The sequence below is a fragment of the Notamacropus eugenii genome, chromosome 5 (genome assembly GCF_028372415.1).
Source record: "Notamacropus eugenii isolate mMacEug1 chromosome 5, mMacEug1.pri_v2, whole genome shotgun sequence".
In the NCBI taxonomy this organism is placed as follows: Eukaryota; Metazoa; Chordata; class Mammalia; order Diprotodontia; family Macropodidae; genus Notamacropus; species Notamacropus eugenii.
In genome coordinates this window covers 147,251,464-147,391,761 of record NC_092876.1, presented here as the reverse complement: position 1 = coordinate 147,391,761, position 140,298 = coordinate 147,251,464, and the positions used below count along the sequence as shown (strand labels likewise).

The window sequence follows — 140,298 nt, the reverse complement described above, 5'->3', positions numbered from 1 at the left end:
TAGAAACAGTCATGTTCTATGACCCTCTGATAATCAACATTGCTGGGGTATAAAAGAGAGAAATCTATATTCTCCCAAAGTATTTGCCACTGTGAAAGAAGAAATCCAGGGCAACATCCAAGTTGAGGAGGGATTCCCTGCATATGATAAGGTCTTCCAGATGATCATGTTTACAACAGTGGCACAGTGGGTAGACTGTTGGACTTGGAGTCAGGAAAACCTGAGTTTGAATCCAGCTTCAGATGACTCCGGGCAAGTCATTTAACCTTTCTCGGAAGAAGTTACCTCAATTGTAAAATGGAACTAATAGCACCTACTTCACAGGTGTTATGAGGTTCAAATGATGTAATGTGTGTAAAGGACTTTACAAACTTTAAAATGCTGTATAAATGTTAGCTTTTATTATTGTATGAATTGTCTTTGCTTGCACAAAGCCCCAAGATATGGTAGAGCCTTCTGGAAAAGATCTGCAATTATTCAAAGGAGTTTGGTTTGTCCACCCACACAGAAAAGATGTGCATCTGAATGGGTACCCTATAGAGTTTGTCCAGCAGTATAAATATATGAGACATACCAATAGAATTGGACATGGAGGTGAGCCCAGATTTGAAAAGGATGAAGGAGCGGGCCAGATAGCTTCAGTGGCAAAGCACTTTCACTGACACCAAGTTAATAAGAGTAATAACAGCATAGTAGCACTTTGGTCCCCAGATTCCATTTAGAGAAAACTAGGGGCTGTGAAGTATGTTCTGTCTTTCAGGACACATGACAAAACACAACTTTCAAAAGTAATTTTCTGTGATTGAATTTCATTTTTAATGTATTTATTGAATACCTATAAAAACAGCAATGACAAGTGCAAACTCTTAAAATGCCCTTTTAAATGCCCATATTTTATATTTAGATCACTTTAGGATTGCTTTAAATTTACATTTGTGCTCTCAGGTGAACGAATGAAAATACTCAATTAATTATACAAATGGGTAGGAGGAATTCAGATGTAAAATTACCTATTCAGAGAGATTATGAAGCTTTCTAGTCACTGATTACAGATATGGGTTGTAGAGGGACCACTAGTCTAACACTACTTCTTCCCTTCTCCCCAATAATTTTAAGTTTGCAAAGATTGTCGGATTCTTATTCAAGGTGTGGTAGCTAAAATGAAGGTTTGACAAGTTTGGGGAAGAGAAATGAAGATATGCCATAAGCAAGGTGCCAAGTGGAAGAAGACAGAAGTATAATAACTTTTGACCAATAGGTACAAGATTCTGTATGTGCACAATTTTAAATTATTGAAAAAGTCAATATTTTAAACCCCAGAGTGGGAACAGAATGCACACTTCTGCATTTTCCCCCTTCACTCATAGTCAGAAACAGAACCAATCAGAATAATTTCTTCACATATATGCAAATGTGACTTCAAGGAATATGCAGTCAATCTGATGTTAACTAACACCTAGCACTTCGAGCTACTTTTCATCATCTCTCAGAAGCCTGTTGACAAGTGAATAAATATCCTTAGACTGAAGAATTAATAATTAATTAGCATTGATCAGAGGGCTCTTCTTGGGGGAAACAATATGCCAAGTTGAAACAAAGAAAAAACCCTTCATGCAAAAAATTGCAGTGTTGAATTTTTTAATCCCTTGAAGTTAGGAGACTGAAGATGAATTGGTGAGACAGGCAGACTATAATATAAAAGAATCATTTGCTTGAGTTGTCATCAAATTTTTTTTCGAGAAACTGTGGAAGTGTACCTGGTAATGTTGGTTTGCATATTGTCGACTGTCATATTTATTATTAGCTCTTGTGTAAACATCACTGCTGAAGGAGAAAGAGCAATGAACTTGGAATTCTGAGACTTAGGTCTACTAGCTATGGGACCAAAGGCATAGATTACTTAATCTTGCTGACCCTTGGGTTCCTTAACTCGAAAATGGGGATATTAACAGCACTAACTTGTAGAGTTGTTTTGAACCTCAAAGGAATAATTTAATGTAAAATGCTCTGTAAACCATGAAGTTACATAAAGGTTGATGTTAATTATCATAAGCTGAGTTGTTGATGTTATTTTTTAAAATAGAATGATGGTGATGGAAGGAATTTTAGAAATCATCTAGAGTAATTGCTTAATTTTTCACACAAAAAAGAGAGAGCTGGAAGAATGAGATTTGCTCAAAGTTTTAAACTAATAGGTTCCTCTCTAGTCCATAGAAAATGGAATGAACTTAAACCTGTCCTTCCAGGACTCAAAACAAATTGCACAGAAATCATAGGGGGAGGGAAAGATCAAAGGAATTATTAAATTCTTTTCTGTGATCTCTATTTTAGATTATTAGAAAATTTGCATTTCTGGGTGTTTATGTCTACAGGAAAATATTCATGTTTTGCCTGGAAATTTAAATGAGAACATATTGGTTTCCACAATGAGCATGGCAACTTCTCAACATGGGTGCACATCAAAAGATAGTATTAACTTTTACGTATATATATATATATATATATATATATATATATATATATATATATATATAGCATATATATATATATACACACACATGCATATACATATATATATGTATGTATAATGCATTGAGATTTTAGAGTACTTTCCTCACAACTCGGTGAAGTAAAGAATGGAAGTGTTATTATTCCTTTTTACAAAAGGAAAATAATAGTTCTGGCAAATATGGGCAGCATCCACCTGCATTTTGTGAATAAATAAGATTTTTATAAACTGGTAGAATGCATTCATTCAATTATCCCAGGTACATTTATTATGCACTTACTATGTACCAGTCACTTTGCCAGGTTCTAGAACACAGAGATAAAAATGAAATAATTCCTGCTATTGAGAATGTATACCATGTACCTGTAAAATGAAAAACAAAATATACTAAAAGTAATTTCTAGGGAAAGGGCATTAGCAAGATAGAGTTGGAGGAATAAAGATGGGTGACACTTGATTTGAATTTTAAAGGAAGCTAGAGATTTTAAGAGACAGAGGTAAGGACAGAATGCGTTCTGGGAAACTGAGCATCCTGTGCAAAGGTACAGAAAATGTAATACCATATATGGGGGGGAAATAAGCAGGTCAGTTTTGCTAGAACATAGAATTTATGAAAGAGAGTAATGTGTAACACTAGGTCTAGGAAAGAAAGCTGGATTGTGAAGGACTTTGAAAACCAAATGGAAAAGTTTATGATTGATCCTAGAGGCAATAGAGAACCATTGGAGTTTCTGGAGCAGAAAAGTGACATAGTTAGATTGTGTTTTAGGCAGATCATTTTAACAGCTGTGTGGAGAATAGATTAGAGGGAGAAATTTGAGCAGAGAGCTCAATTACATGTCTATTTATTGCAATAATCCAGGTAAAAGCGATGAAGTCCTACATTAGGTTTGATGGTGACTATGTTAATTGAACAAAAGTAACAGATATGAAACATATTGTGGAGATAGGATTAACAAAATCTGTGAGCTGACTAAATGTAGGGGATGAGGGAAATGGAAGAGTTGAGGATGACTAGGATTTCAAACCTAGAAGACTGGAAAGACAGTTGTGTCTTCAAGAGCAATGGGGAAGTTAGTAAGGAGGGGCTTGTTGAGGGCAAAGATAATGACTTCTGTTTTTGGACATTGAGTTTGAGGTGCCTGTGGGACATGGAAGTAGTTGGTGATGGGGAACTGAAGTTTAGAACAGAGACTAGACAAGGGCAGATAGATCTAAGAGTCATCAATGTTGGGATGATAACTGAAACCATGCAGGGGAAATGGTTAGGTCACCGAGAGAGAGTGTGGGGAGAGGAAAGGCTACAGGTCAGTCATTGGGCACACCCACACTTAGAGGACAGGATGTAGATTATGACCTAGAAGACTTAGGAATGTCCAGCAGGTAGAAAGAGAACCAAGAAAGAGCATGTCATGAAAATCCAAGAAGAGAGGGTGGCCAGCAGTGTCAAATGTTGTAGAGAGGTAAAGAAGAATGAGGGCTGAGAAAAGGCCATTGGATTTGGCAATTAAAAGATCATCAGCATCTCTGGAGACTCAAGTCAACAAGCATTATTAAGTGCTTACCACGTGCACTGAGAATACAAATACAAGTAAAAAAAAAAAATCCACGCCCTTATATTCAAATTCTAAAAAGATGCTGAAAACTGGATTAGGGGATTGGAGTGAAGTTATCTTTGAAGGACATGACAGAGAAAAAAATCTAGAAAGTCAGAAGTCAGGAAGAAAGCCTAGAAGGTAATAAAGAAATGACATGGTTTTAACCTGGGAGTTTCCTTAAAATTCAGGGTTCAAGGTTCTCTGACCAATCAGATGAATGGGCCACAAGAGCAGAGAGATGTTCCAAAGTGAGAAAGACTGATGTATGGATTGTATGGAAGGTCTTTTCTTCCTTCTTGGATATTCTGAGGTCTAGATTATTTTTAACTGGACTCATAGGTCATAGGCCTTGTAGAGCTGTGAAGCTGCCATGACTCAATATATCTGGGTTATTCTTAGATGATGCCATCAGCCAACAATGTTCCAGGGACACTTACCTTTTTCATTGAACAGTCCATATCTTCCTGCTTCTCAAAGATCACAAGGACTTCTGGAGGTCAAAGGGAGGTGGGCAGGAAAGAGACAGATTCAACAAACTCTCATCCCCAAAATGATTTTCTCTCAAGTAGCTTGTACTGATCTACCACTAGGCTGCCCTGCTATTTGAAGGAGAAAAGTGAGTAATGTTAAAAGTCAGATTGCAAGAGGAGTAAAAAGTAAGTGAGAGAATTGGAGGAACTGAGTAGAGACAGCAGTTTCTAGGACTTTTGCTGTAAAAGGAAGGATATAGGATGATAACGAGAAGATGGTAGAGTAAAGCGAGAGGTTTTATAAGGATGGTGGGAGGGAGGGAGGAACTGGGAGTGTTTATAAAGATCAGGAAAGGAGAGGGAAAGACTGAAGGTTAGAGTCCTATATCCAGGCTACCTTTACCATTCTTGAACACTCATTTTGTCTTTCCCCAGGCCTTTCAGGGTGAGTTATATTATGTTTCTTTATTTTCCTGATAATAGAAGTGTTTCTCTGTCTGAAATAAGGATTGACACATTTAATGCTGGGAGCAGCTAAGTGGTGCAATGGATAGAGTATGAGACCTGGAGATTCGTCATCCTGGTTCAGATCTGTCTTCAGACTCTTTTTAGCTGTGTGACCCTGGGCAAGTCACAACACTGTTTGCCTCAATTTCCTGATCTGTAAGCCCATTCGTATCTTTGCCAAGAAAACCTCAAATGGGATTATGAAGAGTCAGACAAGACTGAACAATATTTCAGTATTTTAATTTTCCTGATGTCTTCTTCCATTCAATGAAAGTTGCCTTCATCCATTATTTTAAAAATTTATTTCACCTTTGTCACTCACTACAATCTGTGTGACTTTAGGTTGGTCACTACAATTCTCTGGACATCAATTCCCCCATCTATAAAATGAGGGGTTGAATTAGATGATCTCAAAATTCTCTTCCATATCAGTTATTCTCCAATCTATGTGAGAATATGCCGCTAGAGTTTCATATTTAATTTTCCATCAAACGAATATTGGTTGAAAAAAACTGTATGATGAGGATGATGCTGATGATACACAAAACATTATGTGACATTAGGTCTAAATTAGCAGCAGTAATTTCAGTTGCTCCTCCTGATATCAGTTTTTAAACAAAAACAAGAAAGTTTCATAGGCATCTTTAAGGCACTTCCTTTAAAGCATCTGGCTCTATGCATTGGAATGCTGAATGTGTGATGTTCTCTTAACACTGCTATTGTAATTCTGACTTGTCGTTTAGTTGCTTTGCCCCACCATATCCCCATTTTGAGATACATTTCCACCTTGATATATTTATAATGGACCCTAGTCACTGACAGTTTTAATCTAAAGAGAAGAGGTGAGCAGGGTTCAATAAAAGTATAATTGCATTTGACTTTCTTAAACTGGAATGTTTTTCAATTTTATAAAAGCATAGACACTTGAAATAGAAAAGACCTGTTGGGTCACTTAATCTGTGTCCCTGACTATCCTGGATTCTTTTATATAGTATATTTTCTAGTTTTTTACTTTTAATCATTACTGATAATCCTGTTGCATGCCCCTTTTGCACTAGTGAAAAGCACATAATTTCAGCACAGGCAGGAGATATACAAGTTATAAACGTCAGTCCCCTCATTCTACAGGTAAGGAAACTGAGGCCCAGGGGAATAGAATGATTTGCTCAAGATTATACATGAACAAAAGTATATAGGTAGGAATGAGCAGTTGTGTAAGGGGACCAATTTGGGAATAATTAGAAATAAAGCTACCTGGTTAGAAAGGAGAGGATCCTTAGAAGGCCGGCAGAAAAATTTCAGTTTGATGATTCGACAAAGAGTTACTGATGGTTTTTGAATAGAAATTAAACAATGAATTCAATGTTTGTTTTTTAAAATTATTCCAAAATCTGCAGGATCAGTATAGATGGGAAAGGAGCACAGAGATTGAAGTCAGTTATCTAAGTAAAACATTATTCACAATATTATTGCCTTCCAAATGTATGTGTAGAACCTATATAAAATTGTATGCCATTTTGGGGAGGGAGGAGGGAGGTAAGGGAGAAGGAGAGGGAAGGAGGGAAAAAAAATCTAAGTTATATGGTAGCGATTGTAGAACACTGAAAATAAATAAAATTTAAAAAATATATTATTGCCTTCCACCTAGACTGTATATATTTTTCCATGTTTAACAATATTTTCCCCAATTATATGTAAAACAATTTTCACATTTGTTTTTTACAATTTTGAGTTCTAAAGTCTCTCCTTTCTTCTTTTCCCTTCCCCCTCCCTGAAATGGTAAGCAATTTGATAGATTATACATGTGCAATTATGCAAAATATTTCCTTATTATTATATTATGAAAGAAAACACAGACCAAAAAGTAAAAACCATGAAAAAAATAAGGTGAAAAATAGTATGCTTTGATCTTCATTCAGACTCATTCAGTTCTTTTTCTGGAACTGGATAGCCTTTTTCATCATGAGTCCTTTTGGAGTTGTCTTGGATCATCACACTGCTGAGAACAGCTAAGTCATCCATTGTTGACAATAGTACAATATAGTTGTTACTTACATTTAATGTATCTTGAATGAACAGAGCTTATGCATCTTTTCTCTCCCAGTAGAATGTGGGATCCTTGAGGGCAGGGACAACGTCTTTGCTTTTCTTTGCAACGCTCGAACTTCAGCACCATTCCTGGCACAGAGAAGAGGCAGGTAGGTGGCTCAGTGGAGAGAGTGCTGGACTTGGAATCAGGAAGGCTGAAATTCAAATCTGGCTTCAGACATTTACTAGCTGTGTAACCCTGGGTAGGTCATTTAATTCTGTTTGCCTCAGTTTCCTCATCTGTAAAATAAGCTGAAGAAGGAAATAGTAAATCCAGGATGTTTTCTAGGAAAACCTCAAATGGAATATCACAAAGTTGGACATGACTGAAACAACTTAATAACAACAAGTACTTCATAAATAATTATTGATTAATACTTGAGAGAGAATCTAGCTTTAGTTAGGGTGAAGATAATGAGAGAAGAAGGGAAAAACAGATTTAGCATTCAGGAATTTGCCTAAGATTGAGTAACACAGGGATCCGTAGAAGGGAAGAAGAAACTGATTTGTGGGAATCTAAAACTAAAGAGGTGGGTTAGATGAACTCTTTGGTTCAGTAATAATTAATTGCTACCAGAGTAGCAAGTATGACTGTTGTTTATTTCAGTTAAATTCTGACTCTTTGTGACCCCATTTGGAATTTTCTTGGCAAAAACACTGGAGTAGTTTGCCATTTTCTTCTCCAGCTCATTTTACAGATGAGGAAACTGAGGTAAACAGGGTTAAGTGATGCCCAGGGCCATACAACAAGCATCTGAGGCCAAAGTTCAGCTCAAGAAGATGAGTCATCCTGACTCTAGGGCTGGCCCTGTGGAGACTCAGATGAAAGAAAGACTTAAGGAATAATGAATTAGAATGAAGATATCTTTTGAGGGCATAAGGAGAAGGAGAGCTGAGATAGTAGGACAGTATTTCCTGAGCTGCAAGGGAAGTTAAAGAGGCATACCAAGTATACTGAAGAGAAGGGAGAAAAGCAAAAGTTCCAGTCATCCATGATCACTGAATCAAATATCCAACCACACCACACTAGACTGCAATATTCCAAATGAAAAGTTTGTTTCTCCTTCTGTTGGAAGATATTGGAAAGTAAAAAATTTTCTCTACCCTGTGTGGCTGTTGATATAAGATACATATTATATACATATATGTGTGTGTGTATACATATGTATATGAAAATTAAAAGTAAAAAAATACATACAATTTTTAAACCCCAGGTACCAAATGAGAGTTTGATTATAAAGGTAGTTGCTTGTTTCCTGAAAGATCTTAATCTTCTTTGGTCATATCAATACCTGAAGTCCTAGTAAATAGTTTAAAGTCCAGGTTAGCATAGTAGGAACTAATAGAAAGCTAGAATATGCTAGATAACTCCTCTGCCTTCAACTCAATTCATCAATCCATCAATAAGCATTGATTAAGCACCTGCTATGTATCAGGCACTGTAGTAAGCAGAGAATTCAAAGACAAAAATTAAACAGTTCCTGCTTCCAATCAGCCTACATCTTATGGGAGGTGGGGCGAGCAATAGTGTACGCATATATAAAAATACAAAATAAACATAGGCAAAATATATGCAAACCATTTCTTAACCTTTTGTTGCAATACTTAGGGGAAACAGCTTCACATCTGGTAACTTGAAGGACCCTATATGCCATTTTAAAATTTATTGTTAAGTTTAAATAATTATAACTTATTAACTTAATAACTTCTTATTAAGTTTAAACAATCACAAGTAATTATGTAATAAACCACATTTATCATTAAGTTTAAGAAATAATTTATTTAATAAATTAATAATTTATTATTAAGTTTAAACAATAATGAGGCTACAAAACACTATTAAGCAATAGTGATGCTGTCGGGCAAAGACGTAAAGTTAAGGGCATTCCAGAAGCCAGTGGAGAGGCATGCAAGCATAAATGTATTACGAAGCATATTAATCACAGAAATTAAGCAGGAGAAGTGACATAACGGATGCCATAGGAAAAATTTCTTTGTGGTAAAAAAATATGGGTCAGTCACGGTGAACTGAATACTCCCTCCAAAGGTGCTGATTGCAACCCATCCCTACATGCCTTATTTGACTCATTTCTATATCTTCCGACAGATCTTTCACAGGGTATGTATCCATCCAATGTGCTATGGGTTTTCCTCTAGTTCACAGGATTATAGATTTAGAACAGAAAGGAACCTTAAATGTTATCTAGGCCAACCTCTTCTGTTTATAGTTGAGAAAACAGACTCAAGAGAGGTGAGGGACACACTGAAAGGCACCTATCTAATAAGTGGCAGAATCAGGACTCGAAGTCAAATCCTATGTCTCAAAATCTAGGGTTTTTTCTACTGCCATGGGTATCAAAATGGGGCTTATGGGTCATTTCTTAACCTAACTCACTAGGAATATAAAGAGGCAACATGGGACAAGGAGTGCTGTATTTGAAGTTGGAGCGCTTGCGTTTTTACATCCTGGCTCTGCCACTTACTTACTTATTTGTATGACTTTAATCAATCAATTTACCTTTCTGTACCTCAGTTTCCTTATATGTAAAATGAAGGAGGTAGATCAGTGACTTCTCAGGTTACTTGTAGTTTCAGGTCTATAATCCTAAGTAAGCAATAACAAAACTGATCAAATGTACATTTTTACAACTAACCATTTTTAAAGGCCTTCAATAACAGTTCTCTATAACAACTCATCCATTCATTCCTCTTTCCTTCTCACTCCTTTCCCAGTACCTTTGTTTTTTTCATTGCCTCAATAGTTGCATATATATTTTCTTTTTATAGAATTAGTCCAAATGTGTGCTAATCTATTGGTTCAAGGTTTTTTTTTTTACTTTACATTATTTTGCATATATTTCCATGTTTCATTCTATTCCTCACATTTGTCATTCTTAATTGCATATAGTATTTCATCACATGTACCACAGTTTGTTCAGTCTTTCCCCAATTCCGTTTAGTTTTAGATTTTTTTTTTGCAATGACAAGTAATACTTACATTATGTCTTTGAATAAATAGCTTTTTGTCTTTTTGATAGTGCCACTCAAAGTAACATTCTTCCCAAATATTACTGTGATTACAGTATAAACCCAAATAAATTGTAAAGCTTTCATCTAGAGCAGGGTGGAGCAGTGTAGTAAACAAGGCAGATCTGGAATTCATCTGAGGGGAGAAAGTCCCTCCTTAAACACTTTCTACAGTACTGAATACTGGCCAGTATTGGAAATGGTAGAGACAGGGATTGGGGATATGGCAGCACTCTAAATTATTTTAAATGTTGGCAACAAGCCCCACCCCTCCAATTTGGGTATCTGTGTTCAAATTATTTAACTGAGTATGTGAAACAGTTGAGATTTTGACTTTAAAAGCTACAGGGGAGCACCACAGAAAAATTGCATTTGTCATGGTGACAGGAAGCAGACAAGGTTCCCTAAGCAAAGACTCCTGTAGCTGAAAACTCATACTTAAAAGGATTGGTTGATACAGGTTACTCTAAATAACCTACCCTCCATACAAACCAGTAGTGCCAAAATGCTTTGTGCCGTGATATGTAACTATAACAGGACTTTGTTTTGTACAGGCACCAATGTGGATCTGCTTCTGAGAGAAGATATCCTGCATTCCTTACTGTGTGGGTGAGAAAAGCCTCTTTCCATTGCTGCATCTTTAAAACTACCAGACTAGGATAGTAACTCTCTTTCTGGCAGCATCCAAAAGGTAAAAGGTACTATTCACCCACAGCACAAGCTGCATGAACCAAGTTGGGAGAAAGGAAAGATTGTCTTCCCTCCCCCAAACCCTTACTCCTTTAGGCACTGTGACTGAGAAACAAACAGTCTTGGCATTTTGTTCTCTGTTTCATCTCTCTTTTTCAATTCTAGACACAGGGGGAAGAGTCTTTAGATCCAGACTTGAGCCATGGAGACCTTGGAGGCAGGATTCCAGGCTGGATGTTGTTGCCAGACCATCAAACCAACCCTGAGAATTCAGTGTTTCTGGAACTTGAGCCCAAGAGGGGCTTTTGGACTTGGGATTTGGTGGGATTGTGCTGTGTAGAAACTGAGTTAAGCAATGAACCTGATCATCCTCCCTTTTCCAGAGTTTGAAGTGATGTGTAATGGGTGATTATGCACCCCAGCTATTAAGGGAATGTTTGTATGTTTATTCTTCCTGTACCTTTGTAGCAAATATGCCTTTGCTAATCCGACTCTTGAATAGTTAACTGGAACTGAGGTGCAAAGGACCTCTAAAATTGGGGCAATACCATTGATGGTGGTTTAAGCCAATGGTAGAGAGCTTGGAGGCCCCTACACTCCCTTTAAGAGTACAGGAGAACCCTGGGGAAGGAGTGAAATGTAACATACCTGGCCTTTAGGCAGCAGGAAGCAGGGTAGTAACTGTTACATAAAATAAACCACACCTATATTTCATTAATAACAAAACTTTCTCACGATGTAGCTATAAGGCGGATAGTAAATAAGCCTTAGAGTAAATACTAGTAACTGAATTTAGGTACTTCAAGAAAGGAAGGTGCAGTACAGTGATCCTCAGCCTTTTCAATATAGAAACCATATCACTAAGGCACAGTGCCGCTGTGAGGGAAAAGGTATGTTTACTTATCTCCTCTCTCAGACTTTGATTGGTCTTCCTGTTACCCTGTGGGAATTTATATTCTCATTTCATTACTTTGGTCATTGTGTATATTGTTCTCTCATTTCACTTTACATCAATTCATGTAAATCTTCCAGTGTTTCTTTGAATTCTTACATTCATACTGCATTGTCATATTTTACTACATTCATGTTTTTTCAATCATTCTCAAATTGATGGGCATTCACTGTTTACAATCCTTTGGAACCACAAAGAGTACTGCTATGAATATTTTAGTATGTGAATGAAAAATATTGATTAAGCACTTACTATGAGCCAAGCACTATGCTAAACTCTGGGAATATAAAAGCAAAAGTGAGACAGGACTTGCCTTCAAGGACCTGTACTCTAATGGGGAACACACAACATATAGGGGAGTCCTATTCCCTTACTAGGGAAGGGAATCCTAGTTTGGGAAGTCTCTAAGTTGGTGAGTGGAACAACAGGGAAGTCAATTGACCTATTCTTTCCAGAGAAAATGCTGATTTGATTATAGTTTTCAGAGCAATAGGTGGAAAGAAGTGAAGGGTGCAGAGGGTATGATGCCAGGGCAGGGAAGAAAATGGTGAATGAAGAGGAGGCTGCATGGTCCCATGCCATGCAGAGATACGTGCTTAGCTCCTTTCAAACACTGACTCTGTTTTGACATATATTTCTGTCTTTGACCTCTTTAGGTATAAATAAGTAAATATGTATATGTATGTATACACACATATGTGTCTATATGTATGTGTGTATATGTATATGCCTGCTAATAGCATGACTGACTTGCTAGTCATTTTTCTAGCGCAATTCCAAATTAAAATTCAGAAAGTTTGGCCCACTTTATAGCATGTTTGGGAGACATTCTCATAACTCACTGACCAGGTTTCCCCCAACCTGGTTTAGCCTGTCTGCCAAGCTGGTTTTCCTGGGGTGTGGCCACTGCACATGCTGTAGCTTCTTAGAGCCACAAGTAGGTGACAGATGGACACCAAAGGTGGATAAGCAGTCCTGAAAAGGGCTCAGCAAACCCTTTTACCAGAGGTGCTTCAACACTCCATGTACCCTTATGAATTACTGTTTTATTTATTAATTGGGTAATAGCTCTTGGTATTTTATATTTATGTAAATTCTGAGGATATTTTGGATATCAAATTTTATTAGTAATATTTGATTCAAATAATTTTTTGTCTGTCTTCACTGATTTCATTCTTGCACAAGTTTTTAATTATTGTCAAAATTGTCTATTTTTAACTTTTATAGTTATCTCTCTCTCTGTTTTTAAGGGTTGATTTAGATGGTTCTTAATGTTTGTCCAAACAAGGATTGGGAAGTAGCATTGAACAAAAGCATAAGGGGCCATTTTATGTCAATTGCATGTTGGACCAGCTTTTGGCTTACCCAGAAAAGCCTCTGAATTCCTTCATTTATGTATCTCCCATCATGCGAGAATATGGGAGACAAGGTCTTAGTCCCTTTGTTGGAAAACCCCTCTTTGTCATCAGATTTTTAACATAACATTTTTAACCTACACTGATCCTCGCTGCCTTCCTTAAATTTGACATTTACTTTCCTGCTATATTAGAGGCTCTGTTCTGTATGCAAAGTGATATAAAATCAGAAACAAAATAGTTCTTATCCTTAAGTAATTTAAAATATACTAAATGGGCACAACCCATACACAGATAAGAATTTATAAAGAATATAGAAAGTAATATAAAATAATTCCAATAGAAAGAAAACATCAACAATGGTGAAAGGGATCAGGAAAGACCTCCAGTAGAAGTCCTCTCATCTGAACGATCTAGGAATTTTAAGAGTCAGAATGAGGAGGGAGTATGTTACAGATATGGGCACCACCTGTGCAGCAGTTTGGAAACTGTAGATGGAATGTCATGAATGGAGTGAGCTAGCAAGTAAGTTTTACTAGAATGAAGACGATGAAGGGGGCAAATATGAAATAAGTCTAGAAAGGTGGGTGGGATTCATACTGTGAAGGGCCACAAATGCCAAGGTGGACAAGGTTGTGAATCTGGATGACTTCAACAGAAATGAGGAAATTTAGAGGAGGGATGAATTGGAGGGAAGGAAGAAGGAAGATTTGGACATGTTAAATTTGAGATGAATGTGGAACATATTTACAAACATTTTACATTTGGCTATCAGTCCAATTTCCTAACCAAAAATCAGTAATGAAAAGGCAATTGATGAGCATTTATTAAATGCCTACTGTGTGCAGAAGATTGAGCTACAGTCTGGGAATTTTTTTTAATGAATATATTTGCGCTGCTACTAATCCCCAGGAATTAGAAAAGGATGGTTTTTATTTCTAAAAATTATCTAATCAGGAAATCATATTAGAAGGAGTATTTTTGTTTCACTTTGATTTTGCACAGAAATCCCTCTTGATTTTACTCTATCTTGTTACCTGACGTGAAAAGTTTACTGTCACAGCACAATTCTGCAAGTTACATCTCTCAAGGCCAGAGGAGCTTGAGAATGAATAATAATGGACCATGATTCCAGAGAAAAAACACTCCAGCTGCACCTACAAAATTGTCTAATTGGGAAATATTTCTTTGCCCTATTGGTCAAGTTAACCTTGCTCAAGGAGTCCTGGGTGAGGCCTAATTCCTGAAATATCTAATGATATTCAGTAAGAAATTCTTCTGAGCAAGGAATCATTTTTACCTGACTAAGAAAGATGCCCAGAGTGTCAGCCATGATGGAATGACAGAAATTCAAATTAGAATACAGGAAGAAATGGTTGAATATATCATAATATCTTTTTTTTCTCTGTAGTTCTATAAAGTTTGGGGCCTTAATCACTTCATGCTCAGACAAGTGTAATTTCCTAAAAGGATCCTTCAATTAATTTTTAAAAAAAAACAATTTTTTGAATCTCTGTGGTGGCTCCCATCACACCACATAGATCAGGTCTGATATCTTTACCCTCCACTTCAAAGGTCTTTACCAGAGCCATTTTACTTCCCATAGCTTCTTCTAATTCTTCCACAGTTTCGGTCTTAAAGGAGCCCAGTAGCCAATCATCTCACTCCTGTTTCTGATCTTTCATTCAATTTGTAGCAGTATCTAGAATGTCCTCTGCTACAAAAGTCCAAAAACCATTCCCCTTCTTTCATTCAAAAAGGAAAACTTCCATGAAGTCTTCCTGGACCTATCAGAGGAATAGCAAAAAGCCCCAATCTATTCAATGACAACATGAAACACATACCTCTCCTCAACTCATTGCCCCACAAATGTGCTTGGTGCTTAACCTATCCATAACACACTGTTTATTCTCTGTGTAACTGCATGTCCTTTGTGTATTCTATTGTGCCTAAATTTGATGTCAGGGTAATTCTCGTTAAGCAACATTTAGCATTGTGCTGTGAAAGTGTCAACACCCTAAAAGATCTTCACCAGTCAGAATGATTGGCCAAATATAATGAAAGAATAATAGTATTGATGTTCTATTCATAAGCCTTTTCATTGTTTTAAAAGCACTTTCCTCACAACTCCAGGAAGGTGGTACTATATTTACTATTACCTTCATTTATCAAAGAGAAAATTATGGGTTAATATAATGATTTGTTTTACTTGACAGTTTGACATTAGGAAAGAATTCTGGGAAGTGGAGGGAGATGAGTTAATAGAGAGTGATGAAGATCCAAAAAAGAGGAAGAAAAGAGCTTCAGTAAAACATTGTTATATACTTAGAATATGGTTCAGAGAAGACACAAATAAACAGTGCAATTATGTTATTTTGATGTTCAATTTAATACACACACTTAAAACTATAGATAGCAGAAATATAATGTTTTATACATTATCTTCTTTTGGTTCTTTTTTGCATATTAAAATTCACATTTTGTTGTTTGTTGAACATTAAAAAATTCACGTTTGTTGGTGATTATAAAATGCATAATAAGAAAAAGAAAATGAACAATAAAAAGATAATGGGAACTCCAAGAAGTTAAATAACTTGGCAATGTTACACACATAGAGTTACAGCTAGGTCTTTTGGTTCTAAATCTTTTGTGTTTTTCATTACATCATGCTGCCTTTCAAGATGAAATTTAACAGGCGTGAAAGTGGTCTTACATTTGAGTTCTAAATCATTGCACAAGGACAAGCTGCAGAAAGCACGGCATCTTTTCATAGGGAAAAGATCTGGGAATTTTAAGAGACTGCAAATTGTCTATGAGTCAATAGTGTATCACTGAAGTCAAATAATTTAATAAGATCTTAAGCTGCATTAAGAGTATAGGTAGATGGCATAATGGATAAAGTGCCAGGCATGGAGTCAGGAAGATTCCTCTTCCTAAATTCAAATCTGCCCTCAGACATTTACTGTCTGTGTGACCTTGGACAAGTCACTTAACCCTGTTTGCTTCAGTTCCTCATCTGTAAAATGAGCTGGAGAAGAAAATGGCAAACCACTCCAGTATCTTTGCCAAGAAAACCCCAAATGGAGTCATGAAGAGTTGAACACGACTAAACACCAACAGAAGCTACATTAATGGAGGCAGAGTGCCCCAAAGAGGAGAGATAATGGGTTTGCTGTCTTCTGCCCTGGTCAGACCACATCTACAATATTGTTTTCTGCTCCAGATGCTACACTTTAAGCAGGAAATATTTCTAGTATAGCAGGTGATCAAGAAGATTAGTGAAGGGACTGGAGACCATGCTATATATGATTTCTAGATATATGCTCAATAAATGTTGAATTGAATAAGACTGACATAATGCTGTCTTCAAGTTTCTGAAAAGTTGTTATGAGGAAGAAGGATTAAACTTGTTTTATTTGGCAGTAAAATGAACGGGGCAGAAACAGGATAAGGAGGGGATGTTCCCAAAACATATGTTTAAGTGTGAGGTAAAGGTAAATTTCCTTAATATAGTAACAATCCAAAAACAAAATGGGCTGCCTTGAAAGACAGTATGGTCCTATTCCTTGGAAATTTTCAAGACTGAAGACAATCGACTGGGGAGTCGAATTGAGAGGATTCTTGTTTACATACAGTTAGGCTTGATTATTTCTGAAGTCCATTCTAGCCCTGTAATTTTAGTTATAAAATGATTTTGTTTGATGATCATGTTTCTTAGAAAAACATCTTTAAATTAATAACAAAAGAATGAAGGATAGCAATATGTATATGTACGCATGCATATATGTCATATATGTCTACATACATACAAAACTGAAATAACAATAGATGTGAGTGTATACACACAAATGTATTACCGTTTTTTCTTTTATATCATCTCCATTTTCTCACTTGTGCAAACGAGTGGGGAGAGGTATCTTCTCATATCTCTCCTTTGGGCCAGATTTGGTCATTATAATTTCATGACACTGAGTTTTGATTGTTTGTTCATCCTGAAAATTGTTCATCTTCATTTACAATGTTCCAGCCATTGTGTGTATTGTTTTCCTGGTTCTGTTTGTTTCATTTTACATCAGTTTATATGCCATGCCTTTCAATACTATGAAGTTTTTGTCTCTGTTTTTCCATAAATCCTTCATAAAGGATCCATTACAACACACCCATCTCTTTTTTCCGTTAATATTTCAGAAATCACAATTACTTTTCACATTCTTCCATTTGTTTGTTATGTAATGGCCCACCTCATTTCTCAGTCATCCTGGAGATAACATGGAATACATAAAGCAGGCTCCCTGGAGCCTGACATGATAAGAAAGAGTGGTTGGAAAAGAAAAGTTTAAGTGCACGATGTATAGAGAAAAAATGGCATCTTGTGACAATTACATTCAAAGTGTGTCTCATTTGGTGAGCAAATGATGTGGGCTGGATTAAAAAGACATTAGAGTCCAGGAATGAGAAGAATTCTGATACCCTATTGCTATTAATATTGGAAACTCTGAAGAAAGTGGCTAGAAGATTGGATGGATAGAAGAAATGAATGAAATGACCAAGTCCTTTAAGAAAGCAGAGGTTGATTTGGGACTTGATAAACAATAGGAACACTATTAGAATAATTGACTATTTGAGAATGAGAAAATGAGGGATGGAAGTGGTAAGAGCCTGAAAGTAGAATTGAGGAATTAAGGAATAGAATTCCAGTTTAAAAATCTGTAGAATCTAGCTTCTAAGTAGATTCCCTCCCACACTGCCAGAGTACACCCTCTAGGAAGGGAGATAACCTGATCTATATGTTGAGCTCTCTATCCCTTCCTCCTTTCCCCCCTCCTTTTCCCGTGGTTATTAGAGGTATAGATTCTATGATCCAGACTTTCAACTCTGGTAGTAGATGAGGGTCTCAACAATACCATTATGAATATATTGCCACATATGTCCCTGTCCTGTTAGTCACCAGGTTATTTGTAATAGTAGCAAACTTCTAGGTGCCCTGTGGCACCAATCCACTGAGATGGTGTTGTTACTAGGAGAAATCCAGATTTTTTTGATGGGGAGGAGACGGGTCTTAAATAAGATGAAAGTAAGTTTGTCCAAAGTTCATGAGACTAAGAACAAAGAGAAAGAACAAAGGACAGGATAGATATAAACAGAAGGCCATATGGGTAAGTTTCCCGGTTGAGGCAGGTAGCTGAGTTGAGATGAGTGCTGCTGAAAACATGATGTTGGCATGGGAGAAAAGTAAAAGCAGAAATGAATAATGGGACAGATATTTTATTAGGTGTCCACAAAAAGATATAGTGGGAGAGGAAATACAGTGCACTAAAACATTATTGGACTTAAAGTCAGGCAATTTGGGCTCTGCCACTAGCTGCCACTAGCATGACCCTGGATGAGTCATTTGTCTTTTCCAGTCTCCAGCTTGCTTCTCTGTAAAACAAGAGAATTGGATTAGATGAGCTGCAGGGTTCCCTATTGCTGTAATATTCTATATGAGTATACAGCTGGCTAAAAGAATCTATCTGTAAAAACTAGTGATCAGCGTTTCAGCACCAAAATTGTGTGTGGGGAAGTATTAAATGTGTTCCACAAAGAGCATCGTTGATGCCACAGAAATACATTTTGTGGATTAATTTTACTTTTATGTCATAGTTATTTCTGGAAATATGCCCTATTCCCCTTTCATCCCTAAATTGAAAAAGTTAAGCAAAAATGTTGGATGTAGTGACCATGTTTGCAATGTATATACAACATTCCACCCTAGTAGTCACAGTCTCCATTATGAAAGGAGGAAGGGATGTTTCATTGTCTGTTCTCTAGGACTATTACTGGTATTTCAGTTACTCAGAGTTCAACTTCCTTGTAGCTATTTTCATTTACATTGTCATTGTCCTACATTCTATATATTAGTCTTCTGCTAACAGAGTATTGCTACATAAATAAAACCACTTATTTGAAGTCTTCCACAATGAGTGAATAATCAAAGAAACCATAAACTCTCCAGTCTTTCACAAACCTTCCCTTGTCCTCATAACATCATAGTCCATTGACCCAATGGACAAAGCGAAGGAGGGAGAAGGTGGTCTTCTCTGTGGTAGGGTCACTCCCTTGCATGTCTTTCACCCTTAGGTTCTCATTTTACCTTCTTGGTCTATCAGGATCCTTCATTGTACTGTTACTAGGCAACCTGTATTTGTGCTTGGATGGAAAGTCTCTTTACTCAACCTCCAGTCAAAGTTGGCTGTGTGGGTGGATAGCAGGGTCCATGTCACTTTGGTAGGGCGGTTCCTCCTGGGACCAGTATTACTGTTCTAATTAATTATTTGGAAGAAGTAATTAAGTTCATTCTGATTAATTTGGGGGAATGGCACAAAATTGGGAGGGGGTTGCCTTGTTGCCATCACAAAATAGTAGCAATAGAATTTGTAATGCACTTTTTGTAAGAAATGATTTATCAAACAAGAAATAAAATTCAAATGAAGAGACAAAGAAGAAAGATAATATAACACAAGGGTTTCAGTAAACTCCACAATTGTGGAAAATAAATTGAACAATGTAATTCTATATTTTTTCAAACATAACATGATACTGGGATATATTAAAGAGAGATTGTAGTGTTCAGAGTTTGGTCAGACATCAAAGACGCCAAGGTCATCCAATGTATCCTGGGTCATCACCAGTCATCCTGACTTTTGTTCTGCCACTAAACTTTGATGACTCTGGAAGACAGTGAGGTTGATGACTTTGTGCAACTCTACCTCACTTCAATCCATTTCTCATACAAATCAAGACATCACTCCATGATATCACTGGTCCTTTTCAAAACAAACGACAGACATTCAGTTATATCGATATATCATACTTCAAGCTTTAAAAGTGCAGTTATTTTTCAATCACAAGAACAAAGAGGTTTAACTGATAAGATACTTTTAATAAACTCAGAATTTCTGACCTGAAAGAGGCATAGAAATAATCTAGTCCAACATTTTTGATTTTATGGATGAGGAAACTGAGACCTAGGGATCAAATGACTTTTCTGAGTTCATAGATATATATAGAAAATCTTATTTTTCAAGTGTGAATTAGGTGATTAAGGAAAGTCAGGGACATTCTGATTGATAAAGAACTTTAAAACTAGAATGATAGAGTTTCTTTTATTTTTAAATAGATTGTAGAACTGTAATGGACCTTCACATTCATAGAATAATAGATAAAGAGCTCAAAGATACCTTTCAAAGCCATCAAGTTCAACATCCTCATCACATAGTTGAGGAAAATGTTAGTGAGGAAGTTAAAATTCTTGCCCAAGGTCTCCACAGAAGAGGTGAGATTTGAACTCAAATGTATCGCTAGCCCAAATCCTTCATTTGAGAAGTGAGGAAACTGAGGCATGGTGAGGGTAAGTCACTTTTGTTGTTAGTTCCAGGGCATATATACTGTATTTGGAAAAGATACCCAGGTAGCCTACTTTGAGAGGTTCAGAAAGACTGAACCTTCCCTATCCTTCCCAATATCATTCCCACTGACCTTCCACTACAAATGAAACCTCCCCTCAGAGTTATTTTGGAAGACAAGAAACTATTTACTAGACAAATATACAATATACTAACCCCTTTCTCTATTTATACATTAAGGGAAAGAAGGCTTTCAAGTAACATGACATGGGCATATAGGTTTTCATCTTGTTATTCAGTCACATCCAACTCTTCGTGTTCCCATTTGGGGTTTTCTTGGCAAAGATACTGGGGTGGTTTGCCATTTCCTTCTCTAGTTCATTTTACAGAGGAGGCAACTGAGGCAGAGTTAAGTGATTTGCCCAGAGTCACACAGCTAGTGTCTGAGGCTAGATTTGAACTCAGGATGTTGAATCTTTTTGATTCTAAGCCCAGTGCTTGCTCTATCCATTGTTTCATCTAGCCTCCCCAGGTTATCATGAGAAGCCAGAAAAATTCTGAGCAGAGACTGCTGCCAGGGAAGGCAGGCCCAGGTAAGGTACCCCAATTATTTGCCCCCTTCTGTCCCAGGAACTAGGGCAATGAATGATAGCAAGGGAGCAGTAGGCAGTGGGAATGGTCCAGAGTTTTTGTCCCGTTTTGATGGTTCCAAGGTATTTGCCAGTAGGAACTCCATTGATTCTAGGATTCTACAGAATCTCACCAAGTGACGACCCCAAAGTCAGACTCACTTACCCGCGGAATAAAGTGCCACCCAGCTCATTTTTTGGGGGGTGAGGGTAGTAGGTGAAAGAGACATAAATCAAGATTGGCTTGCGCAGCAGTATTCTCTTCCTATTATTTAACTCCTTTGCACGTTGATACCTCTGAGTTGCCCCTGACACTGTCTACCTCACTCCGGGTTTGGAGCATCCTGCACCCTCAGTGACTCTACCCCCTCAGACTGGGCATGCTCAGTAGCTGGGCAGGCTTTGGTCGCCCAGTGGGAAGCCTTTGCACTCCCAGTGCCTCTGTCGGCTCCCTCCCCGCCAGGAGCCACCCAGGTTGCAGCCCAGCGCTGCTCTCAGCCTGACCCAGATTCTCGCCCCCGCCCAGCCAGCCTGGATCCAGTGCGGCATCGGAGGCGGCTGCTCTTCCCGTGCCTCGGGCGCCCGGTGACAGAGTTGTTCTCTGCTTCTGCCACTGCGGAGAAACGAGCCAGCTGCTTATAGAAGGCAGCGGGAGGGTGTGCAGGCTGGGGAGGTTGGGGAAGGAGGGATGGAGACAGGTCTGCTGCTCTATGGGACCAGTTTAACCAGCAGCAGCTGCCAGAATACAGGTGAGTGGCGGAGCTCAGGGGCCCAGAGCTAGGGATGTGGGAAGGAGGCAAGGGCAAAGAGGCCAATACCCAAGGAAGAGAGAAGGCGAGGAGGGGGGGCGGGGAGGAGGAAGGAGCTGCAGTGGAACTGGGGCTCAGCGCAAATTGCTAACGGGGTGCAGAGCGAGAAAGCCTGATTCTGAACGGGATGGGTGGAATTAATGCATTGGGTTTATCTGCTCCGCAGACTGCCCTCGCTGGCAGTGGCGAGCACCCTGAGACTCCCGAAAAGCACGCACTCCGCACCCCCAACGCTGCCCGCAGGTTGGGGTGCCAGGTTGTTTCCAGCCCAGCTGGAGTGCAGGTTGCCTAGCAACAGGAAACCAAAGGCTCCTGAAGGGGCAGGCGAGGTGTGGAGACAAGAGATAACAGGGTGAAAAGAGGGCAGGGGGGCGTGGTCGGACCCAGGGCCCCTCAGCAACCTTCCCCCCACCCCCATTGGAGGTTTGCTAGGCTGCTGAGTGCGCCCGCCCTTGGTGAAGGAGGAGGACCGAGAAGCTACTTGGCTTCTGGCCCTCAAGCCTGTGGTTTCTCAGGTTATCTGCTTAGTGAGTTTCAAAGCTGAAACTACCTGCTGGGAAAACCCCTGTTTGGAGATGCCATCTCTTCTTTCCTAGCGCAGATGAAATTGGAAGAGGCTTATGACTACGGCTGGATGACTGGTCCTTAAGGCAGGGGGTGTGTTTGGTACGGGTTGCGTTTTATTGTTGGGCGTAAGTGTTTTTAAAGCCTAGGTGTCGTCTTTGCTTACTCACAGTGGAATTGCTAATCCTCTATGTGGTGCACCCTGGAAAACACCTTATAAATATTGCAGGAACGCCCTCTCTGGCTTCCTGGCTTTGGAAGAGTTTAATCCATAGATTTATGCCCGTCTTTTTGCACTGAAGAGTCCAGGTCAACTTCTCCCCAGGGCTTTCAGTTCCCTGAATTCGGAGAAACTCTCAGGTTAAGAAAAGGGGGCTACTGCTTACTAGTAACCTCTTCCTCCAAATCCCATTCTAATAGGCAAATTAAGAGGCAAGTTCTGGGCTGATCTCCAGGCGCTGCTCCGCAGCTCCGCAGTGTGTGCGTGTTTGTGTTGCTAGCATGACAACCATCCTTAACTGGAGCTTCCAACATGGTGGAAAGCAGGTAGTGTGTGGTTGATGTTGCTGTCCGGATCAACATCTTTTTCATGCATGTTTTTCTTCTGATATCATACGGTTACAATGTGACTAAGTCATATTCATCTCAGAAGTTGTTCCACAGTCCAACCAACCTTGAGAGGGTTCTTCCGTCCAATCTCTTTTACTTTGGTTACAGAGTCTAAATGTATTTGGATAGGAATGAGAAATGCCATCCTTGTCAGTAATTGCATGGATTGTTCTGTCTAAATAGTGCAGGAATTAATGCCAAGGACCTTCATGTTAGAAACAAAGGGCTGTAGGGCATATTTTCTTCTGTTTGCCTTAATTTCCGTTGCACCATCGCTATGAATTAATTAGCAAACAGGCAAATGCGGATGCTCTTTTTTCTTAATGGTGACCTTACCAGGAAAAGACTTGGTTTTTCCTTTTTGGTGTTTCCTTTCAGAAAGGTAGGTACACAACCTCCCTAAAGACCTGTGCTGTATTTTTCTGTTGTGTTGGATGTTAAATCTCCAGTTAAATATGATAATAAAGCAATAGCTCCGTCTGACTGTCAGTCCACAAATAGTTCAACTGAAATGCTTCAGTTTACAGATGCCCTTGTTAGGAGACCCATCTGTCAACAAAGACCACTGTAAATAAATGATGTGGTTTCCTTGGAGGCTTCCTCCCCCTCCCCCCCAACCTGTTAATATGCATAACATAAATCATCAATCTTGATAAATGAAGTTATCCTTCATTCATCCTATTGGTAAGACACAATTGCTGAAATAATTTTCTGTAGGGAAAACACTTAGGGTAGTCTTATTCAGAGTGAATTTTAAAATATGAACCTTCCAAATTATTTATAAATGTTGAATAACATAACTTTGATGAATAGTTGCCATCTAAATGTAGAATTACCAGAAGAGACTATGCCATCTTAATCATTTCGTAAAATATTTGGTTTTCAAAATAATGTTGATAAACAATCTTCCCTATTTCTGCTTCTGAAGCTAGGAGGGTGCTATTAGATAGGAATTCTGTGAAATTAACAGTGCATGTATGAAAGGGCTACATACTAAACGGTGTTAGCCAAAGGCCTTTCTCTTAATGTATTTTCCACACAACAACCTTGTAAGGTAGGTAAAGTATTATTATCCCCATTTTGTAGATAGGAAACAGACTCAGAGAGGGTAAGTGACTTGCCCAGTAAATATTAGAGCTGATCATTGAACTCAGTTCATCCAGTCCAGAGTCTAGTACTTTCGTCACTGAGCCAAAGCCTCTAAAAATACATTAAAATAAAACCAATTGAATTCAGTAATTCAACCCAACTACCAAAATATCTCGTCCAGCTTATTTGGAGTCCTTGCAATTAAAGCCTCATCTGGTCAGTTCCTTACTGGTATAACCCATAACCCAGTACTTCAAGCTTTGAACTTACAAGGATTGGGTTAAATTTCAGGATCAACCCCTCCATTCCTATCATATTTCTTTCTATGTCCTATATAGCCTCAATTGATGTTCCCTGTGGGAAATATCAGAATATATCTTGAGTGTAGCTTGTGCCTATGTATTTACATATGTAGGTAAAAGAGTTTGCAAAACCTATACAAGCATTCAAGGTAACAATGCAGATATTGGGGCACAATTCCACCTCATAGAAAATACAGAAACCCACACACTATTAATATAGGTCTCATTCAGGTAGATCCTATTTTTCCTCGGGGTCTTCAAGTCTTCAAGTCTAGGGTTTAGAATTCTCTTGGAAGGGAAATGACCTCAGGGTGGCATTCTAGTGAGTCCCACTTAATTATAGTTGGATAGTTATCCAACATATGGTCTGAACTCTTTCCAGAAACAAAGTGATTTATAGCTGCTAGTGAGGTAGTATTTTCCCATTGAACATGAGGTAACAGGATAATGTAATTTGGATCAAGGGCAAAATCTAGAACTTCTCTTCAAATAGTGGCTTCTCTAGCCCCAAACGTCATTATGTGTGATCCTTTTTTTTTCTCTCTAGTAGTCTGGTGCTTCTTAGGAACTCTCATTCTTTCTCTAGAAAGTTAAATCCCTTAACTATACATCTTGGGATTGTTAAGAAACCTGTTGGTTGACACTGACTGGGAATTCTTTCTGTGTCTAGAAAGCTGGATTCCAAGATTATGCTTCTTGGAAACTGCCTCCCTCTTCTTTTAAGAAGGCTGGGGTTCAAGAACTCATGCCATTTGACCATGTGGTTCTTCTCTCTCTGGCTGCCACCTCATGAGCCAAGAGGTTATACTGCTTCCTTTCCAAGACTAGAACTAAGAATTTGTGATGCAGAACTCCTTTTGGGTCCTGTGCTCACACACTTTCCATGTACTTCTTCTGTCTCAAGGGAGGCATTAATGGCTCTTAGGTGGAGAATACCTAACTCTAATCACCACCAATCTAAGAATTCAAGTCCATTCTGTTGTATTCCAGGCTTGTCTTAGAAAAGGAGAAAAGTCTTCCAGTTTATAACTGAAAATTTCCATTTTATAGACCAGAACAAAGGAGATAGCTTCTCCCATAATAATGTGTCTCACAAGAGTCTGAGTCACAGAATTCATCTGTATTCTCTTAGTTCCATCATTAGCAATACCCCACAAAAGCCACCTATGTAAGATCATCAAGTTGATCAGGGAACTACCTAAATAACCCCCTCATAAGAGGGATCCATAGTCCCTTTAAAAACAGTAACAATGGGCATGTCCACCCTCTCAAAACCCAAAGGTTCCCTAAGCTATAGCTCATGAAGGTGAACAAGGACCTCCCCTGATCAATCCACTACCTATGTATCACTAGCAATCATTTATTTGAAGGCAGTACCATACAAGCTACGAGGTATCCCAACATTCCTTCATCAAATTCCATTTAAGTCTTTATCAACTCACCAGAAATGTTTCCTTCCTCTTTTGAAGGTCATGGATAGGTTGTAGCGATTTGACTGGAGCAGAAATCACTGCTGATCTGGAATTAATTTGAACAGTTCAAACCATTACAACTGTGTTTGAATGAATTCATTTCAGTCCTTACAAATAGACAAATTAGATATTGATTAATATTAATTGCCCTCCCTTCAGGAAAAATAGTTTTTATAATGTAAGTAAGATTAATAAGTACACATTAAATATCACACACAGTTTGGTCTTCAGTTTTGAAAAAAAAAGGTTAAATATAATACTATAACTATTTGAAGGAGTGATCAGAATGGATTACTCAGATCTTCCTGACTCAGAGCCCAGATCTCTAGCCACTTCACTACCTGCATGCCCAAAAATCAATTAAGTACTTGATATAATCAACTGGGTCAAATTCTGGGGGGAAGGGGAGGAGGTGACTCAATTCCTGCCTTCAAGGATTTTAAATCCGTTTTAAAATTTAAAATTTTTAAGGCATGTTTAATACTCAAATGATGATGATAGCAAACATTTATATATTATCTACTGTGTGCCAGACATTGTGTTAAGTACTTTACAAATATTATCTCATTTGATCTTCACTACATCTCTGAGAGGTAGGTGCTGTTATTATCCCCATTTTACAGTAACCACTGATGCTTTGTAATATGACTAACATCATCCTTAATAGGACTGGATTAAGTTTGAATGACATCTTTATGCCCCAGAGTCCTTTAGACAAACCCTTTACATATAATTTCATGGTGTTTTGTATATGTTTGCCTTTTAGTTCTTTTAATGCTGAAGTAAGTAAATGCTTAAGGACTCTAGCTCCTTTATTAAAAAGGGTTAAATGACTTCCCCAGGGTCACATAGCTAGTAAGTGCCCAAGGTAGGATTTGAACTCAGATCTTCCTGACTCAGAGCCCAGATCTCTAGCCGCTGCACTACCTGCATGCCTGAAAATCAATTAAGTACTTGATATATTCAACTGGGTCAAATTCTGGGGGACGGGGGGAAGATGACTCAATTCCTGCCTTCAAGGATTTTAAAATTTAATTCAGATATGTACACAATAAGTATGTCATAAGGTAGAATTTAGTTAGCGCAAAGAAAAAGTCTGAACAAAGCAGTATAGGAAGCTTTTTAAGAGAGTCATTTTCGGACCTCACTTTCAACTGTTGTATTAAAGAAGTCTTTATGGACAAAGTGACACCTGAGCTGTGCCTTGAAGAAAGAAAAGGATTTCAACAGGTAAAAAATGAGGGGAGTGAATTCCAGACACAGGAGATGGTCTGCAATGACATGCTGAGAGATTGTATGTTTGGTTCTTGGAATACATTGGCAAACATGCAGAGTGTAAGTAGGGAAGTAATATGAAAGGGTAGGTTAGCTATATCAAATTGCTTCCTGTCTCATGGAGAGAAGGAGGAGAGGAAGGGAAAGAGAAAATTTGGAGCTCAAAATTTTTTTAAATGGATGTTAAAAATTTTCTTTACATGTAATTGGTAAAAAATAAAATACTATTTTTTTAAAAAAGAGAAAGGGAAGGTTAGGATTAATGCTTTCAGGGCCTTAAATGCCAGGTTTAGGAGTTTTTTGGTTTTTTTTTTCTATATGTGGTGATTAGCTACTGAAGGATTTTGAGCAGAAGAGTATCAAAGTGCCGTAGTAAGATTATTTTGTAGCTGTGTGAAGGTTGAAGAGGGGAGATACTGGAAGCAGGAATACTAAGCAGGAGGCTATTACAGTAGACCAGATGGGAGGTAATGAAGGCTGAAACTAAGGTGGTGACAATATGAGTGGAAGGAGAGATATTCGAGAGACTGCAGATAAAGAATGGATAGGACTTGGCAACTGATTAGATATGGGGAATGTGGGGGAGAGAGAAGAGAAAAAAATGAGCTGGAGACTGAGAGCCTGGGTGCCTGAGAGAGGGTGGTGCCATCAACAGAGATAGTGGGTGTTTTGTCTTTTTCAGTACCACATGAGACACTGGTTTAGTCCAGATTTCCAGTTTGGTCCTGCTCCCTGGAAAGAAGATACCGATGGTAGGAAAGGGGAAGCAATGTAGGTTTTGCAGAAATAGTGGTTTGTGAAAATGAGCATATGCTTGTAGTACCAGTGAGTACCCACTCAGAATGTATAAACACAATTAGTTCTTAAAAAAAAATAGTACACTGAACTTCAAAACCACATGTTGATATGTGAAAGAAAGGTTCCAAAAATTCTAAATTTCAGTGACTGTCCAAGCAGGAAGGAACAATTAACAAATTCATCCGCCATCTACTTGCATTTCTGTCTTCAACTCTGATAATATATGTGGATTTCAGCAATTCTGACTCTCAGCCCTTTTCACTTCATTTGTGACCATCAATAAATTATAATGTATTTGATTTTCAATAAATTGTGCATTTCACAGTAAGGACTCAGGCTCATTCAGTATTTTAAGTATCACATGTTGACATATTCAAAGGAATCTTAAGCTAAGACATTTCTAAAGCATTCTAAGTTAAAAGTAGGATCTTAAGTGAACAAATAACTTTCCTTCAAAATAGAAATAGAACCCTAATTTATGATTGCGTCAGTTGTTTTTCCCATGTGTCAATTAGCTTTTTATTAGTGGGACCAGACAATTTGAGAAATCTTTTCATGCTTTATGACTTAGTTTTAAAAAAATGATTTAATTATGAATGAATAAAAAAAAGAAACAACTAAGACTTAACTTGCTATTTTGTTCCATTTGTTGAATGTGTTGAAAGATACTGAAGAAATTATTTTAAAACAAATTTGTGCTCTAGATTTTACAAAAGAAAGATTTAACATATCTCTAAGGTTAACTTAGATAGATTAACACAGTCTAATGAAGCTCATATCCTTTTGAGGGAATAGGGAAAATAGGTCCACACAAAGACAAAGTAAATGGTAAATGCTTGTTGAGCTGAATTAAATAACATTAACAATGGTCTCTTCCTTTTTCCTTCCTAACTCATATTTGGGAGTCAGAAAGCTAATGAGGCCTTGATTTTTTGCATGACCTTGGGTGAGCCATTTATTTTTAGATCCTTTTCTCATTTTCCCCTAAAACACCCATTTTACATGCACATCGAACTCCATGAAATAAACTGTAACCACTGATGCTCTGTGATGTGACTAACATCATCCTTAATAGGATTGGGTTAAGTTTCAATGACATCTTTCTGCCCCAGAGTCCTTTAGACAAACCCTTCACATGTAATTTCATGGTGTTTTGTTTGCCTTTTAGTTCTTTTAATGCTGAAATACGTAAATGCTTAAAGGCTCTTACTCCTTTATTAAAAAGAAAAGTTCCAATAGGCTTATGTACCAAAAATTCACAGGTTGCAATCTTGAATATAATTTGAAAATCATTTCCATTAGTACTAATTTTTGGAGTGGTTGTTTGGTTTATTGAGCTGCTTGATATAGGAATTTATCTGAATTGGATAACCCTTACAGAGAATGTCCTTTTGTATAAATAAGGAAAAGATGCTGTGATTTTGTCCCTGTTGAAACATTGTTTTTTCCCCCTCAGATGTTGTTTGATTGTTCTGTTTTCAATGAGATTGTTCTCTGCTCCAAAATTCACCTTAATTCATCTCCCAATTAACATAATAAATATTTATAGAATAACCAAATCTCCAGAACTAATTAAAATATAGGCCCCTTATCTTTTCAAGTGAAAAAGAATAATTCAGAAATTCTTTTCAGAGTTTAGGAGCCAATTTTCTAAGATTTTATTTTTCAAGATAAAACTTAATATCAAATTTTTTTTTAGTCCCAGAATAAATCTAAGTTGGCAGAGTATATCAGATACTTTTTCTGAGACAGAAAGCTTAAACACCTAACTATTTTAAGAAGTATTTCAAAGTAGTTTGAAAAGAAATGCATATCCTATACAATCATTATTCAAAATTGGAAAATGATCATCGGCAAATTTCACTTATTCATTTTTATTTTATATAATATCAAGATTTTAACACTGATACTCTAGACTTCAACTGACTACTTCTTGTATTTATAATTAATGCAGAATACTTTGTAGAGCTTTGTAAATGAGATACATAATCATTCAAAAGAGGCCCATCTAACTAACCACACAGGAAAAGCCAAGTGGATAAAGAATGCTTATTGTTGAAATTATGATAAGTACTTGTATGGACAATCTATAGTACTCATTTGTACAAATAGTTCGAACATCTACCCTGGATGGAGAGCGAATTGATCCCTAAACTGAATAAGAGAAGTAGAGGAGGGAGTATTTTACAAAGCAAAATTTAACATAACAATACCTATAAGGTTAACATTTAAGTTAGAGTAACAATCTAATGAAGCTCATATCCTTTTTGAAGGAATAGGGAAAGCAGGCAATATTTCCTTAAGAAAATATGGTGCAGTACTTTTTATGACCTCAAATTTCTTCCTGAAACAAAGGCCCATCTTTTTTTTTTTTTTTTTTGATATTCATTTCTTTTTGGTAATACTCTGTGTCATAGTACCCAAAGAATTAAAATTGTCTGTCAATTAAATTACAATGGATACAAAGCTTAGGCTAGACATGAATAAACTGTAGCACATTACTGTGAATAATCGTGCAAAAGTATCATAAAGGATATAATCAGAGGGAATTATCTTTTGTTGTCCTACAGTTTCATTCTGAAATGCCCTCGGGGTGATTTATATATTTGAGTATCTTACCAAGCTTTCGTTAAACTGGTTTTCATTTTTAATGTTTCTCCCTGCTCTTTGAGACAATAGGCTCTTTTTTTTTTTGCAAATGAATTTATATTCCATATTTGTGTTTATTTTTGATAAAGAGGTTGTGTTTCCTTGATTGTAAACTCTTTGAGGACAGGGACTGTGTTTTTGCATACCATCCTTCTTGTAACTTTCAGTACTTGGCACAATGCTTGGCGCAGATTAAGGACTTAATAATATTTGTGGACTGACTAGATGAGGTAGTTTACAGGCTCTTTTGGTCATGTCATGACAATTGTTCCATGTCAGTTAAACTTCTTTAGGAAATGATTATAATTTATGTCTATGTTCCTCCATCCATTTCCTCTTTTTTTTTTTTTTTTTGAATTCTCAGTTTGTTTGAATATTTTAGGTTGGATTTGTCATCGTTCACTTTTTTTTTCTTATTTTGATATTTCTAGTTTTGTGATCTTTGCTCTTAATATGTTAATGATCTGACTACACAGATAGCTGATGTAAGCATATCTTCCATAGAAGTAGGTGGCACAGTGGATACAGTGCATCGTCTTCCTGTGTTCCAATCTGACCTCAGACACTTATGAATTACATGGCACTTAACACTGTTTGCCTCAATTCCTCGTCTGGAGAAGAAAATGGCAAACTTACTCTAGTATCTTTGCCAAAAAAAACCCTAAATGGGGTCCCTAGTAGTAGGACATGACTAAAATGATTCAACAACAACCCATATCAGTAATGAATAATTGCTTCTCTGTCAAAATGTAGTCTGTTTATTTGATGCTTATCTTTATTTGGAGTTTATCTTGTTCAATACCTCCCATTTTGTTTCTTGGAGAAAGTATTCATGATGTATAGTTATTAGGTTTCTATTTAAAATACAGTGTTTGGCCTCCCTCATTTCTTAATTCTGAACCATTACTTTCCAAAATATTTTCTCTTTCCTTTCTTATGTCCACCTTAGCATTGAAATCACAAGTACCGAAGTATGTATTTATTTTGTCTGGAGGATTTTTATTGTTTTTCATTCATTGTCTTCTCATCCTTTATTAGAGAAATTGGCACTTAAGCTGCAATTATCTTCATGGTGATATATTTGGAGATGTTTAACAAGAACACAGAACTATATGGGGACTTTCTAGTGCTTTTCTTTGCTTCATGGGCTGTCATGGCAAGCACTCCAAAAGCCTTTGAGAATCCAGGACCAGAATAATGCTATGAAGAGGAATCAGAATCAGACTTATGTTCCATATATTATCTATATTTAAAAATCAGGGAAGTATGTCTCGTACATTTTAGAAGTAATTCCATAAAAAAACAGAAATAAAATCATTCTAGCACATAAAGCTTATAAGGAAGCCATTTTCATCTTACAGTTGCTGGAAATTATCTGTTAACATAATGCATATGCAAAATATTTTTGATATTGTAAAGCAATAGAGATACGGCTCTGGAAAACTATCCTCCTGGAGGGTAAATAGAGAAGAGTTATTATGGATAAGTCAGTCAGGCTGTTCATCTGAGCCAGGAGAGACATGCTCACTCATGGATCCTCAGGACTTCTCAATCATCAGTGCTCTTCAAATTAGCTGAGAGTTGGAGATCCACGTAGTTTATATTTTTTGTTTAATATAGGCTGTTTGAATTGAAAACAGAAGAGATGATTTTATGCTAGCAGATGGAGGGAATACACAGGATTTTGCAACTAATTACAATGAGTGGAATAAGGGAGAGTTATCTAAAAAAAACACCACTTTTGCTGATCATGTCATTTGTGATTGCTGTTTATAAATATATAAGTATCACCCCCTTGAAATTTACTTCCTTGTCTACATTATGATGCAATATAAAGAACACACTGTATTTAGAGTCAAAAGAACTGGGTTCAAAGGTGGCCTCTGCCACTTACTACTTGTGTGACCTTGAGCAAGTCACTTAACTTGTTTTCTCGATTGTAAAATGAAAGGATTGGTCTAGACAACATCAAAGTGCCCTTTCCTTTTTAAGCTTAAAATTCTTTGATTTTTAAAGTAGGGTCAGTAGAGGTTCAAGGGAGGTTTCAGTAAAATCTTCGATGATCATTCATTCTTTAAGACTCCATTCATAATTTGATTGATATGGGTATTAATGAGTATACATGTGTACTGATACAGATAGGGACTTCCCCCTGCTCCTTTACACCTTAAGTGTAGATCATGTAGTCCAGCTCCCTTATTTTACAGATGAGGAGACAGTCTTAGAAAGATGAAGCTTTATCCAAGGTGGTTAGTGTCAGAACTGGGTCCTCTGACTCCAAATTTATTGCTTTTCCACTATTCCATACCACAGCTTCATTTTAATAAGCTAGGTTAAGAAATGTTAGAAGCAATATAACCTAGAACCCAAAAGTCACTAGAAATGAGAGCCATTGTAACCTGAACCCGTATGACCTGAGTGAGATAACCTCATTGGAGCGGAACCCAGTGTTGCATCTTGGGAAGTAATCTTATCCTCCTCTGGTTGTCCAGGACCCAGAAGCCATTTCTGTATGATCAAGGCAGTTTCTAACTTTCTCAAAAGGGTGAAAATTTTCTATTAAAATGTTCCAAAGTTTTTCATTCACCCATACTAGAGGACCTGAGTTACTTATTTGCATTTTCTGCTTATTGTGTTTATTAAGATTATCTTGTTTTTGTGGCTTTTCTCCGCACTTTGGCCTCCTGAATTCCTTCAAAATTCAATTTAAGTCCTACATTTGCTAGTGCCTTCCCTCTGATATTAGCTCCAATTATATATCTTGTAGGTACATAGTTATTTGCATGTCATGTCCCCCTACAGGGTGTGACCTCCTCAAAGGCAGGTATCACATTTTTACCTTTCTGTGTACCCTTAGCACATAGCACAATGCCTGGCACCTAGTAGTCACACTTAATAAATACTTGTTGATTGGCTGACTGTCATGGTAGACAAAGTGTTGGACTTGGAGTCAGAAAGACTTAGGTTCAAATACATCTCTGACATCTATTGTGTGGCTCTGAGCATGTCATTTAAACTTTCTAAATCTCAGTTTCCTTTTCTGTAAAACAAGGATAATAGTACCTAACTAGCAAAATTGTTAGGAGGTTTGAATGAGCTAATGTATGGAAACATTTTGCAAACTTAAAAACCTTTGGTCAATTTCAACTATTATGGTTTTTATTCCTCTTTTTGACCTTGAGGCAAGGAATGCTTTGTGTCCCAAAGTAAAGGATAGCTGTCTTACTGCGATATCTAAAGAAGAAATAACATTTTTTTCTAGTTTCCCTCCATGCCTTCCTCCCTCATTCCCAAGAGTCTCTGCCTTTATAACCAGAGAGCACATTTCCCAAGCCTCACATTCTAGGGCGTCCTCCAGTGGAAGACAAACCAGTGACCTGGAGATCCTCAGGCAGGCAGCCAGGGGGTGAAAATGAGGTAGCTCTCTAAGAGCCAAGAAAGACTTCAGCCTCACAGGACATGCATAAATGCATAATGTGTTTGTTCTGTCCTGATTTCACCCATATGCAAGTGTTGGAGACCTACCTGGTAACTTGCCCTGGTCTCCACATACCTCCACATACCTTCACCCCTTACACCACCATCCCCGCACTGTGGTCTTACAATTATATAGCTCATCCAGTAAGGAATATGAAACCAGTCTGCTTTTAGACTTCATGGGTTAAAATGGTACTTTTTCAACAAAGATCTATTGAGAACTAGCTGTGTACACAGTGCTTCACATAACAACCCTATGAGGTAGGTACTTATAAGTGTCATTATTGCCATTTTACAGATAAGGAAACTGAGGGTCAGGTGAAGTGATATACCTTTGGTCACACAGGTGATAAATGTTAGAGGCAAGACTTAAACTTAGGTCTCCTTGATGCCAGATCCGTTATCCTAATGTCCACCCATTATACCCACACTGTCCAAATCTTAATGGACTCTTCCTTATCAAAACCACCCATATTCTTCCTAATCATTTGATGGGCAGTCAGGATCAACACCTATTTTAGGAGCAATATTCCCTTTTCATACTCCTTGTTCCTCAACATTATGACAATTTCCTTAGATTTTTCCTGTAGATTTTTTATGATAGAGATCATAGACATAAACATCATAATGTCCTATCAAACAAATTTGATTGATTTAACTTTTGCCCCAAAAGAAACAGGCTATTGCAATTTTTGTATAAAAACCCTTAAGTTCAAAACACTAAACCACAACTGTGAATTCACTTCAAACACACAGCAATCTGTTTTAGTGCCAATAAAGACAATCTTTCCTTAATTCTTCTCTTGCCAGGTGTGCTATTTTTAGCTTCGCTTCAGAGAGATAATTTACTCCTCTTGTCTTTCTCCCATGAGAGTCAGAGAGAAGATGGAGGGGAAAAGCCTCCAGAAAACCCAGAAAGCCAATGTACTTTTACTGTAGAACAGAACTAGGTTTCCAACTCATTTCCTGAACTCTGCTGCTGCCACCAACCTAAATTCCCAAGGCTGCTAATGCTATCCATTTTAAAGAGGATCCTAGGCTAGCATTTTATGTCTACAATGAGGAGAGTTTTTTTTATTTGTCCTTTCAGTACAATGTCTTTCTTCAGGCTAAACCTTGGAGGAGGAAGAGAGAGTGTCAGAATTTAACACTGGGGACTTCTTTCTGAATGAATGTGTATGTTATATAGTGGGTTGGATAACAGGTGCAGAATTTGCACAGGTAATTAAAAGGTGTATTCATTATTCTAAGATTTTACAAATATTGCTTGCCTTCACTCTTTACAAGTAGATGAACATACTGAGATAAATCCAGAACTTTTACATATAGTGGTTAGACTCGAAGCTAGGTGGCACTGAGGATATAGGCCTGGACCTGGATTCAGGGAGACCTAAATTCAAATCCTACCTTACACATACCTTGAGCTAGACTTAATCTTTGTTTGCCTCGGTTTTCTCATGTGTAAAGTGGGGGTAATAGTAACACCTCCTTCTCAGGGTTGTTATAGAAAGAAAATGAGATAATATTTGCAAAGCACTTTGCAAACCTTAGAGTGCTATGTAAATGCTATTATTATTGTTATTATTATGGTACAAATACTGGTAAGCTTTGTGAAGTTTGGTCTTTGGTTTCTCATATAATAATACTTCATATTCCTATAGCACTTGAAGGTAGGTAGAATAATTATTAACATCACTGTTTTATGTTTGACAGGAGTGGACCAAACATTTTCAGATGTCTAAACTAAGGGTCTAAGAACTTGTGGACCCTCTGAAGTCACAGAGTTCCTAAGTATCTGAGATGAGATTGGAACCAAGGTATCCTGACTCCAAATCCAGTCTCTTTCCATTAGGTCATGCTGCCTCACTTGTTCTTAGCTGTGAATCCTTCGTCTACCTTAGTTTCCCCTTCCAGAAAAGCATTACATCAATGTAGACCACTAGGTAACTAGGGCAACTAGGTAATGGATAGAGTACTGGTCCTGGAGTCAGGAAGACCTGGCCTCAGAAACTTACTGAGTTGACTCTGGTCAAGTCACTAAACCCTATGCGCCTCAGTTCCTCATCTGTAAAATGAGCTGAAAAAGGAAATGGCAAACCACTCTATTGTCTTTTTGCCAAGAAAACCCCAGATGAGGTGACAAAGAGTTGGACATGACTGAAAATGGCAGAACAGACCACTGGTAGGTGTTATGAAGTATGAGTCATGCATAATGCCCAGTAAGACATCACCTGAGTTGTCTTCATTCAGAGTAGGTCAATGAATGGGATCTACCTTTTGGAAATGGATACTTTGCTGGCCTGAGTTTTGCAGTCAATGCCTCATTTCATTCCTGTCCAGATCTGCTCTATTTGAGCAGACTAACTCCTTCTTTTGTCCTGCCTCTTGTAGCTGAACATAGCAGCTTAAATGAAAAGAAAAAGAAAATCAGTGTGGTGGGTTGGGGTGGGGGGTGGGGAGTGGGGTTCTTGCAGTAACATATCTCTTACTGGAGACATCCTCCATTCAAGCACCAAAAGGATTTTCCTCAAGCACAGGTCTAGCCTTGTTACTTCTGCTCAGTCATCTCCAGTGACTCCCTCCCTATTGTCTCCAGAATTAAGTGCAGTCAGCCTGGCATTCAAACTCTTTGCACCCTAACCCTCTCCTACTTTTCCAGCCTCCTTACACCTTATTCCCCCACATATACTCTTCCATCCAGTGACATTGGTCTCCTTACTATTCCAAGAACAAAACAGTGCATCTCTTGGCCCTGGACCTTTTCTCTGGCTATCTCATGCCTGGCATGCTCTCCAGTATTGTCTTTACCTCCTGGCATCCCTGACCCTCTTTTACAAGAAATCTTTCCCACCCCTCCTAATTCTATTTTTTCCCCTCTTGCCTTTTTCCTTTTTGTCCCGTATACAGCTTGTTTAAATATATTTGCTTGTTTTCTTCTCTCCCACTGTATTAGGGCAGAGACTGTCTTTTGCCTCTTTTTGTACTCTAATACTTAGTCCAATGCTTGGAACATAGTAGATGCTTAATAACCATTTATAGACTGTGGCATATTTTTTCGTTGAAACTGTCAACAGCTAGCGCCTTGAAAATCCCTGTAAATTTCCACTGTTCTATCGTTGTGTCCTCCGGGGTCAGCTGGAATAAATCTAATCCTGCTTCCCTATGACAACATTTCAGCAGTTTGAAGAGTCTTTTGAGGCCATTATTTTCTAAGATAATTTGCATTTTTTCCTACTCTGTGCTATTAAGGGATAGCACTATAAAAAATAAAGTGATACTTATCACTCTTGGATTCCTAGCTCATAGAAATTATATATATGTATATGTATATATATGTATATATGTGTAGATATAGTAGATATATTTCAATTTTACCAGATCCTAAAAGAAATGGATTGTATATTGTTATGCTAATAATGTTATCATATACAATATATATGATCTAATAATATTATTAGAAAACCATCACTTAACATAGTGACAGAATATTAAGACTGTGTCTCATAAACCAAGATTACATATTTGAACCTAGTTGTACCTGACATGAACAACTTCCCTGGCTAGAAAAACCAATATACTTTTGCTACAGATCATAAATCTGTTTCCAGCCCAGCCTCGAGGTGTACAGTTGGCACCAAATTAAATTCCCATTGGCTCTGAAACTATAAATTGCCAATATAGATTGTGGGCTAATATTTTATGCCTAAAGTGGGGAAAGGCTTTTCCTTTGTCTTTTTGGTCGGTGTCAGCAAAGTGAACACCCACGTAACACCATGCCTTGTATAGGGTAGGTTAATAATAGTAATAATAATCACTAAATAATCACTTATAATCAATAAAGCACTTTGCAGTTTGCTAAGCATTTCACATAGGGTATCTCATTTGATCTTCACAATAGCCCTGTGAGGTAGGTACTGTTATTATATTCATTTTCCATGAGTAGCTTCAAATTTGCATTTTAGGAGACTTCTTTTCTAAAGTTCATTACAGAGGCAACCATGTTGCTTCAGTATTTTGCCTGTAAAGATTCACATCATTGTGAAAATGTGCTCACAACGACCTTGATAAAGGACGCAAAACTCATGACCTTTGACTTCATCCTGCCTTGGTGCTGTGCACTAAATGTTAGCTTATTTATTTTTGTAAAAGGAAGAGCTTTATTTCCATTGGCATAACAGCTCTTAATCTTTGAATCCTGCCACAAATAACCAGGTATAAACTAAATGTAAATGTGCAGTTCCACGTTTAAGGTTTGCTTTCAATGATGTCTGCTGCTTTAATTCTCATGGAATATATCTTATACAAGTTCTTCCAGGATTATTCTAATTGCTTGTCTGCCAATTCAAACATTTATTTTGGTAGTTCCTAGCCCTCATTTTCTGATATCTAAGTGTGGATCTATCTGAGAGTAGAAAGGGATGTCTCAAGTTATAAAAAACAAAATTAATTTTAGAATTTAAACATTAAAATTTGTTTAAAAATCAATATATATGCTATATACCACTTGTTTTAAAGATTGGAGTATTGTAACATCAAATGAATCAGAGATCAAATGAGAATTATTATTGGGGATATTTAGTTTGTAATTAGTTTTTATTTTTATATGCAGATGTTACAACCATGATTCAGTTGTGCCATGTCAAAAAAGACAGGAGCACAAATCAATCACAAAATCATACAGAATCCCTGAATTTCAGTATTTTGAGAAACTAACCTGTAGTTAACCAAACCTGTATCTCAGCATGAATAATTTCTGTGATGTACCTGACAAGTTATTATCCAGCCCTTGATTATACACAAGGTTCCCCTCCAAAGCAGGGGAATCCATTACCACCCAAGGAAGCCCACTTAACTTCTAGAGAACTCTAATTGTTAAGAAATTATCCTGTACATTAAACCCTAACTTGTCTTTTTAGCAGCTTCCTAAATTTGTGTCATCTGTCAATTTCATAAATATGTTGCCTTTTCCCAAGGCATGAATTGCAAAAAATGTTCAGCAGCACATGGCTAAGCACCTGGGATGCTCTTCTAGAGATGTCCTTCTAAGTTGACACTGAATCATTAACGACTACTCTTTGTACCCAACTACTCATCCAGTTTCATATCCACCTACTGGTACTATCTAGTCCAGTAATGTTAAAATCAAATAGAAGTGGGATCCACAAGTCATACAGAAGGAACTTTTTCAGGGCACAAAATGACTTAGAAAACCACACATGTTCATATTTTTAATGTTGATATATTCATGCATTACTAAAAGAGGAACTACATTTTTATTTGGTTTGGGCTGCAACTGGGAATGTTGTGAACCACATGGGCCAGCGTGTTTTACTCCCCTGATCTAGGTCATATCAATCCAGGTTTTCCATAAGAATCCCATCAACATATTTATTAAGCACCTATTATATGTCAGGCATTGTGCTAGGCACCTAGGATGCAAGTACAATAAATAAAATAATCCCTTCTCAGAAGTAGGTTACATTTTAAAGGGGGAGACAACAAGGTCATATAAAAATATTAATACAAATAAAATAAGTATTTGTTGGTGTTCAGTCATTTCAGTTGCATCTGACTCTTGATGACCCTATTTGGGGCTTTCCAGGCAGAGATACTGAAATGATTTTCCATGTCCTTCTCCAGCTCATTTTACAGATGAGGAAACTGAGGCAAATAGGGTTGAGTGACTTGCTTAGGGTCAGGTAGCTAGAAAATGTCTGAGGCCAGATTTAAACCCAGGTCTTCCTGACTCCAGGTCCAGTGCTCCATCCACCTAGCTATAGAAATACAAATAAAAAGTCGCTCAATACAAGAGATAATAAACACAAAGAAATGGCATGAGATACTTTGTCAAATCCTTTGTTAAAATCTAGATTGTAACAGTGCAACAATAATGATGATGACAACTAGCATTTATACAGTGCTTTAAGTTTTGCAAGTACTTTACAAAGATTCTTTCATTTTACCCTCAAAAGAACCTTGGAAGGTAGGTTTACAGATGAGAGGGGTTAAATGACTTTCCTAGAGTCACACAGCTAAATAAGGGTCTGAGGTCAAAATCTGAACTCAGGATTTCCTGACTCTTGGCCCAGCATTCTAAACTGTATCTACAGTATATCATTCTCCTGATAATCTATTAATCCTGTCAAAAAAAAGTAATGACATGCCCTATTCTTGATGAAACCAGCAAACTCTCTGTGATCACGATTTCTTTAGTCTGTCAGAAATTCTGAATAAGGAACAATAAATGAAAAAAAAGCATTTTTAGTTTAAGGATTCAAACTAGAAAGGCATTTATTCTTCCCGATATAGCATTCATTTTCTGATGTGCAAAGTAACCAGGAGGTACATTCATTAACTCTCTCAAGACACTGGATTCCAATGTCATATATTACCAAAGGTTGAAGGATTATGACCTCCATCATCCCATGAGGACAAATTACCATGTTTCCAGGTCACAGTTTCCAGACTCACCCCCTCCTTGATGTTCACACCAATCCCCATCAACTAGAAAAACATAAAAGAGGGCAGATGACCCTCCAGGATACCCAGGAATCATTCACTTGACTTCTGGGATTATCTACTGTTATATTAGCACCAGTCTATACAAAAGTATTTTAGCAAGTTTAGGACAATACCACTAGATATCACTATAGGTAATGGAGATACTTATCATGTTCCTTTGATTTAAAAAAATCCTTATAATTTTCTATGTGGAAAAAATGTGGTTGCCCCAGAAATTATCTGTATTTCTTAAGACTAAGCAATAGGAAGGGAAAAATATAGTTCATATGGCACTTTCTGATGATTTTTTGAAGGAAGAAATTGTCAAGAATATGTGTATGGAACAGAGAATGATCTAGAAATGGGAGAACACAAGTAATTTAGTTAAATGTCTTCATTGCTAAGATGTTTAGGAAATGGTCTTGTCACTGGTTTCAAATAGTATTTGTTCTTCATCCCATTAAAATGTGGCCATAGCATTTCCATATTCCTAGTAGGTCTTACCCTTTTGTTTTGTCGGCCTTTCTAATCCTTGACACTGCCTCACTCCTATAAAAACAATCTTATTGTTCTCTGCCTTTTTAGATGGTGAAGCTTTCCCGTTTTTTATCTGAGCTCAAAGCACTTTTTCACAGCCCCATAGCATCTTTGTGAGGTACTCATCAAGAAAGAAATTAGCATTTTACAGTGAAATGTATAAGCAAGTTATACAAGGTCACCAAGTTCATAGGATCTGTATGCTGCAAGTGCCCCTAAATATTCAGCGATGTCTAAGACAATTAGTCCTTTTGTTCAGAGCACTGTGCTAATGAGGGCAAGGTCATGGGCTTGATCTTCTCATGGGACAATCAAATCATCTTTTATGTGATCTCAGATTGTACTCCTGGGCATATCTAGACATCTCATAATGCTGCTGTCAATCACGACAGAGACCAGTAAGAGATTGTACTTGACTCAAAATCCAGGATCATTGGAAGAAAACTACTCAAAATTCATAATTTATTAAACTTGGGTCAGAAAGACCAAGGAAGATATTCTGGAGTTTGTTAAAAGGCCCTTGAGTTTATGGAAATTGTCAAGAAACAGCAAATAGCTATTATCCACTTAGGATATTCTGAGAGAGAGAGCCTGGCATAATGAAAAGAGGTCTGGCCTGGAATAAGAAAGACTGGTTCAAGTCTTTTTCTCTAACAAATGTGAGCTGTATGAACATAGACAGGGCACTTAGTTCTCAGTGCTCAAGGCCACTGTTGAAGACTATAAATAACAGATGAAATTTGGGAAAACCCCATGCCTGTGAATTTTTCATACTCATATAACTAGCATTAGTCCTGTAAAGCCCTTCACATTCTCAATCCAGCCCATCTTTGAAGAGGGTTCAAGTTACCCTCCTTCATACAATCTCTTTTGCAGCCAAACTGGCCAATTTGCTGTTCTGCACACATTCCATCTCCTCCCTACATGCCTTTGCAGAGGCTGTTCCCACACTTAGAATGCTCTTTTTCAGATCCACTTCTTAGACCACTTTGCTCCATTCAAGCCTGTGCCTAAGTGCTAACTCCTACGCAACTGTTTTCCAGATTCCCCAGTTATTTTATTCCTCCCTGTATCCAGTTACTTCTTGTTTACTTTGCAAATGGTATATTTTGTATGTTATCTATTGTGTTCCTCACCCACCCACCCACTCACTCAGTAGAACATGAATTCCTTGAAGACATGTTTTATTTTTTGCTTTTGTATCCCTAGGGGAGTAGAGACTGGCATATAGTATACACTTAATAAGCTGAATTGGCTTGAAATGGGGAGAGGGGAAGCACTCACCTTAAATGAATCTTAAAGATTCTTCATTTTGTAAGAGTATTCTTTACTTTATTAAAGAATTCACTAAATACTCCTTTAAAATGATAAGCATTCGCAGTGCATTTAAAATATGATATACTACCTAGACAGGGCTATGAATCAAGACATTCAATAAGTATTTTTGTTGGCTATTGATTGAACTAATTTGTTTGCCAGAGAATACCTATCATGGCAAAATAGAAAGAATTCTGGATTGGGAGTTAGGAGAGCTGGTTTAAATCCCAGTTCTAGTGCTGGCTTCTACCAATGTAAATCTATCTCCTATAAAATGAGGGGGTTATACTCTAAGGGTCCCTCAAGCTCTAACGATTAATTATGACATATAAAGGGGCTTTATTTGTCTAGTACAGAGATGACAAACATGCAGCCCCCTGCAGTCTACAACTCCGAGTCCCAACCTGAAACCAGATTAAAATATAATTGGGGAATCTTTAACAAAATGAATAGAAATAAAATAAAGCAAAGGTGGTTTTCTAAGTCAATATGAGATCTGTATGCCCTTTTCCAATTTATTTCACAGAACTGGTCTAGTATAACTGGGGAATTCACTATTCTGCAGGAATCTATGACGTGGCAAAAGCAGGCTGAAAAACTGAGGCTGAAAGTCAGGAAAGAGCATTGCGGTCAGGATTCTGTAGCTAATTCATTTAAACAATGCAGTAATTTCATTAAGTGCCTACTGTGTGCCAAGTACCAACTAGTCATATGACTTTGGACGAGTCATTTAACTTCCATGAGGCTCCATTTCCTCATCTGTAAGAAGAGGAGTTTGAAATAATGATGAATCTGTAAAGTCCATTTCAGATATTAAAAAAATTAAAAAGCCAAGATAATTTCTAGTATAGGATTAGGGGTAGGGACTGGATCTGTGATTTTATTTCAGATAATTGTAAATGAACCCTCCATATTTTAAAAGTTTATTTTAATCATTCTAAAAGAAAAAAATCAAAATATATTACATGCTTCCTTGTCCTAATAAATGGAGAATATAGAATGCTATTTATCCTTTAGTGGTTCAAAATTATTGTAAATATCTATTATTGTACTATATAGTGATCGTTCAAAGACTAGTGAAGTATATAGAGCATAATACTGATTCTTAGCTGAGATTCCTAAAATCACTGAAATAGTTGATTTTGTCATTCCCCTCTTAGGAATTTTCCTTTAGAGGTAGACACTTTTTGTCCCTATTCTAAATGTCCTCAAATTTCTTTATCGAACCCTGTATCTTACCTTGAGTAAGCATTTCTACATTCAACTACCATATCATTCCATGAGAATTTTTGTCAATGGGTACTTTTTTGTCCATCTCCTCAGGACCACTAACCTTTTTCCATCTCAGCTGTTTACTTTCTTCATCTTTGATGGTAATTGATGACAGAGTTTAAGGCTTCTCCCTCGCCAGTCACAAAATATTATGTGTAAAATTAAGTCAGGTATCTTCTTGAGAAGATATGCTTGACGGTGGGACTAGTCCCTCTATACCTCCCATATTGACTAAATTGCTAAGCTTTATGAGAGTTATTTTTCTTGGTTTTAAATGCTTTATTGCTTGCTTCCAGATTGCTTTTCATTTAATTTGGAAGGTTAAGATTATCTGAATGCTTATGGCCAAATTATAATAGCTCACACTTGTATGGTGCTTTGTGATTATAAAACTACATTCCCATGTTATAAGTGGGACTCCTGGACTCAGAAAGGTTAAGTGATTTGTCTAGAGCCACACAGCAAGCTAGTAAGTGACAGATCAATGGTTTGAATCCAAATCTTCTGACTTCTAATCCAGTGTCTCAGATGCATTGTTTCATATATAGAGTCATTGAATTTTAGAATTAGGAAACCTTACAGATTATTTTATCCAATCCTTTTCACAAAGGAACTGAATACTAAGTTTCAATAGCTTTCTCTGTTGGAGTTTTGTGTTACCTTTCTTGCTTCTTGGGTTATAGTGAAGATAATCCAAACATAATGGTCCATAGAAGACAGAAGTAATTCTACAAGAATGCACCACAAAGTCATTTAGAGTAAAGAACAAACAAACAAAAACAAAAAAGAAGCCCCAATATTTTTAGATAGATGAAAATACATTGAGTTGCATTCACATTTTATTTCATAATTAGTAGATCATATTTAAATGATGATCGTGTGTGTGTGTGTGTGTGTGTGTGTGTGTGTGTGTGTGTGTGTGTGTATGGAGAGCTCCTTCAGCTGTGTTCTTCCCTTTTTGGTAAATTCATCTCTTTATTTTTACAGTTTAAAGAAACTTCTGCCCAAAGTAATTGGCAAGTGATTATTTTAAGAAGATTCAGTATAGCAGCTGGGAAGTCATTAACGCCACAATGAAGCACTTCTTGAGGTAAGTTTTTTTTTTTTTAACTTAATGGCACATCCTGGTGCCCCCAAGTTACTATGATCTAACCTCCAGGTCACTCAGTATTTTAAGTTAAATGATATTGTATTTTTTGAGAAATGCTGTTTTTATCACTGTTGTACAGTACTGCACCTTAATTCTATTTTAACTCTATAAGGAATTTTTGTAGATAAAAAGAGAGGCAGAAGGAACAGAAACTACAAACACGAAGAAACAAGAGAGTAAAACCTCAACCCTGCGCATGTCCCCTATTTCATAGAAGATGGCACTCTGGAAATTAGTGGTGGAAAGATTTAGCATTGTTCAAATCAGTGAAATTTTATGTTAAATGCTTTTTCCTGAATTAAGCAATTTAAAATATCACAAATTTAGGCTTTGTACTTACTAGATAGCCTATTTAGGCTCCCGTTCCTTTTCAGTTAAAAGATTTTCTTGGTGTCTTCTTATTCTGCAGTTACTTCTGTTCAATTCTGCAAATATTTGCAAATCAGCCAACATTTATGGAGGACTACTATGTACAAAGCAAAGGATTGGGCATTGGAGGAAATGAAAGATGGGGGAGTTTACACAGATGTTTGTAATATAGATTATTATATAGGTGTTCCAAAAGTCTTAGTGCAGTTTTTTTTAATGGCTAAAACTATACTTCTACTAAGCTTAAAGCTTGACATTAAAGCTTAAAACTGCACTAAAATTTTTGGGACACTTCGTATAATAGATACAGTTGTGTTTGTCCTTCGTTTTCAAAGAAGACCATGACATCAGAGAAATGATGACATGACTTGCACTTGACTTTGTTTTGAGTGAGGGCGGGCTGTGCAGGTCACCAGCCTCACTTTCTCCTCCTCAGTCATCTGGATCTAGTATGACTGGAGACGACCCAGGATGCACTGGGAGACCTTGACCTTTTTAGGCTAAGGCCTTTTCAGGTACTCACTTAGAGGGAGGTAACACCCTTTCCGAGTGAGAAAGTAGTCAGGGAATGGCCCTTTTAATGAGCAAAAGAAAAAAAATAACTAAATCAAGCTGGGAGGGAAAGAGAAACTGTTTCTATTGATAATCAGCCTAAGCCATTAAGTGGAGCTTGGGCAGGGACCTATTGTTGTACAATCCATGGGCTTCAGAGTGCATTGTCTTTCTTTCTTTTGGTCTTGTCTTTCCCAAATCTCTCATAATATAGAAAATCAACAATATTAAGGTTTTTATCGGAGGCTATTACACATTTTTTAAAAAAATAAAAAACAAATTGTAAAATTCAGTTAACCCTTGCTTTCCACAATTCAAGTTTACTCTCACATTTCTACTTAATCTATCTTTAAGTCACTGATTATCCTTTGTATGGGGCACATTAACCTAATACATACTAAAAAGAAAACAGTTTACCTGGATAGGCACAATGTAGAAGAGCTACTGATTTACCACTAGGAGCTGCACACATATCCAAAATTCTTTCCCTATTTTGTAGTTCCAGAGCCAACACTGGGAGAAGGAAGGCAGCATTTAGAAGATAATATCTTTTAAGTTTATGAAATTTATGTCTCTCTGAAGCTATTTGTTGAGGAATTCTACTAATTTAGCATATCAGTGATTTAGGACAGTAGGGAAAATAGCCTTGAAGAAGTGTGTAATGTCTCTTCAGGTGTAAATCCTTCTCCGGTTGAAAAGTATAGTTGAATCTATTAAAAAGGACTGCATGTTGCCAGTATGCTGATGCTAAGATGTCCCTTACTGTAATTATTGGTCTACCTGAAAACCATGATCAAAAAAAAGAGCCTAGTCATCATCTTCCAAGAAATGATCAAGGGAAACTGCCCTGATATTCTAGAACCAGAGAGTAAAATAGAAATGAAAAGAATCCACTGATTGCCTCTTGAAAGAAGAAAAGGAAAGACAACTCCTGGGAATGTTGCAGCCAAATTCTAGAGTTTCCAGGTTAAGGAGAAAATATTGGAAGCAGCCAGAAAGGAATAATTCAAGAACTGTGGAAACGTAATCAAGATAACACAACATCTAGCAGCTTCTACGCTAAGGGATGGAAGGACTTGGAATATGATATTCCAGAAGTCAAACAAGCCAGAACTAAAATTAAGTATTACCCACCCAGCAAAACTGAGTATAATACTTCAGGGAAAAAATGGAATTTCAATGAAATAGAGGACTTCCAAGCATTCTTGTTGAAAAGACCAGAGGTGAATAGAAAATTTGACTTTCAAATATAAGAATCAAGAGAAATATGAAAAAAATACAACAAAGTGCTATCTTTATTAGCTCTAAAGAGGAAGGTTGTTATTTATTGAGGAGCTCAGGGAAGACTGTGTAGCAGCATGGGAAATGTTCAGGAGACAAAGAATTATATATTAGACTTGGGTGCTTTCACTTTGTTGAAAGGAATAATATGAAATAAAGCTCAAAAGGTATTATGGTCCCAAATTATGGAGAGCTTTGAATTCCAGGCAACCTGGAGGTCAGTAGAAGTCCCCTGAAAATCTTTGAGAAGAGAAATAACATGAAAAGATTTGTGTCAGTGAAAGTTTATTGTAGTAGTGATTTGGGTTGGAAAGAGTGGAGAAAGGAGACATGAAGATCTGATAGAATAATAATGATATCTATTAGGTTGCTGACTTTGGGAAATGAGAAGAGAGAATGGATGAGAGAAGTTGTGAAAACAGAATTGACAAAATATGATTGGATATAAAAGTTAAGAGAAAAGAAAGATTCGAAAATAAGTTAGGACTGTAGGATAACCAATGAATAGCGACACAGACAGAAATAGTAAAATCAGAGGGAAGAATGAGTTTGGGGAAAAGGTAAGAAGCTTTATTTGGGACAGTGTCGAATTTTTAAAATTTTTAACTTAAGCCAGGAGGGGAACAAAGGTTGCTCCTTCTCAAAATGGCAGCCCCAAAGGAACTCATCAATATACCTGTTATCTCCCCCAATAACATATAAATTCCTTTATGCCCCCCCAGTTCTGAACTTAAGCAACAATAAGTAGCATTGCCATACATGTAACAGAACACAAAAAGAGGATGCTCTATGAAATTGTGAATCTAAGTAATTTGCTTTTTTAAAAAATATGTCATAAATTGTACATACAGTATTACTTTCAAAACTCTTGTTTGTCTCTGTGTCCTTTTGAATTTCTTTCTGTGCTCTTTTGTGTATTTTAGAAAATATTTCATTGTCCCTTTTTATTTGGGTATTATCATTGATAAACTCTCTCCCTGCTCCCAATTAAAAATTTAGAAAAAGATTTTTTAAAATCCTTGTAAGAAAAAGGCATAGACAGGGGAAATTCAAAATCACACAATGACCATGTCCAAAAATGTATATCTTTTCTCTTTGTGGAAGTAGATAATATGCTTCATCAGAGGTCCTCTGAAGAAATGGTTGGTCATTGCTTTGATCATAGTTCTTAAATCTTTTAAAGTTGCTTTTTACAACATTGCTGTCCTTGGATAAATTGTTCACCTACTTCTGCTCCCTTTGCTCTGTGTCCATTCTTAATATCCAAGATTCTCTGAAAAGTCTCTTTCATAATTCTTTATGGTGCAATAGTAATCTCTTACATTCATATATCACAATTTGTACAGCTATTTCATAGATGTCTAAGAGTCAATCTTAGACAATTCCTTAGATTCTATTTTTCTCCTTTATCTTATTTTAATTTCCCCTTTATGATCAGAAAGTTTGTTTTGCTTGTGACCAATATTATAAGGATGTTTCATGTTTCTATACCAAGTTGCGAGTGCGTGTATTTAACATTCCTTTGTCCATTTCAGATCATTTCAGATTGCCCCCATACAATTCCTCTAATTTTGTATACATTTCCTCTCATTCTTCTTATAGGATATATATCAAATTCCACCCTCTTCTTCCTCTTTTTCCATACTTGTGTATTCCTTTTTTCCATCACTTTTCTTTAGCCTCTTCAAAGCCTCAGGACCTCTGGTTTTTGTATTTAATTCCCTTGATCCCCTTTAAAGATATTAAGGTTCTGAAGAGTCACTTGGTTCTTTCCCCTCTTTGGAATGTTAGCAATACATCATCATATGGTGCCTTCCTATTGCTCAAATACCTTTACCTTTCTAGGTTTCTCAAGACTTTTGTGTTTCTGTTTCAAAGTTTTTATTCAGTACTGGCTTTTCAACAGAAATACGCAGAAGTTCTCCTTTCCTTTAAAAGTTCATTTTTCCCCTGTAGGATTATACTCTACTTTTGTAAGCCTGTATTTTTTGCCTTTTGGAATATTGTATTCCGAGATCTCTTCTGTTCTTTCATAAAAGCTGACAAGTCTTATGTGATCATGACACTGGTGCCTTGGCACATGAACTTCTTTCTGGATGCTTTCAATATGTTTTCTTTGACGCGTGTGCTCTGGACATCCCTGGGATTTTTCCTTTTAGTGTTCCTTTCAGGAGGTGATGGGTGATTCTGTCTTCATTTTGTCCTCTGGTGCTAATGGATCTCCTTAGTTTTTATTCATGATTTCTTGAAATGTGATGCCAAAGCCTTATTTTTTTAAAAAAATCATGATTTTCAGGGAGATCAATGATTTTTAAATTATTCCTCTTTGAAAACAAGAGCTGTTTTCCATCTCTGTTATTTTTGATATCAGATATTTTACGTTTTCTTTTATCATTTTCAATCTTTTGACTTTGTTCTAATATTTCTTGTTGTCTCATGGTGTCTGATTTCTGATTGATCTATTCTAGTTTTCAAAGAGTCCATTTCTCAGGTGAGATTTACCACTTTCTCCTTTCAATTCTTTCCTACAGTACTCTTATTTCATCTTTTATATTTTGCTTCCTTTCTTTTAGGAATTTATATAGAACTTGTGTAAAGTCCATTTTTTTTCCTATGAATCTAAATTAGCAATTCTTATAAAATTATTTGTTCCTTCTTTCAGGGGATCTTTAGATTTACTTTTTTTTTTTTTTAACACTGGCTGGTCTTTTCTTCGTTTTGCTTATATCTCCAGCTTTAGCTACTGAAATAAAGCTTTGCGCCAGGGCCATGGTGCCCTTTTAGTGGAGTGGTTTACCCTGCTTGATTTTTGCCTTGGGTCACCTAGATTTCTGTACTGACCCTACACCTCATGAGAAAAGGCCTGTGTGTATCTTCGAGGTTCAGAGTGCTCAACCTTCAGGGTGTTCTCTGGAGTCTCGGGATAGACTGTTAGGGACCTCACAATCCAGTGTGTCCTAGAGTGAGTGCTACATGATGCAGTAGCCACTAGTATGCCCCAAATCTTTCCAGGTCGCCACCCTGGGGCTTTCTTGGGGAAGCTCTCTGATCTTTCTGCCTCTAGACTCAGGGTCTTGTAGGTTGTATGTGTGGATTTCTTGAATATATTCAGTCTGTTGTAAGCCAGTATTTTGCTAGAATAGGTACATGGAAAGTGATTGATCTGATGTGTCTCCCATTCTGGTAGCTATCTTGCTCTGAATTACATGGTTTGGTTTAAGGTTTTAGTGTAGCATCCAGGAGTGAGCTTGAAGCATAAATGGGCATGTATGTCAGTAGCTCAGAAGAGAAGCCAGGACTATAGATATAGATTTGAAAGTCACAAAGATGGTAGTTGAAGCTGAAGGAGTGAATGAAATTGTCAAGGGGAAAAATGTGGAAGATGGAAGACAAGAGGGTAAAGGTAAGATCCTTAGGAAAACACCTAAATTAAGGAACTGAGAAGAGACTGAAAAGCCATCATGAGGTTCAAAGGAGTGGTTAAAAAGGTTAGCAGGAAGATCAATCCAGTATGGTGCCACTGCAACTGAGGAGTGAATATCCAATTAATAGAAGATTAGTGTCAGTGATGTCAAAAGCTGAAGAGAGGCCTAAGAGAATGGCTGCCCATTTATAAAAAATATTAAGATGAGTTTGGGAAGATTCAAAGGATAAATAATAAAATATAGGTCTTCAAGGAACTTATACCAGAGTAGGAGAAATTACACACACACACACACACACACACACACACACACACACACACACATAACTACAATATAAATGGAGCATAAGTGCATAAGAAAAATACAAACAAAATTCTCTGTAGGGCTTGAGGAAGGAATGATTATTGCCCAATGGGAGAATTCAAGAAACCTTTTTGGCGGTTGTACCATTTGAGCTGGGCTTTGGAAAATAGCATTCAACAGCAATGGCATGGGGTTGGAGAGCAAGAGGGATGAGATAAGACAGCATACTAGATGTAAGGAACACAATTACTTATTTGGAAACTGAATCACTAAAATATTGCTGATTTTTTATCCATAGTTCAACTCCTTCTTTGCACATAGTAGGTCCTCAAAAAGAATGTGTTGACTGATTGATGGATTGATTCATTCATCTTGCTTTCAAAAAAATGTGTATAGACCTTTGGAGGCAAACCTTTTTGATCCATTGATTCTGCTTGCATTTTCTCATGTCTAAATCTTTTAGAAGAATTTCCTATCATAACCCAGATTATTGATGATCTTGATCTAGGCATAGAACTGTAAGATAGAAAATAGAAGAAGAAATGTAAGACTCCTGAACACAACATACAGTTTGCTTCCTTGACCTGCTTAGGTTTCTCTAGTTAAGCACCTGAGATGACCTCAATTATTTTAGGAAATATTATTTCAATAACTTCTATTTAGGATTCTTTTCCCTCTTTGTTACAATTCCTTCATGTTTGTTTCTTCATGTTATGCCTCTTTGGAGTCCTCAGCATTCATTGGTTTTTGCTGTGAAGATGTCTCTTGGATATGTTTATAAAATCTTAGAATTATGGAACCCCTTGTGATGTCATTTATTCAATAGGCTTATAGAGTTTTTCTTATACAGAATATGTCTCAATCTGATTATGTCCGCTGTGGAAAAAAAAAGATTTTTACAAAATGATCATGAATATGTGATAGAATAGAACATGCCCTGACATGCTCTTTGGTTGCTATGGTAATTGTTCCAGATGGTTTTTATATTAATAAAAATTTGATATTTTTGAATTCTTTCTAAATGTTAGCCTAGTCCTTTCCTATGGCAATATCAAGTTAATAAAAAGCTTTAGTGTCTGAAGATGGAGCTCAGAAATAAATTCAGGACCTTCAGTAGAGTGTATGACAAACCTTAATTTTTTTTCCTCTGGAGTTGTTTGGTTTTTATTTTCTTTTAAAACTCAGCCACCTTGAAATCAACTTACTTGTGAGCAAAAGTTGTAAAGTGGTTTCTGGCATCATCACTGCACAGCCTGCTGTGTGCCAGAGGAAATTTCACAAAACCGAAAGGTCACAGCTGTGTCCAGCACCATTAAGTTGGCCAACCAATAAACATTTATTAGATGCCTACTGTGTGCCAGGAATGGTGCCAAGCTAAGTGCTGGAAATGATATTAAACTTTTTTTTCTTCACACAGTTGTCTTCTTTTTGCATCCCAAATTGTGGATTTCTTACTTTTAACTTACTCTTTACCCCATAGTACTTTCAGATTGGCAAAACACTTCATATTCCTTATCAGACTTGATTCTCAACATATTTCTGTGAGGCAGATGTCATTTTAGAGATGAGAAAACAGGCTGAAAGAAGTAAGGGCATTTATTTGTTCAGGGCCATTGTGTGGTTAACATCTAAAGTAAAATTTGAGTCCAGATTTTTCTCACTTGTATTCAGTGTTCTCTCTACTAAGGCGTACTGTGTCTAATATTGTGTTGTCATCAGTGTTTGTGTAGATTACTCCCTCTTTGCTTCCTTTGCAAGTTTAATAAACTTTGAGCCACCGGAGGAGAAGTGAGGCTAGTGATCTGATAGCCCTCACTCACTCAAAACAAAGTCAAGTGCAAGTCATGTCATCGTTTCTCCGATGGCATGGTCTTCTTCGGCAACAAAGGACGAACACAGTCCTGACACAACTGGCCGAATGGGGACCCAGCTAGTTGGGTAATTCAGCTCCTCCTCTCCTGTCTGCCTCCCCCTCCCCTTTCTTCTCCTCTTCAAAGGAAGGTAAATTTGGATGGCCAAAAGATGCCCAGTTCACTTGGGTTTTACTGGCCAGCTTCCTTCCCTTCCCTTCTCCCTTCCCTTCTCTTTCCCCTCCTCCTTTCCCCCTCCCCCTCTCCCTCCCCTTCCCTCACCTTACCTTTCTTTACCTTTTTTCTGTCCTGCCCTTTTCCAAAACCTTAAACCTCCTGTGCTTAGAAGCTGGAAAGCCAAAGGGCCCCTTTCTAAGGGCTCTTCTTGCTGTTTCTCTTCCAGTCTGATGTCTTTCTTTTTCTTGGCCTCATTAAAGGGTCCATGCCCTGGCTACTTCTTAAACAGGCCTATTCAATGAACGAGCGTTACCTCACCCTAAGTGAGTACCTGCAAAGACCTTGGCCTAAAGGACCCAAGGTCTCCCAGTGCATCCTGGGTCATCTCCAGTCATCCTGATGAATATCTGGCCACTGGATTCAGATGGCTTTGGAGGAGAAAGAGGCTGGTGACCTGCACAGTCCTCACTCACTCAAAACAAAGTCAAGTGTAAGTCGTGTCATCATTTCTCTGATGGCATGGTCTTCTTCAGCAACGAAGGATGAACACAAACTTTGAGCCAGGTATGGTGGCACACTCATAACCCCTGCTACTGGGAGAGGATGAGGTTGAGGAATCATTTAAGCATGGGAATTATAAGCTGTAGCAAGGCTAAGTCAGTCAAGTGTCTGCACTGAAACACCCACCAATATGGGGATCCTCACCCTCCAGAACAGGGGAATGGCAGGCTACCTAAGGAATGATGAGCCTGCCCAGGTTGGAGCAGGTAAAAAACTGGTTAATAGTGGGATTGGAACACAAATAGCCTTACATTTCCAGCCTGGGCAAGATAGGAAAACCTAGCCTCAAGAATAAATAATTAAATCAACCTTGAATATGCCATGTATTTTCACATCACAAATAATAAAGGAAATTTAATTTCATCCATAGAGTAGAAAGGATTACCATTCTGGTAGGGGAGTGGGTGGAACCAATTGAGATACTTTTCAACTCTTAGTTTCTATTGCTGAATTGAAAAGATTCACGGCTGTTCCTTAGCAGGAGACCACAGTATATTTGAACCAATTAGAATGCAATGATTTAATCTTGGCACAGTGAACGGACATCCATCATTGTGATAACTCTGTTTTCCAGTAGGAAGAATGATGAGCTCATTTCATCCTTAGCCATTTTTTTCCTTTTATCTTGAAACTGGTTATTTGTTTAAAAACACAGAGCAAGAAAAACAGGTGAACATAATAAGCAAAATATTTTGGCATTTGTAGAGAATTGATAAAATGGTAAAAGGACCTAAATTTAGACATTGCTGTTGAAGCCTAAACTAAAAGCACATCAATGTATTCAGTGTTTAAACCTTTGATGCTCACAAAGATGCAACATTGCATACTGGAAAGCTGAACTTGGGTTCCATGAGCAACTGGTTTCAACTCTCACCTTTCACATTAACTAGATGAGTGACCATTTCATCCCAACTGAGACTTTTCTAAGCTGTAAAATGGAATTGATATCTAAATCTACTCAAGACTAAAGGGGGTTTTTTGACTCTAAAATGAAGTGATATAAAGCACTTTGCAAATCCCAAAGTGTCATATAAATACTACCTGTTTATAGGTATTGACTTATTGAGGTAGGAAGACACCTGAATGTATACAGCTGTGTATGTTTATATGGGATACCAAAAGAGATAGGGACTGACCCTACAAATCCAGGTCAGCATCTTCTCCACAACTTACAGCCTCAGAGTTGCCTAAGATATAGAAAGCTTAAGTGACTTCCCAGGTTTATAAAGCCAGTATGTATCAGCAGTTGGACTTGAATCTATTTCTTTCTAGTTCTGAGGCCACCCTCTATCCACTACTCCAAGACACCTCTCATGTATGCATCAATAAATATGTACAAATACATGCTATTGTTTTTGAAGCTCTAAAAATTTTAAGAAACAAGAACTGGTCATATGGCATTGATCTTACAGATCCTATTTAATAGGTTAATCTCTGTACCCTACAAGGGTAGCTAGGTGGTACAGTAAGTAGATAAGAGTGCTGGGCCTGAAGTCAGGAAGACTCATCTTCCTGAGTTCAAATCTGATCTCAGACACTTACTAGCTGTGTGATCCTGGGCAAGTCACTTAACCCTATTTGTCTCAGTTTCCTCATCTGTAAAATGAACTGGAGAAGGAAAGGCCAACACTGCTTTAGCTTTGTGAACAATAAAGCATTATTTTTGATTCATAGGAAGCTTGTCGTCAATCATTCAATGATCAACTGCATTTGTTAAACGCTTACTATATACTGGGCATTGTGCTAAATACTAGAAATGCAAAAAAAAAAAAAAAGCCAAAATGTTCCCTGTACTCAAGGAGCTTATATTCTAATAAGAGAAATTATATGAAGTAGGACATATAAAATAAATATAGAATAGATGGGAAGTAACCTTAGTGGAGATGTCACCAGCAGATGGAGGGACCAGAAAGGGCTTCCTGGAGGATGTAGCATTTGAGCTGAGTTCTAAAGGAAGCCAGGAATTCTAAAAGCCAGAAATTGTAAGGGACAGCAGGTATGAGGAATAAAATCCTTAGGTCTTTCATATGTACCCCTCTCATGTTTTGCTTGTGCAGTTGATTATTTTTAAACTAAATAGGATTCCATATTTCATCCTGATTATATATCATTGTGTTAAATTTGACACGTTCTAGTCCATTTATCTTGTTGGATCCGGATTCCATTATCCAAAGTGTTAACTTTCCTTTCTCATTTTGTGTCACTTGGGAATTTGATAAGGACATCTGACTTCGAAGACTTCATCTAAGTCCGTTGATAACAGTATTTGGGCAGAACAAGAAAGAGACTAGGTCCCTGTGGCACATCCCTAGAAATATGCCAGGATGCTGACATCAATCCGTTAATAAACAGTCTTTGGGTTCAATCATTCAACCAGTTTTGAATTCATCTCACTCTTCTATAATTCAGTTCACATTTATCTATTAGGGTATTCAAAAACTTTGTCATATGCTTTGCTGAAATCACGATGTGCCATGGCTGTAATAAGCCCTTGATTTTCCGGTAACCCTGCCAAAAAAGGAACTGAGGTTCATCTGGCCTAACTTCTTAGTAAAGCTGTTCTGACTCCTAGTGACCATTGCTTTCTAAGCATTTATAAGTGCTCCATTTAGCAATTTGATGTAGAATTGTTCTATATTTGAATGTCAAGCTCACTGGTCAATGATTTACTGAATCCATCTTCTTACTGCAGATGTATTATCACTACAATAATGGAAGAGTTAAGAAATGGTAGTGGTTTTATATTTTCTATGACCTAATTCAAGATACTTTAAAAATATCTTATACTAACTATAAAGCTCATGACAGAAGTGACTGTGACATGGTCTTCTTTGCATTATCTAATACAAAATTAGTTTTCACTAACCCTTCTTATATTTATTTCCCAGCATTAAAGTAATAAAACTTTGGAGGAAAGATGATAGATCTCATAAACTTTAAACGAATAACTTCCATAAACCTTAAAATTTAGATCTAGCAAAATATCTTCCATAGTGCCAAATATAATTACTGACTAGAAAGGTATTCCCTTGGAAAAAAAAACACTATATTTCTCCCTAAGGGAAAAGAAGAAGCATCTATATTTAATAAAAATGTGTTGAATGAATTTATTGGAATTGAACTGAAGGTTGCTTTAATATATTCCGATTTAGTACAAACAGAAAAATGCTAACTTTTAAAATTGCAATTTGGGGAGCACATTAGGTAAGTATATTTTGATCACCCAAGCTAACATTTGTCATGTTACCATAGTCTGGCAATCAGTGCAGGAAAAGGGAAGAAATGGGATGGAGGAGGAGAATGTGTGGATTTAGAAAAGGGAATGTTTCTGACCTTCACAAGGGTCTGGGTCTTTCATCCTTATGTTCTAACAGAGTCATAGAATGACCTTATAGGAACTCCAGCAGTATGTGATATATTCTTTTGTTACAATTCCAAGGCTTTAATTCTAAAATAGGTGTAGTAATGTAGATGGTTTCACACTATCCTCAATTAAACAATTCTGGAATATATAACCTGACCTTTCCCAGGCCCATTTCCTAAATTTCTTCTATTGTCTTTGGAGCTCATTCCTGCTATTCCTTCTGTACAGTAAGTGACTTGTGCATGTTTACATAAATCATTAATGTCTAAGCCAGAACCACCTGAACTTTTTACTTTCCCATGCTAGCACTCTGACTTCTAAATTTTAATAGAAATTTTCTACATTTAAAAGTTTGGTGAAATAGATTCCTCTTCCTTGCCCATGGGAGAAGATGCTCCCCTTTGCCAGGAGGCACTGCCTAGGGCTCTGTTTAGAGACTCATGCATAGTCTTCTAGCATCTTTCCTCACAAGGAAACCTCATTAGAGTCAGTGCACTGGGCCAGACTCACACTGGAGCAGGAGTTCATGCTGAGTTGCCAGCATCTCTTAATGAAAAGCTTAAATGGAAGACAGCTTCCCTGTAACTAAAATAACATGGTGGTTTCAGAACACTGTATGAGACAATGAAGGCCCTGGGGAGTGTGAGATTTCCTCTTGCCCCCTATACACAGAGTGATTTCATTGTGGAAACTCGTGGTTATGGAAACAAAATGAAAATTCCTTATTGTTATATGCATTTTACCACATCTACATGTTGTTTCTGTAGTGTTAACCTTTCTCTTCAATAGTGTACTTTTTATTTATTACAGGTTTCTTCAAGCAACAGTTAATTTCCATTAGCGCATTTATTGAAACTGTTCAAAATAAGCCATTTTTCTCTTGATGTCGCAAAAGGCGATGTCACTCACCCACACATAAGGTGGAGGCGTAGTATTCCGTTACAGGTACCAGCACCTCCCTTTCCTCTCCCAGCCGCACCACCTCTGCACTTGCTATCAGTTCTGGCTTTTGCTCTCTTGTCCTTTTCAACAGACTCATTTCTACAGAATATGCTTTCTTAACTAAGCACCTTACAGAAGATTACCTTGTCTCTTATTTTGTAGCAGCCATGTGATCCATTTTGAATAATTTGCTTTGGGTAGCTATTCTAGGTACAAGCTGGAGGATGAATTTAAATAATAAGAAATGAACATCGTGATGACCATAGAGCCCTTCTGGGAACTCCTGAGAGAGGTATAAGTCATCTTCTTTACTGAGCTGCACCTTCTGAGAATATACAGCAGGAACAAAGAAAGCCATGCCGATAGAATTTGGCCTGGATTTTAAAAAATACATCGAATCAGACTCTGCTAATGCATAATTAGGGTCGATCCCTGAGGGATAGACAGTAATTCTTTTTTTTAATAACATTCTCCCAGTATTTAGAGCAGTAGTTTCGAAAAATTATTTTGTTTATAAGTAGGCAATGTGGATAGAAAAACACCTTTGGAATCAGGAAGGCCTGGATTTGTCTGTCTCTGTTACTGGTTGTGTTGTGTGATTTTGGGAAAAGTCATTTAATCATTCATGGCCTCAGGTAACTCTCATGACTCTCAGTAATTGCTGATCTCCACTGCTAGTGAGAGTTTCTTCACTAAGAGTGAACTCACAAGTTCAGACCTAAATATGTATAGCATGGCATAATACTGAGAGTACTTGGCGTCAAGAAGACCTGGGTTCATATCAAGCCTCTGATACTTTATGAGCCAGGAGCAAGGCACTTAATCTCTGTCTACCTTGGGCAACTTGTTGGAACCCACATACTTAACCATAGATTGGATGCACAATCTCAAAATTGCAAAACTTACTTATATCTTGACATATATTGAACCTGGCATGTTTTTGGTTTACAACTCACTTTGTATTCACCATCTTGTGAATGTGACAATCCTGTGGGTATAGGTTGTTTTATTCTAATTTTACAAATGAGGAAACTGAGGTCTAAAAAGTTGAAGTGGCTTACACAGATAGAAAAGAGCAGAGTTAGTTCAATCTCAGGCCTACACATTCAAAAAGTCCACTCCGCCACAGCAGCCTTCCCCCATATGTGGTTTTTATATGAGGATATAAGAGAGCTAAGCATTTTCTCCCTGGACATTGAGCACTTATTTCTAATCCTGGAATTACACAGAACATTTTGTGAAGTGAGAATCTTTCCATAGAACCAAGAAGCTTAAGTTTAGAACTGAGAAAAACAATTAAAGTCCCAAAGTGTACATATACACTTGTATATGTAATTTGTTTATATACAGACACATGTACATATCTATACATACACAGTACACACACATGCATGCGCATATATGTGTGTGCATGTATACTTGGACATACATACATATGCATGTGTTGTGCATGTATGTATGTGCCTGACTGATTAGACCAGAGCAATAAGGAAGGAAAGGAAATTTCTATTTATGCAGAACCTATCATGAGCCAGGTATTGTGTGTTAAGTACTTTTTATAAATTTTATTTCATTTGAATCTCACAACAAGTCTGGGAAGTGGGTGATGTTATTATCCTCATTTTATAGTTAGCACCTGAGGTAAACAGAAGTTAAGTGACTTGCCCAGGGTCACACAGCTAGTAAGTGTCTGAGGTCAAATTTGAACTCAGGTCTTTCTGCCTCCAAGCCCAGCACTCTGTCCACTGCATTAACTAGCAAGGGGCAGCTAGTTATCTCAAGTTTATTCTTAGAATGTGCAATCAGTGTATAGAGTAGAGGTAGGAGAAAAAAAGAACAGGGAGGTAAGTGAATGAAATCAACATTTATTGAGCACCTCCTACTAGATGTACAAGACATGTCTTTGGAGTTTCTGGTTGTATATGTGCCTTAAAAAATCCAGCTGGAGGGAATGTATGATTACAATGTAAAAAAAAAAATGCTTTTCTTCTAATGGCATTAGAAGAGTAAGCAGATTTGCTTTGCCTGTGATAAATGTCTTTGCCAAGATTAAGTGATCAATTCAAATTAAATGAACATAAGCATCTACAGTTAAGTAGGCACTGTGCTAGGTTCTAAGAAAAAAGAGGCAGAAATGAAATAGTCCTTGCCCTCAGGAAGCCCACACTCTGCTAGTTGAATACAACACAGATGCAAATAAATAAAGACAAGATAATTTCAGGAAAGAGTAAGCACCAATGGAAGGGAATCAGGAAAAGTGTTGAGTTGGAGACAGAGCCTGAGCTGAGCCTTGAAGGAAGCTAGAGATTTTCAGAAATGAGGAGGAAGCATATTTCAAGCAAGGGGAAAAGACCATGCAAAGCATGGAGATAAGAGATGAAATGATAAGTCTGGGACCTAGGTAGTGGGTCAGTTTCACAGGAACAATAGAATGCATCAAAAGAAATTACTTTTAAAATAAGTTTTATTGATAATCTTTTGTTTTTATTGTCACCTGGATTTCTCCTTGTATCTTTCTCCCTGCCATCTCCCAGAGGGTCATCACCAAAGGGAATAATTTGAAATAAGTCTGGAATGGTAGATGAGAACAAAACTTCAGAGGGCTTTCAATAGATGCATTTTTTCTTAGAAGATATTTACAGATTCTTGAGCAGGGGAGTGACTTTGTCAGACCTGGGTCTTGGGAATATTAATTTGGCAGCTCTGTTCAGAATGGGTTGGAAAGGGAAAGGAATAGCTGAAAATTGTGGAGCTCATTTAGGAAATTAATGAAATAAACCCAGGTGGAAAGTGATTAACTAGGGAAGTAGCTGTGTGAGTAAAGAGAAAGGAACTAAATATGAGAGGTTTGCATAGGTAATCTGAAACTTGGCAAGGTATTAGATATGGCAGTGGGGGAGAGGGAAAAAGAAGAAAGAGCTGAAAAAAAAAAACTGAGTGACTGAAAAGATAGTGGTGGTGTTCCTGACAGAAACAGGAAAATTTGGAGAATAGAATGGGCATGAGGGAAAATAAGAGTTTAATTTGGTTGTGTTGAGTTTAAGATACATATAGAATATCTATTTTGCAAATGCTTCCACAGGCAGCTGATATTGCATTACTAGGTTAATTATTAGAGAGATTAGGACTAAATGCGTCTTTTGAAAAGAAATGACAAGAGTGTGTAGGAAAAAGAGGGACAAAGACCAGGCCTATAGGGGACATCCATCCTTAACAGTAAGTAGGTGAGCCAGAAGAGGAGACCTTGGAGTGATCAGGACACTAGGAAGAAAATCAAGTAAAAGAAAAGTCACAGAAGCCAAGGAAGAAGATAATATCTCAAAAGAGAGAAAGATCAAGAGTGCTAAAAGCTATAAAGAAATCAAGTAGAATTGAGGCTAAGAAAAGTCCATTTGATTTTGTAGTTATGGGATCATTGATGAACTTGGGAAGAGACGTTTCATTGGAGTGTTGAGATCAGAATCCAATTGATGAGAAATTCAGAAGTCAGTGGGAGGCAAGGAAATGGAGCAAATGAATGCAAACAACTCTTTCTAAGAGTTTGACTGAGAAAAAGGAAAATTGTTTGAGAAGATGGAAAGGTTAAGTGAAGGGGTTTTTGTCTGGTTTGCTTTTAAGGATGATGGAGAATAAAGTAGGTTTTTAGCAACAGGGAAGAAGACAGTGGATAAGGACAGATTGAAGATGAAAAGGAAGGAATTGTGGTACGGAAAGTTTCCAGGAAATATGGGATCAAGAGTACAAGTAGAAGTTGGTTTGGGCAAATATAAGGACCATTTCTTCTTAAAGAATGGAGGAAAGAAGAAAGGAATGGGGGATGACAAAGTGGGGTTTTGAAATCTGGATTAAGGAAGGAGTTCATGACAAGTGATGTCTGTATTCTCAGTAACCTAGGAGGAGAGGTCCACTTAGAGATATTGGTAGGATAGATGATGAAAGGAGAAAAGAAAAGGTTTGGAATACCTGGTGTGGAGAGTGTGAGTGATCATCAAAGAATATGTGTTGTTGCCATGCAGCAGTGAGGACCCAAATAAAATTCAATAGAACAATTTACCCAGTTGACATGATTCCGTGACTTCTTACAGAAGCACAAATGGGAGTAGAGAAGGTAACTGGGGAAGGTTGGCAAGATGTGCCTAGTAGTAAGACAAAGAGGGAAGTTGTCAGCTCTTGTCACCTGCTTTGCCCATTTTTCCGGGTTATTTTTTGATAGTTTTTCTAAGTTAAATGCCTCCCTCATCCCCAGGGGATGGTCTCCCAGAATCCCATCTTTACAATTTTGCTATTTCCCATATAGGGATAATGTATGAATTAAGAGTAAGAGAGTCATTTTCTCACAATTCCAAAAGGGACCCATGACCAATCTTAGTGGGGTGCAGAGCAATAACAAATCATGCTGAGCTTAACTCTGTAAAAAAAAGTAAAATTTGGTTAAGTGAATCACAAAGGCAGCTTGAGGGGTTGTAGAAATAGGAAAGACGGTCTTACTTTTGCTTCCTAAATGTAGAATGTGAGCTCCTTGAGGGCGAACACTGTTGCAGTTTTCTATCCCTACATTCTAGCAAAAGGTCTTGTGCAAAGCTAGTGCTTCATCAGCATTTATTGAAATTATTTACTGATGAGAGGTTTTTATGGGTTGCACATGCATATGGATAGGTAAGAAGACCAGTTGTTTTCTTGTTGTCTTTAAACAGTAGCAACTTATAAAAATCATTTCCTTCTTCCTCATTAGCTGCCTTCCTGAGTAACCGCTCTACCCCTAGCAACAAACAAGGCCTCCCAAAGGACCAGAGTCTAGTGTAGTATATCCTACTTTATCATTCCCTGAAGCCAGTAACGTATTCAAAAGATATATTACCTAATTTAAACTAGTAGACTTAAGCATTCTTCTCTTGAAACCAGATTTTGTCAATAAAAATAAATTGTGGATCATAATGGAAGAGATGAATTTGTTACAGTCTTTCAAGCTCACTTGTCAGCTTTTCCTTAGTCAATTTATAACGTAGAATATTTCTATAATATGGTCAATCAATATATACGTGCAATACACACAGACACACAAACACAGAGTGTTGCTATGGAATTGCATTTGTCACAGTGCAAGTCCTTACTGGACCTCTCTCCATCTTTTAGAAAAAAAGGTGACCTCTGTAGATTCCCAGTAACCAAGTCCAAGCATGAATAATTGGATGATGCTTGAAAGACATTGTGGTGTGATGGATACAACTGGCCTTAGAGCCAGGATCTCTTTGAATCTGAATTTTTCATTCAATAAATTAGTTATTACTCACATCTGAATATTCATTTGTTTATGTTGTCACTTGGACCACATCTCTTCATTTTGTGCATGAGCATATTGTGAGAGATGATCAAAGACCTTGCTGAGTCTAGGTAATCTTTCTCATGAAATTCCCTGGGCCAACAGTCAAGGTGCATTCTTCGATCTACCCCTTTCCTTTGAGAATTTGGTTAAGAAATTTCACCTTTTGAGTCAGCTAGGTAGTACAATGCATAGAGCATTGTCCTTGGAGTCAGGGGACCTGAGTTGAAATCCAGTCTCAGAAACATACTAGCTGTGTGACCCTGAGCAAGGGACTTAACCCCAATTACTTCCAAAGAAAAAAAGAAATGCCACCTTTTACTTTATTTACCTTATTTGTAAAATGGGAAGTTGGACTAACCAAATAGCTGTAAATCTATAACCCTCTGAATCAAGTGTAAGAAAAATGGAAGGAAGAAAGCCTGGAATAACTTATATTTGTGTGTGTGTGTGTGTGTGTGTGTGTGTGTGTGTGTGTGAAAGAGAGAGAGAGAAAGAGAGAGAGAGAGAGAGAGAGAGAGAGAGAGAGAGAGAGAGAGAGAGAGAGAGAGAGAGAGATCAGGGTTAAGTGACTTGTTACACAGATAGTAAATATCAAGCATTTGAGGTCCAATGTGAACTCAAGTCCTTCTGACTCCAGAGCCAATGTTCTATCACTGCACCACCTAGCTTGCCTCTACCTGTCAAAGAGTGATAAAAGGATTTGTGAGTAGGGTGGAAAATGGAATTTAAGGTCCCTTTCAACTCAAGGTACCATCTAGGAAAAATCTGCAACTCAAAGCCTCAAGAGCAAATGTTATAAGAGAATGATTTAAAGAAATTGTGGATATTAGCCTGGAGAAGAGAAAACTTGGAGTGAATGGGAAAGTTATCAGTCTTCTAGCACTTGGCAGAATTGGACTCGTTCTGCTTGGCCCCATTGGGCAGAATTATGATTGACAAATGGACATTGAAGAGATAGATTTGGACGTGATAGAAAGAAAAATTTCATGATCATTAGAGCTGTCCAACAGTGTGTCAAGTTGCTTCCAAGGGTAGTGGATCTCCCATCACATTTGATCTGAAGCTGACAACTTATTGTATTTGGGATTCTTGCTGAGCTAAGGGGTAGGACAGCTAACCTCTCAAGTCCTTTCCCCCTTTTTAAACTCTGCAATTCTGTTTCTTTGACATGCTTAGAAATCCTAATGTCTCATGTTTGGCCTTCCTTGTAGTAGTGGCTTGTTTTCCTCTTGGTGGTGGTGCTTTTCCACAGCGATCATTATGGTTCCCCTGTTTCATTTGAAGTCTGGGATTTTTTTCTCCCTCTTTCTAGGATGCTGATCCAGGTTTGTGTGTATTTTTACTGCAAGTGCCTGTGGCGCTGTATGAAATTTGTGGTGAGGAAATTAACAGGACGGTGTGAGCTACAAAGAATCTGTTACAATAATAAGCCAGGAGCCGGCAGAACCATGAAAATAGGTAGGTAAATTTAAAAAACTTAATGACATAACAGATAAAGCACAAGAGAGCAGGGGAGGGTGGGAAGAGTTAAACGGATTAAGTGCAAGTAATTTTACACCTAAAGTGCATAAAATATCTTAGAAAAAGAATTATTGAATCACATTTTCATTTATTACTTTAACAGAATCATCACTGAGGGATTCAAAAAGTAAGGTGAGTCAAGTTTGACATCTCTTCATGGAGTTCAGGTAGCTTTTCACTTGATACTTGTTTTCTGCCTTCAAAATGAAATGTGATTAAGAAACTCTCAGACTTATATGACTACCAGGACTCAGTGAGAATGTTTGCCTCATACCATAGCGCTGTACCCAGTTGCAGGCCCTATGCATGTTTTTTTTTCTAGAAATACACAAAATATTTGGCACAGCCACATAGGGAAGCTTATATTCCTTATTGCTATTTCTCTACATTGGCAAAGTGCTTCATTGAAATTATCCTCTCATATATTTTCCAAAATACAAAATTAATATTCTGGAAAATGCTTTTATAATTCTTTCTTTACAACAGAAGGGAGGGACTGATAGTAAAATTACCCTTCACAAAGGGATGGTAAGCAATAGCTATGAAATGAGACATAATTAGCAGAAATAGAAAATATGCTGATTTGTTTGATTATGCTTCATTGATACAAGGGAGGGTTCTATGGACAGTAGAGAGGGGGATCATTGGGAAATAACAGCAGTGCAAAAAAAGCATGAGTGAATTGGTTTTAAAGAAGCAGATGAAAATGGGAAATACAAATGAAATTGTTTTTTGCTTCCATCTAGAATTTCCTATATGTTCAAATCCATTCACTACATAATCAGAATTTCCCAGTAATAAAATATTTACCTGTGAACAAGTCACTAGCCTTTCAATACACAGAGTTTAGTGCTTCTTGCAAAACAAGAAATCAATGATTGTTTTTAAAAGATGACTTCTGAGTCTCTTCTGTTTTTCTTTGATTATGAATCTTGATTTTTTTATCCCATTCTCTAATTTAATCATCTGTTGAATGAGTTTTTCCATCTGCCTCATTTTAAACATTGAATATTATAGTTCTATTAGAAGCCATTTTTGTTTAGAAGATGAATCATTAGTTTTGAAAAGTTGATTGTGTATATAGGATCATAGGATTCAGAGCTGGAAGGAATATTAGAAGGAATCTAGTCCAAACCTCAGGGTGGGTAGGTAGCACAGTGAATAGAGTGCAAGGTCTGGAGTTAGGAAGATCTGAGTTCAAATGTGGCCCATTTACCTATGTGACCCTGGGGAAGTCATTTAACCCAGTTTGCCTCAGTTTTCTCATCTGTAAAATGAGCAGGGGAAGGAAATGGCAAACTTCTATAGTATCTTTGCCAAGAAAATCCCAAAAGAGGTCACAAAGAGTCAGATACAATTGAAAAACGATTAAATAGCATGTCCAACCCCCTTGCTCTACAAATGAGGTAAACTAAGGCCTGGAGAAAAGCCATGACTCAAGGTAACAAGTGCTCAGTATCAGTGCTTGGGTTAAAACCTGGGTTTTGTGATTCCAAAGTGAAAGCCCTTTCCACAGCACTATGCTGTCTTTTACTAGTTAGAGAAAACAATTTGTTAACTAAAGAGTCTATTGATTGAAACAAAAGTAGAAAGATACCAGGGAAGAAATTCTCAAAAAGCAACCCTTTCAGAATTCATAAAAGCCTTTTTTACTGCTAACATCATTAACACTACCTAAATTTTTTCGAGAGAATTTCTCTGGAGAATTTTAGATAAGTTTTCCTTAGGGAAAACATCATTATCTCTTGCAATCTTAACTTCCTGAGCATTCATATGAATTATTTGTAGAAATTTTTTGCTATTAAAGGTTGCAATTTCATATGCAACAGATACACTGGATACCCCAGCCACCAGTGTAGTGTGGTGTGGTGGATGGAGCACTCGCTTTATAGTTGGAGGATCTGAATGAAAATCCTGACTTTTCTGTGACCTTGGGCTAAGTCATTTTACCTCATGTCATCACAGTTTTCTCATCTGTAAAATGAGAGAGTCAGACTAGAGCCCTCATTTCTTCCTTCTAGTTCAAAATCCTATGAAAATGAATATTGTTTAAAATGTCATCATTGTTTAAGCTCTAAAAGGAAAGGGATTGACCAAAAGATGTAACTGACTTCAATATGCTTTTCCAGCTGTTGCAGACTTCAGTAAGTGTTCACCCTGATGCAATTGAAAAGACTGTCGATGACATCATGGAACTGAAAAAAATCAATCCTGACATAAATCCACAGTAAGCATTTGTTGTATAAAATGTAAAAGATGCTTCCTATAGTCATCTACATGAATAATGTCAAGCAGTACTTGGCATACAATAAGCTTTTAAATACTTTTCATTTATGCATTTATTTCATTCATGCTCATAACAATAATTCACATATATGTGGCCCCTTTGGGTTTTCAAAGTGTTTTAAATATCATAACTGGTATCTATTTAGAGCTTTAAAGTTTGCAAGTGCTTTGCAAACGTTATTTCATTTGATTCTGACAACAATCCTGAGTGATAAGCACTGCCATTATCCCCATTTTACAGATGAGAAAGCTGAGTCAAGCGAGGTTGAGTGACTTTCTAGGGTCACACCAATAAGTGCATTAGGTTGTATTAACACAGATCTTCCTGAGAACTAGGTTCATTTTGCCACTTAACTTCACAATAACCCTGTGGCATAATTACTGCAGCTTTTATCATCTTCACTTTACAGATCCATGTCCATGATCACACAGCTATTGTCACAGACAGGATTAAAACTCAGATCCTTTTAGTTTAATATCTGCCATCTTATCTCCTTAGGCGACATGTCAAACACCTAGCCCCTCGACTTTATTCATTCTAGATTACTGCCAGATTAAAGTGTAATTGGAAAATATTTAACAAAATAAGTAAAAATTCAATAGAATATAGACAATGTTAATATATATTTTTCTAAATCAATATGCACCCACAGGAATCCTTACATCATTTCTATTTCGGTTTGACTGTACTGCATGACATTATGCTGTCTCTCAAAATAGAAAATTGACCTATTAACTTTCCTTTTTTTTCTGAGGCTACAATGGTAAGTTACTCTGATTATCAAATCAAATAGTCCCAACAGACCACTGAAAATTAACACATTTCATTGATATGGTTTCATAAATGGCAGTGGGCATAGTGGATAAAGTCAAGAAAACTTGGTTCCCAGTCCTACCTTCAACACACATAGACAAGTCATTTAAGATCTTGGTGTTCTGGGCAGTTCTCTAAGATTGAAAGTTATCTGCATTTCCTGGTTGTGTGTCTGTTACTTGTCTATAATTTGGAAATTGGTACAATATGCCAACATTGGGCAAATGAACATGAATGTCATTCATTAGATATCGATGGACTGTCCACAAGGATAAATAACAAAAATCAAGACAACATATTTGTATATTGTTTTACGGCTTACAGAACATTGAGAATATATGGTCTTATTTGATGCTCACAAGACCCTGGAAAGTATGAGATGTCTCCATTTTACAGATGAGACAAACTCAAGGAAGAGAAGTGATTTTATCCAAGGTCACAGAGCTCATAAGTGGAATAGCTGAGATTCAAACCCAGGTCTTCTGATTCTACCCTGTTCTCCCTAACAGCTACACATGACACTATCTTAGGAATTTTGGATAGTGTGGCAGTTCAGTGGTCTAGGAATAGTATGAACAATGTATGGAATTAATTTAATTTCATTTCTGCCTTCAAATTAGGATATCATTTAATCTTTGTGCTCATCTATCTGGTCCATAAAAGTAGGGATTAATATACTATATTTGCTGCTCATTGCTCTCATCACTACAAACATTCAGTGACTTGAACTAGGTGTAACAAGATACTGAGCAGCATTGACAGAGAACTGTATTTAAAGTCAGAAACACCTATGTTCAAATACTGCTTCAGACGCTGAATAGTTATGTGACCATAAGCAAGTCACTTAACTTTTCTGGTTTCCTAATCTAAAAACTGAGGATAATAATAACTATCATATTACCAATAGTAATAATACCTAACTCATAGGGTCATTGTGAGACCCAAATGAGATAATGTCTTTAAAGCACATTGCAAACTTTAAATCTCCATGCAAATGCCAAATATTATCATTACTATTAACAGTAATAATTCAAATAAAATGATGAATCAGAGAATTTTGAGAATTAAAGTGTTTGAGGGCTATACAGAATTGCTAAATGATAATAACATCTACCTTCTTTTTTATGTGAATTCATTTAACATTCATAAGCACATGCCATCTGAGTAAACAAACAAATTGAGAATGGTAATGGATTTTTGATGTCATATAGTCACACTCCTACTTGATAATATCAACCTGTATCCATAATATAACTAAAACTGGTCATGCAGAATACATATAAGATTCTTAAGTGATGGATACTGCATGCTCTTCCAAGGAAACTTGCCCCATTTTTTTAAAGCTCTGATTATTTGAAAGTGATTTTAATATAAACCTGAAACCTAATTCCATCCAACTTTTATCCACTGAAGCCACAAAGAATGCCCAACCTTTCTTCCTCATGATGACCTTTCAGATTGTTGAAGATGGCTCCTAGATTACCTCTAAATCTTATCTTCTCCAAGCTAAACATCCCAAATTCCTTCAACAGGTCTTTGTATAACATGGTTTTTAAGTCTCTTACACATTTGATAGCTCAGTTTGCTTTGGATATAGTCCAGATATAGTCCAGTTTTTCAGTGTCACTCATCAAATACCTTCCTGGGGCTAAACAAAGTATTTCAGATTATCTGGTCAGAGAAGAGTTCAATAGGACCATTATTGTTCTTGCAGTAGACATCATACTTTAATTGCTGCAGGATTAGATAAAAAAAATTTTAAATGGCCATCTGTAAAAGCAAGCACGCCAACATACAGAGGAGAGCCTGCTATACAGGTTCATAGATCTGCTTTTCTAAAAGGAAAGGCAACTTGTAAGAGTGTCAACAGTTTACGTGATGACCAGCAAATTAAAGGGAAAGACAACCACAAAAAATATATATAAAATGAATTTTGTGAAACTGTAAAGAACAAGCTTTTCCCTAAAGAAGAGCTACAAGAAGATACCACTTCTTGCTTCTCTGCAGAGGTTGTAGCCTATAAATGAGGAATAATACATATAACCAGATTTTTTTGGTACATTGATCAGTTTTATTGAATATTTTCTTTTCCTTTTTTTCTTTAAAAAGCTTTGTTTTAAGAGATAGCTTTCTTGGGAATAGCAAGGAGATATTGATATGGGCTGAACTAGGCAAAATACAAATGAAAATATCAATTAAAAACCTATTTTAAAAAAAGAATGTGCAAACACAGTTTGAAAGAGATCTGCCTGGTTTGGCAGCTGTTCGTATGAAAAATATATAGGAGTTTTAATTGAACATAAGTTTAATTGATATGAACAAAACAGGTATTTAAAAATCTTACAAAATCTTGGGCTGCATTAATTAAAATCTCAGCAATAGTTTCACTTTAATCTATGCTTGCCATATCTTGAGTCTTGTATTCAGTTCTGCAAGTCACATTTTCAAAGGAAATTGGCAAGCTAGATTGCATGAGGCAACTGAGTAGGAAGATGAGAAGATTCAAAATCGTGAAAGAGGAGGAAGTTAATAGAATTGAGCATTTTTAATCTAGAGAAAACTGAGCGAAGACATAATATCTGTCTCCAAGTATGTAAAGAAAGGGTTATCACATAGAATGTGGCAACATCTCTTATTGTTCCGGAGGCAGAAGTACAGTACAATCAATCAGTGGGAATTATAAAAGCTCAACATAAGGAAGACCTTCCTTCTGACTACAGCTGTCCAGCAATGGAATAGATTATTTTATTGGGTAGTGAACTCCCCATTATTAAAAGTATTCACACAAAATCTGGATAAGTTTATGTCTGCCACATTTGCTGTACGAGGAATTTCTGCATCAGGGAGGTGGTGGGACTACATGGCCAATATAGAATTTTCTATCTCTTAAGATTTTCTGATCCTATCATTAGTGTAATATCCCAAGGACATTGTAGGATAGATCAACAAAATTACCAGTGGCATTTTAAAATTGTCTTTTTTTTCTATAAGACCAATCATTTGAGACACCTTGGCTTAAGTGAATGTCAAAATTAGATGCAATTTTTAATCATTTTTCATATGTGAAAAGCAGTTATAAAAACAGATTTTAAACTATGTGAAAAATTCTGATTTTTTTTCATGAAAATGATCCTACTAAAGATGAATTTAATGAACAGATATAACCAAAATACCAACCTCTCATTCTTTTTTGTTCCTTTTCCATTTGTTAATACTTTAGGTTGGGGATCTCTCTCCAGGCTTGTCTTCTGCAAATTGTAGGGTATCGAAACCTCATTGCAGAGGTTGAAAAACTGCGTAGAGAGCCGTATGATTCAGATAATCCCCAGCATGAAGAAATGCTTTTGAAGGTTAGTACTTGGAGAGCATTTGGAACCTGTTATAATAAACCTCTTATGGTTTCCAGTCATTTTCCTGCTGACTTAACTGTTGGAAAAATAATTAACATTTCTTTCTCAACTTCCTTCACTCATGCATTTTCTCAAGAATAGGGTTCAGTTTTGAATAGTTAAACCAACTGAGAAAACAGCCAGGGTTATTTCTCTGAGTCTTGGACACTAGACAAGCTCAGGCTGGTTAAACGGTTTTAAATGATAAAACAAGAAATACTATTTGCCAAGTAGTGACCTGGGATTTTCATTTATCACTCTTTATACACATCAAAGAAGATGAAGTTGGTTTCTGCCTTAAGCGATTGCTCCCTTGGGAAATTACCCAAGATCTTAATGGTGATTATTTATTCATGTAACTAGAAGGATATTAAAAGAGGAAGTCATAATTTGTGCCTGGTGTATTTGAACTGTTGGAAAAAGAGGTACAAAATACCATTGAACAGTGTTTGAGCAGTGTATGACTTGAGAGTATAAAATAAAACATTAATAAATTATGTTTCAAAATATTAAATTTTGCATTAAAATTGCAATTTCCTAGAAGAAGGTAAAGCATGGCTTCTGTGTAATATAAATTGATTTTTTTATAAATGGAGTATTTGGGCTGCTAACGATTTATCTTAGAATAAATAGTGAAAACAGAAAACTAGAAGACATTGTTTACCAGCCTTCAATTTGTCTAATTGAAGATAAAAACAATAAGAATCTAAATTTTAAAAGTATTTGTCCTTTTGCAATTTTCATTGTGACTGTATGAGTATATAGATATACAGAACTGACTTAGTTATCCATGATAATGTATTTTGGGTATTATGTAGATTATGAAATACTATCCAAGGAATTTGGGTTCAGGAGCTCCACTCAGGCTTATGTGAGAGAGCATAGCAATTTTCATGTTCGCTGTTCTAGATAATCTTTTGGAGCTTTCTGAGTGGGACAACAAGATTATTTGCATGCACAGGTTTTCCTCCTTTGGAAGTAGGTCCATTCTTCCCTTGGAAGTAGGTCTATCTTTCTTCTGATTTCTGCTGCTAGTTCATTTTTGTCTCCCATGGAGTCGCCCAGAAGAAGGCTCTCTCTTCAATTGACACCCTTTTATAGGTCCAGCACAAGAATGAGCCTACCATTCCATCCCCAACTGATCTGTAATGTCCCAGTCCAATCAATCAATTCCTAATCACTGAGATTCAATCACTCATCTTCAATGAGGTAAACATGATTTTCCAAGTACCAAAGTCCTAAATAAAGGCTCATCTATTATTAAGCTTAAATTTCTTAAATTATTCAGCATGTTTTTTGTTATTTATTTTATATCTCCATACTGTACTGATACAGAAAAAAGTATAGGATTCAAAAAATATACAAGATATGGTTCTTGCCCTCAACAAATTTTCAGCCTAGTTGAAACAATAATACTAACACATAGGAAGGATTTCGAACTGTGATAGTGGCATGAACTGCAGTAGGATTTGGAAATACTAGCATAGATTGGAAAGCTTATAGAATGTACACTTACTGGTGTGTTCTCATGAACAGTTTCGTAGTAAAGTAAAAATGGTGCTTGTCTTCAAAATTCAGGATAGACCACTATAGACCAGGCTCCCTAGTCACATCTTGGGAGTAGGGAATAAGGGGGGCATGTTCAGAGTTGGGGTAAAGAATGGAATGAGCAAGCCACAGAGATGAGAATATACAGGAAACAGTGAAGAGACTGGCTTGACTAGAATATAGAGTTCATGTTTCAGGAAAAAAGATTTATTAGGAAGAACTAAGTCAGTTCATGGAGAGTTTTTGAAAAGCAGACAAATGTGTTTGGATTTGATATACAGGACAATAGCCACATTGATTTTGGACTATTTCAATTTGATATGGGGGGGTAATATAATGAAAAATGAATTCAAAAAATTTAAACAAGTAAAGCAATTTACAATAATCCATAATAGCGGCCTGGGCATTAGGAAGGAGCAAATTTAAGAGAAATTTTGAAGGTAGATAGGATTTTGGTATAGATTGGATTTAAGGAATGAAGAAGGAAAAGTGAAAAATGACTCCAGGATTCCTAGCCTATGACACTTACTGGTATACCCTTATGAATAGTTTTATTATGAAGTAAAAATGGTTCTTGCCTTTAAAATTTAGGACAACTCACAATAGGCCAGATTCTCTAGCCCAGTGTGGAACCTACAGCCTTAAGGTCATTTGTGGCCTTCTAGGTCAGGAGTAGGGAACCTGCATCCAAATGGATTCAGTCAAAGGGCCATACAGATTCAGTCAAAGGACCTTGAGGACCCAGATGGCCACTTATGACCTTGAGGCTGCAGGTTCTCCACCCTTGCATTTCATTATGTAAGTTGTCAATGAAGAATTTCAAGAGGTTAAAAAATTATTAAAACAGTGAATATCATGTTTCATGTGTGATGAAATCATTAATATAATACCAGACGTTGAAAAGTCGTAGATTTAGACCTGGAAAGGAATGTAAGGGTCATTTAACCCAATCTCTCATTTAATAGATGGGGAAATTGAGACCCACAGAGGTTATGACAACCATGTTCACACAGAAAGTAAGTGACAGAACCAGGATTCAAACCTAATTCCTCTAATGTCGAACTTAGCACTCTTTCTGCTGAACCATGAATTTGTAGTGGCCAGAGGGCCAGGGTTCAAATCCCAAATCTGTTACTTTTTACCTATATGAACACAATATGTTATTAAGCCTCTTTGGGTTTCAACTTCCTGATTTGTGAAAAGCAAATGTTGGATCTATAAAATTCCTGCCAGTCATAAATTCTTTACTCCCTTGCAATCTAGTGTATGTGGTTTCCTTAGAACACAAATATTTTTGCACACAAGCTCCACACAGAAAAGAAATTTCTGCATTTGACCCACTGATTCCTTGGGAAAAGATCATCTTAAGATTGGTTAGACTGTTAGCACATTTAATTCAACTGAGAAAATTGAATACAACAAGCTTTTATTATTTTCTTCATTCCTGTTTGACTTTGTTTTCCCATGTGGATGTTCAATTAGTTAGTTCTATTAGTTTCTTATGGATAAGAAATTGAGATTACTTTTACTGGAATGAAAGTGGCTGACTATTCAATAATGGCAAACCAGTCCAATATCTTTGCTAAGAAAACCCTAAATGGAGTTACGAAGAGTCAGACATGACTGAAACAACTAAACAACAAAAACAGCATTCAATAATTATCGATCCTGAGGTTTCTACTGAACTGAGATCTAATTTCTGCTTTGATGAAAGTGAAAAACTGATGAATTGTGGAGACTGTAATTAAGTCATTAAGGTCCAAAGTTATTTTCTTAAACCAACACATAAAAAATTGCCTTGAGCATGAGAAAACTATTTTATTTCAAATGCTTTGTATTTCTGCCATTTTCTAGGCACATTATATTTACCACATATGTCAGAAAGATAAAATATCATATTAGATGAATTTTTTGGATTAGGTCCCAGAATAACTGCGACAATTTACAACTTTTTTTGTTTGAATTTTCATTAGTTGAATATCATATTTTAATTCACATAAATGCCATATATGGGATTTTGTAAAATCCATCTCTTATGTCACCTTTAGTGGTCTGGGACCTCAAAGTCTATACCAGTGGAACACAAGTCCTGGGTTCTTATGAACCCAGCAATGAACCACATGTCTTATCCCAGTGTCATATCAGTCAGTCACTCAAAAGTGAAACTAGCTAACTTCAAAGAGGCTCATCATCAGATTGACTTCAGGAGGATGAATTGATTTCCACACCAAAGTATTCTCTATTAAGGAAATCATAGAGGGTTAAGAGAGTAGCCATATACAGATCCTTGAAGTTATAGTTATAGAAATAGAGTTTGTGCTTAAAATTGTGCTTAAACATGAAAATAGATGATCATTTCCAAGGAAGAAGTATGGGAATGAGGCAAAGGGGGAGACTCATGAAGCGATAAATGGTAGAAGGGAAAATGTTTCTTCAGTCAATCTATGTTCACTGCATATGTTAAGCACCTATTCTGTACCAGGCACTTGGGAAAAGCCAAAGTGAAACAGCCCCTGTTCACAAGGAGTTTACATTTAATGAGAAAGACTATAAGGATATATGTAAGTATATACAGACTATATAAAGAACATGAACACAAATAAATGCAAAGTATTTAAATAAAACGTAGTTTGAGAGTGATGACATTAGCACTTCAGGGATCAGAAAAGGCTTCATGATGATGGTGCTGCTTGAATTTTGTCTTGAAGCAATAGAGTATTTGAGGTCAGGGAGGAAGAGGAATGCATTCCAGACCCGAACCGCCAGTACAAAGGCACAGAAAGAGAGGAGACCAGTTTGGCTGGATTACAGAGTGCAGGAAAGGAAGTGATATCCAATGAGATTGAGGCCAGGCTGTAGAGGGCTTTAAAAACTAAACAGAGGAGTTTATGTTTTATCCTGGAGAAAATGGGAAACCAGTGGAGAGTATTGAGTAGGAGAGTGGCATGCTGAAACATACATTTAAGGTAAATTGCCTTAGGAGCAGTGTGGAGGATGGAGTAAAGTGGGAAAAAACTTGAGGAGGGGGAGACTAATCAGGAAGCCATTGTAGTGATGTAGCTGACAGGTGATGATGGCCTGAAACAAGATTGTAGGTAATGACTAAGGAGAAAAGACTGGATGTGAGAGTTTTGTAGATTAAAATGGCAAGTTTTGAAAACTAATTAGATATAGGTGTTTAATATTGATTGATTGATATGTGGGGAGGAGAATGAGTCCAGAATAACACCAAAATTACAGACCTAAAAAACTACAAAAATACCAGTGACTTCTACAGAAATAAGGAAACCTGGAAAAGGGTTTTAGGGTAAAAGATAATGAGTTCTGTTTTGGACATGTTGAGTTTAAGGTGCATCCAAGACATCCACTTTGAAATGTACAATACTCAATTGCTGGTGCTGAACTTAATCTCAGAGGAGAGACTGAGCCTGGATTTATAGATAAGAGAATCATCACCATAGAGAGAGTTAAACCCATGGGAGCTGATGAGGTCAATGAAAGACAGAGCAGAGAACCTAGGATGGAACTCTGGGGAACATCCACTCTGAGATAGTTGGGGTATAATCTAGGTGACTCATCAGCAAAGAGGGAAGAGGGAGAAAGAAAGGTTAGAAAGATAGGAGAACCAGAATTGAGTAGTGCTTTGAAAGATCTGCATTTGTATTAATGCACAAATTTTAAAATATTATCATCTTTAGCTCGGGTGGTTGAGGGAGAGAAACCATTGGGAACTAATCAGATGCTTGATTTCCTCTATTGAAAAAGATAATTTGGATTACCAAGACTCTGAAAGTTATGATCATTAATTTTTCCTATTTTTCTTTTGAACTTTTATTAAGTTGTAATTATTTCATTGTAAACATGAAAATATGTCTTTAAATTTAAGTGAAAAACAGAAAGAACAAGTAGGAACTATTTCATAAATCTATGAAGAGAATTATATTTAAAATGGTGGTCCCTCTTGGAGTTTATCTTTTATTAATGTAAAAAAATGAGTGATTATCATTGTTTCTCTCCACTATCCTTGACTATATGAGGATCATTTGAGGATTGTTCATTATCCTCCCTTCCCTTTTTGTCTTCTAGCTACAAACCACTAGCAGCTCCATCAGAGAAGTAAAAATCAAGTTAGTCTTTTTTTTTTCATTTTATTAACGGCTCTACTAACAGATTTAGCCTAAAAACTTTTGACTGATGGCTAAAGAGAGATTTGAAGATTATCTATAGATATCAATTATCCATACTTATAAGTCTGCCTACCCTATTCTGCTTTCTTAATACTATAAACAACTAAAAGTAATTCTTCTCAGGAAGAATATAATTAGCTACATACAACTCCTCAATACAGGTTTTTTTTAGTTCTCAATAAAGAAGGTTTAAGACTTTGAAAAACTTTCTCAAAGTGTGCATTACATATACTCATCAACAAGTTATATTGCTCTCTCATCTCCAGTTATGGAAATTCTTAAAGCCTGATACGCCTCTGGAAGCTCGGATTTCTAAGCAATGGTGTGAAATTGGTTTCCAAGGTGATGATCCTAAAACAGATTTTCGAGGGATGGGACTTCTGGGACTGTATAATTTGGAGTAAGTATGTGGAGGGTCAGCCGTATTTAAAAATAAAATGACAACCCCAGTATTCTATTTTTTAAATGTTTACTTGAGCAAACTGGAGTAGTTCAAGTTCTGCTTAACACAATTTCAGAGTGTTTCTTGGAGAACATATGGGGAAACATTTCGACTTTTGTTTTAGTTGCACAATTGGCCATACCTTCCTTTCCTTTATTGTTGTATATCCCATGTAATTCTTTGTTAATTCACTGAATCTTAGTGGAGGGAGAAGTCTTAGAAATTATCTAATCCAGCCTTTTTATTTTACCAAAAACTAAAACCCATTAGAGGCCAAATGATTGACCCAGCTTCTCACAGCCAGTTATTGACAAAATTGAGAGTGGAGCCCAAGGCTCCTGATTTCCAGACCAGCACTCGGTTCTCTGTATGATGAATAGATACCTGTGATACTCAACCTCGAAATGCGTTTCTGAGTATTAAAATGAACTTGAATTTTTCTCTTGTTTAACTGACATCTTTTTCATCCTGATCTTTTTCTCATGTTGTTTATTTGAGGAGTTTTAAATCATAGACCATGTTGTAAATTGCTTAAGTCAGATTAGATTGATTAGAATGTAATATGAAAAACAAACAAGAACCAAAAGAGCCAGAAAAATGGCATGAAAATATATCCTATCTTATAATAGCTCATTTTTCTCTCATTTTAAGATTTAAAATTAAAAGTATAAATCAAATAGCACCTGAACCTTAGCATCACCTGTAAATCACACTCAGGCTGTGGTCTGCATATCTGCAGCTGCATCAGACTAAACTGCAAAATAATCAGTCCTACTTATTAAGGTTAATTTCCCAGGAAAGCTGCAACATGAAGACATAGACATAACAATACCATTATTCATTTAGATCCCTGGTAAATAAGGCCAGTTTCAGTTTTAGTTACGGTGCTATTTCTGTACATGTTCTTTCTTAACTAGTGGTGTGACCTCGACTAATGGTTTCACTTCTCTGAGGATCACCTGTTTCCTTCTCTGTTTTGCCATCTGTGGAATTCATGTAATAGGTACAAAAGAAGGGCTGTGGGAATCTAATATGAGACAACATATCTAAAGCAATATTAAGTATTTTTATATATTATTTATTATTTGGCTTATTGTTATGGTTGTATAGAACCAGCATTAATTGCTGGGACCCAGGAGAGACGTTTGGCTCAAAGGGACAAGGGTGGAGCCCTAGCTAACATCCGAAATGGGGATGAAAAATCCTCTCACCCATTCTCTCACCCCACTAGGAGCCCTTCCTCTGTCTCCAGACTGTGGTCTACAAAAAACACAGAAATGTAGACTGTAATTTCCCCTTAGAATATGGCCTTCAAATTTCCAGGAATCCAATGAAATTGCCTAAAGTGACATATGCAACCTCCTGCCTTCCTCCTACATGTAAACATTGGTTGCTAAGAAACAGCTTCTGGCATTATGCATGGCACCCCCTGGTGCTCAGGACTATTACTGCAATCTTGGGAATGTTAACTCTTCCCCAAGAACATGTCCAAAAAGCCTTTTCGTCTACCTGTCAGAGGGGAGAAGGAGATCTAGTGCCACCCGATGAGTATTTTCTGATCCTAGTTCTGAACTGTAACAGGTTATGTTTCATAATCTGTCACAAACCCTTTTCCATCATTACCGAGAAGGAAAGCAACGTAGCATCTGGCTATATCTTTTTTTTTTTCAAAAATTAATTCAATATTATTTTATTTTCAGTTCTGAATTCTCTCCCTTCCTACTCAGCCTGCCCCTCCACTTTAGAAGGCAAGAAAAGCAAACCCATTACAAATATGTATAGACATGCAAAACAAATTCCCTCATTCTGGCTACATCTTTGAATCAAAACCTCTGAACTTTGATTTGAAATCATTTTCAGATGTTAGAAAACCTAAAAATATTTTTCACCTTTTTCATTCTGCTAAATATGCACATGAAATAGATACTAAATAGCTGTATCTTTATGTAAAAGAGGTATAATATAGATCTCTATAGTGACAGGTATACATCTATATGTAAAATACAAAAATATTCATCTGCTTTCCTTCCCAATTACATAAAGATATAGCTCTAGAGTACACAAAATTTAATACTGTATAATTTTTTGTTTTAAAAATCTTTTTGTGAAACATTTATTTTGAATATTTGGAAGATATTTGTGTGATCTAAACGGTAAAGTTTCAGTACAATGCCGCTGCCATCCCAAAGTGTATATTTTCAAATGTTTCTAACTTTTTTCCACTTTCATTCCAAAGTTCAAACGATCAATGCATATTCTTCAGGAAATGTTTTCAGGATTTCTCAAAACCAAGGTTCAAGAAGAGGTTACTTGGTGCTTCAGCCATATCATGAAATTTGAATGTAGAACATGGATCACATGAAACCTGACTAGTCCTACTTCTTTTGGTCTAATCCAGGGGTGACGCCTCTAGGGCCTCAGATATGTGCCTTTGACTGAATCCAAATTTCACAGAACAAATCCCCATGATAAAAGGATTTATTCTATAAAACTTGGACTTAGTCAAAAGGCTGTACCCAAGACCCTAGAAGGTCACATGTGACTTCAAGGCCGCAGGTTCCCCACCCCTGAATTAAACCTGAGTAGAATGAATTCCCTTTCACCTCTAAGGAATAACAAATTTTATGTCATAATTTTCAAGATATTGGAGAAATTCCTAAATCTACATGGCCAAATAGCATACCTATTTTAATACCTTGCTAAAAGGCAATTATCATTGTCTTCCTGAAAACTACTCTTTAAAGAAGCTAAAGTGGATGAAACTCTTGTGCCAACATCAATTGCTAAAATTAAAATGTTCTTAAATTATGGGAAGTACACATTCACTCAGTGTTTTTCTTCACCAACAGGTATTTTGCTGAATGGGATGTAGTAACAGCTCAACAGGTGCTCTCCGATTCTCTTCATACGAAATACAGGTGATTCTTGAGGTCAAAGTACCTGGAACTGATACCATTGTTTTACTACGAACTTTGATTTTACAATCCTGTTCTTCTGTGGATTGTACATTTGACTAAATTAAGTTCAGAAATGTCTCGCAGATTGAAATTGCAAATTTATTTAGCGCTAGAGGTAGGTGCTATGTGTAGGTGCTCATCTGCCTCCACAGAAACCACAGCAGTGACTGGAATCATTGGGTGGGATTGGGATAGGTCTGAAACTATGCAGAAATAACCTTTAAGGCCAATTTCAGATAAAATGGATAAGCTGTAGATACCCTTTTGTAGCTCTCTGGAGCTTCTACAGCACCTTTTGAAAGAGAGGAGGAATTGGAAATGCTTGTAGTGTCCTAATTGTCATGAAAGGTAGCCCAGAGGTGGACAAGAAAAGGAACATCAGAGCCTGAGAAAAGTGGCTAGAGCAAAAAGAGTTGAATGGCTGGGAGAATAGAGGGAATGGAAAGAGGGTTTACTTGCTTTCATTTTATTCAATATTCTGGTTTTCAGTTCATTTGTATTTTTTTTAATTTATCTTTTAAAAATTTTCTTTTCTTGTACACATAAAGGGAGGTCACTAAAGAAGAAATAAGGTATTTTTCTTTGCATTTTAAGTTATATTTCTTTTATCTCATTTCTAGAAATTTCATCCACAGCAAGATTTTTTTAAATTGTCTGATTAAAAATCTTAACAAAAGCAAGCAGTTTCAAATTCCTTGCCTAACATATCATTTATCTTGGACTTCATCTTAGCATACTTGGCAAGCTTGCTTAGGATGAAATTCAAGGGACTGGCAGAAAATATGTCAAAGATATTTTGCACAACCTTAATTCAAAATGAAGGATAACATTAAAAAAAAATCTCCCCTAGAAGAATGAAAATTTCACCATTTGTTGCTATGATCCAACCCAAAACAATGAATTAATTCTGAAAGTTATGGTGGGGGCAGGGGGTAATGAGAAAGGGTGCCGAGATAAGGAAAATGTAACCCTTTACATTTATCTGCCCTCCCTGGGGAATTCTCTTATTCAAGCACTGACCAAAATGAATGTTTCATATTTATCAAAGGAACTGCTAGTAATATTAATGTGTCAAGAGTCTTTATAGAGACTAGATAGTGGTTATAGATACTGGTCACTGCATTTAAAAGAAGCTCTATTATTTTATGACCACAAAATAACCCATTTTTTTTCCTGCTTTACATCTTAAAGGAGCCAACAATTTGTGTTTATTAAACAAAGTCAAATTACACCATAACATTTTCTCCTAAGAGCATGGATGGAGTATTTTTATTTCCTCAGTGTAATTCTCATTTTAGTTTGAGTCTGACTAATGGATCTAACTGGCCAGGGTTCGTTAAATTATATGGCATTTCACAAATATAAAATGCCACAGAGAATTACTTTCTTTCTCTTTCTCCCTTTAGCAAAAACACTATAAAAATACAGCTTTCTCTTAACCTCATGTGACCAAGATCTAGCCACTTGTATAGAATGTATTCTAAATTGCATGCTATTGGAACATAAGGATGCTAAATCACCCAATGATAAAACTAATTAGGGATGCTCTCTGTGAACACGTGGGTGGCATTGCCAAAGGGAGTATTTGACAGAAAATGAAGGACCTCTTAATGATTTGTTCTGGGAGAGAAGATGGAAAATGCATTATACATATTTTTTTCAATAGCCCTCTTTGAGTTTTATTGTTTTGCATGTAAGCCATTCAACAAAGCGTGGCATCCTAAATTGCGTTACCTAAGGCTATAGCTGGCTGCTGTACACATACATATGTTCTGGTCAAAATCTTTTTCCTCTGATCCTCAAGTTTTAGTGAAATCTTGCAAGTAAAAATAATGTATGGATTGTGTAGCTAGGTTGCTGGATATGACCAAATAGAAAATAACCTTTTAAGAGTCACTACTCTTTTGTTACCATTGGGAGTAAAAGTTCAGGCTATCATCACAATTAGTGTTAGGTCCCAAACCACAAGGGTTTTGGACAGAGAGACTATAGTTTAGCCATGAAAAACATTGCTTTGAATGCATGTGGTCCTTAGTAAGTAGCCATTGTGCAAGACTGCTCTAAATGCTTCCATCCCTGAGATTCTATTATAACGTGAGGAACTAGAGTAAGAGATTTATTTTCCTCCTAGCTATTATTTGGTGCCTGAACAGAATGAGAGAAATCAAAAGATATTCTTCCGGACTGACCCTCATGTTCGGTTTATGGCATCTTACAGTCATACAGTGGATTTTCTCAGCTTGGTAAAAGACTCTTTCTGGTTTTTCTAGTGCTAACAGAACTTTAATTTGATAAGTGTGGTGGGGGCCACACTGCTTATTTATACTATTTTTCCACAGAAGACAGGAACCACATATACAAATCTTTGCCCAAGATGCTTCTCTAAATTTCAGCCAAATTTTATCTTCTTTTTTATTTAACTTAGAACAAGAGCTTCCTTTGCTCATTTTCTGTTTACGATGTAGGTGCTTCTGCTCTGAAAAGATACAGCATGTTTTGACACATGTTATAAATTTACTTTAAATTGTAGTTAGCAGTTCGCTCCCAGGAATAGAAAGTGAATACATTAAGGTAGAGTGACAAAATATTGCTTTACTCACCACTTGAAAGTGTGCTGCTGCTGGTTTGTGTTTGCAGTATTTTGTGTGTGTGTGTGTGTGTGTGTGTGTGAGCGTGTACGCACGTGTGTGCATGCATATGGATTTGTATATGAGAGTATTGTGTGTGTGGATGTGGGTGTGGGTGTGTACGTAGGTGTGTATATGTGTGTCTGTCTATATGCGTGCGTGTTCTAAAATGCGGAATGTTTAACAGTCTCTCTTAACACTTTCTTCTAATGCCTTATTGTGATAGAGGTGATCCTGGATTCTCAGAGCCAGAAGAATGCAGGCTGAGGCAGATCTTACCGGAAAAGCTTTATAATGAATGAAAAGAAAGCCACATTTGGAATAAACAGGCCTGGGATCAAATACCATTCTTGTACTTAGTAACTTTGTAACCTTGAACACATTGCTTTAACCTCTGTAGGCATTCATTTCCTCATCTATAAAACTGTGGGTTTGTTCCAGATCATTCCTAGTGGTTCCTTCCAGGTCTCATCAATAATCCTATTATTCCTGAGAGTATATGCCCAGTAATTGGCTACGTGCCTATCATCCAAAGGCCAGTCTAATTAAGTACAAAAAGATTCCTTATCACCAGAAGGAAAGCTAATAGGTAATGAATTATTTTGGACAAAGCAACTCATGAAAACATCTATTAAGTCATAAAAGAATTTGGGTTGAAGAAATATCCACACCAGTGAAATAGCAGTTCTGGTGAAATGTTGAATGGTTTCAGGGAACAGTAGCAACTCCATGCCTTCTCACTGTTAAGTAAAAACTATGCATAATTTTTTGCTTAACTACAATAATTCAATTCAAGTCACCAAGCATTTGTCAAGTGCCTATGTGCCATGCACACTATTAGCTGCTATGGTACAAATTGTCATCTCCTGAGAGAATTGCTTTATAGGTGGACATCAGGATTGGTTTTTTATCCCACACTACAGCGGATTCCGTATCTGTGTTGGACGTGTGAAATGTATCTCCTTGCATAGATTTCCATAGAAATTAATCATGAATTTTAAAGCATATTCAATTCCAAATGAAAAATGAAAGATTTCATGGTAGGGTTGCACATATCGCAAGAGTACTCTGGTTAATATTTTAATGTGAAGAACCTTGGAAAAGGACATATATCAATTAAAAACAATTCAATTTTTCAGCAAATTCAGCAAAACAGAATGGGAAAAGAAAAGGTTGGATAAAGCAATTGGGTAAGTCTGTAATTTTGTACAAAAGTTGATAGTTTATGGAATTAGGAACCATATGACTGTTTTTCTTGAGAGCCTACTACATATAAGGCACTATACAAGGGACTGTAGAGGTTAAAAAAGAACTTCGAAACCAGGTCCCGGTCCTTAGAAACTAAGAGAATTACAAAATTCCATTAAAAGATTTTGAAAACATTTTAGTAGTATATTATACTTTTCCTTTGCCTAGACAGAAATATATAGGAAGTCATAAATGTACACTATTTTTTTCTCAAAAACCACCCTTTTTGAATTCACATAACTCAAATATTAGATTGCTAGTAAATCAAAGTGAGTTACTTATAAAATTCGTAAAAGGTTGCCAGGCTATTAGGCTTTGATTACAATGACTTTGAAATGGTCCTTAACTCTATTGTTTGTCCTTAGTTCCAGAAGAGACCTCAGGAAAGTGATGCTGTAACTTGCAAGTAAATTGGATTTAAGTGAGGTAGGGCTGTGCAAAGTCACCAGCCTGACTTTCTCTTCCAGAGCCATCTGGGTCCATGGCAAGATGTAGATCAGGATGACTAGAGATGGCCCTGCCATTAACTGAGAAGTTATTCCTGAAGGGGAAGTTTTTAATCTTGTATACAGGACTGATACAGCCATGGGACATTTGAGGCTGTCAAAGCTAGTTTCCTTTTAGTTTCAATGGACAGAGGCCAAGGAGGAAAAACATGTTCTCAGCAGGCATATTGGAACAAAGTCTGTTAAATCCTTAGTGTTTGCCAAAGGAGGGATCTGTCCACCTGAGAAATAAGTTTAACCATATTGCCTTTAAAAAAATCACTCTATCCTTTTCTGGTTTGCTAAGCCCCGACATTTAATGTAAAGTAAATAGTGTGATTGACTTTTTACAGGTACTCTTTTGCCATTGTGGGCATTAATATTACTGACCTGGCCTATAACCTGCTGGTAAGCGGTGCTCTGAAAACCCATTTCTACAATGTTGCACCTGAAGCCCCAACTTTGTCTCACTTCCAGCAAACTTTCTGTAAGTTGACCTTTTATGATGCTTATTAATTGGTTGCTACTTTATTTAAAAGTATTGCTTAAATTTGTTAAAGAATAACCTCCAAGTTGGGTACTAGCCAAAAACCACTGAGTACTGCGAACCAGTGTTGAATAGTTCCCAAAGGGACAGAGGCATCTAACAAGGAGCAACTTTTTCAGTTGCCTCTGGTCTATATTTTCTTTTCTTATTTTTAAACATGAGTTCTTTATCTTTTCCTCTATTTTGGACCCCTTTAGGAATCTAGTGGAGACTATGAACCCCTTCTCAGAATACAGTGTTTAAATGAATAAATTTCAAATACATAAGATTGCAATTGAAATAGTTATTAAAATATTTTAAAAACTAATTTCATGGACCCCAGATTAAGAACTTCTAAAACAATTTTTAAAAGATATACTAACTCCAGTTAGCCACTTACCTTTTTGCCTCGGTTTCCTCATCTATAAAATGACCTGGAAAAGGAAATAGCAAACTACTTCCGTATATTTGCCAAAAAAAACCCCCAAAAGGGGTTACAAAGAGTCAGACATGACTGAAAATGACTAAACAACAAACAAAAAGCTCCTGTTTCTTTCTATTAGTTTTCATTCTCATTCTTAGGGGAGAGGAAAATTTGACTTTCAGATCACAAAAAAGCTTAGGAGTTTCTGCCTTCCTGAGATTCATGACCTGCCTATATTTTCTGCTTTATCTGGACTAGAGATCTATGTGCTCACAGCATTGCAGAATCTTAAAGCTGGAAGGTATTTCAGCATCCTTTGATTTCATGTCATATCTCAATAATAATCTCTTTTACAAATCATCCCCAACAAAGGGTTATCCAGACTTTGCTTGAAAACCCCTAGGAAGAAGAAAGCCTTCCCAAATAGCCCATTCTGATTTTAGACAGCTCTAATTGCTAGAAAGTTTTTCTTTACATTTAACCCTAGTTTACCTCTCTGCAACCTCTACCCACTGCTCTTAATTCCCTTATGGCATAAGCAAAACAAGAAATCCTTCTTTTTCATATAAGATCCTTTCAAAAACTTGAAGATAGGTATCATGTCCCCCAAAGTTCTTTCAGCTGAGTCTAATATGAAACAATCTTAGGGACATTTCATTATCCTGGTTGTCCTTCTCTGAGTGCTCTACAGTTTATCAAAGCCCTTACTAAAATGGCAAGAGTTTGGAAACATTTTATATCATTTTTTTATCATATATTTTACTAAAATTACTACCTTTGTTCAAAGATTTTGCTTTCCTGCCCAACTACTGTATAACCAGCTCACTTAGTTTTTATTCATGTGTTCCATAAATATCTTTTACTCTGTTTCTTAAAAACAAATCCTCAGTTGTTATATGGCATAGCCCTTTTACACCCACTATACATCTCTCTATTATCCTTTGTGTCACCCCAAATTTTTATCCTTTAGAGATTTGATGTCTCTGATTCACAGTCTCATAGAACTACTGGAAGAATAATGGTATTAAAAATTCCTCAGTTAATATTGGTCCTCAGAAGATCATTGAACAAAATCATCACTGTGCATCAGTTAAGGAACTGCATATGACTTTAATGTACACATGGGATGCTCTTTTTTGGAGAAGAGCTTCTAAGACTGTGTTTTGTGCTTGAGTCTAATTTTTAAAAAACTCAACATATCATGATGTTGCTCTGTTCCTCTTTTGATCAGTCAGGTATGTCTGGAAAGATGTATTCTGTAGTCTGCTGTAGATCATTTGTGAAATTCTGCCTGTTAGCCCTTCTCATGTTCCCATCATGGATATCATCAACATTTGTGCAGATAATTCTTATAAAGGCTTGACACTGATGAGAAAGTAGGCATATAGGTCAGTACTTACTTTTGTCCTCAGTCTTATTGATGAGTAGATGATAATGTCATACATGAATTTTTTCCAATTATTTATTATCTTCTCTCTTTTCTGACATACTGAAAATAAATCCTTCAATGCTGTCAAAGTTGCGTCACTACTGACATGAAATTCTTCTATATTTACTTGGTGTGATCTAGTTACTTTTTCCATCTTCGGCTTCTTCAGTGACATTTCTACATACTCATTCAGAATTTGAGATGTTAGGGATCCAATGTGATTGTTGTCAATAATAGAAATAGTTTGTTCTAGCCATGCTTATGAGTCTGTTAGCTTTTTCACCTCTTGTCATCCACCTTTATTTATAAATGCTCTTTGGTTTAGTTGGATCTCGCTGTAATTTTTCTGTAGATTTGTTTTCCCCTCCAATACTCTTCACTTCTACGTCCGTAGTGTCTTGAAAATGTTTGCTAAGTCATCTAAAAATTCATTAGCCTACTGCATTTCTTTAATCTTAGAGTATATTTTCTGATTTTTTTAAAAAAAATTCTCTTCTGTGCCTACCTACTCACTGAAGTGAGGGAGCTATGTGGCACAATCGATGTAGAATCAGAATGGACTTGGAATCAGAATGACCTGAATTCAAATCCAGCCTAAGATACTTCTAGCTGTGTGACCTTGGGCAAGTCATTAAGCCTGTGTTTGCCTCAGTTTTCTCTAATGTAAACTAGGGATAATAATCACACTTACCTCCCAGAGTTGTTGTGAGGATCAAGTGAGATAATGAATAAAGTGCTTAGGTCATTGCCTGGCATATAGTAGGCTCTATATAAATGGTGGCTATTATTATTATATCAATGTATACATTGGGTTAGTCTAAAGGATCTTTTCTTTATTGAATTTCTCCACCTCTTTATCTTCAACAAATGTCGTTGCATGAACTGTAATTATTTCATGGTGAACTTCTTATTTGGGCCTATCTTGTACGTCTTGTATGTCATCAGTATCCTATGAAATGAGGAATGGTACAGTGGAAAGAGTTCTGAGTCTGGAGTTGTAACACCTGACAGTAACTCTCCCACGTAGTACTTTTGTCTACCTCTTACTACCTATGTGACTTTGGGCAAGTCACTTAACCTCCATGGGCCTCAGTTTTTTTCCCTATAAAATGAATGGGTTAGACTAGACGACCTCTGAGGCCTATTCCAGTCCTAGATCTATGATCCTATGGTTCTATATGACCTTGGACCAGACACTTAATCTACGTCTTAGTTTCCTAATCTGTAGAATAAAGGTGATCAGATTATATGACCTTTAATAGCCCTTCTATCCATAAATCTATGGTTCTATGCTTTTGTTAAGAGACTACATGGCATAATGCTTATAGGTCTAGCCCTGGTGTCCAGAGACCTGGGTTCATGTCCTTCCTGTGATGCATACTGGCTATGTGACCTTAGGCAGGTCACTCATTTAACCTCTCAGTGCATTAGGCAGTTCTCTAAAACTGTAAGTTGTTGAGTAGGTGCAAATCTACACTGATAGATAAAATCTATATTTTTTCACTACATTAATGGAATCATAGGCCCAGGACCAGTACTATCCTCAATTTTTTAATTTTAATTTTTTGCTTTTGGGTACATTATAAACCCAACTTTTTGTCTCTCCAAATAAGACTTTTGAGCTATCACTACCTTTACTTACAAATTCCTTAAGTCTTCTAGTTTCATTTTTGGTGAGGATGTCCATAATGGTATAGTTCATTTCATTCAGAAATATTATATATACCATGACCAAAAATTAATTCAAAATCAAACACGTAATGAGTCTGCAGTGTTTCTGGCAACACTTGCCCATGTTGCATCATACAACTTCCCTATAGCCTTGGTTCTGAACCCATAACATGTGCATTTGAATTGCATCATGCCATACAATGCCAATGAACGCTGCCAGAAACACGTTATGAGTTACAATGTTTTTACTGTACATACAAAGTTTTCTGCTCTTACAGAAACACAATAGTTTAGTCATGAAAAATGAAGACTTTTAATATTTTCCTACTGTAAAAATAAACCAACACATCCATCACATCAGAATACTTTCAAATTTTCAAATTTGCTTTCATTTTTAATAAATGGCAAAATCATATATGTACATATATACACGTATACCAAAGAACTGTTTTAAAATAAATTTCTTTATAATTTTTTGTATAGCTATTTTATATACCTATATGCCTAGGGTCATGGAAAAAATTTTTTGGGTGAAAAAGGGTGCAAGTGGAAAAAATACAAGAAGCCCTTCTATAGAACACTGCAGAGCCTCCTACATTGAAATCCATGATCACTAAAGAATTTGACCTCTCTATACAGAAAAAAGATAAGTGAATGATGGGTGTATATTGCTGAGAGTATGATATATGGATAAAGTTCATAGAAGTGTTTTATCAATACATACATCTTGGATAGGCACTGTGGATAGACAGTGAGCTGGCCCCAGAACTGAACAAAAAGAGGAGAATGGGCTGAATTGCTTTGAGAAAATGTCGCAGTACTTCTAATGACTCCAGACTCTTAGGGGCAGTTAGGTGACACAGTGGATAGAGCACTGGCCCTGGAGTCAGGAGGATCTGAGTTCAAATCCAGCCTCAGACACTTGCTAGCTGTGTGACTCTGGGCAAGTCTCTTAATTCCAGGTGCCTGTGAAAGAATGACTTTAGATTCTCATCTGAAATAGAGATTCTTCTTTTTAATACCACTAGTATTCTGATAATGAGATATGGTGATAGGCAAGTATAGTCTAGGGCAGAAAGTGTCCTCAAGGCCCTTTCAGGGAATCCACAAGGTCAAGAGCATTTTCACAATAATGCTATGTTACTTACCTATTAACATAATCCTCCCTTTTCCAACTACATATCTGTATAAGGTCAGATTTTCTTCATATACTTCAACCAAAGCAATATATCCAACAGACTGTATGCAGAAACAGGAGAATTCAGTTGTCTTCTATTAATCCAGATATTAAAGAGATTTGCAAAAATATAATAATAATGGCCATGATATTAAATAGCACTTATATACTTTAAGATTTGCAAAGCACTGCTTATGTGTTATCTCAGTTGATCCTCGTAACAACCTTATGGGATGTATTACTATTATACCCGTTTTACAGATGAGGAAACTGAGACTGAGAGAGAATAACTGACTTGCCCAGGGTCACACAGAGAATAAGTATCTGAGGGTGAATTTGAACTCATCTTTCTGATTCTAAGTCCAACATTTTTTCCCACTATACCACCTGTTAAAACAATGCTAATTTTTTTGTTTTGATAAACTTAATTATTTTTAACTTAAAATATGCTATTCTTGTTAGCATGGAATGAGTTTATTGTCATTTTAACAAAATTTTAAATATTTTAATCTTAGTTTATATTTCTAATGTAGTCAATATCAATAGATATGTAAGGCATATAAACAAAAGTTCTTCAAGGTTCTCAATAATTTTAAGAATGTAAAGAGGTTCTGAGATCAGAAAGTTTGAGAACCACTTGTTATAGAGGAAGGTCTGCTGGGGATCATTTGTGGGAGGACATAGACAAGTCATGTAGGATGAAAAGACATGGATGAATTGTAGTCTGTACCTTTGGAGGAGCTACCCACATCTATGAGATCACAGATCCACTTAAGGGCTCAAATACAGCTTAAAGTTGTATCTGATACCCCATGAATTTAAAAAATAAATAAATAAAAGACCTTCAATAGATTTAGTAGAGTTTCTTTAGAGGGCTTATAGAGAATCCATGAGTAAGACCTATAAAGCATAGGCAGGCTTGGTAGAAGGGAAGTTGCCCATCCTGATTAATTCAGTCCCACAGTAACTCTTTATTCCTTTGGTGTATTCTGATCCATTATACGAATAAGTCCCATACTATGAAAGAAATATATTGTCATTGTGGTTTTATCCCCCATCTTGGGCAAACCAGATGATTTTGAATTAGAGATTAATGAGGGATTTTCCCCCCATTTTCTTGCCATTATTTTCTCTCTTCCAGGTTATTTGATGCATGAATTTCATAAGTTTTGGATTGAAGAGGACCCCATGGATATAATGGAGTTCAATCGTGTGCGGGAAAAATTCCGCAAGAGGATCTTAAAACAGCTTCAGAATCCAGACATGGCATTATGCCCTCACTTTGCTGCCTCAGAAGGTTTAATCAATATGTAGTCAAGCACTATTATTCTACTGGAAAATACTGGAACACTGCCTCATTTATTGTGTTAGAGCTCTGCTTAAGTCACAACTCCCATACTGAATGAACATGGCAATTGTATGCATGCTTTTTGGTGCAGTATTTTTATCTATTTCGGTTATTATATGTATCAGATCCCCAGATACATTTCTGGGGGATCTGCCATCAAATTTGTGCTCATATTGTGGCAATTTGCAGTGTTACATCTTGACATCCAAGTATGAAGAGAGTTTTTTCTATTTTTTTAGATTTCCCCCCGCCCATAATTCATCATCAAAGAATTGTATTTCTCTATAGCTGTGTTTTGTATATGTGAAATAACTAGCTGAATCTTGTACTGTGAAAGCCTTTTAACTTATTGATTTTTTTTTTTTTTTGACTGCTGCTATTGGCATTTCAAGCCAAGTCCGTGCTTGGACCTCATTTCGATGAAGTATATCACTTTAATGTAATGCAGGCAGACATATGATAAGCCAAACTCTTTCTCGCAAGCTTATTTGCGCTTCATGAAAATGTAATGAGGCTTACCAGACGCAAGCTTTTGTAGGGACTACTCATTCAAAAGAAAGCAGAATTCCATTGTGATGTCTCCTACTCATGATCCATGTCGTAGCCATCTAAATATCAAAGTATCTTACTTCATAGGCTGAGAAGCCTAAATTCATTTGTGATGCCTGAACACTAACAAAAGATGTATCCTTTCTAAAGGATTTTTCCACCGCCTGACTCCTGTTGACACTTAGGCTTAGTCTACAGCCTGGTTCTGATCCAAACTCCTGTGTTTGGGGAACTGAGTGCTGAATGGGACAGCTTACTATGTGTGTCAGGAGGGAGCACACACTGATATTGTGCTTGGAAATTTGTGGCAAAGGAAAAACCTAAAAGATTCCTTTCTGCAGTTTTTGCATTATATTAAAAGTTTAATCTTTTATCATGCGATGTTACTTAAAAGAGGGGGAAAAACAGATCCCCAAAGTGGTAATGATTAAAAGGAGAAAATAAAAGTAAAACTAATAAGAAAAAAAACCTCCCTTCCCCCATTTAGTTTGGAATGATGACTGTGTAGTCTGTCAATTGGTGTTTACCATGGCATTTCATACCCATGGTATTTTATACCTTCTATCAATTTTAGTATTATTAGAAGTTTGTGTAATCACTGGTATATGAAAATGACTTTTGAGTACTGACTAAGTAATTGTCAGTTATATGAATAAATTACATGTCACTCTAAAAGACAGCTTAGTGGATTTGGTTTTTGTTCATTTGTCCACACAGTATTTCTAGGTATGCATGTGGGCAAAGGGTGAGGGTTCCAAAGGAAGGAAAATTGAAGCTGACTGTACATCATATAGTAATTCTCAGAAGCCAAATGTCTGTTCCAACTATGATCCAGACCAGGGGTGTTTTAGTGGAGGAACGGCATTCTGTCTATTTTTCTTAATACCTGCTAAGATTATCTCACATAGGGGAGAGAGCAAATGAAGATGAAACCTAAAACAAGTGCTGGGCACTGCTGCAGCACTTAGCATTTACCTGCCTCCTGGCTGCTTTACCTTTTCCAGGTCTGTTAGGTCTTTTTCTTAGTATTATTCAAACATTTTTCATCACATCTGTTATTGCCCATGACCTTCTGAGACTGGGCAAGGGAAGAGGCAGTAATAAGCACTGATACCTGAGTAGCCCAGCACACAAAGGAAGTGGTGCACACTGCAAATGATCCATCATGGGAGTTCATTTCCTCAGTATCTCTAGTTCCTGTAACTGGGAACTGGGAGAACTCAGGTATCACTTCATACACAGGTTCAGCTCTTGACAGTCACATGTGTCTGCCGTCTTTTCCAATTTCTTGCTGGCCTGTTTCAGTGTGAAATGGTTCTTATCTTGTTTGTCACTTTAACAAGTTCTTGTCTTTCTCTGATTAGAATTCTGTAGCTGATATCATGAAAGACTCAAGTTCGTTCCCCTTTTTCCCCCCTCTGACTCTCTGAGTGGGTCTTTTCTATTGTTTCTTAACAGGGCTGTGCATATTTTGAAATGAATGGACACTGAGTGATTCCTGGTATATAATTAGAATTATTAGAATTCTCATTCACACTTCCTTGGGGAAAGTGCATTTTCACCAACAATGGGGCGGGGGAGGCAGTGAGGGGAGGAAGAAGAAGTCAGGAATGTAAAAGGTGAAAAGCATTGAAATGTATAACTTTGTTCTTTACAAACATCCTGAATGATTCTGTTTTCATGGCCACATTATCTTAGTGGAGGATATCCCCTTAAAATTTTAATTATAGGCTGAAAAAGAGGAGAGTTCTGCCCAAACACCCCTGGCTGTAAGCACAATTTATCTCCCTCTACGGAAGACGAACACATTTATTCTTATGCTAAAGAAGGTCTTCTTACACTGCAGGCCTCCCATATGTGCAGAAAGACAAATATAACCAGAGACTTTGAGGCACCCCCTCCCTCTTAGACACAGTCAGTATCAATCAGTTTATTCATTTGGACCCATGGTTGTTGAACATTATGACAGTATAAAGCAAGCCATCAAATAGCAAACATTTTATGCTTACCCAATAGCCCATAGTTTTGTTTGCTTGCTTTCTTGTTGTTTATTTGTTTTGGAAAGGAGGCGGGGGGAGGGAGGGGAGGAGGGGGGAGTTGAGATTGGGTCTCCCTGTCTTACCCAGTACAGTAACCATTCACAGGCCTGATTTCATTGCTGAAGTTTTAACCTGCTCTATTCCTGACCAGGACTGGTTCACCTCCTTCCTCCTTAGGCAACCTGGTGGCCTCACTGTTCTCTGAGACTTATAATATTAGTGCCAGACTTAGTGCATTCACCCAGTTGGCTTTAGACCTACTGCAGCTCAGAACTTCTGGATATAAGTGATTTGCCAACCTTGACTTCTCCATGAGCAGGGTTTCCAGGCATAAACCACCATACATACCCCTGACCTGGTCACCTTTTATTGCATTTGGTTTCTTAGTGACTAACTTTGCAGTAGATTATTGTGTTCTTTATGCCACTGGAGACAAACAAGTAAATCCTTCTCAATGGACCCCAACCAGCTCAAGCAAAGGCCATTCTACTCCTCTGCCCTCTGGAAAGGGAACAGCTAAATTTCTTGATATGGTTATTTTCATAGGCACCAAGCTGGATTGAATGCTGGCCTACCCAGAGTAGACACAGAAAACAGAGGGTCTTCATTTCTATGAAGCATACTTTTCACTTCCTATCTCCTAATAGAATTGGTGGGAGGGAGGCCCTACAGGGCTTAAGTTTTGCCTTAATGGCCAATAAAGGTAAAAGTAAACCTGAGAGTTTTCTAAACTCACAAAATGTGGGTTTCACCTGGATATGAAGGCTTAGGTAGATCCTGAACTCCTTGAGAATTATCCATTGTTTGTTAAAGGCTACTCTAACTTTCCTCTCTCTTCCCCTCCACCCTCTTCTACCCTATCTCCATACAATATTGTTAGGGCAAGAGGAGCTGAGAAGAGTTTACTTCTGATCCAGACCTTTATCTTATCTTTCCTGCGTATAACAAGCCCTGAGGGAAAGACTTGCCTGTTACATTTCAGACAAAGCTATATAAATGCCGTGGCATTTCAATCTGCCTCATGTTATTGCCCCTGTCCCTGATTCTGGGTTGGGGCAAGATTGGACCTTGTGCTTTTCCCTGGTAACAGTTAAAACAGGCCCCAAATAAAGGTCTGTTGCTATTAGAGTTGCTGGCCAGCCCACTTCTTCTGTGAAAGTCCTATTGCAATAGCCAAGGGCTCCTCTGGACCCTCCTAGCTTTAGACTGATTATCAAGCCTGACGTCTTTCTTTTTCTTGACCTCATTAAAGGGGCCATGCCCTGGCTAGTTCTTAAACAGGCCTATTCAATAAATGGGCATTGCCTCACCCTAAGTGAGGCAACCTGCAAAGACCGTGGCCTAAAGGGCCCCAAGTCTCCCAGTGCATTCTGGGTCATGTCCAGCCATCCCGATGAATATCTGGTCACTGGATTCAGATGGCTCTGGAGAAGTGAGGCTGGTGACTCGCACAGTCCTTCCTCACTCAAAACAAAGTCAAGTGCAAGTCATGTCATCATTTCTCTGATGGTATGGTCTTCTTTAGTAACAAAGGATGAACACAATTGCAGTAGCCTCCTAATTGGCCTCTGATCTTCTCACTTTCTAAGGCTTCCTTCATACAGCTGCCAAAACAGTCTTCCTGTAGTTCCCCTGCAGCGAGGTGGAGTAGTAGATAGGCCTGTTAGGCCTGGAGGCAGGAAGACCTGTGTTCAAATCCAGCCTCAAGCACTAGCTGTGTGGTCCTGGACAAGTCGCCTAATCTCTATTTGTGGAATTGGAATAATAATAGCTCCTATCTCCCGGGGTTGTGGAGAGGATAAAATGAGATCATATTTGTAAAGTGCTTAGTAACTAGCACATAGTAGGTATTTAGTAAATGCTTGTGCTTAATACACAGGTCTAACTAGATCATTCCTTCACTCAAATACCTTCAGTGGCTCACTACTGTATAGAATTAAAACACAAACCTCTTAGCTTGGCAGCTAAACTTTCTCACAACATGATGCCCACCTACCTGTCTAGCCTTTTGCCAGGCTTTTCCCCTTCACACATGGCACATTGTAGGCAATTGGAGATACTAGCTCTCACTTGACCTTGTTCTGTTCCTTCCCATCTTGATACATTCCTATAGAGGGCATCTATTGTGAAATGTTCTTCCTCCTCACCTCTGTCTATTGAAATCCTTGACTTCAAGTCCCAGTTTAGGTGCCATCTCCTCCATGAAGCCTTCCCAGTCATACCAGCTCAAGTGACCAATCACCTCTTCAAGTTAATAATAAATGGCATCTATTACAAAGAGTTTTACATACACTATCTCATTCAAATTTTGCCAATAAGGCAAATACTACAAGTATTAATTAATTATTATTCCCATTTATGATGATAAAACTGAGATTAAGAGAAGAGAAATGATTTTTCTATAATTTTTCTATGCTCACAGCTCTAGTGAGTATCAAAAGGAGAACTGGAACCAAGAACCTTCTGACTCCAAATTCATTGTACCATAATGCCTCCCAAATTTCCTTAGATCATTTTGTCTTGAGCTCTCATTTTTTCCTATCACCTACCTTGTATCAGAGTATTTGCTGTATCTACCCCCATTGAGCTACATGCTTCTTGAAAGATCTGGACTGTGTTAGGGATGGTGATTTCTACCCCCATCCCAATCAAAGAAAACACAGAAGGCCTAGACTTCTTCACTGAATCAATAAAAGGTACAATTAAGGGGCAAATAAGTCCTTAATCAATTTGGGAAGAATGAAGTCCTTTTATCTTTAGATAAAGAGAGATGACACTACATGGAAAATTTATTATGCTTGCTTGTAACACAACAATCCAACTCTTAAGCAAACACTCCAATATCAGACCAGTCTAGTGGTAGGTCAACTCTAACCAAGCCCCTGAGAGTAAGGAAGATGATTCTTGGGAGCCAACATAGGTCCCATTATTAATGGGAGTTGGTAGCAGAGTCCCAGAGCAGGAGTGGTTGTTGGCAGTTTCTGTATCTGGAGCTGAGACACAGCACAGACAGGCTGAACAATCTGAGAAAGGCAGCTACAGAATTCTCCAAGGGCTTCACCCCTCAAAACTGAAAAGAGAACTGAACACAAAGGAAACTTCACGAAGACTCCATGAAGGGAGAAAAAGATGCCCAATTACCAGGAACTGTGAGTTTACCTTTTGGCTGGGTGTGTTCTCTTAAGTTTGGACGAGCTTTCCCCAGGGAAATTGTTATGCAAGGGGAGAGTGTACACTTGATTTGGGGGGATATTTATATAATAAATGACCTTGTTATGCCTGCTTAGTAAATACCTTTTCCTAAAAGGAGCTAATTCTAGGTAATAACCAGTGAGAGCACACTGAAGAGGAGTTCATTAACAAGAATAGCCCCTACCCTCTTATGGTTACCTCTAAACACCTTATATGGATCCAATGCTCAGGACAGAAGTAGTTGTATCATCCTCCGGAAACTTGTCCCACTAAAAAGAGTGAAAGTTGGGGAAAAGTAGACTCTGGAATTATTCTAAATTTGTATCCTCAGCAACTATCACTCAAGTATGAATCAAAATGAATTCCTTTTTTCTTTTCCCAGGGAGGATTAAGATAGATTAATTTCCCTCTAACTATAGCACAGAATGGCAACAAGGTAAGATGTTCTCACAACAAAACTGAGTGAACCTTAAGAGCAAATTGAAAAGGTACCCAACAGATTTAGGTCAAGTGAAAATGAGATTTCTAAGTCTAGGAGGTTGGAGTGGTCATTGAGTAGATAAATAATGGTGAATCTGACAAGGCACAGGAGAGCAACATTAACAGACCAATAAAGACCAATGGCCCAGTTGCCTATTCACAGAGAAAGGAAGAATTTTTTCTCCTTGATACAAAGAACACAACATTTAAGCCCAGGATATGAAGTTGTTAACCATGACCAATATAATTATCCTTCAAGGACATAGAAAAATTAGTCATAACCCTCACAATTCTCTGTGCTCACATAATTTCAAGGTTGTTTCATGACAATGTACTAAAAAAAATGGGGGTGGGGGGAAAGCTGCCTTGAAGTTTTCAATCTATAATGTTATGATCCCTCCCTGCTCAAAAACCCAAGTCAGAGTCAGAATTTTAATAAAAGATGGGAAGAAAATTTATTCCTCATGTGGATTTATAAGTTGAATGAACAAAGAATTCTAGTCATCGGAGAGAAAAAACATAGTCAACAAGGGTAAGGAAAGACAGGGAAGAACTTAATTATAATATCAATACTACCAAAAAAATAGAACCTGAAAATTTGTTAATTTTCCATTGGCCCTTTCAACACTTGCAAAGTTCAAAGCCAGCAACAAGGATGCCAATAATGTGAAATAATAAAAAGCTACAGATTGTATATTTACTTGAAAGGTATAGATGAGAAGGGATGGTTATCAATATGAATCAAGTCTGAGGCCCATTTAATATAGAGGACCACATAAGATGGACTTTTTTTGTCTTTTAGTGGAAGCATACAGCTTAATACCATACATATTAACTGGTTAATGATATCGCAAGATAACAGATTTAGATCTAAGAGACCCTGGAGGTCATTGAGTACAATCTTCTCATTTTATAGATGAGGAAGCCAAAGTATAAGCTTAAGGGACTTGCTCAGAATCCCATGATCACTGAATATGCTAAGTGGGACTTGAACCCAAGTCTTTCTAATTTCAGATCAGTATACTACCTACTATACAATTGTGAATCTCGGTATTGGTTTCACTACTTCATATTCAGAAGCCATATTTAGTTTTAATAAGGAGAGATGATACTAGATTTAAGACTATCCCATAATGGACTTAAAGTGTCACCCTAAAGAATGCCATATTTTATATGAATTGTTATATCGATAGCATATTTTTTATATAGAACAATTTTCCATGTGGACATCAAATAAATACTATGCGTGAATCTACTTTATATACCTGTATTTTGTGATTAAGCCATAAGAGTGGAACTGTATCAAAGGCTCTGTGATAATTAACAAAGGTAGTTCACATGTCCTAAGGCTTGGGACCAGCTTGTTCAGTAATTAAAGAACCAACAATAAGGTTCTTTTTATACTCCAGGGACTTTTTGGCATACCCTTTTTGCTCTTCAACCACCATGTTGTTTTCTTTTAAGTGTGTGTAAACTTTTTTCATTATACAGGCCATGAATTCTTGTTGGTGTTCTCATCCTTTGTCAGAGATTTTGTACTGCCTCCTTTAACGAAAGGTGTGATTTGGCTGATGTGTGAGAGGAGGCTGGTATTACTCCCCTTCCTGACGTACATTTGTGGTTCCTGGGAAAAAAACATTGATAGATAACATTTATATAATGTTTTAAGATTTAAGAAATACTTTAAATGTGTTAAATCAATCAGTGCTTAAATAGCCTTGTGAGGTAAATGCTATTACTCTCTCCACTTTACAGATGAGGAAACAGAGACATTGAGAGGTTAAGGGACTTATCCAGGGTCACACAGCTAGTCTGAGGTAGGATTTGAACTCAGATTGTGCAGACCCTGGTCTACTGTACCACTTAGCTAGATTTGGCCAAATTGAACCAATTGTGAGGGATAGGAAGGAGGATTGGCTAAGAATCCAAAATATAGATATGTTCTTTGAAAAGAGTGAACAGTTTGATTTAAATAACCAAACCCAGTCACTAAAAAGGTATTAGAAATCCTAATTACACTCTCAATGAAGAGTGCCTTTTTAGGTCATGTTGATATACCATAGGTACCACCCCAAACATGCTTGACCTGCAGTTCCATCCTTTCAACTAGTCATTCACTGAGTAATCACAGAAGAATTAGAGTTTTTCTCATAACCTGTCAAGCTTTCTAGAAACCACAAGGTTTCTGGAACAAAAATTACCAATGAAAATAGATGGCAAGTTCCTTGAGAGTAGGTGGCACCTTGAGAGTAGAGAACTAGATCTGAAATAAAAAAGATCTGAGTTGAAATCTAGCCTATGACACTTACTAGTTGTATGATCTTGGACAAGCGTCTTAACCTTAGTCTGTATCAATTTCCCCTTCTATAAAACAAGAATAATAATATAACGTACATCCCAGTGTTGGTATAAGAGTCAAATAAGATAATATTTGTAAGGTGCTTTGCAGACTTTAAGGTGCTGTGTAAATTCTTGATTTGAAATCAGACAACCTGGGTACAAATCTTGCCTCTGCCACTTAGCACCTGTGTAAACATGGTAAGTTATTTAAACTCTCTAGGTCTTATTTTCCCATCTGTAAAATGAAATGACCTCTAAAATTCCTTCCAGCTCCAAATCTAGGATTCTAGGAAGAATGGCACCATTAATATTTATTGCTTTCCTACTTTAACTACTGCCAAGAGAACCTGCTCTAGCACATGACCCAATTCATTTCTTTCTCACTGCTCAGTTCTGTCATTTCACTACTTTCATCATTTAGGGTTCAACTTCCTCTCTTCATAGACTTTAGAGCTGGAAGGAACCTTAAAGATGATCTAATCCAACCCCCTTTTTTGCAGATGAGGAAACTGAGGCCCAGAAAGGTTAGGTGACTTGATGAAGGTCACCCAAGAAGTATCATCAGAAGTAGGATTTGAATCCAGACCTTTTGACTCCAAATCCATCTCTTTTCCTCTATACCATTCAGCTATATGCACTATCCTCTATATTAAGAAGCTTTTTTCTATTCACATAAACTCTAAGATGCAGAAGATAAAAGTGGTTTTTGGCAGCTAAGGTGGCATAATGTGTAGAGCTATGGGCCTGGAGTCAGGAAGATCTGAGTTCAAATTCAGTCACAGATACTTGCTGGCTGTTTGACCCTGGGTGAGTCACTTAAGGTCTGTTTAGTTTTCTCTTTTGTAAAATGAAGATAATAATAGCATCCACCTCCCAAAGTTGTTGTGGGGATCAAATGAAGTACTATTTGAAAATCTCTTAGCACAGTGCCTGGCACATAGTAAGTGCTATATAATACTTATTCCCTTCTTTCTATCCTTCATGAAGAACTGGTACCATTCAGAAGATAGAAAAATGTCCTTGTAAGAAAGTTTTAGGGTTAAGATAATAACAATTCATATAGTACTTTGATTTGAAGTGTGTAAAGCTCTTAGCATGGATTATTTGCTCTACAACATCTCAGACAGACAGCCTCCCAATTTAAAGATTAGGAAGTCATTATTTTCAGAGGTACCCTATTTCACTTTGGATCAATTGGACCAACAAATACTCATTTAATATATGTTAGTTGGTTAGTACTTTAGATGTCTAAAAGAAAAGGAAGATACAAAATAATCATAAGGTAGTACTCTCCCTCAGAAAACTTACAGTCCCATTAAGAGATAATCAGAAGATATATGAACCAGAGACAAGTGAAAAACTATATAAAATCGGTAGTATGGTACAAATGAGAGCACTGGAAATGCCACAAGAAAGAGATCTGGGCTGGGAGTCAGGAGGCCTGGGTTCTAATCATTGTTCTTCCACTAATTCATTGTGTATCCTTGACAAGTGACTTCACCTCTTTGGGCCTCACTGAACTTATATTTAAAATGAGAAGGTTGAATTAGATGATTCTAAGGTTTTCCCCACCTCTGTGGTTCAGTAAGAGAGAATTTTAACTGAGATACTTCACTAACTTTCATTTCAGCACTGTGGCCAGCTCTCTGGCTGGCTGTTGAGGGAGTTAGGAAGCAATCATCTTTACAAAACTGAAAGGCAAAGGAATCCACACTGAGTATCCAGTGTCATAAAAAGAATGACCTTTGGGCTATTGACTTTTTCAGGAGATATTTCACATTGGTTAATAAGGACAATGAGGAGAATTCAATTTTTTTTCCAGAGTAAAAATGGCCAAACCATTCTTTCCCCTTAAAGTAGTGTCATAAAACAAAGACAAAGGAGTGTAGTGGATTCTTGGAGTCAAAGGTTCCTAGTCTCAGTTTATGCCTCCAACACTTGCTCTGTGATCCTGGGCAAGCTGCTTAAATTTTCAGAGCTTCAGTTTCATCATATATAAAATGGGAATAAGAGAAATATCACCTACCTCATCGGGTTGTTTTGAGGGTCCAAGGAAATAATATGTTTAGAACACTTTGCAAACTTTAAAATGGTATTTTATAAATGTGAACTTTTATGACATAATGTGATGAACACCAAATAGAAATGGGAGACCTGACCTCTAGTCCCATCTGTACTATTTCCTTGCTAATTTTATTCAAGTGTTTTATCTATAAAATGGGAATAATCATGCTGACGTTACCTATATCACAAACTTTTTATAAAGTCATAAGGCACAACAGAGATGTGAGTTCTTACTATTCTCAGAAAACAATGCTTAAACAAATGCTTGTTTGAATCAGAAATTTGCTACTCAATATAATCCAGGAATGAGGTGATGAGGTGACACCAGATTGGTGTCAGAAGAGAGAATCAAGAGATTGCTGCAAAGGTGAAATCAGCAGTCCTTGGCAACAGCTTGGGAGACAAGAGATAGTCAAGGATGGCACCTAGCTTGTGAGCCTGGTGACTGGGAGGGTGGTGTTGTCCCTACAGTAACTGGAAAGGTATGAAGGTGAAGGAGTTAGGAGGAAAGACAATGAGTTTAGATACTGAGTTTAAGATGTCTGCTGAGTGTCCAGTTTGAGATGTCTGAAAGAAAATTGAAAATGTGAGATTAGAGATCAGCAGAGACGTGGGACAGGAGAGGTAGATTCAAGAATCTTCAGCATAGAAATGATAACTAAAGTCGTGGAAGCTGCTGAGATCAAGTGTAATGGAATAGAGGGAAAAGAGAAGAGGGCCTAGGACAGAATCCTGTGAGATATTTACAGTTAAAGAGCATGATATGATTGAGCATCCAGCAAAGGAAACAGAGAAGAAGCAATCGGATAGGCAAGAGAAACAGGAGAAAGTGGTGTCCAAAAACCTAGAGAGAAAAGCATATTAAGGAGGAGAGGGTGATCAGTAGCGTCAAAGGCTACAGAGAAATCAAAGAGAATAAGAACTGAGAAAATACCATTGGACTTGGCAATTAAGAGGTCATTGGTAACTTTGGAGAGAGGTGTTTCAGTGAAAAGATGAGTCCAGAAGCCAGATTGTAAGAGATTAATAAATGAGTGAGAGAAGAGAAATTGGAGGCATTTATTGTGCACTGTCTTTTCAAGGAGTTTAGTCATATAGGGCAGAAGCGATATAGGACAATAGTTAGCAGGGATGGAAAGAATAAATAAGGTTTTTATTTTCTTTGGAGAGAAAATTTAAAATTAAGCAATTCTGCCTTCTCTCTGTTTTCAGTTATCATCTCATTTACTCAAAGTTCCAATTCTTTCTTTGATTTTCTTTTTATTTCAGTAGAGTTAAAACCTTAGCTCAGCTTTGCCCTTAGATTCCCTCAACAGTCTCAACTTTTTGTAAGATTTAACATTACTGATGCTATTTTTAAAAGATCATATCAGGCCATGCTATTATCTTATTTTCTGTTACCTGGCTTTGCTTCTTATATCCTCTACTTATTTCTTTTTTAAAAACTGGGTTGATTGTTGAGTTCCTTAGACATTCACATTAGTTTTTTTCCCCCCAGACAAATCCAACTTTTTTTCTTCATTGGAACTGTTTCTTTTCGTGTCTTCAGAATTTCACTGTTAAGTATCTCTCATCGTTCTTCAGCTAACTTCCCATGAAACATCACTCCATGGGATTCTACCTATCTTTCCTTTGAATCCTTTGACATCTGCTTTCCTAACATATAGAATACATATCACAATCTGTCCAGATTTCTTTTGGGAAGGGGAAATTTTTATATTTTTTTCTGATTATAGGGAAAAGTAATTCTTAACATTTGTTTTTTAAAATTTTGAGTTCCAAATTCTCTCTTTCCCTCTCTCCTCTCACTCCTTCCTGAAAAAGCAAACAATTTGATATAGATTGTACATGTGCAGTCAGGCACCTAGATTTCTTCTGTTCTATATCACAGACTCTAAAATGGAAAGTTCACTTCCTTCCAAGGTTCTCAGTATTTCCATAAGAGCAATCAGTTGTTTTGCATTAGTGAGAAACAGATTAAGAATAGAATGTCCCCTTATTGGCTCTTCTACCTTTACAAAGGATGAAATTCTCACTAATGCAAGTCAAAAAGTTATTATGTGCTCTACTTTTGACAGAGAGAACTCCAGCAGATGACTGGATAACTGAAGTTTCCCCATCATTACTACTTAAGGCCTCTTTGTCAGACTTGTGTTTTATTTCCCAAGTTCATCTATTTTCTCTTTCTGTCACTGTCATACAGGACTCCAGTAACAAAATCATATCCATCTCTCCCTGCTGTGACTTTCACCCAAATATTCTCCATCATGTTTCTCTTCTCAGGTACTTTATGAGAACAGATTTTGATGAGGAATGGGCAAGGATATGGGGAAAAGTAAGAAGATATTGAATCCTTTAATGATAATGGACTATCCTGAGAAAGGGGGCTAAAAAGGGAGGCTGTAGGCACTACGGAAAATTTTACTGACCACAATTTTCTCTGGACTGGACCTCATTCCTACTCATACAAAACAATGTGAAGAGGAGATGTGCATTGACCAACTTGCCCATATAGCCAATTAATCCATGCAATTCCATCTAAAACATAAATTTTGTAGGCAGCATTAGCCATGCTGCTAATCTGTACTGCTCAAATGAACTTTGAGCAAATGAATTTTACTACAAGTTTTTCCCCTCTCTCCTACCGACATTCGCTCTACCACCAAATTTAGTCCTCTCTACCTCCAGGATCCCTCTTTTACTTTCCTTTGCTATAAATTCCATCTTCTTCTTCAGGCCCTAAGTAACTGCTTTAGAAGTCTTGCCACTTACCTCCCTTCCTTCATTCTCTTACCCTACAATCCATCCATGACCGCCAAATGAATCTTCTTAACACATAGTTCTGATCATGTCATCCTTTTACTTAAAAATCTTCAATAACTTCCTATACTCTACTGAACACAGTCCAAGTCTTCCAATATCAGTCCCCAGTCTATCCTACAAGCCTCATTTCCTATGATTCCTATTTAGGGTATTTATATTCTAGCCTAATGTGCCAGAGTCAATAGAATCCTGGACTTGAAGTCCAAAGACCTAGATTCACAATCGATCTCTCATTCACACTAGCTGCGTAAATTTGGGCAAATCGCTTAAATCCTCGGAGCCTCTTCCTTCTTGTCTATAAAATGGGAAAAATAATCCCAGTAGTATCTACTTCAGAGTACTACTGTGAAGTTCAAATGAAGTAATGTATGCTTGTACCTTTGCAAACTTAATAGTGACATATGTTAGTTATTATTATTAAACTGGCTATTCACCATACGTACCTTGTGCTTTCCTACCTCTGTCTCCACTCTCAGGATTCTTTCACCTGAAGTTCCCTTTATCCATAAATATCATCTACCTAATTCTTATTCAAACATAGGCTAGCACTTAGACCTGGAAAAGATCTCAGAAAGGCAAAGTGACTTGTCCAAAGTCATTCAGATAGTAGAAACTTAGACCCTGTGATTCAAAACTTAGCCCCTAATTAAATGCTGATTTCTCTGAATCTAAGGAGAGGAGAGAAAATTAAAGGTAAAGATATATTTATGCCCTTTTCAAAATGTATAGTTTGATTTAAAGGAAAAAAAGAATTTTGATGAAATAGAGAACAATAATGATAGCTAACATTTATATAGTGCTTTACAATTATTATCTCATGTGATCCTCACAACCACTCTGGGAGGTAGGTGCTATTATTATCCCCATTTTAGAGAGGAGAAAACTGAGGCAAATAGGAGTTAAGTGACTTGCCTGGTGTCACACAGCTAGTAAATGTCTGAAATTGGATTTGAACTTAGGTCTTCCTGACTCCAAGGCCAATGTTCTCTGTATTCTGCCACCTAGATGCCCAGTTATCTACTAGCTAACTAAGAATAAGCAACATACCGATGAGGGATGTAACTGTAACTTTAGGAATGTGGATGCACAGAGTATCTATATAAACCATGGAATCTGGGAGAGTAGTCACCTTCTTAGGGACCCAGTCTGAAAACTCATGACTGTCTCCAACATGAGGTAGTCCAGAAGGACTGCCACACCTCAAATTCTCCCTTCCCCATTAGATTCTGAGCTCCATGAGGAGAGAGTCAAATGATCTTGGTATCTCCCTAGACAACCAGCATGGTGTTCTGCAAATAACACTTCATAAATGTTGTGCTCACCTCTTTGCAACAGATGAAGCTTTAGTGACTATGGCAAGCTGCATACTTGTAGCAAGAGTAAAGCTATACTGTGCCTTTAAGAACAAAAAGTAGAGGCTGAGATGACCCAGTTACAGACTTTTGCAATTTCTGCAGGAATCAGCCCCTTTCTTCTCCTCTGTTCCTGCTAGAATTGTGCGACAGATTCCCTGCAGTTGTTTTGACAAGAATTGGCAGCTTGTGCCAGCTAGGAAGTAGTGGAAGGTTGATAACTGCAGTAGCAGATTGGGGTTCTTTTGTTTTTATGTTGGGATTTTTTTAATCATTCTATGAACTAAGTGACAGGCTTTGAGAAGGATTATTTTCAGACCTAGTAGGACAAGTGAAACAGAGGCAAACAGATGAAAGAGAAGCACAGAGAAGAGAGTTAAACAGGTCCAAAACAAACTTTGAAGGGTAGCTAGGTAGTGCAGTGGATAGAGTGCTGGGTCTGAAGTCAGGAAGACCTGAATTCAAATCTGCTTTCAGATACTAGCTGTGTGTGACCCTAGGAAAGTCACTTAACCCTGTTTGTCTCAGTTTCCTCATATGGAAGAAGCTGGAGAAGGAAATGGTCAACCACTCATATCATAAGAAGCCCCTATCATAGGTTAACAAAGTGGGTGATCCTGCCTCCTGGGAGGCTGTTGGAATGATCCAGGGGGTCATAATAGCTTTGGGTGCAATGGGTGGGTGTTGAATAAAAATAAGGCTTAACCTAAACTAACCACAGGGGGGTGCTAAGTAGTTTTTTTTTTTTAAAAGGGGGCAGTAGGTCAAATAAGTTTGGGCACCTGTGCCCCAAATGGACTCCTGAAGAACTGGACACAACTGAGACAGCATCACACATACACAAAGCAAAATACCAAGAAAGTAAGGTGAGAAAATATGTCCCAGTAGAATTTGAGTTCCTTGAGGATGGGGACTGCTAGCATTGTCCAAGGACTGTTTTTCATTTTATGTTTTTATCCTCAATACTTTCCACATTTTGGAAGGAGTCAGACCTGTAATTTCATTGCCCAAGAAACTCCCTTCCCCAGTGCAAATCATCAATTACCCTGTAACTTAGAGACTAGCCTGGGACAAACAACCAGTGAAGATTCTTAAGAGGTTACATGACGTGTCCAGGGTCACAACAACCAACCTAGGACGGAGGTGGGACATTTGAACCAAAATCTCCCTGACTTTGAGGCCTACTCCATTACAGTATACCGCCTTTCAGTTCCCTAGGCATGGTAGTTGCTTATTGGATTGCATTAATGGAAAGATGACCAGAATAATCTTGGCTTCCAGAAAGTATATTCAAGCTACCTAGAAACCAGCAAAAATTTTTCTAATGTGTAAATCAAGTCTAAGATTTAAATCAATGTCCAAAGGCAAATTCGCCCCTATCAAACCTATGCCAAAAAAGGTTGCCCTTAACTAATAATAATAATAGGTAACACTTATACAGTGTCTACTATGCTAAGCACTTTACAAATGTTATCTCATTTGATCCTCACAACAGCCCTGGGAGGTAGATGTTATTATTTATTACCTTCATTTTACAGATGAGGAAACTGAGGCAAACAAAGGTTAAGTGACTTGCTCAGTGTCATACACCTGGTAAATATCTGAACTCAGATATGAACTTAGGTATTCCTGACTCTAGCCCCAGTGCCACTAAGCCATCTCAAATTATTTGTTTATTTTCCTTGTTTAAGGGCAGGCTAGGGTCAGGATTGATTAAATCCGCGGAATCCTGCATGGTGAAAGGAAAGGAAGTGTCAGTAGGGAGGTAAGGCTTCATTCTGGCAGTCGGATCCATTTTCCACTCTTCGGTAAAGGGAGGCTGTGGAAAGAATTCCTTTGGCTCCTTAAGGGAGAAAAGATACTATATCACTGGGAGGCACTACAGGGCTCCAGATGGTTCACATCTAGATCATATTCCTTGAGAGCGGGGTGGGAGTTGGGGGGGCGGGGCAGGGAAGAAAAAGGAGAACCAGCTACTAACAATTTTAGCACCTACAGTTTGTGAAGATAGATCCATCTCCCTCCTCTTCCTCCTCCTTCAAAATAATCCAATTTTCTGATGTCCTGTGGTGTTGTTAAACAAACAAATGAAAAAATACTGGTATTGGAAAAAAGAACCTGATGTTCTATCCCAGCTCCTTCTGCCATGATGGGATTGTGGGCAAGACACTTAGTCTCCATTTCTTCATCTGAAAAATAAGGGGGGGTTGATTAGATGATCTCCAGGGTCCCTTTCAGAGCCTTCTTTCACGTTACCCTTTCCTCTAGAAACATCCTCATTTAGTAATTTAATCTAAGAGCTCTGAGTCAGGAGAGCTGGGTCCTGATCCAAATTCTGATACTGAGAAGTTGTGTAACTTTAAACAAATTGGGTCAACATTTGCCTTTCTGCAGACCCACAATAAATCTTCTATTTTCCCTGATCTTTCCAAGATCTCTAAAGGTAGCTTATCAATCACATCTGTCAAAGGCAGGATCTGAAGCCAGGTCCTCTGACTCCAGATCTCTCCAGAATTCTCTACTGAACCCCAACTTTCTCACTAAAGGAGAGTGTGATGAGATTAGCGTGCCCAAGAAAGCACCTTGGGGAAAAGCCATCATTAGAACAGAAGATAAGGAAAACATAGAAAAAATAGACAAGTAAATAAGAGGGGAACCAAGAGAGATATTACAGACATTTTAGAATAAAGGCCATTCAAAATGCCTTCCACATCTGGAGAAAGAGCTATGGAATTGGCTAGCACAATGAAGCAGACCATTTTTGTTTGTATTATGTTTTGTTTTGTTTTATGGTTTCTCCCATTCATTTTAATTCTTCTATTCAGCATAACTAAGGTGAAAATGTATTTAATAGGAAAGTATGTGTAGAACCTATATAAGATTGCACACCAAATTGAGGAGGGAGGAGGGACGGGAAAAAAATCTAAGATATATGGAAGTGATTGTAGAACACTGAAAACAAAATAAATAAAAAAAATAAATTAAATTTTAAAAATTTAAAAAAAGAATAGGGGTCATTAATACTAGCAAATAGTGAAGAAAGGTCAAATAGGATGGAGACTGAAAAAGGTCATTGGATTTGGCCCAGAAGTCACAAGGATAGTGCTGACTTTGGAAAAATAGTTTCCATAGAAGCTTTCACTAGAAAGTTTAGTAGGATAGAATCCCAGTTAAGGAGAAAGCAGAAAACAGTCTAATCATTAAGGAGGCTTAGCTGTGAGAAGAGAGATTTAGGATGATAGCTGGAGGGGGTTGGCAGGATTCTTTTAAGATAAGGGAAGCCCTAGCAAGTTTATAGGCAATAGAAAAGAGGTGAGAAAAGTTAACTCAATTCAATTTAACAGTCATTCAAGTACCTGCTTTGTGAAAGACTCCATAACAATTCAACAAGTCAAGAAACCAACAATTAAGGCCTTACTATAAGACAGGCTCTATCCAAAGTGCTTGGGTGATGAAGAAAGACAAAAATGGCTTCTGTTATCCAGGAGCTCACAGTCCAAAGGGAGAGACGAGATACAAACAATAAAGATGAACAGGACATAGATGGTGTAAAATAGAAGCAATCTCATAGAGAAATAACTAGTATTTAGGGTAACTAAGAAAGGCTTCATACAGAAGATGGGGTTTTTAGTAGTTACGCTTTAAAGGAAACTAGGGAAGCCAGGAAGGAAAGATGAGGAGAGAGATCTCTCTAAAGTGGAAAACAGCCAATAGAAACGCAATTGAGAGATGGAGTGAGAAACAGTAAGGAGGCCTGTGTTACTTGCTCAAAGAGCACATGCAGGGAAATAACGCAATAAGGTATAGGAACACTAAAAAAAGTAGTAAGGGACCAGGTTAAAGTGAGCATTAAAAGTAAGCAAGGGATTACCTCTGTGATTCAGAGGTAATAGAGGTCCTCTGGAGTTTGTTGAGTGGTAGGGTGACATCATCAGATTTGCCTCTTAGAAAAAATCAATATGACAGCTACATAAAGGATGGACTGGAATGGGGAAGAGACGAATTAAGTAGGTCAACCAGCAGGCTATTACAATAGTCCAGGTGTGAAGTGATGAGGGACAGGGTGGTGACAGCATCAGAGGAGAGATATGACATATATGAGACATACTGTAAATGTAGATGCAAAAGGATCTGGTGATTGATCTATGAAGTGGGGAGAGAAGCATGAAAAAGAATGCCAAAGACAATGCCTAGGTCACAGTCCTGAGTACCTGGGAGAATGGTGGTTCCTTTAATAGTAATAGGGAAGAAAAGAATAGAAGAGGGTTTGAGGGAGAAGTATCTTTCTAGATATATTCCATTTCTTCCTGGTCTCCTTGACATTCCCCAAACCTAGCACTATACATCTGGTTCCTATATCTTTGACAGACTGCCCTGCTCACCTGGAATGCATCCTCCTAATCACCGTACTTAGAGCTGGAAGGAACCTTAGAGATCATCCCTAGGTTCTTAACCTTTTTTTGTATAATGAATCCTTTTGGCAGCATGGTGAAGCATATGGACTATTTTTCAAAATAATGTTTTTAAATGCATAAAGTAAAACCAACCATGTTGAAATATAGTTATTAATTTTTAAACCAACTTCTATAATAGTTAGCATTTACGTAGTTCTTTAAGGTTTGCATAGTGCTTTACAAAACATTATCTCATTTTATCCTTGCAACAATCCTGGGAGGGAAGTGACATTTTATGATTATTTTGCAGATGAGGAAACTGAGACAGAGATTAAATGACTTTCCCAGGGGTCCCACAGTTAGTAAGTGCCTGCACATTTGAACTTAGTACTCTGTGACCCCAGGTCCAGCATTTTATCCATAGTATCACCAAGCTAGTTCAAGAGTTAAATTTCAAGAATCCTTGATTTAGTCCAGTCCCTTCATTTTACTGATGAGAAAACTGAGATTCAAAGAAAATAGATGATTTGTTGAAATGCACAAAGGTAGCAGATAATAGAGCTGAGATTTGAACACATATCCTCTGCCTCCAAATTAGGGCTCTTTCTACTATTTGATGAAACCTCAGAGGTTTCGGAGGCTATGCCAATAGAAGTTTCTACTAAGCTAGAAAGACTTTGAGTGTACTCCTTAAGAAAGTTTCACTTGGCTTTACCATCCCCTCAAGCTGTTGTTCTAGATCCCTTTTTTTCTTTCATAGCCAAACTCCTAGAAAAGGCTATCTGTACTCCTTATCTCCATTACTTCTCCATTCCTTTAAAACATGCACACACACACACACACACACACACACACACACACACACAACATTAAGTTGGCCCTGCCATTCCCTCAAGAAATTGTTCTATATTTCCTCTCCCTATAACGACAAAATTTCTAGGAAAAGCTAACACTCTTTACCTCCACTCTTTTTTCTCTTTTAAACCCTCTGGTTTCCAACCTCATAGCTCAACTGAAACTACCCTCTCCAAGGTAACCAATAACCTTTTAAATACCAAATCCAATGGTCAAAAAATTCAGCCTATGACCAACAGATTAGTATTCCATCATGTTGGACTCCAAGTTCTTTTTTACTTTCCCCAAATCCTATTTTTTGATAAAAATGCTTTATTCTGGAATCTTGTAGATCAGCACCCATGTATTTGTATATCCATGACTACAAGACTTGTGCTCTTACTTTTTACAGTAGGTGAAGAAGTTGGAAAGAATGCATATTTATTTTGGGGAGCCAACTGGCCACAGATAAAAGAGCCTTGGCTTGAAAGGAGAGCCGGTTAAAGGCAGTTTTCACCCCTATGGTATTAGAGTAAACATATTTAGGGCAACTGAAATGTCAGGGTGATGAAGGAAAAGAGAGAAGGAAAGAAGGCAGTAAGTGCAAAGGACCTTAAGGAAATGTGTTTCAATGTGAAAATCTTATTTCAGAAGTGTGCTGTTATATCCAAGAAACTGTCTATAAGAAACTGCTTCAAATTCAGAAAAACAAGAACGATTCCCCAATAAATAAATGATCAAAGGATAACAACAGGTAGTTTTCAAAAGAAGAAATTCAGGCTCAATAACCAAATTTTTAAATGTTCCAAATCACAAGTAAGTAGAGAAGTGAACTAAAGCAGCTCCAAGTTTCTACCTCATACACATCAGTTTGGGTAAGATGACATAAAAAGAAAATGACAAATGTTGAAAGCATTCAAAAAAAATAGATATGCTACTGTGAATTAGTCCAGCTTTTGTAGAAACCAAATTGAAACTATACCCCCAAATTCACTAAACTATGCATACTCTTTGACCTAGAAATACCATTGTTACATCTATATACCAAGAAGACCAAAGAAAGAAGAAAAGATCCATATGTACAAAAATATTTGTAGCAGTTCTTTTGTAGTAGAATAAGCAACCATTTTTAAAAATTCTATTACATTCATTCAAAAGAAATTGAAAAAAATCTGTCAGATGATAAATATTTCAAAGACTCTTGAATCAAAGGCAATTAATTTTTGAAATTCTCCAAGAGGAAGAAATTTTAAAAGAACAGAAAAGGTCATGAATGGTACTATCACCAAAAAAAGGTGACTAAAATGACATCAGCAATTACCAACCCATGTAGCTACTTATTCTTCTCTATAAAATCTTTATGAGAATGACCTGTTCATTTCTTGAGGGTACCCTTGCTGTCAGATGCTTATATTCTCTTGAAATGTTTTTAATTCCACAATTGTCTTAGAGGTATAGAGACTATAAATCCCATTGTCTATTATTTATTAAAATAACCTTTAACTCAGTCAAACAAAATGCAGCCTTAATTACTAACACGCACACATTAATATCATGCAAGCTTTCATGACAGGTGCAAGCATGGAAGTAATCTTAACAATTCACTGAGTACCAACATCAATCAGGGCATAAATCAGGGAGACATGAAATATTCAGCCATGTCATGAGTCAACACAATACAATGGAAAGAACAAGGTTTTAGAGTGAAAAGACTTGAGCTCCAGGTCTTTCTTCAGTCTTTGCTAGCTGTGTGATCCTGGGTAAGTAACTTAATTTCTCTGACCTTCAGATTCTCCATATATAAAATGGCAATAATAATAACAGCAATATAAATACCTGCTTCATAGGGTCATTGTGAAAAGAAAAGCTTTGTAAACCTTAAAGTCATAGAAATGGGATCTACATTCTTTATTCTTCATTACATTTGCTCAGGGTTAACAGCATGCTAATTTCATTAAACCCTAGAACACGGGAGTGCCTGCCAGTGAAATCCACAGTCAGTCAAAATAGATCAGCTTAGTCATCCACACTGGAAAAATAAACCAAATGAAAAAGTATGTTGCCTAGATTATGACACCCTCTTAGATGAATAGACCATTGAGTTAGTCCAACTTATTCAGATACTACAGAGAGCTAATAAGCAGAATCCATAACTGAATAATAAGAAATTGGGGCGGATTGCTCATGGGAAAGTACACAGCATTTTCGATAAGCCTAATATGATTTCTGTTACAAAAGTCAATTTTTTTAACATGAACTTGGATTTATAGGGGAAAATAGGAATGACAATTATTTTTAAGTACTAAACTCCCAAACACACGATGGCCTAGTACTAGAAAGTCCCCAACTCTTATCGAAGGAGAAAGAAAATTGACAAACTACTCAAGGATATGTTAAAGCAGATGGTCTCATCTCCCACTATAACATATACTTGTCCTTTAGTAAGAGACCCTGCCTAAAAGGACTTCTTTCATAATTATAAAAATACTTGATCACCTTGCCTTATCTTCTGTCCTTGACAAGGACTCTTCTCTTATTCTGATACTAAATCCCACCAGTTGAATTCCAAAATACTTCCTTTTTCCTCCTTGGCTGATCCCTTTCTCTATTCGCACCCCGCCAACCCCAGGAAATGCTTTACTTACCCATCTTAAGTTGCCACACAATGCTGTTGATTTGCTATGTTCTCTAAGAAGACCTGAAATGTTATAAAAATCAAATCTGTACCATAAGAAACTGAAGTGCTATTCAATATGAATAGCCTTCTGTAGCATGCTAAATATATTTCTCTGCTTTTAATTTGGTCTTCTCTCTTTAAAAAGTACTTTGCATTTATTTTACACATACATTTTGTATATAACTATCTTATATATACTTATATGCATACAAAATATATATATGTATTATCTCCTACTATTGGATGTAGAACAGTGTCTTGGAGCGGAGACCTTCCATTTTTGTTTTTGTAACCTTAGCACATAGTGTAGTACCCAGCATATAAGAGCTGCTTACTAAATACTTGTTGATCAGTTGATTGATTGATTGATATGTCTATGAATTGTGGATTGCTCTGACCTTGTAGGAATCAAAATTGCTAGCAATTCAAAGAGTCATGGGAAGTTGGACAACTAGAGCATGTTATCATCTTGAAGTACTGTAAAAGGCATTACTAAGGACAAACATGGCTGAAGGAAGCAGGCCAATAATGTAACAAGAATGGAAGACAACAGATAGACAGCCTGAGTGGGACACAGATTCACAAACTAGTCAAAGAATCAAAGGAGATCTCGTGATGTTTTGGGTAGATCCTTGAAGTCAGAGATTCCTCATCCTTTCTGTGCTCTGAACCCCTTTGGTGATTGGGTGAATGAAAACCATGGACCCCTTCTCAGAAGAATTTTTGTAAATGCACAAAATAAAAGACATAAAATTACAAAGGAATCCAATTACACTGAAACATGTTTATCAAAATATTTTGAAAACAAGTGCACTCATCTCAGGTTCAGAATCTCTGCTGTACGGGTTATTTGCAATATGTCTTGAGCAAGAAATGCCCAAAATGAGTAGGCATAGATGGGCTATGATTAGCACTAGTGAAGGAAATAGCCACAATGATGATGTCATAGTCACAGAATTTCAGAGTCAGAAAAAACTATCAATCTACTCCAACCCATACCTGAACAAGAAGTTGTGCTATGATGTATCTAATAAGTTATTATCTAGCCTTTGATTAAAGACTTCCCAAGAGGAGAAAACCACTACCTCCTTAGGCAATACATTCTACTTTAGGTGTAGTTGTTGGGTGGTTTTCCCTTTTATCAAACCCAAGTTTGGCTCTTTGATCTCTACTTCTGCCCTCTGGGGTCAAGAAGAATAAGCCTGGTCTCTCTTCTATATGATAATCTTTAAAAAAAAACCAAAATAACATGGCCATCATACACTTCCCCCTTCCTTTTTGGCCCCAGTCTTCACTACTCCAGGATAAACATTCTTACTTCTTTCAACCAGTTTTCATACAGCATGATCTTGAGAACTTTCAGCATCTTACTCACCCTCTTCTGGAACTTCTCTAATTTATTAACGTCCTTTTTAAAATGTACCACCTCCAGAAATAAGTCTAAACAAAATATTTTGCTATTTTGTTATTGGCTTTTGGTGCTATCACTTATTTGTAATGAGAGGCTATCATAGTTAAAATATTCAGTGTGCTGAAAATAGATGTTTTCCCAGCTTATTCCAGGATTTGTCTGTGAATCTCAGCTCTGCATTTGAATATAAAGTGTGTAAATGAATGGAAATCAGGCAATTTACAAGCAAGTTTTCAATCAGATGCTATTGGATAGAGTTTGAGTTATGTGTTACTGTCCCTTCATGCATGCACTATATAGAGGAGCTGCTGCTAAAAGTAATTTTCATTTTAGTTACTCAGAAAAAAAAAGCAACATTTTTCCCGAAAAAGTTAGAACAAATGTAACAAATAGTTATCATGTGACAGAATATAAGTGGCCCTATGGGATGGCTAGATAGGTAGATAGATAGATAGATAGATAGATAGATAGATAGATAGATAGATAGATAGATAGATAGATAGATAGATAGATAGATAGACGGATGGATGGATGGATGGATGGGTGGATGGATGGATGGATGGATGGATGGATGGATGGATGGATGGATGGATGGATGGATGGATGGATGGTTAGTTGGATCTGGAATCTCCTACCAAACTTCTCAGAGAGACTAAAGTTCTACCTTTGTGGGAAGTAATCCTGGGGTGAGGAAGAGCACTGGCTTGGTGGAGCTGGTGGTGACTGTGGAGAGGGAATGCTACTCGCATATCCTGGGCATTTAAGAATGCTTGTGGTTTCTCACAGAACAGAGCACAGTCCAGGAGAGGAGTAAACTCCTCTCTCTTTATTGTGACACCTTGGAGGAACTGAGAACTTACAGGTTCCTAGAGTATACCTTCCACTTGACAAAGGATTCAAAATTCAAGGATAGGATGGAGGAAAATATAGTTAGTCTTTCACAACATGACTAATATGGAAATCTTTAGCTTAACTACACATGTATAACCTATATTGAATTGCATGCCTTCTCAGTGGGGATGGGTGGAGATGTAGAAAGGGAGAGAAGTTGGAACTCAAAGTTTTAGGAATGAATGTTGAGAACTGTTTTTGCATCCAACTAGGAAATAAGAAATACAGGTAATGGAGTTTAGAAATCTATCTTGCTCTACAAGAAAAGAGGGATAAGGGAAGTGAAGGGTGTGACAGAAGGAAGGGCAGATTGGGGGAAAGGGTAATCAGAATGCATGGTGTCTTGGCATGGGGGGAGGGGAGATATGGGGAGAAAATTTGGAACGCAAAATCTTGTGGAAATTAATGTTGAAAACTAAAAATGAATAAATAAATTTTTTAAAAAAAGAAAAACAATTTCAAATACCAGGAAGAAAAAAAAAGAAATTTCAGCTCAACTAGGGAGAAAATTATCTCACAAAAGTTGTCTACTCTTGGCAATCTCTGGGGTACACAAGGTAAATCAAGGGACATGTTGATTGCTGGCTTTTCCCCAAGTACCTGTAGCTTTGGAGGCCTCCCATTTGCCATTCAAAATCCATGCCCTCTCTCTTACCATCCCTCTCTCTTTTTCTTCACTTCTCCATACCAGAAATCTCTCTGCCAATCAAGAATCATATTTCACTTCACATATACAGGATCACAGGTCTATTTTTCAGGGGACTTCCAGAGTCACCTAGTACTGGGATGACATTAAAGTGAGTTTTAATGTCAGGTTTCCAATTGCTAGGTGCAGAGTGGACACCATAAAATATGTGATAAAAGAAGTAGAGGGGGAAACTGAGGTCAGAAGCCAGGAAAAACTATTGATTTTAATCAATTGCCAAAGCAATCAAGAATATCAAAGCCAGCAACTTCCTTGAAAACATCATGCCCAATACTTGCCTTGCTGGATATTTTTACCAAAGAGGACTTATGTGCAACATGTTGTTTAAAGGGTCTAGATGCTTAAAAAAGCTAGGAAAGGAGGTGGAGCCATCATATTTCGAAAGCAAGGGACTACAGTTAAACAGTCCAAGTACTGTATTAGTGTCCACATAGTACTAAACAACCCCAAAAAGAAGATCTCAGCAGATTGGGTGATTGTCCTTGAAAGAAATTATGAGATGTGAACAAGAATCTCACAGAAAGAAAAGGCAAAAAATGAACTATCATCTGTACAGTATAGAGAGTATCCCCCTGAGATGATATTATGAACATGCAATATTATGAATATTATAGCCCTCTTCTACAATGCATACATATTTTCTAATGTAATACAGAAAAGTATACATTGGAAATATGTCCTTGGGTAAAATCATTCTTGTGTCATGGTGTTTGCAGAGACCTTGGGGGAGAAAACAACAGGAAATGGCATCAATCCCAAGGTAGTCACTTGGTTTTGCTTAAATGTATTTTAGTTGGGAAGTGAATGATATAAAAAGCAAAAAACATCAATCAAACTTTTAAAAAAGATGTTTGTTGAATAGAATTTGTTTGTTAGCGTACTCTGAGATAAACCAAATTTGGGACTCTTTTAGAACAGTACACAGTTAAGACTCTGTAGTATGGCATAGGTAAAAATTGCCCAATCTACTTTAAGGCGATAATTTGACCCTAATTTGGTACAATAGTCCAGTTCTACTCATTGTACCCTTTTGATGGCTAACCTTCAAAGTATACCCAACTCATCAGGCAATGATTTATAAACACCGTATCAATGGCAGGCAGACTGATAATAACTAAGAGATCAAAAGAAAATGAATAATACATATTTCGCAAAGAAATAGCTGTTAGATATACAAACTGTCTTTCTTTTGCAATGATTAAAGGAAAAGTCAGTATCTGATGATCTTTCCATTGTCTTTAAGAACTAGGCAAGCAATGCCTCCTTTATTGTTATTGTCCAACAGGATTAATTGTTGCACCCCAGCACAGAATGTGTATCTTGACCCTGAACAAATGAAAGCCCTTCCAAAATATCTATGCATCTACACAAGCAATAAAACAAGAAAAACAATCCAGGATGTGGATAAATAAATCTGGGGAAAAAAAGGAACAAAGTCAGCTTTCCTGGATATTCTACCAATTTATATATATAATTTTTTCTAATTACATGTAAAGACAAATTTTAAAATCCATTAAATAATTTTGAGTTCCAAGTTTTCTTCCTCCCTCCTCCCTAAGATGATAAACAATCTGATACATGTTATATATGTGCAATCATGTAAAACATATTTCCATATTAGTCATGTTGTGAAAGAAGCAACACAAAAGAAAAAAATCATGAAAAAATTTAAAAAATTAAAACATATGCTTCAATCTACATTCAGACTCCATCAATTCTTTCTCTAGAAGTGAATAGCATTTTTCCTGAAACCTTTGGAATTGTCTTGAATCATTGTATTGCTGGGAATAGCAAAGTCATTCATAGCTGATCATCCTACAATGTTGCTGTGACCATGTACAATGTTTTCCTGGTTCTCCTTAGAGCACTTCACTTTGCATCAGTTCATGTAAGTCTTTCCAAGTTTTTCTAAAATCCACCTGCTTGTCATTTCTTATAGCACAATATTATTTTATTACATTCATATATCACAACTTGTTCAAGCCTTTCCCCAGTTGATGGGCATCCCCTCAGTTTCCAATTCTTTGCCACCACAAAAAGAGCTGCTATAAATATTGTTGAAGAAATAAGTCCTTTTCCCTTTTTTTATCAACTGCTTTCAATATAATATCATTATCCAGATGGTATTGTGCTGGAGTGGAGCAAAGGGAGATATTAGGTAATAAAAAAAAAATTAGAGGAGATAGAAGAAAAGTCCATTTGGAGATGAAGGGTAGATTGATTGGTTCCTAAGGATAATTGAAAAATTATAACAGGGAATTATTCAGTGAAAGAATTGGGCATGTGTTTTCAGAAAAGAAAGAGACTGAAGAGAAGGGAGGTAGGACGGTGTTTAAAATGCAGTGACACAGTGACAGGAACTACCCTGGGCAAATAAATGCTGTCTACAAGCCTTTCTATGAAACGTTAGCTGTGTCTTATTGACACAGAAAAATTGCCCTGAACAACTAATTAGTGTATTGAATCATTGTGGATGGCCAATCTGAAGTATTTCAGTGTTTGTTTTCCCGATAATTGCATAATTTAAGACCTGAATTATTTATGTAATTTCTTAATTTTTTTCTATTTGTGTCTGTGTAGATATGATCTTGTTGATAATTCTTGGCAATGTTGTTGTCTTTGTTATTGTCATTTCAGGAGTGTCCGACTCTTCATGACTTCATTTTGGGGTTTTCTTGGCAAAAATACTGAAGTGGTTTGCCGTTTCCTTCTCCAGCTCATTTTACAGATGAAGAAACTGAGGCAAGCAGAGTTAAGGGACTTGCCTAAGGTCACACAGCTATTAAGTGTCTAGGACCAGATTTGAACTCAGGAAGATAAGTCTTTCTGACTACAGTCCTGGCACTCTATCCACTGCACCACCTAGCTGGCATGCTCAGTGAGTAGCAAGAATTTAATAAATGTTTATTGATTGATTGGTTGTATGCACTTATTAAATATAAGCTCCTTGAGGATAGAGATTATCTCCTTTTTGTTTTTTCATCACTAGCATATGGTACAATGAAATCGCAAAGTAAGGGCTTAATTTAAAACTGGGTAATTGAATGAATGTTGAATAAATAAACACCTGGCACACAGTAGGTTCTTAATAAATGCTTATTGGTTGATTGATTGAATAGGGAGTCACTGAAGATTTTTGAACATAGTAGACACTTAAGACAAGTTTGTTGTGTTTTTTTTTTTAATTTAACAGAAGTGACTTGTCCACGTCCACTTCAGACCAGATCCTAGTTTTTTTCCCAGTGTAAAGCCCTCTTCACTGACTAATCCCAGTTTATAGTCAGAAAAGATAATGTTAGTAGAGGGTAAAAAGTATTCCAAATGATGTTTTTCAAGGTTTCATTTTTTTATTTAAATCACAGCCACAGTGATCAATATATCACATTTCTTTCTATCAGATAGTTGATTTTTAATTTGATTTAGAAACAACATAAAGGAGAGAGGCTGGCAGAGGGGCTGACAGGGAACTATGGAGGGATGGAGACAGCACGTAGTACAATCTTGTTTCACAATGATTCCCATTTCAAACAGGTGGTTTTATTAACATCTGTAGTGTGAGGAAACATATCCAATACCCACTTCAAAACAACTTTTGCCAAAGGAATTTTGGGAAAACATAAAATCACATTGCCACAGATCACAGAAGTGTGGGATCATAGACGTAAAGCCCTAAAACACAGCATTAGCACAGGACAGAGATGATTCTGCAAAGGGAAAATCCTCATTCCCCTGCTGGCTACATCCGAGTATAAGTAATTGCACACAAGGGCATCCCAAGGCATAGCAGAGGAGAGCTCCCATGGTACTGAGGGTTCTTCTATGCAGGTCAACGGCAGGATCTCCAGTTTTCATCTTCTTAGTATTGATACGATCTCACCAGCAGCCACATTAGGATCACAGTTATGAGGACTATGGTAAAGTTGAGACACAGCTCCCTCCCGGATCTCTCCATGCTCAAGGTGGGTCAACAGGAAACTTGGGGGAGCCTGCCTGGGCAACCACCAATCCTTTGTCTCCTGTTGGTCAGCAAAGAAAGAAACACACACTGAGGCTACAGAGCTCCTTCTATTGTTTGGAGGGAATGCTATCTCTTTCTTAGAAGTTTATGGATGGCATTTGAAGGCAGGAATACAGAGAAGCTTTCCACCTTCTCCAGTGTCCACAATTCTGCAAACATCACATCCATATAATCCTAAAAACACCTCTCACATATTAGCCAGTCCTAGGGAGTAAGTGCTAAATTTAGATGTACTGCTATTTTAATAAGAACTTGTGCCACCTAATTTTAGCCATGCTGTGTTAAGATTATAAGCTTCTCAAAAAAAAAAATAGGGGTCATATCTTGATGTCACATCTAGCACAGTGCCTGACATATTTTAGGGTGCTCAAGAAGTATTAAAGTATAGTATCATACTAACACATTTTATGAATTTGATCAGATTCAATCACTTATTAACCACATATGACACAGACACTATGGCTGTATAGTCGCTCCACACAAATCAAATAAATTGGGACAGCTATAATTAGGTAATGTTAGAGGAAGGATTTGAATCCAGGTCCTCTGAAGTCCAGGATGATGATGGCTCTCTTTATAGACCACCAAAAAAAAATCTCAATCAGTTCAGTTTTTTTTAATCAATTAGATAAAGAATTGGGGGGGGGGAGACTTGTAAAACAATGTTTAAAAAGATATCAATAAAAATTTATTTTTAAAATAGTTGAATTAAGATATTCATTAGACTTTTTTTGCCTCCTACTCAACTAACTGATGGAAAAATGGAAGGGAAAGAAAATTAGATTTGAAGTCAGAAAATCTATGTTCAAATTCCAGCATTCCATTTTACAAACTCCATGACCTAAGGCACATCACTTTAACTCTCAAAGTCCTTATTTTTTATCTGTAAATAAAGAATAGGACCTGCCCTTCTTACCTGGCAGGCTAGTTGTGTGGCTCAAATAAAAACATTTTTGTGTAATTCTACTGAATATCTGCTGCCATTATATTCTGGCATTTTAAAGACAGAACCATACATAGCAGTGGGTGAGCAGAACTTTCTGGAGATGAAGAAAATAATTTTAATACCTTACATGTGTGGCACAATTTATAGTTTTCAGAGAATTTTGACATACTTTACCTCATTTAATACTTATGATAACCCTATAATGCAGGCTGGGCAAGTATTATCCCAGCTTTCCAGTAGAGGAAATGGAGGCTAAGAGAGATTTAATAACTTGTCCAAAGATCATTCACTTAGCAAGAGAGACAGTGTGATGTGGGAAGGGCACTGTATTTGATGTCAGAGGGCCTGGATGACCTTGGGTAAACCATTTTGCTTTTCTGGGCCTCTGTTTCCTGCCTGTAAAATAGATGAGACTAGAGAAATGATTTTTAAGGTCCTTTCAACTCTAGATTCTAAGAGTCTAAGCACTGAACTCCAGCCAAGCTCACCTTGTAAACAGAACTGTGTGCGATAGTGAAACTAAAAGAATGGTTTGGGGTCAGATCAACCATGAGAGCCTTTCCAGCTCTGAAATGCTATGATGACTAACTACCAGGATTAACAGGTTCAGTAGAACAAAATATCTGTAAATTCCCTACAGAGCATTCTCTTCTGATAGGCTGGTTGACATACTGCTTCTATCTTGATTTTTATCCTGCAGAATTACTTGCACTTTGAGGATGACCTTGAATACACTTGTTATGCATCATAAAGCATCTTGCAATCTAGTACTTGAAAACAATTTTTAAAGTATTTTCATCATTAAGCCCAAAAAAATGTAGTATAAAACAACAATTTAAAAAAAACCCCAAAAAACAAAAAAGCCCTGAAGGTTATCAGCCTGTGACAGTTTTTAAGAACTCCTCAGGCCATTTTTACATAGCCACCATACCTTAGGGGACATGAAGCAAAGTCAGTAAGGACGCAGAACAGTACACTTTTATTTCTTAGCAGATTCCCTTCAAGAGTTAAGCATTATTTCTGGCACATAGAGTTGGGAACTAAAGATGTAGTATCCTTGACATGCTGTTTTGGTTCAGTCATTTCTGTCATATCCAATTCTTCTTGACCTCATTTAGGTTTTTCTTAGTAAAGATGCTGGAGTGGTTTGCCATTTCCTTCTCCAGCTTATTTCACAGCAGAGGAAACTGAGGCAAACAGGGTTAAATGACTTGCCTAGGGTCACGCAGCTAGTAAGTGTCTGAGGCCAGATTTGAACTCAGAAAGATGAGTCTTCCTGACTCTACGCCCAGCACTCTATCCACTGTGCCACACAGCTGCTAATCATGGCATAAGGAATTCCTAGATGAGGAAACTCCCCCTGCCAATGAAGGATGATACTTTCTCTGCAATTTATAGTCTTAGAGAGTTGCTTAGATTACTATTCAAGGTCAGATAACCAGTATGTGTCAGAGGCAGGAATAGAACTTAAGACTTCCTGTCTCTAGGGCTAGTGGCTCTCTATGTACTAGACTATTCTGTCTCTCATCTGACATATAGTGAGTGCTTAATAAATGCTTCTTGATTGATTGACTTAAGGCCAATGTTCACCACCTTTCAGACCCCATCCAGAGTTGAGTTCACAGTCTTCGTGCCTGTTGCCAAACCATCCAATTGTATTTGGGTGTCTTATCATGGGCTCATAGATTTTGGGTTGGAAGGGGCTTTAGAGGTCATCTAGTCCAATTCCATCACTTTACAGGGAAAGAAACGGAGGCAAAAGTGACACAGGTGCAGCAATAAAATCCACATTCTCCATCCTTGAATCCTACACAGTTTTCACTATACCTTACTGCTTCTCAGTGTAGTCTGCCCCCAATAAGGTAATAGGCTCATAGATTTGGAGCCAGAAGGAACCTCAGAGGTCTAGTCTAATGCTGTCATTTTGTAGAGGAGGAAATGAGACCCGGAGAAGTGGAATGATTGTTCAAGGACACAAGTGGCAGATCTGAGATTCAAATGCTCTTTCCACAGAACCACACTGCCTCTCATGAAATATGAATGAAAAGGAAATTCAGAAAACCTTGATTAGTAAAGCAATACAGACATTCAATGCATTTGCATGGAAATTTTCAGGAGATTATCATCTATAATCTTGAGGCAAAACTCCAAAAGATAAAGGGACTAAAAAAGAGAAGAGGAAAAAATAACCACATACCATGTGGAAAAAACTGAAATTGCTATTCACCTGATATTATAAGGAATATTAAGTGTATAATCTTTATTTCCTCTAAGCACATTTTTCAAAATCAGTAACTTTTTGTCATTCTCATTTACACACTCACACATGCATACAGACATTCAACATAAACATTAAATGGCAATTCTTCGTTACCAGGAGATGAAAAATGATGGGCTGATTCTTGGTCCTGAGTTTTTGCTGTGCTCTTGCTGCCTTTCCAGGACGGTCTGGACTCCCAGTCTCTTAGCCGCAGCTAAAGTAGTCAGCCCCAGGGAGGAGGGGTACAAGGGTGGTGGCAATCAGAGTGATGTCATTAACCAAGCATTTCCAAGGAGTAACCTGGACAGATGGGTGGCTATTTGTGCTTTGGGGGGCCAGAGGGTTGTACTGACTTACACATGGACAGCTCTGTTCTTTGCGATCAATTGTTATTAAAATCATGGAGACCTCTAGAATGCTGTGTTTCCTACTGACTTTTGCAGTCCTTAAGTTAGGGCCTTTAACCTTTCACTAATTCCTGCTGTAGAAAAGTTTTAACAAATAGGGATTGCTGGATCTGTTTTTAAGACTCACAAACTAAGAAAAGAATTAAGATTAGCCTTGGAATGGGCATTTGGGAGTCATGCACCAGCACTGACACCAGGAATGGAACTGAGCATGAGAGTACCACCCAGGATTGAGTTATTTGAACTAGAAAATTCTCGCTCCGTCCTGAATGAAGCCATCTTTAGCTTTTTCAGAACTGACTGGAGGCCAGACAGCATAATATACTAGCATTTGCACCTGTTGCTGCTTGATATTTCAACTACGATTTTCTCTGTGGATCATCACCCTAGTGTATATTTTAATCTAAGACAACTGTGGAAAAAGTGATTGGTAGCCTTCTGTAACAAGAAAGGTTATTAGTATTTCTCTGAAGTAAAAACTGCCTTAGTTGGGTAAGTTGGAAGAAAAGCCAGCCAAGATTCATAAAAAGAATGTTTTCCTCTCAATCAGTGTAGGGAACTCCCACGCCTTTCTCCACAAGATGCAGATCAACAATTTATAATCTTAGGGTTTTGCCTGGGACACTGAGAAGTCAAATGACCTACAAATGGTCAACACAGCTAGAATGGGTCTGAAGAAGGACTTAAACCCGGATCTTTCTGATTCTAAATCCAACCCTTTATCCACTACAATAAACTGCCTTTCAGGGAGAACTATGAATTACAGAACATCTCTTCAAATAATACTTTTTATTATTCTTAAATAACTATGGAGAGTAATTTATAGGTTACTTAGATTATCTGACTGATCCTTACAACAACCCTAAAATGTAAGTTGGGGTAGGTTGATAATAGCAGCTAAGTGGAGCAGTGGAGAAAGCGTTAGGTCTGCTGCCAAGAAGCCCTCAACTTCCTGAAGTGGCCCCTACCTCCCAGGGTTGTTATGAAGATAAAATGAGATAATATTTGCAAAAAGTTCTGCCAACTTAAAGGACTATATCAATGTTAACTATCCCTACTGTACCTACGAAGAAACTGCAGTCTCTTGTACAGAGGGTTAGGCAGATCATTTATCCTGCCAGTGACCCTGGCAACTCTCTTAAAACTATAAATGGCAGAAAAGTTGCACACTCTGCTTTAGTACACAGAGTTTCTTTCTCCAGTAGTTTGCTAGAACAATAAAATCACTGAGTTCAATCCCTATCTCTCTTCTTTTGCATATTTATCCCATTTGAGCCTTAGGACAACTGAGTAAAATAGATGCAATTATGAATCCCTTTTGACCGACAAGGAAACTGAGACTCAAGAGATGTTTAGTGACTTACTCATGACCACACAATTAGCAAATTTCAGGGGTGAGCTCCAAGTTCAGGCTTCTTCTCACAATAGCAAACTTTTGGTTTTGTTGTTATTGTTATAAAGTCATTTTTCAATCATGTCCTACTCTGCATGACCCCATTTGGGGTTTTCTTGACAAAGATACCAGAGTGATTTGCCATTTCCTTCTCCAGATGAGGAAACTGAGGCAAAGTTAATTGACTTGCACAGGTTACACAGCTAGTAAGTATCTGAGGCCAGATCTGAACTCAGGAAGGTGTCTTCCTGACTTCAAGCTGGGTACTCTCTGTTCACTGCACCACCTAACAGGACCCTACCATTCTACAAATCAGGACACTAAGACTCAGAAAAAGCAAGTCATTTGCCTAAATTCACACTGCTGGTAAATGGAAGAGCTAGGACTTGAATTCAGATCTTTAGATTCCAAATTCTTTACCCTGAACAAACAGAACTAGACTGACAAAGTTTTGCTTAGTAGTTTTCAATTCCTTAAATTGTAATATTGTTCCCCTTTTGAAGTTAAGGGACTCACAACATTGAAATCTAAAGGGGAAGCCTTTCTAGAGGCAAAGGAAAACAGTCTGTTTCTCATAAGGTTAATTAGTCTTAAATAGTTCATTTGCCTATGAAAAGACCAGTGAGACCAGTAACTTTCCCCGAGGAACAGATCTCTTTAATTCCTTTACCCCCAGCTACTTATCTACATAAGACCCAATGGAAATATAGCTGATCATCATAAATAAAGATAGAGATTAACACTGAGGGAAGTCACCCATGAACTAGGAAGAAATAATAAATAGGAAAGGTTAAACCTCTCCTATGTCTTTCCTGGAGGCTAGAGTACTAGCCCTGAAGGAGTTAACACAGAGAGACTCCTGCCAATCCTAAGCTAAGGGTCATCACTCTTTATGAAAGATACTCATGGCACTCCAGCTAAACAGATCATTGTAGCACTCCAGCTGAAGAATGTATAGTACCACCCAGCCAAGCTTGTGACTGAAGATGGTAAGAGATTGTAACTATCCATGAGAAAGCTATTGTTAGGTGTCCAGCAACTTGACCTGTCCAGCAGAGATGCTATGGTCTGTGAAAAGCTCAATGGTCACGCTAGCCACCAAAGCCATTCTGAAAGCAGCTGCCTAGGAGCTAAATGACCTGTCCATCTCAGTCAAGGAGCAGCTGGATCTAGTAGCCAAGCAAGCTGCATGGTCTTTCCCAGCAGTCACTGATCCCAGTGAGGAGACAGCTCAGTAACCAAGCAACCTGCTTGACCCATTCCAGCAGTGAATTGTCCTATCCATCTAAGACACCATGATTTGCAAGGAATCAGTTCGGTTGAGGAGGGAAACAACTTTTCATCATCAGAGCTATGCTCTACAAGCAGACTTCATGAGGACCCTCCAGAAGTCAAAACAAACAAAACAGACAAAACCACACAAACAAAAAATCATGACCCAGCAGATCCAGATTGGTGAGTTGACTTGGCTATCTATGCATATGCTCCACACATGTACTCCACTAGCACTGTACTTTAAATTGTGCTTATTCTTTCCCTCATAGACTGTATGTGTCTTTGTGGGACAGTATGCACCAAGCTTTAAAGGAAATGCTTTGTAACTTTTCTTCTTGTTATGTCTCTCAGTAAATGTTTTTCTTTGCTAAGGAATTGACTCTACTGTCTAATTATTAAAAGTAAGCACACAAGTGAGAGCTCATGAGCTAAAACTCCTGTAAAGAGGATAGCCATACTCAGAATCTCCCCAAAACCATCCTAAGGATTGCCCCTAGAACTCTGAAAGTAGTAGTAGCTTCCCTTCTGGATACACAACCTGCTTAATACCAGTGTGAGTTGAGGGAATTATGCCAGATGGAGTATCATATAATGATTAGATATAACTGATAATCATCATATCTATTTTATATATCTAAATGGTATAGAATCATAAAGATTTAGAATCATAAAGAGGTTGAGTGTTGTTGAAAGATGTTTGTTCTCTTAAATACTCTAAAGATCCTTCTTACAATCATCTATATAATTTTATTCAACAAAACTTTAATTTATTGATATTACAGAACAAACCAGTCAAGTTTCCACATAATCATGATTTTATTCTATCCAAATTGCTATAACAGATTATCCCTGAATATAGATGACATCTTCAAAATGTAGTCTCTCTGAAAAGAGAAGTATATATGTATTATGTGTATGTGATAGATTGTGTGGGTAGTAAAAAGAGAGCTGGTCTTGGGGCTTAGAAGACTTGAGTTCAAGTCTGGTCTCTGATATACTGAATGTATGACCCTAAACAAATCATTTTACCTCTAAATGTTCTAGACAACTAAGATTATAAATAGCAGGGAACTAAATTTGGAGGGGAATTTCCTCTTTGAGAGTTCTCTGTATCAATAAGATGATTGGTCTGGTCCATATCTATATATTTCCAAATATGCTCATGTAAAAGTATAGATAGATAGATAGATAGATAGATAGATAGATAGATAGATAGATAGATAGACAGACAGATAGATAGATGATAGATGATAGATTAGATAGATAGACTGATAGATACAATAGACAGAGATACTATCATGTGGAAATACCACGCTAAATTAATATGTAATATATTCAGAATCAAAGTGAGTTTTTCTACATTTCTTTCCACTTAAACAAATGTTTTATTCATCTTTATCATCACTTTTCCTCTCTTGAACAGTTTGTTCAATATTCAGATTATTGACAAAGATGACATCTGCCATCTGGATGCTATTCCCCTTTCCAAGGAAAGCTTCTAACCTCACTGCACCAGTCCATCTGCCACATTAGGGCTTCCCATTACCGTTTTCATGTTCATGGAATCACAGTTTTAAATCAAAAAGGGATCTTAGAAGACATTTAGCCCAATTCTCTAATTTAATAGATAAGGAAACTGAGGCCCAAAGAAGTTACATGACTTGTCCAAGGTCACATAAGAAGCAAGAGAGAGGGTTCATATTTGAACTTCTAACTCTAAGTCCAGCACCCTTTCCACCACACCATAGTCTCCATGTTTCCAATAGCACTATATGTTGACATTAAAAAAAATCACAGCTAATAGTATACTATCTGGCAGATTCACTTTTGCTGTTCTCTTATTCCTGACCATCCTACTAAGGGTGCTATTACAGGCTAAATTCAGGGTTTTTGCAAGGCCAGATTTAGAGGAGTGGAGAGGAATTGTGATCTATATTTGGACCAATATGGTAATGAAAGTTCTCTCTAAATTCATGCACAGAGAAACTTGCATATGTTTGTATTCACAGATGCATATTTTCCATTATTCTTCAAGGCTCCGTGATATTATTAAAGGGAACATGCTACTCTCTGTGTCTTCAATATAACATAAGCCCAACATGGAGCAATGAATTTATTTTTCCTCCAGCAATGGGCAATCTTGATACAGCTTCTGTCACCACATGCCTTGTAACAAGATAGCATCCTGGAGTGACAGAGAGTGAGTAATAATTTTAGTACAGTCAAACATTCACAACTAGTTGGTTGCCATCTGGCAGATTCCTCACATACAGTCTTCATCTTTTGACTCTGAGCCTTTGCCTGGCTGTTCCAAATTCATGTTTTAATCTCCTTGCTGCTCTCCACCAAATCCTACCCCTTGTCTCTTTTACATCACTTTTTATCTAGATATTTTCTCCTTGTATAAGGTTATGGTAAACCAGGATTTATGAAGGAAATGACAAGCCAGATTTAAGAAATACTTCCCTTGATCACTGTTCATATAAATTGTTTACACTATGTCTACACAGGTAGCACTTATATTGTGGGTGTCTGAATATAAATTATTGAATGCTGTATTCCATATATAATATAATATGGTTGCGTTATAATGTCAAAACAATGAATAATTTTATCAATTTAACCAAAAAGCTGCTCAATTCAATGTCTCTTAGAAAAAAACCATCAAACTGATGGTCAGATCAAATGAATGAGTCAAGTTTAAAATTGTCTATCTAGTTGCCCCTCTAAATATTTATCAAAATCTGAGCCAGGGACATTAAAGTCACCTACTATTATTGTGCTACTATCTATATCTTCTTGTAACAGTAAATTTTTCCTTTATAAATTTGTATGTTATGGCACTGAGAGCATGTAAGTTTAATATTGATACTGGCTTGTTGAATTTGGTTCCTCTTAGCATAATGTGGTTTCCTTGCTTATCCCTATTTATGTTATGAATTTTTGTCTTTTTCTTTATGTGATAGCATGATTGCAACTCCTGCTCTTTTGGATTTACTTGAGGCATATAAAGTTTTTCCTCTCTGCTCATTTTTATTCTGTATATGTCTTTGCTTTTTAGATACTTTTTTTCTAAGCAACAGATTATAGGTTATCACTCTAATCTATCACTCTCTTTAATTATAATGGATTTTTTTAATCTCTTCACATTTAAAGTTATGAGAATTAGGTTTATGTTTTCCTCACTTTTTTATTACTATTGCTTTTTTTTTTGAATTGAGATTTTGCTTTTATTTTTGTCTTATAAGAACATTTTATCTCTGTAATTATTTTTACTTAGTGTACTTTAAGATAACCCTATTCTCACAGTCTTCTTCTCACCCTCAACCTCACCTTTTATTTGTCAATTCTTTCCTAGTATTGTAGATTAACTTAATTTATTGGTTCCTTTTTATTTAGTTATTTCATTCTTTCCTTCTTCCCTCCCTTCTTTTCCTCCCTCTCAGCCTAGTAATTGCTTAAAAATCTCCTCTTCTCTTCCTCTTCAACTTCTTTTGTTGGTTAGTTTGCTAGAAGTTTTTTTTTTTTAATTTTTTGCACCTTTTTCTAAAAGGAATTTCCTCACCTTGCTCTTTTCATTAAATCCCTTTCTGTCTCTTCTAATTTTTTATTATTGGATTCATGCTCCTTATATTTCTTTATTCCTTCTTTATACTCAGTATGGAATTAAAGTTTCTGAAGTACCAAGCTTGAGTTCCCTCTCTTCTAAACAATTTATGCTATTGTCTTATAGATCCTACTCCCTCTACCCATATTTCTACTGTACTTCCCTCAAAGTATCAATTCCTGAAGGAGGCCACCCCATGGACTCCACATGATTGTTTTCTTTCCCATCTGCTATGGAATCTCCTCTGTAGATCCATGCTTTCCTACGATTCTGTGTGCTGGTTGTTCCCAGAAACTCAGGTTCCCCCTTATCCTGAGGCAGGTTGTTATCTATAGAGGAACAGCGGCAGCCTCAAATTTATGTTTCTGCAGAGAAGTTACGTTTAGGAAGTTTAGCTAGCCAAATAATGTATATGCTGTCTGAGGCAGGCACTGTGGAGTGCTTGGAGTTTGGTTGGACATGGAAGAAATCAAGGTCATTCACGAGCACCCAATGCCATCACCAGCTATCTTGACTTTTGTTTTGCCACTGGACTTCAATGATTCTGGAAGAGACTGAGGCTGATGACATTGTGCAATTCATGCACAAGTCAAGACATCACCCCATGATGTTACTGGTCCTCTTCCAAAATGAACAACAATTCTCTCAAAGGAAGTGATCTCCCTGCAAGTTATACCAATTATAAGGTCCCTATATCCCATTACATATTATGTTGTTCCTCCCTTGGATGTGTTCTTCAGTGGGATCCCTTCCTACCAGTGAGTGTAGATGTTCCCTTTTGTTTCTCCCATTTTCAAATCCTCCCTTTGCCACCTTGCTCATTCTCCTGTGGCTTCTCTTTTTTCATAGAGACTACATGAACTATTTTTCCTTTGTTATTTACCAGTGGCTTAATAAAGGTACATCACACGTTCCCTTCTATCTTCTACCTTCCCTCTCTCCTTTTATGCATTCTCCCATTCTGCAGCTTAGTTCCACAAAATACATCAATTCACTTGAGGGGTTTAGAGGATTGTGGAGTGGCGAGAGGGGAGGCAGAGTTAATCCACGAGGCTTTTCATACCTACTCTTCTGCTACATTGTTCCTTTTCCTTCATGTTTGAACTTCAATTTATCTCCTTTTAAATTTTTAGAAAGAAATTTGTTAATGGGTCCTCTGCTGGTATTTTTTGGAGGCAGTCAGGGTTAAGTGACTTGCCCAAAGTCACACAGCTAGCATGTGTTGTGTCTAATGCTGAATTTGAAATCACGTACTCCTGACTCCAGGGCCAGTGCTCTATTTATCTTTTTTTTTAACTGATAGGTCTTTCTTTTTCTTTACATTTTTTGTTTTGTTGTCTCTAGTGATGGGGTAATTTATATCATGACTGGTACTTTCCTTAATAACTGATTTATTCACCTTCATGGTGTTTCTGTTGTTGAGTATTTACTAGTTGCATATCTTGATTATATCTTTTCAAGGAATGTTTCAAAGACCTCTCTTTTTTTAATGTTCATCTTTTTTTTCAGCATTAAGCTCAGGTTTGCAGGTTATGCTGTTTTGGCTTCTTTCTTGGTTCCTTTGTCCTTCAGAACACATTATTCCATCCTTTTCTGGGGTTTCTGACAGGTGCAGAAAAGTTTTATTATTTGAATTTCCTTTGTCTTTCATTTGAAGGTTCTTTTTCCTGGTCACTTGCAGAAGATTGGATGCCATTTATTAGTGAAATTGTCACTGAAATTGAAACTACTATGTTTCTTGGAACTTGAAGTAAACAAAGGATTTTTTTGTTTTGTTTTGTTTCTGGGGTCATTTGGATCTTTTGGATTAGAGTTTTGTTTTCTGTATTCATAAGTTCTGAACAGTTTTCTTATATTCTTTCTTACATCATGGTGTTCAGGTTTGGTTTTTTTTTTTTATGTTCTTCTGGGACGTCTGTGATCTTAAAGTTGTCTCATTCCATCTTAGTGATCAATGCATTTGTTTTGTTTGTATAGAGTTCATATGTTTTTTTAAAGTTACTATTTTTTGTTTCTGTTCTTCTAGATTGTCCTTCACTTCAGTATTTTGTATTCCCAATCAATTGTTCTCTTTCACATTTTTGGAAAGACTTGCCATCATGGATTCATGTCTTTTTTTCTATTCTATTAATTATTTTTGTTCTGCAAGCCATAAATTTTGCCTTTTTCCCCTTTTTAACTTCGGACAAAATTCTGATATCTCTTTTGAACCCTTTTGAAACATCTTGTGGTTTAATGCCCTCTTGATAATCCATAAGGTCCTGTCTTTCATTAGATATTGGTTCAATTTTGCTTTGCCTTGGAATATTTATTTAGAGAAGCTTGCAGCCATCTTCCCTTCTGATTTTAGCATCTTTCCCATTGATTTATCTGCTTGAATTCTAGGGTTTTAACTGAGTTTCCTTTCTCCTAAGATCTTTGGTGGGGTTTGGATTTTTTTCCTTATATTTCCCTATCACTCACTTTCTAACTTTTGCAATGGGTTTACTTCTGAATGCTGGACCGTGAAGTCTGTCTCATCCTCCTTCCACTTTAGGGAACTGATTTTTCACAGATCTCAATGCCAGTCCCAATGGACTTTTTGGAGGACAGGACAAGTCTGAACTTCATTTTAGTACCCTTTCCTTCAAGGCCAAGCAGCCTCATATACTGATGCCCTGCCTTATTTCTCTCCATTCTTTAGTTCTCTGACTGAGTGAGGCCACTCCAAGTAGAACATGATCCCACCTTCTCATACCTTCCTTTCTTTTGCAAATATCTGTGACAAAACTGAGGTCCACTGCTTATTGTCACAGATGTTGGAACAGAGAAGAATATGCTGTCACTGACTGTAGCAGCTTCAGGGAAATTAATAAGTAGGTCCCAGAGCACAATCCATTCGGTCAGATTGTGAACTACGATGGATTGTGGAAGTTGTTGGGGGCTAGGGATTTTAAGTGAATAGTGTACACTGTTAATTCATAAAACTGTTACCTTGTTCAACTTCTTGGTTTCTTGTCCTGTAGAAACAACTATAATTGTTCTACCTCTAGCGTATAATTCCTCTTTTAGAGGTTTTTGAGAGTGTGGATTAGAGAAAATATCTACTCCTCCATTTTATTGGTCATGTGACCTGGAAGTTGACCCCTTTAAATATAAACTGAGTTAGATTATTCTGTCCAGAGAGATGTGGAAAATTCCCATAATACAAGTCATTGCATAGAGTTGACAAAAGGATATTGATGACTGTGTCATAATGTCACTAGAAGCTGGGGTGCAAGGCAGGACAGAAGCAAAATTCTACAGTCTTCTATCACTTCATCCTTTTTCCCTTATGCAGAAAAATGCAACTTATCCCCAAGACACAGGAAAAATATTTGAATGTTCTCTGGACCTGTCATAGGATCATACAGGTAAAGATAAGAGGCTAATTTAGCCCAGAATACCAGAATCAAATCACAATTCTACTGCATACATACTACCTGTGTGACCTTGGACAAGTCATTCAACCTCTTTGGGCCTCAATTCCTTCCACTATCTCTAGATCTAGGATGTTATGAAATGTTGAAACACCTAAAGGATAACCTTTAACATTATTTATGTGGCTTGATGGTCTATAGCAGTGGAGGGAGTGTCCACTTAAGTCCACTTAAATGATTTCTTCATCCATCAAAGTATTTGTGTTATTTATCTGAGGATACATGCATTAACTCTAATTGCTATCCTTCAGAGAAACCTGGGAATAGATTAAATGGGCTCTGACTTCCTTTCTCAAGCTATGAATCCTAAACCTTAGATAAACCCTGGAAAGAGTCAAGAATCATCATTTGACACTGAAGCTGTAACTGGCTCCTTTCCCAGTGTTAATAGATTTAACATCTTTTGTGGCTAAGCACTATATCTCTGGGGAAGTGTTTTACAAAATTAGAAACTGAAGCAGTTTCTTACCCCCTTCCCCCTCCACCTTGGTTTTGGAAATAAGAGCCCAAGCTTATTTGAGTATGTGAATTCTATAATTTTATGACTTGTTGAGAAATTTCAATGGTGACTTTTCAAGAGGTGTTAAGCTTCTGGCATATCACGGGTAATTAATAGCATTGAGCTCCATTCTCAGTCACATCCTCATACCCAGTACCAAGCTAGTTATTGCACTTGTCTGGGTGGAAGATCTTTAACACCCTCCCTAACACTGACCCATTTACAAAGAAAAATTATTAAGGAAAATCAACCAAAGCAATGATAATGTTCAACAGTTTGTGCAGGGTTCTATATCCATAGTCCTTTTCTTCTCCGCCAAGGGAAGGAAGAAAGAATATTTCCTCACCTTTTTTCCAGGGCCAAGATTTAGCCATACCTTCTTTCTGTGATGAGAAGGCAAGATATTTCTTGTTTCTTCTTTCTCCCCTTCCCTGCACCCCTAAAGTTGTAACTAGACACTGAAGACATACTCTGCCTATTACCAAAGTCTAAAAGTCGGGCCCCATAGTTAGAATATCATGCTAATTGAACTCTGTCCTGGTCAGACTATATCTGGAGTACTGTGTTCAGTTCTGGGCACTGCATTTTAGGAAGGATACTGAGGGACTGGAGAGTGTATAGAGGAAGGTAGGCAGGAATAGGAGGCCTAGAATTCATGCCATATGTGTATTGATTGAGAGAAGTATGAATGTTTGTTCGGAGAAGAGAAGACTAAATAAGAACACAATCACTGTTTTCAAGTGTATGAGTAGCTCTCATATGGAAGAAATGGCCTTATACTTCTTGACCCCAGAGGGGAGAGCCAGGACAAATGGGTAAAACTGGAGGCAAAGGAAAGCTTTCCAAGCTTTTGAACTTGGAAGCCTCCAACAGTAAAATGGCTTTCTTACTAATCGCCCTCCCTACTCTCTGTAGATTTTCAGGTAAAGTCTAGGTGACCATTTATTGGCTATGAGCTGGACTAGATGGCCTTGGAGGTACCTTCCAACTCTGAGATTTAATGACCCAGTATTGCCAGACCTCATACAATTCTAGCCTTGGAAACATCTCCAGTTCCTTCCAAAGAGTTCTACCTATTTCTCCTTCATAGCAAGGAATGAAAAGTTTGCCTATAAAGTAATGTGACATATTTTATCTATAACCCTAGTTTAAATGGTGACTTACAAGAATGTAAATTAACTAATTAGTCTCAAGTTTGCAACTTTTTCCTTGATGTATTTTTGGAAGAAGAAGTAGAGTCATGACTATATCCATCCCTCTTGCCCTCCCCCTCCTCAATTCCCCAACACTCACAGATAACATAACCATTTAAGAGATGCAGAATAACGTCTGGGTGGTTAGGTAGTTTCCCAGGGGGAAACCATAGAAGAATGCCCATCCCCTCTCCACCCAGGAAGACCTAGGAATAGAACTCCTCAAGCTTCAGAAGGAGGAATTCCCTTCCAGAACATCTTTGCAAACCAATGGAAAACTTCCTTTTATCAATTTCCAACCTGAGGTTCAGAGAAGCAAGCTCTTTGATTTTGTTGGCAGAAAGGATACATGTGTTGGGGTAAAGGGGGAAGGTGTCCAGGGTCGGTGAGTCTGTGTTACCAAACAAAAGCTAAGAAATTCTGGTCTAGAATTGCATAGCCTTTGCAGATCTACAGTATCTTGGCCCTTATATTTCATTCCAACATCATCAGAGAAAGACTTTAGGGGATATTCTGGTGATAAATGATCGCCAAGCTCTAGAGTTAGAGCTAGACTGGAATAGCAGACATTCCTAAGGAACCCAAAAAAGAAAAAACATCTTAGAAAAGGTAGGGAATATTACTCCTTGGGGTCAACCTTCTTGAACAATGGGTAGATGATAGCCCTGACACGAACTTTTTTAATAACATCTTGCCATCAGTGACATGTCATCATTGAATTGGTGGTTAGATGAATTGTTAACAATATGGTTGAATTTAAATAGAATGATATGATTAAGCCTGATTTAATACAGGAACATGCATCAAGAGGCTGAGTACCAAGCTGGCCTTGGGAATGTGAAAAATACTAACTCACATTTGCATAATACTTTAAGGCTTGCAAAGCACTCTCCTCACAGCTATGCAATGAAGCAGGTCGTGCAAGTAGTATCATCTCCATTTTATAGATGAAGAAATTGAGGCTGTGCATATTATAGAGAAATAAGTAGTTGAGGTGAAGACAGCGAATCAGTCCAATGGTTCCTGTGTGCCAATCAAGTCAACAAGCATTTTTAAGTGTCTACTACGTGCTGGGCACGTATGCTAGAGACATAAAGAAAGGCAAAAACATGGTCCCTGCTCTCAAGGAACTCACATTGTAAAGAGAAAGCAACATATAAATAAGTAGGGAAATCAAGGTATAGATAAATTGAGATGAAGAGAGCGAGAGAGATAGAGAGAGAAAGGGAGAGAGAGATCAGAGGGCAGTTACTTGGGGGAGAGAGGAAGTACCTTCCCTGAGGAGACAGAGAAAAACCTCCTGCAGATGGTAAGATTTGAGCTGTGTCTTCAAGGAATTCAGAAAAGCTAGAAGATAGAGATGAGAAGGGAAAACATTCCAGGTATGGTAGACAGCCATTGCAAATACATAAAATTTGGATGTTTGTCTAAGGAACAGAAAAAGACCAGTGATGATGGATTTTAGAATGTGTGGAAGACAGTAAATTGTAAGAAGAGTGAAAAAGTAGGAAGGGTCCATGTGGTCAAGGCTTTAAATGCCAAACAGAAGAATTTCTACTTTATCCTGGAGGCGATAGGGAGCCATTGGAATTTGTTGAGGGTGGAAAAGGGGCAATGTGGTTGAATCTGTGTTTTAGGAAAATCACTTTGGCAGCTGAGAAGAGACATGAGGCAAGGAGAACGATTGAAGGCTATTGCAATAGTCCAAGCAAAAGTTGAAAGCCTATAACAAGGTTGGTCACTGTGTGAGGGAGAGAAGGGAATGCATAAACAAAAGGTATTGAGAAGGTTAAAGTAACTTGTCCATAATCACATAACTAATGAATAAATAGGTCTCCTGAAAACAAGTGCAGAAACAAGTCCATTATACCATGCTACTTAACAAAGCCCTTAAGGGTTTATGCTAATGGATGCCTAATCTTCTTGGAAAATCACAAACTCAGGTGAATTTCAAGCATAAGGTTTCCTAAAATAAATAAACCAAAGGTAGCATTCCAAATGGACTAAGTATGACAGAAGAATAATATTCTTATATGTCAAAGTGAATGTAAATAAAAAAAGGTTCTCTAGAGATATTCTCCTTATCACTAGAAGATACAGACTAGTTACACTATTACTTATACTGTATCTGCTTCTCTTTCTTAAGTCTTTGATGAGTCCCTAATAACAGAGATTTTACTTCTGTGCACTCTGCTAAATAATTCTTTTGCCTTCTAATATGATTTTAAAATAAAAAATAAAAAAAATCCTTCAAAAGCAATGTTTTCTAATCAAACTCCCCTCAAAAGAGACAGTAATTACAATAGAAACCAAAGAATCATACAATCACTCCCTTACCTATAGCACTTATAGGACGTATCATGAAATTTAATACTAGATTACAACGTTGGCCTGTGATGCTAACATAACATGCGGGAACTTTCTCTGCCCGTGTAGATGAACAGAATGTCACTTCCATTAGGCGCCCAAGACTTAAATGTGACTTGTCCATGTTCACACAGCAGCTGAGTATTAGAGGAAGCACTTGAATCCAAGTCCCCCCTGCTGTGCCCAAACTAGCCCTGACCCCAAAATAGATGCTTGGTCAAATACTTCTCGATTTTACTGACTTTACAACTTTATCTTTTTAATTTTTCTTGTTATCTGCAACTTTTTTTTGTTAGACACAAAATCTTTAAGAGGCAATATCATAAAATGGGGACGGGAAGGATGACAGGAGAATATATTGGCATCTAGCTCTGAAACTTTCTGATTATGTCACTCTAGTTTTACTTTCCATCTCTGAGCCTCAGTTTCCTCATCTGCAAAATAAAAATTATAATTTTGTACTGCCTATCTCACAAGAGGCATTAGATAATAGTGAATTTCATTTCTTTGAGAAGCGCATGAAAGAGAAGATTTGCTTGTATCTTTATTGTTTTCTGGAACAAGCATTTCACTGCTCTAAAGTAAGATGTTATAAGTAAATGATTTCCTCACAAAACATTGAACATAATTGCTGAAGAAAAGGGAGCCAGGAATATGTTTACTACTAAGGTAATACCATCTGGCCCCAGAACACTCCCAGATTTAAAATCCATGGCTAATTTTTTTTCTGATGGATAAAAATAGCTCAGCTCCCGTTTTTGATAGGTTCCTTCTGAATCATTGTGAAATTCTGGCCAGAAATTGCTACAAGAAACATTAATCTTATCATGGCTTGGGTTGAGGCATTTTTGTTGTTTAGTAGTTTTCAGTTGTGTCCAAATCTTCATGACTCCATTTCTTGGCAGAGATACTAGAGTGGTTTGCCATTTCCTTCTCCAGCTTATTTTACAGATGAGGAAACTGAGGTCAAGAGGGTGAAGTGACTTATCCAGGGTCACACAGCTAGTAAATGTCTGAGACCAGATTTGAAGTCACAAACAGGCATCTTCCTAACTCCAGGCCTGGCAGACACTCTATCCATTGCACCACCTAGCTGCCCCTAGCTCTCTTCTGGACATTGATCAGATTGGAAAACACATCCATAATTTAGCAAAGATAACAAGTAACAGACAAAAATAGTCTTTGCTGTTTCTGGATGATTTGATTTGGCTTTAGCCTCTGGTCCCAAGAAGCATCAGCAAAAGCTATAAAAATGAACATACATGGTCTGGATGTGAAAATAAATAAATGGCATTAACTACCAAAAGATTAATAACAATGCTCTGTGTGACAGAAAAAGCCTGAAATAAAGCAATACTTTAGTTGAATAAATTATGGTATGAATACAATGGAATATAACTGCTCTGTATGAAGTGAGGATTATGAACAATTTGGAAAAGCATGGGAAGAATTAATTAAGTCAAAGCAAACAGAACCAGGAGAATAATATACAGAAAGACTCCAAATGAAGACAGCACTAGAAGTTGGCTGACCTTCAGATTAGACAGACGGAAAACAAAACTCACTTTCTTTCTCCCTCTCTAGAAGGAGCAGTGTTTACAGATGCAAAATGGCACATTTGTTGTCAAATGTAGTCACGTGGTTGTTCGGTTTTCCTTAGCTGTTTTCTTTGTTATGTGCTAGGGTACTATGTGTTGGGGTGAGAGAAGTATATTAGGAAAAGAACATAAAGGTAAGAAAAAAATGGTGATAACACCTTTTTTTTAAGTAGATGGACAAAGTGAAGTTAAGGAACAACATAGTTACAGCGGGGCGGGGGGAGGGATAAGATTAACTAGGTGGAAGCTAAGGGCTCATCTTTCCCTA

General features: G+C 37.2%; 2 protein-coding genes across 4 annotated transcripts; one reads left to right on the top strand and one right to left on the bottom strand.

Annotated features, from left to right (window-relative positions):
* Window positions 1-21,583: 21,583 nt before the first annotated feature.
* On the top strand, window positions 21,584-91,619 carry ELMOD1 (ELMO domain containing 1). Of its 3 annotated transcripts, XM_072611199.1 has the most exons (12): window positions 21,584-21,959; window positions 44,869-44,971; window positions 64,491-64,636; window positions 64,803-64,831; window positions 66,829-66,926; window positions 71,020-71,149; window positions 77,190-77,323; window positions 80,215-80,283; window positions 80,871-80,894; window positions 84,089-84,139; window positions 85,036-85,169; window positions 91,051-91,619. In XM_072611199.1, exons 2-12 carry the CDS (start codon window positions 44,955-44,957, stop codon window positions 91,221-91,223), a joined length of 1,005 nt encoding a protein of 334 aa, XP_072467300.1. In that variant the 5' UTR covers window positions 21,584-21,959; window positions 44,869-44,954; the 3' UTR covers window positions 91,224-91,619. The 3 variants fall into 3 exon arrangements, with proteins under 3 accessions (XP_072467300.1, XP_072467302.1, XP_072467301.1); XM_072611201.1 differs by lacking the exon at window positions 80,871-80,894; XM_072611200.1 differs by lacking the exons at window positions 21,584-21,959; window positions 44,869-44,971 and adding an exon at window positions 57,771-57,858.
* Window positions 91,620-120,768: 29,149 nt separating this feature from the next.
* SLN (sarcolipin) lies at window positions 120,769-124,431 on the bottom strand. The gene is made up of 2 exons (XM_072611198.1): window positions 124,348-124,431; window positions 120,769-121,025 (listed from the first exon to the last, which is right to left on the bottom strand). Exon 2 carries the CDS (start codon window positions 120,959-120,961, stop codon window positions 120,866-120,868), a length of 96 nt encoding a protein of 31 aa, XP_072467299.1. The 5' UTR covers window positions 120,962-121,025; window positions 124,348-124,431; the 3' UTR covers window positions 120,769-120,865.
* Between the last annotated feature and the right edge of the window lie 15,867 nt (window positions 124,432-140,298).

Excerpts from the sequence above, each read along its gene's own strand:
- ELMOD1 (XM_072611199.1), top strand. Across the intron at positions 64,637-64,802 it reads CGGCAGAACCATGAAAATAG|AATCATCACTGAGGGATTCA; the intron begins GTAGGTAAATTT and ends TTACTTTAACAG. Across the intron at positions 77,324-80,214 it reads CTGGGACTGTATAATTTGGA|GTATTTTGCTGAATGGGATG; the intron begins GTAAGTATGTGG and ends CTTCACCAACAG.
- SLN (XM_072611198.1), bottom strand. The coding sequence starts at position 120,961 with ATGGAGAGATCCGGGAGGGAGCTGTGTCTCAACTTTACCATAGTCCTC.